The sequence below is a fragment of the Arachis stenosperma genome, chromosome 10, assembly GCF_014773155.1.
Source record: "Arachis stenosperma cultivar V10309 chromosome 10, arast.V10309.gnm1.PFL2, whole genome shotgun sequence".
NCBI lineage: Eukaryota > Viridiplantae > Streptophyta > Magnoliopsida > Fabales > Fabaceae > Arachis > Arachis stenosperma.
This window is the reverse complement of record NC_080386.1, coordinates 16,560,091-16,704,269: the sequence shown is the minus strand read 5'-3', so window position 1 is coordinate 16,704,269 and position 144,179 is coordinate 16,560,091. Positions and strand designations below refer to the sequence as shown.

General features: G+C 33.9%; 4 protein-coding genes and 2 long non-coding RNA genes across 6 annotated transcripts; 3 read left to right on the top strand and 3 right to left on the bottom strand.

The window, feature by feature from the left end:
* Nucleotides 1-30,943: 30,943 nt before the first annotated feature.
* LOC130954984 (uncharacterized) lies at nt 30,944-32,839 on the top strand. Its single transcript, XR_009076538.1, has 3 exons — nt 30,944-31,381; nt 31,798-31,932; nt 32,288-32,839. It is a non-coding gene; the product is annotated as an uncharacterized LOC130954984 (long non-coding RNA).
* A 10,937-nt stretch (nt 32,840-43,776) lies between these two features.
* LOC130956823 (uncharacterized) lies at nt 43,777-44,415 on the bottom strand. Its single transcript, XM_057883791.1, has one exon. It carries the CDS (start codon nt 44,413-44,415, stop codon nt 43,777-43,779), a length of 639 nt encoding a protein of 212 aa, XP_057739774.1.
* Nucleotides 44,416-89,779: 45,364 nt separating this feature from the next.
* On the bottom strand, nt 89,780-91,023 carry LOC130954869 (uncharacterized). Its single transcript, XM_057881652.1, has 3 exons — nt 91,006-91,023; nt 90,360-90,556; nt 89,780-90,252 (listed from the first exon to the last, which is right to left on the bottom strand). Exons 2-3 carry the CDS (start codon nt 90,553-90,555, stop codon nt 89,885-89,887), a joined length of 564 nt encoding a protein of 187 aa, XP_057737635.1. The 5' UTR covers nt 90,556; nt 91,006-91,023; the 3' UTR covers nt 89,780-89,884.
* A 2,041-nt stretch (nt 91,024-93,064) lies between these two features.
* Nucleotides 93,065-95,035, bottom strand: LOC130956226 (uncharacterized). Its single transcript, XR_009077040.1, has 3 exons — nt 94,721-95,035; nt 94,458-94,614; nt 93,065-93,561 (listed from the first exon to the last, which is right to left on the bottom strand). It is a non-coding gene; the product is annotated as an uncharacterized LOC130956226 (long non-coding RNA).
* Nucleotides 95,036-115,355: 20,320 nt separating this feature from the next.
* On the top strand, nt 115,356-118,226 carry LOC130954936 (O-fucosyltransferase 36-like). Its single transcript, XM_057881705.1, has 3 exons — nt 115,356-116,932; nt 117,140-117,389; nt 117,752-118,226. Exons 1-3 carry the CDS (start codon nt 115,713-115,715, stop codon nt 117,926-117,928), a joined length of 1,647 nt encoding a protein of 548 aa, XP_057737688.1. The 5' UTR covers nt 115,356-115,712; the 3' UTR covers nt 117,929-118,226.
* Nucleotides 118,227-119,834: 1,608 nt separating this feature from the next.
* LOC130956821 (protein FAR1-RELATED SEQUENCE 5-like) lies at nt 119,835-121,690 on the top strand. The gene is made up of 2 exons (XM_057883790.1): nt 119,835-119,927; nt 120,026-121,690. The coding sequence occupies exons 1-2, from the start codon at nt 119,835-119,837 to the stop codon at nt 121,688-121,690; spliced, it is 1,758 nt and encodes a 585-aa protein (XP_057739773.1).
* The last annotated feature ends 22,489 nt before the right edge of the window (nt 121,691-144,179 follow it).

Genomic DNA, 144,179 nt, shown 5'->3' with positions numbered 1-144,179 from the left:
AGAGAAAAATAGACGTTTATTTACAACCATAGATGAGTTGAAGTTATTATGGAAGGAAGGTGTGATTACATATGACATATCTTAAAAGAAGAATTTTTTATGAAAGCTACACTCATATGGACTATAAATAATTTTTTTACATATGACATGCTATCGAGTTGGAACACTACAGGTAAGTTGGTATGTCCATGTTGTATGAATCAATCAATTACTTTTATTTTGAAACATGGTGGTAAATGCTCTTGGTTCAATAGCTATTGTCAATTTTTGCCCTTGGATCATCCACATCAAAGAAATAAGGTTTTATTCTTGAAAAATTGAGTTGTGACAGCTCAAGTTCCAGTTAGATTGCCAGGCGAAGATGTTTTGCGAAGTGTTTGCAATCTTCCAAAAAATATGGAAGGTGAATCTTGTTCATGTGTTGGTTTTGGTGTTTCTCGTAATTGGACAAAATGAAGTATATTTTGGGAGTTACTGGTGCACGAAATTACAATCACACTTTTGCAATTTCGCACAACTAACCAGCAAGTGCACTGGGTCGTCCAAGTAATACCTTACGTGAGTAAGGGTCAATCCCACGGAGATTGTCGGCTTGACGCAATCTATGGTTATCTTGTAACTCTTAGTCAGGATATCAATAATTATCAGGTTTAATTGTGAAAAGTAAAAGAACATGAAATAAGTACTTGTTTTGCAGTAATGGAGAGCAGGTTGAGGTTTTGGAGATGCTCTATCTTCTGAATCTCTGCTTTCCTACTGTCTTCTTCTTCATGCACGCAAGACTCCTTCCATGGCAAGCTGTATGCAGGGTTTCACCGTTGTCAATGGCTACCTCCCATCCTCTCAGTGAAAATGTTCAACGCAATCTGTCACAGCACGGCTATTCATCTGTCGGTTCTCAATCAGGTTGGAATAGAATCCAGTGATTCTTTTGCGTCTGTCACTAACGCCCAGCCTTCAGGAGTTTGAATCTCGTCACAGTCACTCAATCCTTGAATCCTACTCAGAATACCACAGACAAGGTTTAGACCTTCCGGATTCTCTTGAATGCCGCCATCAATTCTAGCTTATCCCACGAAGATTCTGATTAAGGAATCCAAGAGATATCTACTCAATCTAAGGTAGAACAGAGGTGGTTATCAGGCACACATTCATAGGTGAGAATGATGATGAGTGTCACGGATCATCACATTCATCAGGTTTAGGAACAAGTGATATCTTAGAATAGAAGCAAGCGTGATTGAATGAAAAACAGTAGTAATTGCATTAATCCATCAAGACACAGCAGAGCTCCTCACCCCCAACCATGGGGTTTAGAGACTCATGCCGTAGAAGATACAATGAGAAACGTGTAATGTGTCATGAGGTGAAGATACAATCTCAAAAGATCCTATTAATAGTGAACTAGTAACCTAGGGTATACAGAAATGAGTAAATGACGTAAAAATCCACTTCCGGGGTCCACTTGGTGTGTGCTTGGGCTGAGCATTGAAGCTTTCATGTGTAGAGACTTTTTCTGGAGTTAAACGCCAGCTTTTATGCCAGTTTGGGCGTTTAACTCCAATTTTTATGCCAGTTCCGGCGTTAAACGCCGGGAATTCTGAAGCTGATTTGTAACGCCGGTTTGGGCCATCAAATCTAGGGAAAAGTATGAACTATTATATATTGCTGGAAAGCCCAGGATGTCTACTTTCCAACTAAATTGAGAGCGCACTAATTGGGCTTTTGTAGCTCCAGAAAATCCACTTCGAGTGCAGGAAGGTCAGAATCCAACAGCATCTGCAGTCCTTTTTCAGCCTCTGAATCAGATTTTTGCTCAGGTCCCTCAATTTCATGCAGAAATTACCTGAAATCACAGAAAAACACCCAAACTCATAGTAAAGCCCAGAAAAGTGAATTTTAACTAAAAACTAATGAAAATGTAATAAAAACTAACTAAAATATACTAAAAACATACTAAAAACAATGCCAAAAAGCGTATAAATTATCCGCTCATCACAAAATAGGATAAAAAGAAGAGAACATACTATAGACTCCAAAATATCAATGAAACTTAGCTCTAATTAGATGAGCGGGACTAGTAGCTTTTTGCCTCTGAACAGTTTTGGCATCTCACTTTATCCTTTGAGGTTTAGAATGATTGGCATCTATAGAAACTCAGAATTCAGATAGTGTTATTGATTCTCCTAGTTAAGTATGATGATTCTTGAACATAGCTACTTTATGAGTCTTGGCTGTGGCCCAAAGCACTCTGTCTTCCAGTATTACCACTGGATACATACATGCCACAGACACATAATTGGGTGAACCTTTTCAGATTGTGACTCAGCTTTGCTAGAGTCCCCAATTAGAGGTGTCCAGGGTTCTTAAGCACACTCTTTTTGCCTTGGATCACAACTTCATTATTATTTTTTTTCTTTCTCTTTTTTTTCGCATATACTCTTTTTTTCACTGCTTTTTCTTGCTTCAAGAATCAATTTGATGATTTTTCAGATCCTCAACAACATTTCTCCTTTTCCATCATTCATTCAAGAGCCAACAAGTTTAACATTCTTTAATCAACAAATTCAAAAGACATATGCACTGTTCAAGCATTCATTCAGAAAACAAAAAGTATTGTCACCACATCAAACTGATTCAGCTAGTTTCAGAGATAAATTCGAAATCCTGTACTTCTTGTTCTTTTGTAATAAAAACATTTTTCATTTAAGAAAGGTGATGGATTCATAGGACATTCACAGCTTTAAGGCATAGACACTAAGATACTAATGATCATGTAATAAGACACAAACATGGATAAACATAAGCATAAAAATTTGAAAAACAGAAAATAAAGAACAAGGAGATTAAAGAACGGGTCCACCTTAGTGATGGCGGCTTGTTCTTCCTCTTGAAGACCTTATGGAGTACTTGAGCTCCTCAATGCCTCTTCCTTGCCTTTGTTGCTCCTCTCTCATGGTTCTTTGATCTTCTTTAATTTTATGGAGGAGGATGGAATGTTCTTGGTGCTCCATCCTTTTCTTAGTGATGAGCTTTTGAGATGAATCTCTCCATCTCCCATGACTCGGAGGTGGAAGCTTTTGCCTTCCCTTTCCTCTTTCTAGAGGTTTCTCCGGCCTTAGATGCCATAAATAGTTATGGAAAAACAAAAAGCAATGCTTTTACCACACCAAACTTAGAAGGTTTGCTCGTCCTCGAGCAAAAGAAGAAAGAAAGGAGTAGAAGAAGAAGAAAATAGAGGAGATGGAGAAATAATGTGTATGATGTGTGAAAATGAGGGGGTGAAGATGGGTTTATATAGGATAGGTGTGGTTTTATGAAGGATGGATGTGAGTGGTGAAGAGAATGGTGGGATTTGATAGGTGAGGGGTTTTTGGGGAAGAGGTATTGAGGTGATTGGTGAATGGGTGAAGAAGAGAGAGAGTGGTGGGTTAGGTAGGGATCCTGTGGGGTCCACAGATCCTGAGGTGTCAAGGGAAATTCATCCCTACGCCAAGTGGCGAGCAAAAATGCTCTCTATGCCAATTCTGGCGTTAAACGCCGGGCTGGTGCCCATTTCTGGCGTTTAACGCCAGCTTCTTGCCCTTTCCTGGCGTTTAACGCCAGTCTGGTGCCCCTTTCTGGCGTTAAACGCCCAGAATGGTGCCAGACTGGGCGTTAAACGCCCATTTGCTGCCCTTACTGGCGTTTAAACGCCAGCAAGGTTTTCCTCCAGGGTGTGCTATTTTTCTTTCTATTTTTCATTCTGTTTTTGCTTTTTCAATTGATTTTGTGACTTTTCATGATCACCAACCTACAGAAAACATAAAATAACAAAGGAAAATAGATAAATATAACATTGGGTTGCCTCCCAACAAGCGCTTCTTTAATGTCAGTAGCTTGACAGTGGGCTCTCATGGAGCCTCACAGATACTCAGAGCAATGTTGGAACCCCCCAACACCAAATTTAGAGTTTGAATGTGGGCGTTCAACACCAAACTTAGAAGTTGGTTGTGGCCTCCCAACACCAAACTTAGAGTTTGACTGTGGGGGCTCTCTTTGACTCTGTTTTGAGAGAAGCTTTCATGCTTCCTCTCCATGGTTATAGAAGGAGAACCTTGAGTCTTATAGTTTGCACTGTCTGCAAGCCACGGAGCTTCCTGAATAGCAAACAATTGCTCATCCGAAAAGGTTTCAGAGATCTCAGTAAGAGGGAGGGATGCTCCTGCTACTGGTTCTATCCGGGACAGGTGATCAGCTACTTGATTCTCTGTCCCTTTTCTGTCTCTTATTTCTATATCAAACTCTTGCAGAAGCAACACCCATCTTATGAGCCTGGGTTTTGAATCCTGCTTTGTGAGTAGATATTTAAGAGCAGCATGGTCAGTGTACACAATCACTTTTGATCCTACTAAATAAGATCTGAACTTGTCAATGGCATAAACTACTGCAATAACTCCTTTTCTGTGGTTGTGTAGTTCTTCTATGCATCATTTAGAATACGGCTGCCATAATAAATGACATGCAGAAGCTTGTTATGCCTTTGTCCCAATACTGCACCAATGGCATGGTCACTGGCATCACACATTAGTTCGAATGGCAGTGTCCAGTCTGGTGCAGAGATAACTGGTGCTGTGACCAGCTTAGCCTTCAGAAGGTCAAACGCCTGCAGACACTTCTTATCAAAGATAAATGGCGTGTCTGCAGCTAGCAGATTACTCAGAGGTTTTGCAATTTTTGAAAAATCCTTTATAAACCTTCTGTAGAATCCTGCATGCCCCAGAAAGCTTCTGATTGCCTTAACATTGGTAGGTGGTGGTAATTTTTCAATTACTTCAACTTTAGCTTGATCCACCTCTATTCCCTTGTTTGAAATTTTATGCCCAAGGACAATCCCTTCAGTCACCATAAAGTGACATTTTTTCCAGTTTAAAACTAGGTTGGTCTCTTGGCATCTTTTCAGAACAAGTGCTAGATGGTTAAGGCAGGAGCTGAATGAGTCTCCAAATACTAAAAAGTCATCCATGAAGACTTCCAAAAATTTCTCTACCATATCTGAGAAGATAGAGAGCATGCACATCTGAAAGGTTGCAGGTGCATTGCACAGACTAAAAGGCATCCTTCTGTAGGCAAATACTCCAGAAGGACATGTAAATGCTGTTTTCTCTTGGTCCTGAGGATCTACTGCAATTTGGTTGTAACCTGAATAGCCATCCAAAAAGCAGTAATATTCATGACCTGCTAGTCTCTCTAGCATCTGGTCTATGAATGGTAAAGGAAAATGATCTTTTCTGGTGGCTGTATTGAGCCTTCTGTAGTCAATACACATACGCCACCCTGTAACTGTTCTTGTAGGAATGATGAATGGATTTTTGACGGTTTAGAATTCACAAATGAATTCTCGTTGCAAGTATAGTTTCTAAACCAATCACTAATCCTTTCATACAAAAGATTGTTTGTCACTAAAACAAACCCCTAAAATTTATAAACCGAAGTATTCAAACCTCGGGTCGTTCTCCCTAGGATTTACAATAAAGTGTCTTGTTATTGGTTTGAGTTGTTTTGGGGTTTTGGACAAGAGGCATGAAAGTAAATGGCAATGAAATAAACTAACAACTATAAAAGGCTCTTGGCAAGGTATGAAAATTAGAAGTCCTATCCTAGTTATCCTTCTCAATTGTGATGAGAATTGTTCATTGCTACCACTTAGTTAACCCTTACTAAATAAAGGAAAGTCAAGTGGATGAATTGACTTGAGCCACAAGTCCTAGCCAACTCCCAAGGAAAGACTAGCTTTAGTGCACTCCAAACCAATTAGCAATCTCTCCAATTACCAATCAACAAAGGAATTAGATAACTCAAGTATCACTAATTACTCTACCTAGGCCAAGAGAAACAAAATCTAACTAATAGCTATAAGAAACATTTCATCAAACACATAAAAGGCAATAAGAGTAAACAACATAAATTGCAAGAATTAAAGAGAGATCTAACTACAAAGGCAAGAGATCAACAATAGAAAAGCAAAGAAGAATAATTATTATGAATTACCTCTTATTGAATTGAAAGAAAATGGGAGAAACAAAAGTAGATCTACAACAAAACACAAGAACAACATAAAGGAAATTACAACAAAAGAATGGGAGAAGAATGAATGTAACAACAAGGAATTGAGAAGATAGAAGTAGAAGAAGATGAATTAAAATCTAGATCTAAGAACTAAACCTAATCCTAATCCTAATCCTAGAGAGAAGTGAGAGCTTCTCTCTCTAGAAACTAACTTCTAGAACTAAACTAAACTAATGGTAACTAACTTAGGGTAAAAGTATGTTGATTCCCCTTCAATCCTTGGCTTAAATAGCATCAGAAATGAGTTGGATTGGGCCCACAAGGCTTGAGAATTTGCTGGCCCACGGATTGCATTAAGTGAACTAGGTGGCACAACGACGCGTACGCGTCCCTATCTTCGGTGCAACTAGGGCGAATCTTATATCGTTGCGAAGCCCCGGATGTTAGATTTTCAACCCAACTAAAACCGCATCATTTGGACCTCTGTAGCTCAAGTTATGGTCGTTTAAGTGCGAAGAGGTCGGCTTGACAGCTTTCCGGTTCTTTCATTTCTTCATGAGTTCTCCAACTTTTCATGCTTCTTTCTTCATTCCCTTGATCCAATCTTTGCCTCCTAAACCTTAAATCACTTAACAAATATATCAAGGCATCTAATGGAATCAAGGAGAATTAGATTTAGCTATTTTAAGACCTAAAAAGCATGTTTTCACTCTTAAGCACAATTAAAGGAGAAGTTATAAAACCATGCTATTTCAATGGATAAATGTGGGTAAAAGGTTATAAAATCCCCTAAAATCAATACAAGATAAACCGTCAAAACGGGGTTTGTCAACCTCCCCACACTTAAACCAAGCATGTCCTCATGCTTAAGCCAAGAGAAAGCAAAGGGATCAACATTTATTTAATGAAAATTACTAAATGCAATCTATCTATATGCAACTATCTACATGAATGCAATTGCTTGGTCAAAATAAATTAATTTCCAAGAAGCATATATAAGCACAAGGGCAAAAGGTATTAACAACCATGCCAAACCACAATTGAATTGAGCTATTAAATATTTTTACAAACTTGCATGAAAGGAGATGATCGTTGGTGGAAACATGTAATTGAGCATCAAACCCTCACCGGTAGTGTTTGCACTCTATTCGCTCAAGTGTTTAGGGTTGATTCTCTCAATTCTCTCCTAATCATGCTTTCTAAGATTTGTTTTTCTTCTAACAATCAACAAATATTTCATGCATGCATACATATATCATGAGGTCTTTTCATAGGTCGTAATGGGGCTAGGGTCAAGGTAGGATGCATATTTGGTTAAGTGAGTTTGAAATTTGAATCTTTGATAAGCTTAAACTTTCCACCTAACCTCTGACATCCTATACAATTAAATTCCAACCTAACTACCCATTTTTCACTCTTTCACATACTCATGCATTTCCTTTTCATTTCACAACACTTATGCATTGATCTTTATTAAGCTTCACGTTGCTTTGGGGCATTTTGTCCCCTTTTTATTTCTTTCTTTTTCTTCTTTTTCTTTCTTTTTCTATTTTTTTTTCTTTTCTTTTTTTCTTTTGCTTTTCTCATTTTTTTTTCTATATACAAGAATCTCAATGCATAAGGTTTTACATTTGATCAATACATGAGCATGTACCCAATTTCCAATAATTTTAATAAAAATACAAAACTACCCTTTTATTCACCCAATGTCCCAAGGTTCCCACACTTGAATGATACTCACACACACTAGCCTAAGCTAATCAAAGATCCAAATTAAGGACATTTATTGTTTTTCGCTTTAAGGCTTGTAATGTGCTAAATTAAGAACAAAGTGGGTTAATCGTAGGCTCAAATTTGGCTAACAAAGGAAGATAAAATGTAAGGCCATTTGGGTAAGTGAGCTAAATGAAATAATGGCCTCAATCATATAAATGCATAAATACACAAAATAATGGACATAAAGAATCAAACAAATCAAAGATTACAATCATAGGAAGAGAATAATGCACACAAGAAGGAAAATAAGTGGTTATAAGATGTAACCACGCAATTAGGCTCAAATCTCACAAGCTTGTGTTCTTAGCTCAAAACATGATCCACAATATATATAATTCAAGCAAGTTCTATGAAAAGTTTTCACTCAAATCAATTGGTGTGCCCTATAGATAGAAATCTTGAAAATTCATTATTTTGACTAAGCTTATTATGTATACATATGCAAAAATTAAGAGAATGCAAGTAAAAATCCTAAAATCCTAGAATAAAATGCAAAAGTGTTGGAATTAGAAACTTGTCACCCAAAATCACCGATCGGTCGGACGACCTCCCCACACTTAAAAGTTTGCACCGTCCTCGGTGCATTGAAGGATGAGCAAGGTGGATGGGTTGCTACAATTGATGAGTTCCTCAAATGGTAGTGCGGATGACTTGTTTGTTGCCCCATTTAAAGCTATTCATATCTCCCTTCTTGGTGGCCAACCTAAAAGGGAAGGAAAGAAGAACGACAATTAGGCCTACAACAAAGGTATCAAAACAAGTAGAACATAGACGGGGGCTAATGCCAAATAAAGGGATGGTACTCTACAACATGGTAGCTACAACGTGTAGAGGAGGAAGCAATAAGAGAAAATGGCATATCAATGATACTTGATGCAAGAGTAAGGTCAAAGCATGAAGAGTGTATGGCACATCAAGTTCACATAAGAAGAAGTGGGTCATGGAAGACAATATGAGGTCATATCAATGCACAAAGACATAAGAGTCATACAAGATGAAGCATTGATTTAAAAGTTTCATCACCCAACAATATCAAACAAGTCAGGAAGCACCAATATAATGCAAGAATTTCTCAACAATTGAGTGTAAGAATCCAACACCATTATTGAAATGACACTTAGAAAAAAAATAAAAATATGCTATAAAAACAAAATAAAAATGGAAAGAGTAGTAGTATGCGAATGCAGTGAACAAAAGAAAATGGAAGATGAGAAAAAAACTCTTTTTTTTTACCGACGCGTGCGCGTCATGCACGTTTACGCGTCGATGGGTATATTGGTCGAAAGACGCGTACGCGCCCTCGAGTTAGGCCGGAGGCATAGTGTCGGCCCAAGTTTGGCATAACTCTCGGGTAAAAGTACCGGGGGTGCAGATTGTGCAATCGACGCGCGCGCGTGCATTGCTAATTTAAGATCATGTGCGCGTACGCGCCAGGTGCGCGCACGCGTGCATAGACTTGTGCCTTAGGCTCAATATTCGCACAGCGCAGGCCTAACTCTCGGGTTTTTGGCTGGGGTAGAATTTTTGTATCCACGCGTACGCGTATAGTGCGCGTCCGCGTGGATGGTCGAAAAATGCTCAGGTGCGCGTATGCGTTATGTGCGCACACGCATGGATGGTGTTCTGTTTTTCAAAAATATTTTTTTTCTAAGTTCTTGCACCAATCCAAGCCTTTCAATCCTCCAAACAGCTACCAAAACACCATAGAACCTTATTCAACATACTATACTACTAACTAAACTCAATAAAACAATAAAAACAAGAAATTAAACTAATTCTACCAATATTTACAAAAGATAAAAATGAAAATGAGAATCTACCTACAATGGCAACTCAATTCACTTATTAACAAACTAAAAGAGTATGGAAAGAGTTTACCATGGTGGGGTGTCTCCCACCTAGCACTTTTATTTATTGTCCTTAAGTTGGACTTATGGGGAGCTTCTTATCAAGGTGGCTTGTGCTTGTATTCATCTTGGAACTCCCACCAATGCTTGGTTCTCTATTGTGCCCCAAGATTCTTCATGGATTGAGCCAAGTCTTGATGGAGTTCTTCACAAGCTTGGGGCTCCCAAAGTTGATCCCCTTCTTGTGATCCGGGATCCCACACTTTATCTTCACACCCGTTTTGAAGTTGATCATCATTATTGGTCCACTCGGGTGGTGAGTAAGGTGAATTCTCTATGAAGTGCCCAACAATCCTTCTAGAACCATCTATTTGAGCACTACTCCATCCTTTATATCTCATGTTTGATGCATCGACCATTGATGAGCGGATATTTTGTACGCTTTTTGGGGGTAATTTCATGTAGATTTTAGCATGTTTTAATTAGTTTTTAGTTAATTATTATTGGTTTTTAGGCAAAAATCATATTTCTGGACTTTACTATGAGTGTGTGTATTTTTCTGTGATTTCAGGTATTTTCTGGCTGAAATTGAGGGAGCTGAGCAAAAATCTGACTTAGGCTGAAAAAGGACTGCTGATGCTGTTGGATCCTAACCTCCCTGCACTCGAAATGGATTTTCTGGAGCTACAGGAGTCCAATTGGCGCGCTCTCAACGGTGTTGGAAAGTAGACATCCAGGGCTTTCCAGCAATATATAATAGTTCATACTTTGCGCAAGGATAGACGACGTAACTTGGCATTGAACGCCAAGTACATGCTGCTGTCTGGAGTTAAACGCCAGAAAAACGTCATGATCCGGAGTTGAACGCCCAAAACACGTCAAAACCTGGAGTTTGACGCCAAGAAAGGCCTTTACACGTGGAAAGCTTTAGTCTCAGCCCCAGCACACACCAAGTGGGCCCCAGAAGTGGATTTCTGCACCAATTATCTTAGTTTATTCATTTTTCTGTAAACCTAGGTTACTAGTTTACTATTTAAACAACTTTTACAGACTTATCTTGTACCTCATGACATTTTCAGATCTGAATTACATACTTTGTGACGGCATGAGTCTCTAAACTCCATTGTTGGGGGTGAGGAGCTCTGCAGCGTCTCGATGATTTAATACAATTCCTTTGTTTTCCATTCAAACACGCTTGTTCCTATCTAAGATGTTTATTCGCGCTTAACTGTGAAGAAGGTGATGATCCGTGACACTCATCACCTTCCTCTACCCATGAACGTGTGCCTGACAACCACCTCCGTTCTACATCAGATTGAATGAATATCTCTTAGATTCCCCAACAGAATCTTCGTGGTATAAGCCGGATAGATGGCAGCATTCATGAGAATCCGGAAAGTCTAAACCTTGTCTGTGGTATTCCGAGTAGGATTCCGGGATTGAATGGCTGTGACGTGCTTCAAACTTTAACCTGCTGGGCGTTAGTGACAGACGCAAAAGAGGGATTCTATTCCAGTAGGAGCGGGAACCAACCGGTGATTGGCCGTACTGTGACAGAGTGCGTGAGCATTAGCTTTCACTGCGAGGATGGGAAGTAGCCATTGACAACGGTGACACCCTACATAGAGCTTGCCATGGAAGGACCCTGCGTGTGAGAAGAGGATTCCAAGGAAGAGTTGAAGTTCAGAGGACAAAGCATCTCCAAAACTCCAACATATTTCTCATTACTGCCTAACAAGTAACGCTGTCCTCCTCTTTTATTTTTATAATCAAATCTAATAATTTCACTTTTAATCATAAACAAGTAACTCTATTGTTCAAGTAATCCAAACAATTTTCTTTGACATCCTGACTAAGATTAATAGAATAAATATTGATTGCTTCAAACCAATAATCTCTGTGGATTCGACCCTTACTCACGTAAGGTATTACTTGGACGACCCAGTACACTTGCTGGTTAGTTGAACGGAGTTGTGAATTCAACCAATGCCATAATAAGGATTTTGAATGAACAAGAGACACAATAGTTTTTGTGTATATGCCAAAGAGCCAATATTGTTGATCACAATTTCGTCCACCAAGTTTTTGGCGCCGTTGCCGGGGATTATTGAGTTTGAACAATTGAAGGCTTATTTTATTTCTTAGATTAGGAATATAGTATTGATGTCACAGAGTCATTAAATCTGAGTCCTTTATTCCCTTTTCAAAAATATTTTTCAAAAATATTATTTTTTCTTTATTAATTGCTTATTCTTCGTGAGTCTAGTGTCTTGTTCTAAGTTTGGTGTCAATTGCATCTTTTATATTTTTCTTTGAAATTTTCGTGTGAGTGTCCTTTGTTTTTCCTTAATCTTCAAGTTGTTCTTGTCTATTTTTCTTGTTTGATCTTTAATTTTTCTTGTTCTGAGTCTTTTCTTGTTTTTCTTGTGCTTTTTCAAAACAATTGTTATATTTGCTGCCCATTTGGCTAGAATAGAAAGGTCATATTCTTGATAAGGGAGCACCAATACTTTTGAAAATCTTTTTCAAAATAATTTTTCTTGATTTAATCTTGCCAAACTCTAAGTTTGGTGTTTTATTGTTAATCTTTTTATAATTTCGAAAATTTATTTTGATTTTCTAAAAATTTTAAGTTTGGTGTTCTTCCTTTTGTTCTTGGTGTTCTTGTGAATCTTCAAGGTGTTCTTGAGTTTTTCTTGTGTCTTGATCTTAAAATTTTTAAGTTTGGTGTTCCTTGGTGTTTTCCCTCCAAAAAATTTTCGAAAAAAGGAGCATTAGATCTAAAAATTTTAAGTCTTGTGTCTTTTGTGTTTTTTCTTTTCATCATAAAATTCAAAATTCAAAAATTTTTATTTTTCTAACTAATTTTGAACTATTTTTTTTCGAAAATCTTTTATAAAAATTCAAATTTCAATTTCAAAATATTTCTAATTTCTTTTATTTATTTCGTTTATTTTATTTTAATTCAAAAAAAAAAATAAATAAAAAATAAATAATAAATTTCTTTCACAAAATATTTTCAAAATATTTTTTATATCTGTATCCCATTTTTGTTATTCCATTACTATAAAATAAATAATTATCAACATATAAATTCTCAACTTGTATTCAATTATGGAAGCAAGTGGGAATGAACAGTCCAAGAGGACTCTAGGGTCATATGCTAACCCCACTACTGCTTCATATGGGAGTAGTATCTGTATACCCTCCATTGGAGTTAGTAGCTTTGAGCTGAATCCTCAGCTCATTATCATGGTGCAGCAAAACTGCCAGTATTCTGGTCTTCCACATGAAGAACCTACAGAGTTTCTGGCACAATTTCTGCAAATTGCTGATACAGTACATGATAAGGAAGTAGATCAGGATGTCTACAGACTATTACTGTTTCCATTTGCTGTAAAAGATCAAGCTAAGAGGTGGTTAAATAACCAGCCTAAGAACAGCATAAAAACATGGAAACAGCTGTCAGAAAAATTCCTGAATCACTATTTCCCTCCAAAAAGGATGACACAGCTAAGGCTAAGCATCCAAGGCTTCAAACAAGGAGATAATGAATCTCTTTATGATGCCTGGGAGAGATACAGAGAGTGCTAAGAAATGCCCCTCTGAAATGTTTTCGGAATGGGTGCAATTAGACATCTTCTACTATGGGCTTACAGAAAAAGCTCAGATTTCTCTAGACCACTCAGCTGGTGGATCTATACATATGAGAAAAACAATTGAAGAGGCTCAAGAGCTTATTGATACAGTTGCCAGAAATCAACATCTGTACTTAAGCAATGAATCCTTCATGAAAGAAGAAGCTAAAACATAACTGCAGAACTCAGTCCAGTGGATCAGGCTAATGAATTCAATCAGCAATTGGACTTTCTAACTCAACAGCTAGCCGAATTCAAGGAAATATTACAGGAAACAAGAATGGCTAACAGGAACATGGAAGTACAATTAAAGCAGACAGAAAAACAACTGTCAAGACAAATAACAGAAGAATGTCAAGCAGTTCAATTAAGAAGTGGGAAAACATTAAATACCTCACTTCAAAGCAGCAGGAAACCAAGAAATGAACAAGTGGATACTCAAAATCCTCCTGAAGACAGTCCGAGCCCAGAAAGGGACAAAGCTGGCGTTCAAACGCCAGTAACAAACAAGGAAGGGGCGTCTAACGCCACTCCAGCTCCCACCACTGGCATTCAAATACCAGTGGGGAATCAGTCACATACAAGTGCTGATAACAACCCTTCTAAAAAGGCTTCCCAACCCACTTCTGTAGGTAATAAACCTGCAGCAACTAAGGTTGAGGAATACAAAGCCAAATGCCTTATCCTCAAAAACTCCGCCAAGCGGAACAGGATAAGCAATTTGCCCGCTTTGTAGACTACCTCAGGACTCTTGAAATAAAGATTCCGTTTGCAGAAGCACTTGAGCAAATACCCTCTTATGCTAAGTTCATGAAAGAGATCTTAAGTCATAAGAAGGATTGGAGGGAAACTGAAAAAGTTTACCTCACTGAAGAATGCAGTGCAGTCATTCTGAAAAGCTTACCTGAGAAGCTTAAAGATCCTGGGAGCTTTATGATACCATGCACATTAGAGGGCACTTGCACCAAGCAAGCTTTATGTGATCTTGGAGCAAGTATCAACCTAATGCCTGCATCTACTATCAGAAAGCTTGGTTTAACTGAAGAAGTCAAACCAACCAGGATATGTCTTCAACTTGCTGATGGCTCCATTAAATACCCATCAGGCGTGATTGAGGACATGATAGTCAAGGTTGGGCCATTTGCCTTTCCTACTGACTTTGTGGTGCTGGAAATAGAGGAGCACAAGAGTGCAACTCTCATTCTAGGAAGACCTTTCCTAGCAACTGGCCGAACCCTCATTGATGTCCAAAAAGGGGAAGTAACCTTGAGAGTCAATGAGGAAGAGTTCAAGCTGAATGTTGTTAAAGCCATGCAACATCTAGACACCCCAAATGACTGCATGAGTGTTGATATAATTGACTCTCTGGTAAGAGAGGTCAATATGGCTGAGAATCTCGAATCAAAACTAGAGGAATTTAGACTCAATGCTTTCGAAAATGCAAAGATTTACAAAGAGAAAGCGAAAAGATGGCATGATAAGAAATTGTCATCCAGAGTCTTTGAGCCGGGGCAGAAAGTTCTGCTATTCAATTCTAGGCTCAAATTATTCCCTGGGAAATTAAAATCCCGGTGGAGAGGTCCATATGTCATTACAAACGTATCACCATATGGATACATAGAGCTTCAGGATAATGACTCTAACAAAAAGTTCATTGTTAATGGACAAAGAGTCAAACATTATCTTGAAGGCAATTTTGAGCAAGAATGCTCAAAACTGAGACTTGATTAAAAATCAGTCCAGCTAATGACATTAAAGAAGCGCTTGCTGGGAGGCAACCCAGCCAATCACAAAATTTAATTTTATTCGTATTAATTAATTAATTATTTCTTTACAGGTTTGAGTCCAAGTATCTTCAAAAGGTGAAATAGCAATTGGTTGAAGTCACAGAGTTACAGGGAAATTTGGAAGCTCACTGGCATGAAAAAGCCAGTAAGAAATACTTTGGGCGTTAAACGCCCAAAAGAAGCTCCCACTGGGCGTTTAACGCCAGTAAGGGTAGCCATCTGGGCGTTAAACGCCAGAAAGGAGCATCTTCTGGGCGTTAAACGCCAGAAAGATGCACCTTCTGGGCGTTTAACGCCAGTTTGCTAGCATCCTGGGCGTTTAACGCCAGGATGGTGGGGAGGAGGTAAAATTCGTTTTTCTTTATAATTTTTCTAAATTTTTATGTTTCAATTCATGATTTCTTGCATAAACATGTTTCAAAATGTCATCCTTCAATTTTAAAATTTTTAATCCTAATTTCTAGAAACACTAATTTCTAAAATCCCTTTTTCAAAAATATCAAATATATCTTAATTCATAAGCCCAAATCTTTTTTCCAATCTAAATCTTTTTCAAATCTTTTTCAACTCATCTTATCTTTTTATGAAAATGCCTTTCCTTCTACTCCTCTCCTCTCCTTTCTTTTGCTTGAGGACAAGCAAACCTCTAAGTTTGGTGTGATTTGCCATGATCACTGAGCTAAAACTCATTAAGATCATGGCACCTAAGAGAACAGGAAGAGCAAGGATGTGAACTTAAGGGAGCTGAAGCGCCAAAGGATTAATCCATGAAAAAGCACCACATATTTTAGAAGAGCACCTACTCCCCAAAACAACAGGTTGTTAAGTTCTAATTCCATCTTTAACTCTGTGATAGTATTATTATAGGATTTTACCTTAGAAGTTATATAGTAGTAGTAGTAATTAGTATGTCTATTTTGATTTTATTTCCAATTAAGCTGTAATTTATTTTTCTCATCATCATCAGGCATAAATAAAGTAGTAGAATTTTTTAGAATAAAGAAGTAATCTATATTTATGAGTTCTTAGTAATAAAGACTATAATTAATTATATGTGGTGGCGATACTTTTTGTTCTCTGAATGAATGCTTGAACAGTGCATAAATTGTACCTTGAATTTGATGAATATTGGCTCCTGAAAGGATGAGGAACACGAAAAATATTATTGATGATCTGAAAAATCATGAAATTGATTCTTGAAGCAAGAAAAATCAGTTCAAAAAAAAAAAAATAATTACAATCAAAAGGAATAAAAGCCAAGCAGCCCTTAAAACCAAAAGGCAAAAAGGATCCAAGGCTTTGAGCATCAATGGAGAGGAGGGCCCAAGGAAATAAAATCCAGGCCTAAGCGGCTAAAACAAGCTGTCCCTAACCATGTGCTTGTGGCATGCAGGTCCAAGTTACAAGCTTGAGACTGAGTGGTTAAAGTCGTGATCCAAAGCAAAAGAGTGTGCTTAAGAGCTCTGGACACCACTGACTGGGGACTCTAGCAAAGCTGAGTCACAATCTGAAAAGGTTCACCCAGTTATGTGTCTGTGGCATTTATGTATCCGGTGGTAATACTGGAAGACAAAGTGCTTAGGGCCACGGCCAAGACTCATAAGTAGCTGTGTTCAAGAATCAACATACTATACTAGGAGAGTCAATAATACTATCTGAATTCTGAGTTCCTAAGGATGCTAATTATTCTGAAATTCTAAAGATACAGGGAGATGCCAAAACTGTTCAGAGACAAAAAGCTACAAGCCCCGCTCATCTAATAAGAATCTGAGCTTCATTTAAAACTCTAAAATATATATTACTTCTTAAATTCTGTTAGAACCTATTTTATTCATCTAGTTGCTTGAGGACAAGCAACAGTTTAAGTTTGGTGTTGTGATGAGCGGATATTTTGTACGCTTTTTGGGGGTAATTTCATGTAGATTTTAGCATGTTTTAATTAGTTTTTAGTTAATTATTATTGGTTTTTAGGCAAAAATCATATTTCTGGACTTTACTATGAGTGTGTGTATTTTTCTGTGATTTCAGGTATTTTCTGGCTGAAATTGAGGGAGCTGAGCAAAAATCTGACTTAGGCTGAAAAAGGACTGCTGATGCTGTTGGATCCTAACCTCCCTGCACTCGAAATGGATTTTCTGGAGCTACAGGAGTCCAATTGGCGCGCTCTCAACGGCGTTGGAAAGTAGACATCCAGGGCTTTCCAGCAATATATAATAGTCCATACTTTGCGCAAGGATAGACGACGTAACTTGGCGTTGAACGCCAAGTACATGCTGCTGTCTGGAGTTAAACGCCAGAAAAACGTCATGATCCGGAGTTGAACGCCCAAACCACGTCAAAACCTGGAGTTTGACGCCAAGAAAGGCCTTTACACGTGGAAAGCTTTAGTCTCAGCCCCAGCACACACCAAGTGGGCCCCAGAAGTGGATTTCTGCACCAATTATCTTAGTTTATTCATTTTTCTGTAAACCTAGGTTACTAGTTTACTATTTAAACAACTTTTACAGACTTATCTTGTACCTCATGACATTTTCAGATCTGAATTACATACTTTGTGACGGCATGAGTCTCTAAACTCCATTGTTGGGGGTGAGGAGCTCTGCAGCGTCTCGATGATTTAATACAATTCCTTTGTTTTCCATTCAAACACGCTTGTTCCTATCTAAGATGTTTATTCGCGCTTAACTGTGAAGAAGGTGATGATCCGTGACACTCATCACCTTCCTCTACCCATGAACGTGTGCCTGACAACCACCTCCGTTCTACATCAGATTGAATGAATATCTCTTAGATTCCCCAACAGAATCTTCGTGGTATAAGCCGGATAGATGGCAGCATTCATGAGAATCCGGAAAGTCTAAACCTTGTCTGTGGTATTCCGAGTAGGATTCCGGGATTGAATGGCTGTGACGTGCTTCAAACTTTAACCTGCTGGGCGTTAGTGACAGACGCAAAAGAGGGATTCTATTCCAGTAGGAGCGGGAACCAACCGGTGATTGGCCGTACTGTGACAGAGTGCGTGAGCATTAGCTTTCACTGCGAGGATGGGAAGTAGCCATTGACAACGGTGACACCCTACATAGAGCTTGCCATGGAAGGACCCTGCGTGTGAGAAGAGGATTCCAAGGAAGAGTTGAAGTTCAGAGGACAAAGCATCTCCAAAACTCCAACATATTTCTCATTACTGCCTAACAAGTAACGCTGTCCTCCTCTTTTATTTTTATAATCAAATCTAATAATTTCACTTTTAATCATAACAAGTAACTCTATTGTTCAAGTAATCCAAACAATTTTCTTTGACATCCTGACTAAGATTAATAGAATAAATATTGATTGCTTCAAACCAATAATCTCTGTGGATTCGACCCTTACTCACGTAAGGTATTACTTGGACGATCCAGTACACTTGCTGGTTAGTTGAACGGAGTTGTGAATTCAACCAATGCCATAATAAGGATTTTGAATGAACAAGAGACACAATAGTTTTTGTGTATATGCCAAAGAGCCAATATTGTTGATCACAATTTCGTCCACCAAGTTTTTGGCGCCGTTGCCGGGGATTATTGAGTTTGAATAATTGAAGGCTTATTTTATTTCTTAGATTAGGAATATAGTATTGATGTCACAGAGTCATTAAATCTGAGTCCTTTATTCCCTTTTCAAAAATATTTTTCAAAAATATTATTTTTTCTTTATTAATTGCTTATTCTTCGTGAGTCTAGTGTCTTGTTCTAAGTTTGGTGTCAATTGCATCTTTTATATTTTTCTTTGAAATTTTCGTGTGAGTGTCCTTTGTTTTTCCTTAATCTTCAAGTTGTTCTTGTCTATTTTTCTTGTTTGATCTTTAATTTTTCTTGTTCTGAGTCTTTTCTTGTTTTTCTTGTGCTTTTTCAAAACAATTGTTATATTTGCTGCCCATTTGGCTAGAATAGAAAGGTCATATTCTTGATAAGGGAGCACCAATACTTTTGAAAATCTTTTTCAAAAATAATTTTTCTTGATTTAATCTTGTGCCAAACTCTAAGTTTGGTGTTTTATTGTTAATCTTTTTATAAATTTCGAAAATTTATTTTGATTTTCTAAAAATTTTAAGTTTGGTGTTCTTCCTTTTGTTCTTGGTGTTCTTGTGAATCTTCAAGGTGTTCTTGAGTTTTTCTTGTGTCTTGATCTTAAAATTTTTAAGTTTGGTGTTCCTTGGTGTTTTCCCTCCAAAAAATTTTCGAAAATAAGGAGCATTAGATCTAAAAATTTTAAGTCTTGTGTCTTTTGTGTGTTTTTCTCTTTCATCATAAAATTCAAAATTCAAAAATTTTTATTTTTCTAACTAATTTTGAACTATTTTTTTTCGAAAATCTTTTATAAAAATTCAAATTTCAATTTCAAAATATTTCTAATTTCTTTTATTTATTTCGTTTATTTTATTTTTAATTCAAAAAAATAAATAAATAAATAAATAAATAAATAAATTTCTTTCACAAAATATTTTCAAAATATTTTTTATATCTGTATCCCATTTTTTGTTATTCCATTACTATAAAATAAATAATTATCAACATATAAATTCTCAACTTGTATTCAATTATGGAAGCAAGTGGGAATGAACAGTCCAAGAGGACTCTAGGGTCATATGCTAACCCCACTACTGCTTCATATGGGAGTAGTATCTGTATACCCTCCATTGGAGTTAGTAGCTTTGAGCTGAATCCTCAGCTCATTATCATGGTGCAGCAAAACTGCCAGTATTCTGGTCTTCCACATGAAGAACCTACAGAGTTTCTGGCACAATTTCTGCAAATTGCTGATACAGTACATGATAAGGAAGTAGATCAGGATGTCTACAGACTATTACTGTTTCCATTTGCTGTAAAAGATCAAGCTAAGAGGTGGTTAAATAACCAGCCTAAGAACAGCATAAAAACATGGAAACAGCTGTCAGAAAAATTCCTGAATCACTATTTCCCTCCAAAAAGGATGACACAGCTAAGGCTAAGCATCCAAGGCTTCAAACAAGGAGATAATGAATCTCTTTATGATGCCTGGGAGAGATACAGAGAGTTGCTAAGAAAATGCCCCTCTGAAATGTTTTCGGAATGGGTGCAATTAGACATCTTCTACTATGGGCTTACAGAAAAAGCTCAGATTTCTCTAGACCACTCAGCTGGTGGATCTATACATATGAGAAAAACAATTGAAGAGGCTCAAGAGCTTATTGATACAGTTGCCAGAAATCAACATCTGTACTTAAGCAATGAATCCTTCATGAAAGAAGAAGCTAAAACAGTAACTGCAGAACTCAGTCCAGTGGATCAGGCTAATGAATTCAATCAGCAATTGGACTTTCTAACTCAACAGCTAGCCGAATTCAAGGAAATATTACAGGAAACAAGAATGGCTAACAGGAACATGGAAGTACAATTAAAGCAGACAGAAAAACAACTGTCAAGACAAATAACAGAAGAATGTCAAGCAGTTCAATTAAGAAGTGGGAAAACATTAAATACCTCACTTCAAAGCAGCAGGAAACCAAGAAATGAACAAGTGGATACTCAAAATCCTCCTGAAGACAGTCCGAGCCCAGAAAGGGACAAAGCTGGCGTTCAAACGCCAGTAACAAACAAGGAAGGGGCGTCTAACGCCACTCCAGCTCCCACCACTGGCATTCAAATACCAGTGGGAATCAGTCACATACAAGTGCTGATAACAACCCTTCTAAAAAGGCTTCCCAACCCACTTCTGTAGGTAATAAACCTGCAGCAACTAAGGTTGAGGAATACAAAGCCAAAATGCCTTATCCTCAAAAACTCCGCCAAGCGGAACAGGATAAGCAATTTGCCCGCTTTGCAGACTACCTCAGGACTCTTGAAATAAAGATTCCGTTTGCAGAAGCACTTGAGCAAATACCCTCTTATGCTAAGTTCATGAAAGAGATCTTAAGTCATAAGAAGGATTGGAGGGAAACTGAAAAAGTTTACCTCACTGAAGAATGCAGTGCAGTCATTCTGAAAAGCTTACCTGAGAAGCTTAAAGATCCTGGGAGCTTTATGATACCATGCACATTAGAGGGCACTTGCACCAAGCAAGCTTTATGTGATCTTGGAGCAAGTATCAACCTAATGCCTGCATCTACTATCAGAAAGCTTGGTTTAACTGAAGAAGTCAAACCAACCAGGATATGTCTTCAACTTGCTGATGGCTCCATTAAATACCCATCAGGCGTGATTGAGGACATGATAGTCAAGGTTGGGCCATTTGCCTTTCCTACTGACTTTGTGGTGCTGGAAATAGAGGAGCACAAGAGTGCAACTCTCATTCTAGGATGTAGCCATGGGAGTTCCTTGAGTGTTCAAGCATTGGGAGGCTAATTGATTTGTTACCGCATCCAAGGCGGCCATAAAATTTTGCACATCCCTTTTCATCTCTTCTTGCCCTTGAACAAGAACACCGAGGGTTTCATCCATTAGAGATTGGGGTTGGTGGAAGGGTTCATCATTTTGGGGAAAGGGTTCATAGTAGGAAGATGGTTCTTCTTGGTAGAGTTGTGGTGGTTCAATGTTTTCCATTCTTTCCACTTGTTGCACAACACACTCCATGGTTGCTTGAAATTGATCCAATGCTTCCTTGAGGTGATCCCTTGACTCTTGTTCCTCTTGGATAATATGATTAGGATCATGTGGCTCTTGGATCAATGGATATGAGTATTCTTCCATGGGAGGTTATGGTGGAAAGTAGTATTCATCTTGTGGTTGAAAATTTTCGTATATTGGAGGTGGTTCATCTTGGTAATAACGTGGAGGAGGTGGCTCTTGAAAATATTGATGTTGGAATGGTGGTGGCTCTATATGTGGTTCATATGGTTCATATGGTTGTTGGTAGGATAGATATGGGTTAGGGTCATATGAAGGTGGTTGGTAAGAAGGGGCTTGTGAGTATGGTTAAGAGTTATGTTGAGGATATGGTTCATAGGCATATGGTGGTGGTTCTTGAAAGTCACAAGGTGATTCACCATAGCCATTTGATTGGTATGCATCATGGACTGGCTCTTCTTCATAGTTCATTGGTGGAGGTTGTTTCCAAGAAGATTGATCATATGCATATGGCTCCTCCCACCTTTGGTTATCCCATCCTTGATACACATTCTCATTATAGTTCTTATCACCTACAATATAATTGTAACTACACTCATAGCCAAAGTGAGAATTCATGGTAGCAAGAGAAAATAAGAAACAAAAAACTAATAAGAAATAATGAAATAAAATACTAAGACTAGCAAAAACTAACAAGCAATCCAAAAATCAAGCTATTCACAATATTCACATATATACAATAAACAATAACATAACACCATTGCAATTCCCCGGCAACGGCGCCATTTTGATGAATGGATTTTTGACGGTTTAGAATTCACAAATGAATTCTCATTGCAAGTATAGTTTCTAAACCAATCACTAATCCTTTCATACAAAAGATTGTTTGTCACTAAAACAAACCCCTAAAATTTATAAACCGAAGTATTCAAACCTCGGGTCGTTCTGCCTAGGATTTACAATAAAGGGTCTTATTATTGGTTTGAGTTGTTTTGGGGTTTTGGACAAGAGGCATGAAAGTAAATGGCAATGAAAATAAACTAACAACTATAAAAGGCTCTTGGCAAGGTATGAAAATTAGAAGTCCTATCCTAGTTATCCTTCTCAATTGTGATGAGAATTGTTCATTGCTACCACTTAGTTAACCCTTACTAAATAAAGGAAAGTCAAGTGGATGAATTGACTTGAGCCACAAGTCCTAGCCAACTCCCAAGGAAAGACTAGCTTTAGTGCACTCCAAACCAATTAGCAATCTCTCCAATTACCAATCAACAAAGGAATTAGATAACTCAAGTATCACTAATTACTCTACCTAGGCCAAGAGAAACAAAATCTAACTAATAACTATAAGAGACATTTCATCAAACACATAAAAGGCAATAAGAGTAAACAACATAAATTGCAAGAATTAAAGAGAGATCTAACTACAAAGGCAAGAGATCAACAATAGAAAAGCAAAGAAGAACAATTATTATGAATTACCTCTTATTGAATTGAAAGAAAATGGGAGAAACAAAAGTAGATCTACAACAAAACACAAGAACAACATAAAGGAAATTACAACAAAAGAATGGGAGAAGAATGAATGTAACAACAAGGAATTGAGAAGATAGAAGTAGAAGAAGATGAATTAAAATCTAGATCTAAGAACTAAACCTAATCCTAATCCTAATCCTAGAGAGAAGTGAGAGCTTCTCTCTCTAGAAACTAACTTCTAGAACTAAACTAAACTAATGGTAACTAACTTATGGTAAAAGTATGTTGATTCCCCTTCAATCCTTGGCTTAAATAGCATCAGAAATGAGTTGGATTTGACCCACAAGGCTTGAGAATTGGCCCACGGATTGCATTAAGTGAACTAGGTGGCACAACGATGCGTACGCGTATAGTGCGCGTACGCGGCTCTATCTTCGGTGCAACTAGGGCGAATCTTATATCGTTGCGAAGCCCCGGATGTTAGCTTTCCAACCCAACTGAAACCGCATCATTTGGACCTTTGTAGCTCAAGTTATGGTTGTTTAAGTGTGAAGAGGTCGGCTTGACAGCTTTCCGGTTCTTTCATTTCTTCATGAGTTCTCCAACTTTTCATGCTTCTTTCTTCATTCCCTTGATCCAATCTTTGCCTCCTAAACTTTAAATCACTTAACAAACATATCAAGGCATCTAATGGAATCAAGGAGAATTAGATTTAGCTATTTTAAGACCTAAAAAGCATGTTTTCACTCTTAAGCACAATTAAAGGAGAAGTTATAAAACCATGCTATTTCAATGGATAAATGTGGGTAAAAGGTTATAAAATCCCCTAAAATCAATACAAGATAAACCGTCAAAACGGGGTTTGTCAAGGAACCAGTTCATTCTTTTCATTATGAACCACTGTCATGCCTCCCTTCTTGGGGACGACGTGGACAGGGCTCACCCAGGGGCTATCAGAAATAGGATAAATAATCCCAGCCTCTAGTAACTTAGTGACCTCTTTTTGCACCACCTCCTTCATGGCTGGATTTAGCCGCCTCTGTGGTTGAACCACTAGCTTAGCATCATCCTCCAATAGGATCTTGTGCATGCATCTTGCTGGGCTAATGCCCTTAAGATCACTTATGGACCACCTAAGAGCTGTCTTGTGTGTCCTTAGCACTTGAATTAGTGCTTCCTCTTCCTGTGGATTTAAAGCAGAGCTTATGATCACTGGAAAAGTGTCACCTTCTCCCAGAAATGCATATTTCAGAGATGGTGGTAGTGGCTTGAGCTCGGGTTTAGGAGGCTTATCCTCTTCCTGAGGAATTTTCAGAATTTCTTTTATTTCCTTTAGTTCCTCCAGATCAGGCTGAACATCTTTAAAGATGTCCTCTAGCTCTGATTCAAGACTTTCAGTCATATTGACCTCTTCCACCAAAAAGTCAATAATATCAGCATTCATGCAGTCATTTGATGTGTCTGGATGCTGCATAGCTTTGACAACATTTAACTTGAACTCATCCTCATTGACTCTTAGGGTCACTTCCCCTTTTTGGACATCAATGAGAGTTCGTCCAGTTGCTAGGAAGGGTCTTCCTAGAATGAGGGTTGCACTCTTGTGCTCCTCCATTTCCAGCACTACAAAGTCAGTGGGAAAGGCGAATGGCCCAACCTTGACAATCATGTCCTCAATTATGCCTGATTGGTATTTAATGGAGCCATCAGCAAGTTGAAGACATATCCGGGTTGGTTTGACCTCTTCAGTCAAGCCGAGCTTTCTGATAGTGGATGCAGGGATTAGGTTGATACTTGCCCCAAGGTCACATAGAGCTGTCTTGGTACAAGCACCTTCTAATGTGCATGGTATCAGAAAGCTTCCTGGATCTTTAAGCTTCTCTGGTAAGCTTTTCAGAATGATTGCACTGCATTCTTCAGTGAGAAAAACTTTTTTAGTTTCTCTCCAATCCTTCTTATGACTTAAGATCTCTTTCATGAACTTAGCATAAGAGGGTATTTGCTCAAGTGCCTCTGCAAATGGGATTTTTATCTCAAGAGTCCTGAGATAATCTGCAAAGCGGGCAAATTGTTTATCCTGTTCTGCTTGGCAGAGTTTCTGAGGATAAGGCATCTTGGCTTTATATTCTTCAACCTTAGTTGCTACAGGTTTATTTCCTACAGAAGTGGTTGGAGAAGCCTGCTTAAGGGGGTTGTTATCAGCACTTGCAAGTGTTTGACCCCTTTGTGGCGTTTGAACGCCAGACTTGGCTACCCATTGGGCGTTTAACGCCACTTTCTTACCCTTTTCTGGCGTTTGAACGCCAAAATCATTCCTCTCTGGGCTCTTACTGTCCTCAGAGGGATTTTGGGTAGTGGTTTGGTTATCCTCTGTCAGTTGTTCCTTTCTTGGCTGTCTGCCACTTTGAGCTGAATTATTCAATGTCTTCCCACTCCTTAGTTGAACTGCTTGACATTCTTCTATTATCTGTTTAGATAGCTGCTGTTTTGTTTGATTCAACTGTGATTCTATATTCTTGTTAGCAATTTTGGTTTCTTGGAGCATCTCTTTAAATTCTGCTAACTATTTTGTCATCAGGAGTAATTGCTGGTTAAGCTCAACAATCTGTTCTTGAGGATTAGGATCAGTAGTTACTGCCATAGCTTCTTCTTTTGTAGAGGATTCACTGCTTGAGTATAGATGTTGATTTCTAGCAACAGTATCTATGAGCTCTTGAGCCTCTTCAATCGTCTTCCTCATATGTATAGATCCACCAGCCGAGTGGTCTAGAGACATCTGAGCTTTTTCTGTAAGCCCATAGTAGAAGATGTCTAACTGTACCCACTCTGAAAATATTTTAGAGGGGCATTTTCTGAGCATACCTCTGTACCTCTCCCAGGCATTATAAAGGGATTCATTATCCTCTTGTTTAAAGCCTTGGATGTCCAGCCTTAGCTGTGTCATCCTTTTTGGAGGGTAAAATTGATTCAGGAATTTGTCTGATAACTGTCTCCATGTTTTTATGCTTGCTGTGGGTTGGTTATTCAACCACCTCTTAGCTTGATCTTTTACAGCAAATAGAAACAGTAATAATCTGTAGACATCCTGATCTACCTCTTTATCACGTACTGTGTCAGCAATTTGCAAGAACTGTGCCAGAAACTCAGTAGGTTCTTCCTGTGGAAGACTGAAATACTGGTAATTTTGCTGCACCATGATAATGAGTTGAGGATTTAGCTCAAAGCTGCTTGCTTTAATGGGAGGTATACAGATGCTACTCCCATATGCATCTGTACTGGGGTTAGCATATGAACCCAGAGTCCTTCTGGACTACTCAATTCCACTTAGGTCCATGATGGAGAAAAGGAGATGATGCGGATTGCAAGTAAATTATATTTTTATTTTTTTATTTTTTATTTTTAATTAAAAGTGACCGAAAATAATAAAATAAAATAAATGGAAAATAAAATAAAATTTTGAAAACTAAAAGAAAATAAAATCAAAGCAAATTGAAAACTAAATTAATTAATTAATTAAAAAGATTTTGAAATTAGAAATTAAAAAGATATGATTGAGAATTATTTTGAAAAGGATATGATTGAGAAGATATGATTGCAATAAAAAAATGATTGAAAAGATATGATTGAAGAAATTAAAAAGATTTGATTTTTGAAAAAGATTTGAAAAGATCAATTTTTGAAATTAGAATTTTGACTTGACTAAAAAAGATATGATTTTGAAAATCTTTGACTAAATTAATGCAAAATTTCGAAAATTATGAGTAAAATAAGGAAAGGATTTTTTTTAAAATTTTAATGAGGAAAGAGAAAAACAACAAAATGGCACTAAACTTAGAAATTTTTAGAAAATCAGACACAAATTTTTGAAAACTTAAAGGAAAACACAAAGAAGACACCAAACTTAGAATTTTTAAGGATCAAGACAGGACTAAGGACATGCAAATTCGAAAAATAAAAGAAAACAAAAGCATGCAATTGACACCAAACTTAAAATATGAAACTAAACTCAAATAAAAGACTCTAAACCAACAAAAATAAAACAGTCCTAATCTAAGCAACAAGATAAACCGTCATTTGTCCAAACTCGAACAATCCCCGGCAACGGCGCCAAAAACTTGGTGCACGAAATTGCAATCACACTTTTGCATTTCCGCACAACTAACCAGCAAGTGCACTGGGTCGTCCAAGTAATACCTTACGTGAGTAAGGGTCGATCCCAGGAGATTGTCGGCTTGAAGCAATCTATGGTTATCTTGTAACTCTTAGTCAGGATATCAATAATTATCAGGTTTAATTGTGAAAAGTAAAAGAACATGAAATAAGTACTTGTTTTGCAGTAATGGAGAGCAGGTTGAGGTTTTGGAGATGCTCTATCTTCTGAATCTTTGCTTTCCTACTGTCTTCTTCTTCATGCACGCAAGACTCCTTCCATGGCAAGCTGTATGCAGGGTTTCACTATTGTCAATGGCTACCTCCCATCCTCTCAGTGAAAATGTTCAACGCGCTCTGTCACAGCACGGCTATTCATCTGTCGGTTCTCAATCATGTTGGAATAGAATCCAGTGATTCTTTTGCGCCTGTCACTAACGCCCAGCCTTCAGGAGTTTGAAGCTCGTCACAGTCACTCAATCCTTGAATCCTACTCAGAATACCACAGACAAGGTTTAGACCTTCCGGATTCTCTTGAATGCCGCCATCAATTCTAGCTTATACCACGAAGATTCTGATTAAGGAATCCAAGAGATATCTACTCAATCTAAGGTAGAACGGAGGTAGTTGTCAGGCACACGTTCGTAGGTGAGAATGATGATGAGGGTCACGGATCATCACATTCATCAGGTTTAGGAACAAGTGATATCTTAGAATAGAAGCAAGCGTGATTGAATAAAAAACCGTAGTAATTGCATTAATCCATCAAGACACAGCAGAGCTCCTCACCCCCAACCATGGGGTTTAGAGACTCATGCCGTAGAAGATACAATGAGAAATGTGTAATGTGTCATGAGGTGAAGATACAATCTCAAAAGATCCTATTAATAGTGAACTAGTAACCTAGGGTATACAGAAATGAGTAAATGACGTAAAAATCCACTTCTGGGGTCCACTTGGTGTGTGCTTGGGCTGAGCATTGAAGCTTTCATGTGTAGAGACTTTTTCTGGAGTTAAACGCCAGCTTTTATGCCAGTTTGGGCGTCTAACTCCAATTTTTATGCCAGTTCCGGCGTTAAACACTGGGAATTCTAAAGCTGATTTGTAACGCCGGTTTGGGCCATCAAATCTCGAGCAAAGTATGGACTATTATACATTTCTGGAAAGCCCAGGATGTGTACTTTCCAACGCAATTGAGAGCGCACAAATTGAGTCTCTGTAGCTCCAGAAAATCCACTTCGAGTGCAGGGAGGTCAGAATCCAACAGTATCTGCAGTCCTTTTTCAGCCTCTGAATCAGATTTTTGCTCAGGTCCCTCAATTTCAGCCAGAAATTACCTGAAATCACAGAAAAATACCCAAACTCATAGTAAAGCCCAGAAAAGTGAATTTTAACTAAAAACTAATGAAAATGTAATAAAAACTAACTAAAATATACTAAAAACATACTAAAAATAATGCCAAAAAGCGTGTAAATTATCCGCTCCTCAGTTACCATATTGGAAAGACAATTTGTTGAGAAATAATCTTGATGAGATTCACATTGAGAAAAATATCTTTGATACGGTAATGGACATTAAAAACAAAACTAAAGACAATATGAAGGCAAGAATGGATTTAAAGGAACTCTATCGATGAAAGGATTTAGAGTTGCAATTCTTATCGAATGAAAAATATGCGAAACCCAAAGCAAAATTCACTTTCTCTATGGAAGAAAAAAAATGGTAGTTTATAAATGGGTTAATGAGATTAACATGCCATATGGATATGCTTCTAATTGGCACAGATGCGTAAATATTCGAAAAGAAAAATTGTTTGGGATGAAAAGTCATTACTATCATGTCTTTATGAAACGTCTGCTACCAATTGCTTTTACCAACCTTCAACTTCAAATCTGGAAGCTTATAGCTGAATTAAAAAAAAATCAAGGATTTGTATTCCACAATTTTATACGCATATGACTTATTATTGATGGAACAAAATATTATCACCACCACATATAAGTTAGAGCAAATTTTTTCTCCAGAATTTTTTAATTTTATAGAGCATTTGGCCATTCATCTTCCGTATGAAGCAAGAGTGGGAGGCCCAATCCAATATCGATAAATGTATCCATTTAAGGGGTATAAGTTTAATTCAATACTCTTAGTCATTTAATCTCAAGCTTATGACTACCACTCTATGCTTACATGTTACATTGCTTTAGGTACTTGAATAGATTAAAACAAATGATTAAAAATAAATCACGTATTGAAGAATCTATTTGTGAAGCATATATGAGTCAAGAAACCTCTTATTTCTACACTTATTATTTTGAATCTCATGTACAACCAATGAAAATTAATGTGGGCCGGAATGATGATGGTGGAGCCATCAATATTCAATTTTTAACTTTATTAATATTCAACCATCATGGACACGCATCTAAGATAATTAAGAGGCGATACTTAGAAGATAAGAAATTGGATATGGGCATGTTGCATACTTATATGTTCTACTTAATTGTGAGAAAGTTGAACAATACATTGAGTAAGATCACCAAATATTTATTTTTTTTTTATAATTTACTAGTCTTATTTATGAGGTATTCATATATATTTCATATATATATATATATATATATATATATATATATATATATATATATATATATATATGTGAAAGATTTGAGAGGTAAAAATTCAAATGTCATTCAAGATGAAACCAACCGAAAAATAGCATTAGAATTTTTAATTTGGTTTGAGAACTATGTAAGTTTCATAATATTTCTTGTTAAAGGGCTTTATGATTGTAAGTAAGTTAGTTATTAATACTTTGGATCTTTTTTAGGTTCATAATAAAAGAAATTCAACGATGAATCGAAGTCTATACCACTTGACATGAGGTCCTAATAAAAAAGTGCACAGTTATTCTTGATATATAGTAAATGATTTTAAATTTCACACAAAAAATTGGAATGCTAGTAAAAAGACTTTTAACGCTCGAATTTGTTCAAAGGAGATGATGATGGCAATAAAAAGAGCTATTATTATGGATAATTAAAGAAAAGCATATACTACTATGTAGAAAGCAATTTATTTTTACACATGTAGATGAAACACGTGTTGCAACGTGAGAAATGTTAGTGATTTAGGGTTAGATAGTAAAGTCATTTTGCAGCAAACAATTGTTGAGAAGGTGGGATCCACATTAGAAGACAGGAACTGTTTCATGGGGCACCGTTGAGGCCATCGGGTGGAAGCCTTTCTCGTTTTATTGTTGGACATGTTTCATGGAATAAATTAGAGGTCATTGGGTGAAACCTTTTGTAGCTTTATGTTTATGACGACAATAACGATGGTGGAAGAGATGAACTCGATGTGGTAGGTAGTATCATTGCGAAACTAAAAAGTGCTTTAATATTCTTCTAATTTTTCTAGGTTTAATTACTCTGTTGGTCCCTATAGTTTTACGAAATTTTCAATTAGGTCCCTATTTTTTTCTTTTCAATTTGGTCCCTATATGTTAATTTTTTTTCAATTAAATTCCTACCGTGACAAAAACGTCTAAAATAACAGAATATTCTCTTAAAAAAATGAATATTCTCTTTTTTAGTATAGCAAGACACTCTTATATTTTGAAAATTCTAAAAAAACCCTTCTCACTTGACTCCCACACCCATATCCTTAGCCCTAACCTCTTCATCGGTGCCCTCTCACCGCGCCTCCTCCTCTCGACGTCCCTGTCATGCTTCGTTCTTTGTATTTTGCTCATCCCTTATATTTTGCCGCGCCTCTGTCCCTCTCTCCCTCGCCGCGTCTCGCCTACATGCCTCCGTGCTTCGATGCTTCCCTCGCCTCACCGCGCCGTGCCTCCGTCCCTCCCTCACCGCGCCGCCCCTCCATCCCTCGCGGCTGGTTTCGTTGCCTCGCGCCTACTCCCATGGCTTCCATTTCAGACAGAGCCAGAACTAGGTTGGATGCAGGGACTTGGGGGGTTGGCCTTGGTTATTGCATTTTGGCTGTAGTGGCTTGTCCGGATCGACTTGTTGTTGCAGTTAAAGGGGATTCTGGATCCTGATTTAATGTCATTGAAGTTGAGGTATATACTGCTGAACTCATGCTTATGTGGATTGATCCCTTACTTTTAGTTATATTTTCATCTTTATATAATGAAATGGTTCTTATTTTAATCTATACATTGTTATTAAGTAACAACCAGCATGAAAAGTGTATAAATTGAGAATATAATGACTGATTCTGTGGATCTTCCATGTTTATTGAGAATATAATGAATGATTCTGTGTATAAAATTGAGAATACAATGACTGATTCTCAAATACATGTTTATTGCCATTATCTTGAACTTGGATCTTCCATGAGTAATTCTTATGGGACAACCCAAAATCCCAAGTAATGGGAGATTTTTTTACTAGTTACTAGTGAGGACTGAGTACTGAGTACTGAGTAGTGATAAAGGTAAATTATAAATGAAACACACAAATATTTCATGCACAGACAACCATCATATGTTGCTCTACGGGTTTGAACTTTCTTGGTTGAAAGCATATTGCAAGAATGAAGATCCAGGATATGCCAAGCTCAGTGATTATAAAGTCATTTGTTATAAGCCTCCACTTATGCCGAACATTTGTAAGTGTGTATCTATGAATTTAACTCAATATTTACCTATTCATATGTGGGTTTCGTTATCGTAACCTTACGCCTTCTTAAGGTACCTGTACTTTAATTTAATCAACGGTTTACTACTTGTTTTCAATTTTTTATTTTTTATGTTTTTATTTTAAAAGCATTTAATTTTAGTTAATAAGGCGTCTACCAATTTCTCAATAACACATTATGTAAATACTGGTATTCTATAGTCTTATAAAATATCACAAGAATTTCCTTTTTCTTTAATCTTAAGAATTTATAGGAAACTTAAGAATTTAGGTGTCATTAGCTTGTATAATACTAATTTAATCTTTTTTCTGTTTGTTTCTTGCAGTTCTACTTTCACTGATTGTTGGGTATCTGTTGTATGGAGGCTATATTGCTCTGTCTTCTAAGAAAAACTTTGAAGCGGTAGTCTTGTAGCTGTTAAGATATTGAATAAGGCCAAATCCAATGGCCAGGAGTTCATCAATGAAGTTGCTACCATTGGAAGAATTCACCATGTTAATGTGGTGCAACTCATTAGTTTCTGTGTGGAGGGATCAAAGCGTTGTTTGGTGTATGAGTTAATGCAAAATGGCTCTTTAGAGAAATACATATTTTCACCTCAAGAGAGTGCTTCAAATTCCTTAAGTTGTGAAAAACTATACAACATTTCTCTTGGAGTGGCACCTGGTATTGAGCATCTGCATAATGGTTGCGACATGGTTTAATCCAAGAATGTGCAGAAAAATTTTTGGACTGTTGTCTTATATGTCTTGTCTTTTATTGATATTTGAAAAAATATGTATTTTTTGTTCTAACTTAAACATAAAAAAATTCATGCTTTTAATATACTTGCTTTTGAATTTTTGTAAGTTAAATTGGTTCTCTTGTTTAAGAAATTATATAAAAATTAATTTTTGTAAATAATTTTAGTTATTACTCTATCAATGGTTCTTATTACTATATGTCATATGTAAATTCTTTCATTATGTTAATCATAATCAATACTTGAGTGATGGAAACTGAATTATATATATATATATATATATATATATATATATATATATATATATATTACTATCATTTCTGTTTTATTTTATTTATTTTTTTATATATTCTTAAGATAAGGTATTTTGAAAGTCAAAAAATAAAGTAAAGGTATTTTGGTACAATTTGTATATAAATAAGAAAAAGAATGATAGTGACAAAATAAAAAGGAGTATAAGAGTATATTTCATGTCGTAGAATCATTAAATAGGAATTATAGGAATATCTTTCATTGAATATTTATAATTTCATCGAATTTTCAATTAGGTCCCTATACTTTTTTTTCTTTTCAATTAGGTTCCTAGGGATATACAAGTAATTTCACAATTCACTAACATTTTTTTTTTACGTTTAACGTTAACAAGGACTAAATTGAAAAAAAATGTATAGGGACCCAATTGAAAAAAAAAAAAGTATAAGGACCTAATTGAAAATTTTGTGAAACTATAGAGACCCGTAGAATAATTAAACTATTTTCTATGATGGCTACAATAGTTTAATACATATTTATAATCTCTTATTAGGTCAAAATAAGAAAAAATTCTAAATTTAATAATATAAAAGTCAATCTAACAACTAAATAAACAAAATTAAAATATATAAAATTAAATTAAACATTTTAATACTTAAAAATATAAACTACATTGAAACAGCATAAAAAAATATAATTAATTACCATCGAAATATAAACTATATTTTTTCAATTTGTTTTTATATTAAAGATTTTAAAGGAATGAAAACAGAAAAATAAAACAAAAAATATTCTGTGATTAAGCTTATGTACTCCTATTATAATTAATTACTAATAATATTACATTAATAAAAAAATATAATCTAGGTAACACTTACATTTATACATACTAACTAGTTTTGAATTTAATTTACCTACCTCAACTCATGCGATTTTGGACATTATTAAATGACATTATTTTCAATCATGACCTTTATAGAAAAATTACCTAATACTACTAGAAAATTTATGTAGAAAATTAAAAGTTTGAAGTAAGTTGTAGAAAAACATTTAATTCTTTGGTTGATTAAAAATTCGTTTTAAGTTTAAAAATTTTAGTACATGTCAACTTACAACTTCTCTTATTTGTATTAATTATTCAATATAAAGATCAGTTTGTTCCTTTAGATTTTTATTGGGTTCGATGTGCTACTTTACTAAAAAATTTGTTGAAAGAAGCCCATATAAACAATGTCAAACTACAATGGATAGAAAAAGCTGGTTAAGATGTTCTTTGTACTTATTGGAATAGTAATACTGAATTTTTACATAAGAATGCACAAGGCAAGTTAAATCGAGTGTATTACATTGGGTTTTGAACGGCTCTTTATACTGCTGGCAAGAGTTTAAAAATTAACATAGTACAGTAAATATATTATCTTTTAATTTTATGTTAATTTTAGTTTGTATAAATTGTATATAATTTAGTCTCACTCTAATTATTTATTAGAAATTTTTTAATCATAAAACTGAATATTATGTGTAAAGGTAATTTTTTTCTTATATTATTTAATTTTATGCTAGTCTTGATTTATATTATTTGTTTTAAATAGGTATTCTTTATTATTAGTATTGTATAAAATTTATTTTCACTCTAATTATTCTATTAAAATTTTGTTGTAATAATAAAAAATATTATTTATAAAGTTAATATTTTCTCTACCAATAATAAAACTTGTTGTTTTATAGTCCCAAAAAAAAACTCGTTGTTTTACCCATTGGAGTAATATGCGATTCTGTTGATTGGATTTGACGAAACCTACAAATCTAATGAATCACCGTGACATAGATTTTGGAGATAAACACTTTGAGAAAATTTTATATAGTATAATCATTTTGATTATCCATGTCTTCTTCTTTCATCAACATGGTCATCTTCTCTTTCTCTAAGAAATGAATTATTTTGATATTTATATTTTTATAATTATAAATTTAATATTAATAATTAAAAATAAATTATAAAAAATAAAATATTTTAAGCTATTCGGTGCATGTAAAACGTATAAAATAAATAATTTTAAATAAAAAAGTAAGATTTAAAAAACATAACAACTCGTTAATACGTAAAATAAAATAAAAAATTATTCAAAAAAATTTATTAACAATGGTAAAAATTTACTAACGTTTACATTGTTATTATGTATAATTGAGAAAATATTATGTATCTTATTTTAATAAAGAGAAGTAGAAAAAATATTACCTCTTATATAGTATTTTTTATCATTATAAAAAAAATTAATAGAATAAATAGAGTGAGAGTTAACTTTATACAATATTAATAGAGTACCTATTCAAATCAAATAATACAAATTAAGACTAATATAAAATTAAATAATACAAGAAAATAGAAAAAAGAAGAAAAAAATACTATTTTTACACATAGCATTTATTTTTATTATTATAAAAACCTATAATAAAATAAATTATAATGAGAATAAATGGTCAAATTAAAATTATATAAATTAAGACTAATATAAAATTAAAAGATAATACATTTAATGTACTATGCTTGCTTTTATACCGTACAATAATAATGTGTGTTATAATTGAAGAAAGAAAAAACAAAAAAATTAACTGTTACACTTTGTGAAAAGAACACAACATATAATAGTAAAATAAAGGTAAATAACTTAAAAAAAAAAGTTTGTAGTTATAGGTGTACAATTTTATAATGAACATCCATGTCAATATAAATAAAAAAAAGTGAAAATAAAGATGTAAAGAGAAAAAAAAGATATTACTATTGCTAATATATATATATATATATATATATATATATATATATATATATATAAAGACAGTAGAAATAGTAATAATTGAACACTAAATTCATATATTTCTTTTAATTTATCAAATATTAAATAAAATAAAACATTATTATTTATAATATAAATTAAATAAAAAATATTTAACATTCAATATTATAATTATTATTGTAGAAATTAAAGTTGTCAATTATATAACAAGACTATTTTAATTCAATTATGTCAAAAAAATAAAAGAACATTTGGGTCTAAATTTATTAAATATTAAATAAAATAAAATAAAATATTATTATAAATTAAATAAAAAGATGACCAACACTTTTAGAATAAAAAAAAGTAGATTCTTAAAACTAATAAATAAATATTTTATACATGAACGTGATTTACTTCAGTGAGTAACTGTATATAGTTTAGAATGTAATTTACTTTAAAGAGTAAAATGAAAAAAAAAAGAATTGGACACTAAATTTTTATATCCTCTTTATATATTATTATAATGTATTGTTATAGATAAATTAGTTTTGTAAGATTTTTATCTCATGAATTTTGTTTGTAACTAAAGGACCAAATCCTGAACCTTCCACTTGAAGGAATGCAACTTGGACATCCTTTAGTAAAATAGATTATGTTTCTAATCTATTTGCTTTAAGTATGATTAATAGTAACATATATCGTTATATCAGTTTGTTATTATTTGTCAAATATTTTTTTTATTTTTGAACAAACAAATTTAACAAAATAAAGTAGAACGATAAAAATAAAAGACTCAAACTACGAAGCAACAAAAACAATCTAAATATAATTTTTATTGATATCTTCGTTATTACCATCAACAACAAAAGGGATCCACATTACTCCACTCTCTATAATTGGCCAAAGATTTGTGAAACATCTCTTGTACATCGACTTCTTTGTTATTAAATATCCACTCGTTCCTCTCAAGTCATACATTCCATATAACTGCAAAAAAATCCTATGAGTCACTTGTTGCGCTCCTCTTTCTTGCTAATGACACATGTCTAATTCTCAAAGTGTTCTTTCAGTGACCCCGGAACAGATCACAGCCTCCCAAGTTCAGAAAGTCATTCACACCACACCTGACAGGTAAACTCACAACCAAGAAACAAGTGGTGAATATGTTCAACATCTTTTTTACATAAAACGCACAAGTTGTCACCATAGCTAATAATGCTCAATATATGCAATCTTTCTTTTGTATTTACCATTCCTATCAAAGCAAACAAGATAAATAACTCCACTCGTGGAGGAACCAAACATTTCTATATGGATCTGGTGAAACTGTAGCTGGTGATATCCTCCAGTAGCGTTTCTGACTGCACCACCTGCACAAAAGAGTTAGTTGAAAAAATGTCTTCCTTGTCAAACTTCCATACAACTCTATCTTTCGTATCACGTGCCATCTTTACCGGCTTTAAAGACTCGTGCAATTGATCCACTAACTCCAACTCCCATTGGTATAATTCTCGCCTCCATTAGAAGTTCTAAATCCACTCTAACCCATCCCAAAACCCACACTCCCCTATAACAGATCTTGTTTGGTTTTAGACAGAGAAGAGTCTCGAAAAACTCATCTTAAACGGACCACTTTATAGCCAAACGTCTTCCCAGAATCGAGTTTTCCTTTCATCACCCACCTCCATGGACAACCCAGCAATCATCTTATCTCTCACAATATGGTCCTTAAACTGCAGCTGACAGATATCCCTTCCATAGACCTCCTCTACTAGGCAATGTCTGAGCTGACAGCATCACATTGGGGTTCAAGTTGTGACAAGATCATACAACCTTCTTCCATAAAGGACACTCCTCTTTTGAGAAACGCCACCACCACTTGAAAAGGAGAGCTGTGTTCCTCACCACGGCATCACCCACCCCTAACCTACCAACTTTTTAGGAGCCTGAACCACTGCCCACTTGACAAGTGCCATACCATGTCTGCCTTCCTTCTTACTGATGAGGGAAAATGTCGTTAAAGATTTCACAAAAATAATCGCATTGCAAGTATAGTTCTAAACCGACAATTAAACCTCAATCAAGTTTAAATTGTTTGTCACAAGTATAAACCCACTAAAATTAACCGAAGTATTCAAACCTCGGGTCGTCTCTCAAGGAATCGCAGGAAAGTGTATTTATTATTGGTTATGGGAAAGTATATTTTTGGGTTTTGAATTAGGGAACAAGAAAGTAAAATGGCAAGAAAATAAACTAATAATTAAGTAAGCTCTTAGCAAGGAAAGAGAATTAGAAGTCCTATCCTAATTATCATCGTCAATTGTGATGGTAAATGTAAATTACCTTCACTTAGTTAACCTCTAACCAATGGAGGAAGGTCAAGTGCATACGATCAACTTGAGCTCACAGGTCCTAGTCAACTCAAAGTGAGAGACTAGCTTTGGTGAAGTTCAAGCTAACCGGCAATCTTCAATTACCAATCAACAAAAGACTTTTGATAACTCAAGAGTCTCTAAATAATCAATCCAAGGCAAGAGCATGAAAATCTAAATTAAAATTCTCCCAAGAATTTTATCAAACACATGGAAGTTACAAAATAAAAACATAGAAAATTAACAAGGGATATTAAATCTAAACAACCAATTACAAGCATCAATGACTAGTAATTAAAGAGAGCAACAATAAGCATAGAAAACATAAATTGCATTAACATGAATTGAAGGAAACAAGAAGAATTCATAAACTAAATTTGTATCATAAAGGAATCAACAAGAGAAATAAATAAACCAAAGTACTAGAACAACTAAAAGTAGAAGAAAACTAAATTAAAGCAATATAGAATTCTGAATTTGAGAAGAAATAAACCTAAAAATCTAAAACCTAGAAAGAGAAGAGGAGAGAGCCTCTCTCTCTCTCTCTAGAAAACTACATCTAAAATCTAAAGTGTGTGAATGATTGATTCCCCCATTCTGCTCCACTCTGCAGCCTCTAATCTTCAGTTTCGGGCTTGAAACTGGGCCAAAAACAGCCCAGAAATCACCCCCAGCGAATTCTGATATCTGCAGCACGTGACGCTTTGTCACGCGTACGCGTCGCTGGACTTTTTCACTAGCCACGCGTAGGCGTCAGGCACGCGTGCGCATTACTTGGACATTGGCTCAGTTACGCGTACGCGTCGTCCACGCGTACACGTCGCTTCCAGATTCTGAAAACTTCAACTTAGTGTATTCCTTCCACTTTTGCATGCTTCCTTTCCATCCTCTAAGTCATTCCAGCTCTATAAAACCTAACAACACTTAATACACATATCACGACATCGAATGATAATAAGAGAAGATTAAAATGAGCAAATTTAACACCAAAGAAATATGTTTTCAATCATAGCACAAAATTAGGAAGGAAAATATAAAACATGCAATTTCTGTAACACCCTAATATTCAAATCCTTATGCTCGAGTCATAAGTCAATGATATTATGGTGGTACGACTCTCAGGTGGATTTTTAATATATAAGTATAGGTAATTTTCGAAAAGAGTATTAATCGAGAAGCCTGAAAAGAGTAGAAATAAAATCGCGAAGACGTATCACTCACGTTTCGACAACGAAAAGATAAAACGTGAAGCCGAAAGCGATATACGGACAAGGCATAAAGGAGATTAAGAGACAGATAACAGATAGATATATATAACATAAGTATATAGCCACTAGTCGCGACCCGCGAAGTTTAGGCCGGCTAGGGTACAATATGAAAGTAGTTGACAACAATATATCCTAATCTCTCCCAAAGGAAACATAAGAGCCTCTATAGGCAAGTTCCAAAAGAGTTTAATACATAATATAATCTTTTCAAAACAAAGGAGGAGAGTTTCTAAGCAAAACACAAAGTAGAGAAAATAAATATCTTCTCCGTCTCTCAGACGAACCACAGCTCACTTCTGAGCACCTGGACCTGTATCTGAAAAACAAGAGATATATACGGAATGAGAACCCCGGGCCCATAGGTTCCCAGTACGGTAAAAGTGCCAAATAAATACAATGCACTGCAATAAAAACTCACTAAGCATCCTAAACTCCTTTTCACCAAGTATCCAGCCTAGATTCTCACTAATCCATAAATAGGCATCTGTCGTAAGGGGATACTAAATCTATTTCATGTTACACATGTTTCCCAACTCGCTGATTCTTCCACGAATCAGACTCAGAATCATAAGCAAAACCATCACCAGTTGTTCTGCCTCAGCAACTCTATATCAATACATCATACCCTCGCCTGGACTTAGTGAAATCACACCACTGCGTCTACCCAGGGGGCTCAAATTATCTCATTCAAAAAATCATCATCATCATGCAATCGTATCATCAATTCATCTCATCAAGAACAACCTTCAACATCCACCGACACCAACATGAGGGATCTCTCAGTTGTACAAACACAAGCAATACAGACAAGTAATACACAAATAAGGTACAAGTAGATCAAGTAGCACATAATCAGGTAACATAGCATATATGATGTAGAAATCCAAAACAAATAGGCAAACCCAAACAATTCAAACATATGCAAATGATGTATGCCTGCCCTATGGCTGATGATATCATCTGTCGGTTATATAGCCAACCCGACACGTCCTGGTAGCTAACCATGGACAGAAACACCCCTTGCGGAGCAAGTAGGTTTGAGCTACAACCCCCTTGCTACTACCCGCTCAGCCCAGAGCCAGTGAAACAACCACTACTGCGGCTACTACCCAGGCGGGTGTTTAACAGCTCAACCTGGAGCGAGTGAATTCACCACTACTGCCGCTACTACCCAGGTGTCACAATCTCTGACCTGGAGCAAGTGGGATGAACCACAACCCTTGCTACTGCCCAGGTATCTTAAGCATTAACCCGGAGCAAGCGGGACGAACCACAACCCTTGCTACTGCCCAGGTATCTTAACCATATATTCATTCAATCTCAATTCATATTATCAATCCTCATTGTTATCAAATCTCAAACACTAACCTGGAGCAAGTGGGACGAACCCCAACCCTTACTACTACCCAGATATCAGAGTTACATTCATTCAAAACTCCATAATTAACTCATTTATCATAAACATCCTTTTCCGTCTCATACCCGGAGCAAGTGGACAACGCCACTGCCTACTACCCGGGGTTACACATCACATTTCAACATTTTCCATTATTATCCATTCAACACATTCATTCATTAATCATATATGCATTTATACTCAGCCATAATCAATAATGGCTTTGCCGTGACCCGGCAATAACTCAGCCATCCGACTCATGGTTCAATCAAGAACCAGCCATTTATCAATAGATATAGCCCTTCGGCTCATGGCATACACGGTACTCCTACCGTCATCCTCCATATCTCATATAATCATCGTTGATCACCATTGATCATAACTTTTCCCCTTGCTTCACTCGCAAGTTACCACATCCCCTAGTTCCTTTCTCATTACTAAGCATATCATAATGATTTAATACATAAGGGGTGAGATTGGAGGGCTTAGAAGTATGAGATTTGTCTTTTAGAACTCAAAAATCAACTTTGGGATGAAAACAGGGCCACGCGTACGCGCACTCCACGCGCACGCGTGGATGGCCTCGAAAACTCAACGATGCGTAAGCGTCATGCACGCTAACGCGTGGATTGAAAAATAGCCAAGCGACGCGCACGCGTCAACCACGCGTACGCGTGGGTGCTCTCGTGCCCCAGGCACAAAGCTGGCACAGTTCTAGCACAACTCTCTGGAAAATAGATGGGCATTGGGTGCAGCACAAGAGGCGCGCCCGCGCACATCACGCGCACGCGTGGATGGCGCTTTTTGGAAGAACTGCGCGTACGCGCCAAGTGCGCCCACGCGCAAAGGGTCATTCTGCTAAAAGTTTTCTAAGTTAAAAGCTGCAGAATTCACAAATTTAAACCCCAATCTTCCAACGGACATAACTTTCTCATTTTAAATCGTTTTTCACCCGTTCTTCGAACGGCATGGACATCCCGGATCCAATTTTATTTCTAAACAGATTTGACACAAAACAGAGGTCCGTAGTCCAAGTTATGTCCCGTCAAAGTATCCCCAAAAACCATATTTTTCATACAAAACCACAAAGTGCCATTTTCAAAAGAAGCCATCTCCAACTCTTTCCAAAATCAATCAAAACATTCCAATTTCATCCCTTTTCTTTGAAATCAATCAAAATATATCAAATTCAACATCAAGCCTCCTCAACTCACACATTGACACTTTATCACAATTCACAAAACCGCCATATAACCATTTTTACCCATTTCAAACAAATGGCTAAATTACAAACACATTAACATGTCATACATCTTTTCTCATCCCAATTTCCAACGATAATATTTCCAATCAATCATCATTACACATAATCAATATTGTTCTCACTGTCACATGGTTTCACCCACAAATCAACCTTAATCATTTCTCAAGTATATGTCACAACATACATATCTCTTATGCACCATCATGCCATCAAGGCATCAATAATCATGATCACATATATGACCACATAACATACCTCAACCAAAACCAAACATACCTCATCTATACAATTTCACCCAAAATTACCAATTTCCACACTTCTACTCCTCAAACCTCATCATTCAATAACCAACCCAATCATTCATATATTCATTATCTAAAATCCATCCAATCACTTGTGTCATCATACAATGCACACATCAACTTACCTTCCTTACCTCTTACCGGCCTCTGACCCAAAATTTACGGCCTCTGGCCCAATTTCACAATTTAAATGCATAAACCACAAATCAATACTCATTACCCAATACATCAAATTTTCAATATACCAAACATACAAGGCCACACAATTCTCAATCCAATCATTAATTTCACATTACATACCAACTATGCATATTAGCACAAACCATTTACACAATCCAAACTTAATCCTAGGGGCATCTAGCCTAGGAATTCTCATCACACCACACGATATTTAAATGAAACTTAAACCGTACCTCTTTTAGCCAAATCAATTGAGCCTCTTCTATAGAAGTCTCTACCAACCCTTAGTTCCAAGCCTCACCAAAGCTCCACAAGCAATACCAACCTCCCAATTGTGCATCAAAATCACCAAATACACTAACATAACCAATATCACATACATACATCAACCTAGGGCTCATAAAGATGATAAATCACAAGGGTTTGAGCACTTCTTACCTCAGCCCATATGATGTAGGGATAGAACCCACTTAGAATCCATGTTGGAGTATCCCTAAATACCCAAAATCACAAGATTTCAACACTAACTTCACAAAAACGTATAACAGTGGGGAATTTCGAAAACTGGGCAGAGATGAATGGAATACTCACCACAAAACTTAGATAGAATTGTAGAGAATAAGAAGAGTGACGCGTGGCCGCAAACGGCTCGTCAATCGGAGCTCTGTAGCTCAAGTTATGGTGGTTTGAAGATCAAAGAGAGTTAGGTTTTCTCTCTTCTCTTCTCTCTTCCCAATTTCAGCGTCCAACACCCCTCCTTTAGGGCAAAATGAGCTGAAATACTCATAACTAATGTTTATATATGTTGGGTCTTGGGCCCACTTAGGCCCAGTTCACTTATTTTTGTCCGTTGGCCCAATTTTGGACCAAAACCTTTAAGATTAGCGCTCTAAATCGCACTTCAAATATTTCTACCTCCCCTAATTATAATTCCTCATTTCTTAATCCTATTTACTCATAATCAATTTTCTCAGCTGCAGTACCAGACAGGTCTCAGCCGGTACTGCCGGTCAAAATTCCACTGCGCGCTTTTACGCAGAAAACTATGTCTTCCGACTCGGAAAAACTCACTGAATCCAAATATCATATTTAAATCATCAAATTCCAATTGCCAAATCTTCCAAGCATATTCTCTCCTATTTAACTTATTATTTAATTAATTTTGGTTAGACCGGGTATTACAATTTCTATGAATAAGTGTGAGAATAGTGGATAAAATTAACTCAATTTAGTACAAAATAAACCGTAAAATAGCAGTTTATCACTTACTCCATAGGAATTTTCTCTGCAACGAAATCAACATTTCTACCACTGCCTTCAGCATCTTATACAGACTCAAATAGTACACCGGCAAGCTATTCAACATAAACTTAATCAGGACTAACTTGCCCGCTTTGTTAAGGACTTTTGCCTTCCACAGACTAAGCTTCTCCTCTACCTTATCAATTATCGGTTTCCAAGTGCTGACCTGCCTTGGGTTCGCTCTTAAAGAAATGCCCAGGTATCTCATTGGAAGGTTCGCCACCTTACATCCCAATAAGTTACACATATTGTGAGTCCATGGCTGTTCACAGTTGATTGGGATAAGACTAGATTTATTGAAGTTTATGCTTAATCCCGACATCATCTCAAAGAACCTCAGCAATCTGGCATAGTTTCTGATGGTCTCCTCCTCTGGTGGGCAGAACAATATAGTGTCATCTTGAAGATGTGATAACTCTATATTATCCTTGCCAACCAGCAAATGCGAAATATGTTTGTTTCTGACTACCTCCCCTACCATCCTATGCAGAATATCAACAACCAGAACAAACAATAATGAAAACAGTGGATCACCTTGTCTCAAACCCCTCTCAATCTTAAATGGTTTAGTTGGTAAACCACTTATCAAAATTGACATCGAAGCGGTACCAACACACTCCTTCACTCATTCTCTCCACCTCCAACCGAAGCCCATCTTTTGTAGTACAATATCCACAAAGCTCTATTTTACCCGATCATATGCCTTCTGAAAGTCTAATTTAATGATCGCCACTTCCTTCTTCCTCATCTTTAACCATTGTACATTTTCACATGCAATAAGTGCTCCATCATGAATTTTTCGACCCTTCACAAATGCACTCTGGGTCTCCCCTACTAGACCTAGCATCACTGACCTCAACCTTCGGACCATCACTTTAGAGATTACTTTATATACGCATCCAACTATGCTGATCGGCCGGAGGTCTTTAATCTCCTTGGCTCCAATGAACTTGGGTGCTAGTGCCACCCACGTAATATTCGAATCAGAAGGCAGCCTTGACGATCGAAAAAAGTCCAGCACAACTGACGTGAACTCTACACCAATATCATCCCAGCACTTTTTAATAAAATTCGTGTTATACCCATCACTTTCTGGAGCCTTCGATGATTCACAATCCCAAACCTCCTCTCTAATCTCCTCCATTGTTGGCATTCTCTCCAAAGCTACTGACTCTTCTACATCAATCCAATTAACTAAACCATCCCTAAACCCCACGACCGGCGATCTCTCCTAGTGATAGAATTCCTTGTAAAACTCTCTGATAGAAATCTTGATCCGAGCTTGATTTCTTATCAGCCTTCCATTGATTACCAAAGCATCAATTCTATTATTCCTCCTTTTTTCCGATGCCAAGTTATGAAAGTACCTAGTGTTCTTATCCATATCTTTCGCATGCCTGGATCGAGACATTTGCTTCCAGTGTATGTCTTTTCTCACATATCACCGCTTGCAACAACTTACCAGAGCCTTCCTTCTAGCCTCTACTATACCAACATTAACTCCATTGCCAGTCATATCATCTATCATCTTGATCTCCTCTTCAAAACGCTGAATTTTCTTGTCCATGTCTCCAAAATTGTCCTTATGCCATCTCCCCAAAGGCATCGTTAAGGCCTTCAGCTTCTCTATGAACTGCAGCTCACAAAGATTTCTCCATTCCTCCCCGACCATACTTAGAAAACCCTCATGTGTAAACCAAGAATCTAAACTTCGAAAGGTCGTGATCCGCCTCTGATTTTGGAGTCCTCAACTATAATTGGGCAGTGATCTGACAAACCTCTCGGTCCACCTTTTAATTGAATCTCTAGGAATTTCTCAATCCATTCCACACTCAATAGAGCTTTATTGATTCGACTGCAAGAACGGCCTCTAAACCATGTAAATTTTCGGTCATTCAACGGTAAGTCCACTAACTGCATATGTTGGATACAAGCCTTAAAATCTTCTGCCGACATTGTTAAGTTGTGCTGTCATTTCCTCTCTTTAATCTGTATAACTTCATTTAAGTCTCCCATGTAACATATCGGAACCTGACATAACCCAGCTACAAAGCTCAATTCCTCCCACACAGTTAGTTTATCCACTCTAGTATGAGCACCATATACTAAATAAAAGGTACAATTGAATTCATTTTTTGATAGGACTCCTTCAACACATAACCATCTCTCCCCTTTGTAATAGTTATTCATTTTAAACAGCATCTTATCCGACATTAACAACAGACCCCAGACGTGCCTTCTGAATCTACAAACTCCCACCCCACAGCATCACTCTCCCAAATACGTACTACATCAAATTTAGTCACAACTTGCATCTTAGTCTCAATCAAACCTAACATATTCAGTTTTTGCTTCTTTTTTAGTTCTTTTACCATGCTCGACTTTCCAACACCCCTTAACCCCCTAACATATCAATTGCTAAAAATTATTTTAAAACATTATTACACACCTTTTTTAGTTTTTTAGGTCTGCATCTTCATGCCTTTTCTTTCTGTTTCGCCAATCTCCTCTTTTGAGCTAGTGCTTCATTCTGCTCTTGAAGAATGGTCGTGATGTCATCTTCTTCGTTGTACTGCACCACTCCTGATTCAATAGCCAATTCCCACATCCTTCTATTTTCAAGCATCTGCTTTTTCCGTTCTGCATCTGTTACATCCCTGTTTTCCTATTTTTCGGTGCCAATCTCCACGGCAGCCCCGTTTCCGGTACTGCCTCCATCAAGGCCCGTACCATTCAATACTATACAGTTAGTAGGGGCGCCTCTTCCATCCTTAACTAAACTGTCTTAACAGCCCGCAATAATTTTTCGGATCGCTACAGATAGGAGTGGCAAGCGGGAAAGCCTACCCCGCCCCGCCCCGCTAGATGCCCGCCCTTTGGCGGGCTGGCCCACCCTACCCCGCCTAGTGAGGCGGTCCTAGAATCCGACTCCGCCCCGCTTAACTACGGGTTGGCGGGCTGGCGGGCTAAGCCCGTCAAAGCTCCTTTTTTTAACTATTAACTACTAAATAATATATATAATTTCACAACCATATTAATAAATTTATAATTTCTAAAGGCATAAAAAAATTATATTTTTTATATTCACAAACATTAAAGTCTTTGTAATTATAAATATCTAATAAACATAATTATAAACCAAGTTTTCATCCAAAAGATAATTATAAATATTATCTCCAAAGCAAAATAAACATAATTCAAAACATAATTATAAATATTGTCTCCAAAAAATTGGGTTAGGGGAAGTTGCATTTTGTCCAAAAAATAGCAAAAATACCCCCTTGCAAAAAAAAATTAAGCCTGGCAGGAAAGCCCGCCCCGCCAAAGCCCGCGGTTTAAGCGACGCTTATTAGGCGGGCTTTCGCTCTTTGGCAGTCCCAAATTTTCAGCCTGGCCTGCTTTTTGGCGGGTTACGCAGACCGGCCCGGCGGGTTTAGGCCTGTTTGCCACCCCTAGCTACAAACCTCTCCTCTGCTTCCTCCTCTGGCCCCCCATCCCTGGACGAATGAAGTCCCACCATCGCCGGCACTAACCAGTTCTCATCAGACATCGCGGGCTCCGTGAGAGGATTCCCATCGAACGAAACTCGAGTGTAGCCTTCACCATCACAGGCCCGTGAAGACCCTCAAATCCACGAACCTGTCGCTGCCCAACAGTTTGGTGCGCTGTCTCACCAAGTGAATCAGGCACGCTGTCACAGTCAAGATGCTCTCCTTCAATCTGTTGTTGAGTAGCGGCGCCTAACCCAGGATTGGGAGAGTTCTCAACCCGGCAGAGACACAACCGATCCGGATCCACCATCAGTCCGCCACTTGTGACCTCTTCAGTATGCATTGGGCTTCTGTTAAGAGGGATTGGGCTTAAGCTACCTCCATCAGCATAATTGGCATGAGACACCTTATTGGGCCAACCAAGAAGCCTTGTTTGCTTTTTTTTTCCACCGCAAGTCACCTTTATTCAGCCCATTATTATTGTACTCCCAACTAATAGTATTTTCAGATTTTGCATCCTTAATTAACAAAACATTATATCCCTTCAAATCAGCACTTCCCTCTAAATTAGAATAATCTATTTTCCTTGATTTTAGAATTTGAAATGAATTGCAATAACTCTATTCATTCAAAATATTCTTTGGAATTACTAATCTACCCTTATCTGCTTCTTCCTCCTTTAGCACTACCATCATCAACTCAACCACCGAATCTCTGCTTGCCACTGGCACTCTGGCGCTCAAGCTGCTTGCAGCCAAATTCTCGCACGCTTTTGTGGGACTAGAATCCCCTGTCTCTCCAAGCATGCACTCCCATCCGTAACTCTCATGACCAACCTCTTTAACTAGGACGTCGAATCCGCTAGTTCCAATTATGATGTGAACCCACTCTTTAATTATGTCCATACTATAAGTATCAATTTGTATCCATCCCACACTGAATGAAAGGCATGATTCAGTGGCTTTGTCACACCCAATAACTTCTCCCCAGTGGCTTCTTATTATCTTGAACGTCTCTACTGACCACGTATGCAAAGGAACCCCAAAGCATTCTAACCATACCCTTCGAGTTTCACTACGCTTCTCCTAATCCCATCTCCAAACGCTATGAAAAAGTTGTAGCAAGTTGTTAATTTTGAACGTGTAGACATCTTCTACACTCAAAACACTGTCAAAGGTCATGAGTGCTTTGTAGACTCCTAGTTCTCGTACTTGTACAACCTGTGAAAAATTCTTTCCAATCATAAACTTCAAGGATCTATAGTCAATAGCCTTTATGTTCCGCCTATTAGGCTCCTCTGTAACTACTCAAGATTCTCTTTAGCCATAGGAACTTCCATCTTCTTCGTCCACCCATTGCCATGTGGATATTCTTTTTTATTGTTTCTTCCTATTTCTTCTGCTCTTCAACGTTCTTCCCTGAAAACCTTAGGCTCTCCTCATGTTGCGGTTGATACTTAACAATACTCCAAGCGTTTCTGTCCTCTTTATGTCTCTTTACATTCTCCACTTCATTTGTACGTTAATACCTAGCTTCTCCTACTGAAACAATCTTCCCTCGTAACCTCTTTCTATTCATTTCCGCAATAGTCTTCGTAGCTCCACCCTTCATCGTATATCGAATAAACCCAAAAATGTATATATTACCATTTTTTTGTTTTTGTGAGAAATAGATATCATTTATACGTCCACTCCAGTCGAACAAGTGGTACAACTCCCTCTTTGATATATCTTTAGGAAGATGATCTATAAAAATAGAGAACGATTCTATTTTCAATCTATAGTACTCTTCTCGATTTCAAACCCTCGAATCTCTACTAAATTGCCTAATTCTACCCCTCTTAGTGTTTCCCACCCCTCTCGCTCTCTCTCTCTCATCTCACTCTCTCACTAAATTCAACTCAAATATTTTAACATTAATTATTTTAATATGTATTAGTGAGAATCTTATGTCTATGTATATGGACTAACTTGTTTTCATAACTTATTGCATTGCATGTTGCAAAACTAAATTCTTTTTCCATTTTAAAATTTAAATTTTTATGTTATTCGATCCTTTTTTGTATCACTTTAATTTTGATCGTCAAATTGAATGATTATAATCAATGCTTTTAAAATTGTAATTCGAATATAAATTGTTAAATGCATTTAAATTGAGTATCACCATAAAGTACAGTAAAAAGCTAGTTGAATTTAATTTTTCTAAAGTTTTAATGACATACCGACTTTTAATTTATTAATGGAGATAATATTTAATTTAGTATTTAAATTTGTAAGTAAATTTTAATTTAATTTTTAAAATTTTAATTATCTCTATTTAGTTTACAAATTTTACGAATGTGACTCATATTTTAAAAATAATTTTTAACTTACGGACGATAATAAAATGCTGATATAGACATTCGGATATCTCATTTGACTCTGTAAAACGATTTCAGTTTGGTTTTGGTAATTAATTAGCCAAAAAATATCATAAGTAGTGTTTATTAAAATTTTTTCTCCCAATGTAAGTGATACAATGTCGCTTTTTAGACTATTTAAGTTTCAAAACCAAAACTGCACCACTTTATAAATTTTAACGTAGTATTTGATTGTGTATGTCAGTACTTTATTAATTTTTGAGTATTGAAAATTATCTTAAAAATTAATATAAATCATATTTATAAAATTTAAGAACTAAATATAAGCAATTGAAATTTTAAATACTAAATTAAGACTTTAGTATAAATTTAGGAACTAAATTAAATACTAACTCTTTATGTATTAATGATTTATTATTCACTAATAGTTCATTTTTAGTCCCGTTTAATTTTAATGGGTAATTTGAGTTTCAATAATATAATTTGATTCTTCAATTAAAGTCAGGTAAAAGTCAGGTAAAGTTAGTAGACTTTTATATAGTTTTATGAATTTTATGATTTTTAAAAAAAGTTAAATTACACGGTTAGTTTTTAGACTTTTAGTGAAATTACAAATTAATTCTTATACTTTAAAAGTTTATAATTAGAACTCTAAAGAGAAATAAAATTTGCAATTTAGTTTCTGCCGTTCAAAAAGTGTTTGATTTAATAAAATATTCTCAACATATTCTCTATTTTAAATATGTGAGCTGCACATATTTGATAATAGGGACCAATTTGTAATTTTAATAAAAGTATGGACACCAACTGTGTAATCTAACCATTTGAAAATGACAAAAAATTCTCTAAGCTATCAGAACCTACCCCACCCCTCTCCAACTCTTTTACTCTCACTTTCTCACTTTCTAAAATGACACCCAACTCCAACACTCTCTTTCTCTCACCTCGGTTCACCGTTGCCGCACCGGATCCACCTCATTTGTGCTCGCGAGTCGGGTCTCGCCTCTCTCATCCGGCGACTTTTTTTTTTCTTCCAATCCCAATACTAAACATCGATAAATGGAAGAGAACAATTTCAATCCCAAACATGCTCAAAGCGAACAATTCAATGTTTAGGAAGAAAATAGCAACAAATCAATATAAAAATAGCAACTCAATTTATCAGTGGATCCGACGCAGCGATGGAGGCGAAAAGTACGACGATGATGAGCCGAGGTGAGAGACAGAGAGTGTTGTGTTGGGGTGCCATTTTGAAAAGTAAGAAAGTGAGAGTGAGAGAGCTTGGGAGGGCGGGGTGAGTTCAGATAGCCTAGAGAATTTTTAATCATTTTCAAATGGTTAAATTACACGGTTGGTCCATATACTTTCACTAAAATTTTAAATTGGTCTCTATTGTCAAATATGTGTAATTCACATGTTTAAAATAGATAATATACTGAAAATATTCTGTTAAATCAAACACTTTTTGAATGGCAGATACTAAATTGCAAATTTTAATTCTTTTTAGAGACTCGATTATAAATTTTTAAAGTGTAAAAACCGATTTGTAATTTTACTAAAAGTATAGATATCAACGGTGTAATTTAACTTAAAAGAACTAACATTTCGTTTTGTTCCTATCTAGTGGGTGTAGTCGATGTATAGTCCTAATTACTAACAGAAAAAAGATTTTGGTTACGTCTTGATGAGGAGGTATACGTCGACTTTTTTAAAAATATTGGAGGATGTGAATATCTACAAAGATATTATGACGATCAGTATAATAGTAGAAAAGTGAGTGAGAGCTAAGAATCTGTATTTTTCTTAGACCTCTTTTGTTTACCTAATTACCTTTTATATAACCATATGTTTCGGTTGACAAGACTAGCTTTTCCATTATCTGAAATTTACAGTATGAAATTGTTACGAGAATCTCTCATTTAGGGCATGAGTGGTTCCGTTACGTTTGACTAGATTATTGTTCGTAATAGTTATTTTTGTTGTTTATTTCGATTCCGAGTTATAAACAACGAGTCTGAATTTATCGACACAGAACACGTTTAATAGCGAAATTTTATTTTAAAAAATTTAACAGCTAAACAGTCAACCGATTTTGAATATAAAATTGAAATAATCAATGACGAGTTTCTTTCTCTTTTTTGAATTTAAAAAATTTTAGAATTCAAGAGCACCGCTCTATTCAAATCAAAAGCTTATAAAATAATTTGTTTTATTCTCTATTTGCTATTTCTCCACTTGTGCGTCTTCCTGTTATATTTTGTTCACTCTGTTTGTGTGTTGAGTGATAATAATAAGTAAAATTAAAAAAAAATGGTGATATTACTTTAAGAGTGTACTATATGATAATCAGATTTTATCACAAAATTTTAAAAACTAAATTAGTCATCAAATCATTTTTATTACTAATTTATTAATTTCATGATTCAACCATAATTCAACTAAAATAATCAAATTATAATAAAATAATATATAAAATTATAAATAAATACGTACAAATAATTATATAAATATAAAATTATAAATAAATACACAAAATATACAAGTATAAATAATTAAATTATATTTTTATTAAATAAACATATCAATATAAGTGATTTTTCATAAATATAAATATTTCATTATTATTTTTAGTCTATCTAATTATTGATTTTATAACTAAAAGATCATCTTAAAAATATTGTAAAACTTATTAGTTCTATTGAGCTTAAATTAAACCCATTAAAAATCCTATAACCCATAGGTTGTTAGGAATATATATATATATATATATATATATATATATAATTTTAATGTGTCTACAAAATAATTTATTTATTTATAATTAATATATAATTTTATTTTTTGTTTATATATATATATATATATAATCATAAAAATAAAAGGTATATATGAACACAATTCTTTTTACAAATTCACAAACCAAAAATCGAAAAAAATTTATCTTAATAATGAATCACTTTTTAACCTAATATAAGCCACATTACTAGCAGAGTCAAAATCTTGTAATTATTCTTTCTTTAATCATATAAACTTTACAAGCTTTTTATTTTATCTTTCATCTTTTTTTAAAACATCAATAAAATTCTACAAGCAAACAAAATAGTTAATCAAATCCAATAAAATTCTTATAACAATAAACATACACTTTTTTTCTTATTACTTACATCTCTGTTGGTGCTATTTCTTCTTTTTTTTTTTCTTCTTCTTCTTCTCCTTTTTTCTCATCTTTTTTTTTTGTTATTGTCGTCGTTATCACCACACTGCCTCCTCCTCTTCCGATCCTCCTTTTTGCATTTAAATTTTTTCTCCTTCTTTCTTTTCTTCTCTTCTTCCTTTTCTATTCATTTTCTTTTAAATTTTTTCATTTATTCTAATTAATTTTGCTGTGTTATCTACAGATTTTTTTACTTATTTTTTTTTCTATCAAAATTTGTAAATTCGCAACTCAAGTCTTCATGAAATAAATTCTTAGTTCCATCATATCATTTGAAAATTTTTTGGTGTTAGAGTTAAAATATTTTGGTGTTATTTTTTAAAAATTTATGTGTTATTTTATATATTAGATATGTCATCTTCTTCTTATATGTAAATATCACTATTCATTCTCTTTCGAAGTTTTGCACTTCTTATACTTAATTTCAATGCATTATCAACATTTTTTCATTTATTCTCTTTTTTATTAAAATTTGTGAATCTATAACAAGTCTTCATGAAATAAATTCTTATTTCTATCACATCATTTAGTAAAAAAATTTTATGATAAAGTGAAGACATTTCAATATTATTTTTTAGAAATTTATGTGTTATTTTTATGAGGTAAGCATTCAAATAATTGAATGTGTAATTTTTTTTAAAAAATTTAATATTTTTTGTGTTGTATTACTAAGGTTCTACTCTCAATTTTAAGTAATTTTGGTACTATTTTATTTTATTTTATAAAATTAATGTGATATTTTATAGAGTCAATTTACTTTCTACATTCTATATCATTGTATTTAATTTTGGTGTCACTTTAAACAAATTTTGGTACTATTTTATTTTTGCAAGAATTTAATGCAATAAGTGTGAATATATATATTTATTCAATTAAATAATATTATAATTCAGTACAGACATATTTATTTAAGTCTAATATGAGAAATAATATAATACTCCTAAAAGAAGAAGTAAGAGCAATAGAAAAAAATAAAAAGCAAAAATATGTAGCATTACAAAAGATATTTATGTGTTTTTATAACATTTCTGTATCAAAATTAAGAAATTTATATATTATTGTTAAAAAATTTTGGTACTATTTTTTTTATTCTTCCTCTTCCTCTTTCTCATCATCTTCTTCTTTTTTTCTTTTTTATCTTTTTTTTCATTTTTTTTCAATTTTATTTTTTCATAATATCTTCTTATTTCACCATCTAAGAAAAATAAAAAAAATCAAATAAAGAATAAAAAATAACTACAATAATACATGAGAAAGAGAAGGTGAAGACGAAATAAAAATAAAACATAGCAAGAACAGCACCAATAAAAAAGGAGGAGGCAGAAATAATGCGCAAAAAAAAAGAAAAAACACAGAAAAGGAAGTATGTGATTTCACACGCACATTATGTGAGTGATTTTTGTTGAGTTTAAGTAAATTTAATTGAATTTGAATACCAACAAAATAAAATTATGGAATGAAACTATCAAAACATTACCCTTACTCATCTTGTTTAAATTCTGAAATCACTCTAAAATATAAATGGAATTTTAAAAACCAATCTAACTATTAACTTTAAAAAAATTATATTATCTTCTAGCGAATACAAATTTCTCACTCTCCTTTTATGGCATATAAAAAAACAGGCATGCTATACATACAAGCCTTTTTGTCTTATAAATCCTACAAGTTGGCTCAAACCCAATAAAAACGACGCGCACCACACTCTCCACACTTGAACGTAAAAATCACGCGCCTTAATAAACCATTTTATTTTTCCAAAGCACGCTCATAATGAAAGACTCTTCCTTTTCTTCCTCAATCAATACCCAAATCCTCGAGATTCAAGCCACATTCGAAACAAAACAGAGCTTTGAAGAAACCGTCCAACTCCTCGTGAAAAGTAGAAGAAATCAAGAAGGAAACATTCAAATCTCCATAATAAAAAACCAAAAAGAACGAACAAACATTATTCAAGGTACTATTTTCATTTTTCTTCTAGGTTTTTCACATTTCTCTTACTTATTTGGAAATTGAAGCACTATATCGTCATATTTCTCTCTCTGTTTCACTGTTCTTGGTCTAGATCTCATATTATTGTTCTAATAAAACTCTTCAAGTCGTTTACGCTATTTTACGTAGTTCTATTGAAATGATATTTGGGTGTATACATATAAACTCTGAATGGAGCATTTCTGGGTGTTATATGTCAGTATAGAATGTGACTGGTGTTTCTAGTGGCATTTTGAACTTAAACATCATTCTGAACTCGTTTAATTTATTATTTTACTTGTTTGGTTGAGTTGAATATGATTTTGAACTCATTTAATTTCGTTTAATTGAAAAAATAAAATGTGTATAGGACTGGATTTGGGTGTTTGTGGCTGGAATTTTGGTGCATGTGACTGATTTTTGGGCGTATATCTTTGGTATTTGAGTGCATTTTTTATCTATTGATAGTATTTCTTTTTTCTTGCAATAAAAATGACAATCAAAAATCAAGGTGAAAAAAATACAACGTAAGCGAATATATATATATATATATATATATAAGTCAATTTTTTCTAATACAAATATAGGTTGTTTAAATGACTCTAATTTTTTTTTGTTTACAGCAAACCAAAGACTTGAAGTGTGTCACCAGACTACTGAGCAAAAAATTTGAAAAGATGAGCGAGCCGAAGAAAGCGATCGTTTGTGAGTTAGATTTTGGTGGACTCATGCACATCCCGCCAATAAACATACCTCACAAACTATTAAAGGAGTTAGCTAACTCCTTTAAATTGTGTAAAAACACACTGGAAACAAGCTATGGTTCCTTTAAGGTTAAACCCAAAACAATAGGAGATGCCCTTGGCCTCAATGTATCAGGTAACTGATTAAAAAAAAGCTCTATAGTTCCATTCTCTGTAATATATTCTTTGTAATATCTTATTCTGATCTCATGTAATCAAGTAATAAATTTAGGTACATATGAGTGATATTTAGGTGCATATGAGTGATATTTGGGCGCATATGAGTGATATTTGGATGCACATAAGTGATATTTGGGTGCATTTCAAGTAATAAATTGTTTTCTTTTTTGTAGGAGATATATTTCCTGATAAAGTGAGTTATAAGAATCTTTTTGAAGAGAACCAACTCATATTTAGAAGGTTCCAGGACAACACTCTGAAGAAGCTGACAGATGAGATGATGAGTATCGGTGTTGAAAATGAACAAAAATGGCTGATGTTTAAGAGGATTTTCATCCTCTATATTCATATGGTGTTCTTGTTGCTAAGTACAATAACCAAAGTATCTCCCGTGCACATAGCTCCAATTTTTGAGATGGAGAAAATAACGGAGGGCAACTGGGGAGCCCATGTGCTGAATTTCATCATTAAAGGCATAACAAATTACCGTCTGAAAAAGAAAAAATCAATCGACAGGTGTCTCTATGCGTTGATGATAATCTATTTCCATCTCGCAAAAAACAAGGAGACAAAAGGAGACGAAAAAGTTGCAGTGCCCTGGGTTAGCAACTGGAACAGAGAGCAGCTGGTTGCAAGAATTAGAGCAGAGATAAATGGCTATATGGTAAGCAAACAGAATACCTTCTCTAATTTGTATGTATTTTATTTATGTAGATGCTGTAAACTAATATTTCTACTATTTTAGGGCATCATCAAGATGGCAGAAACAAAAAAGAAATTGAAAGAAATGAAAGAAATAGAAAAGAAAGAAGAAAAGAAAAAAAAACAAAAAAAAAAACAAGTTCTTCGTTTGAGAGTGATTCATCAAAAACTGATGTTGATGTTTCTTTTGAGTCTGAGTCGGAAGAAGACTCAGAGGAACCTAAGAGAAAACAACCCAAAAGGGCGGCCGAAAAGTAAGTAATATTTTTGGATGCATTTTGTGAGTTTTATAGAGTTCTTCCCTAATAATTGTTTGCTTTCCAGAATAGACTCCAGAAAGAGGAAGCAGATTTTAGAGGATTCTAGTTCAGAAAGCAAAAGTGAATCCACTGATGAGTAAGATTCTGAAGTTATCATCACTTTTTTTCCTGCATCTATCAAAATTTAATGTATTAACAGAGGATTTCTCATTTAATTTCAGGAGTGAAACATCCTTGCCAGTTAAAAAACAAAAATCAAACAAAAAAATTCACACTACCGCCAAAAAGTATGCAATGCCTTCGACAGTATCTCATCATCAATATTGTTGTATTTGTCTGATTCATAATTTTTTTATTTTCAGGACGCAATCCAAAAAAAGAAAGCACATAATTGAGGATTCGTCTTCAGAAGAAGAAATTCATTCCTACGAAGGGTAAGATACTTTCTAAACCTATCTTAAATTCTATAATCAAAACTATATTTTGTTAACATGTGCTTTTCAAATGTACCGTCAGAACTGAAATTGAAACTGAAACAATAGAAAGATTTTTAAGACAACATCAGCAAGGGTATGTTGAATTTGGGTGCATATTACCTTTTTTAAGGTGTTTTGGTTGCTGATTATTTTTCTTCCTTTAATTGATAGAATTTTGATATCCTGATTTAACTAAATAGTATTATTTACTGAATGATATTTATTCTATACTTAGAATACCGGAGGTGAGCTTAGCAACCGAGACTGATCCTTTGTTTCAAGGACAAACGGAGAAAAGCAATGTAAACAAACCTTCGAATTTCATGTAATTTCTTTTTCTTATACTATTTTCTAAATTCTTTTTTTACTAAATTCTTCTAATTATGTATATATTTATTTTAGAACAAAGAACACTTTAATGTTTTATTCAAAAAAAAAAGACAGGAAAAAAACAAAAATCTGCAACTACGTAAGTTCTAAAAAAAAGCCTTTCCGGGTATATTTGGTTATTATTTGGGTGCATTATTATCTTATTTGGGTATATTTCAGGTTCAACAACAGATCATCGTTTTTCGACTATCCTCTCAACCGCTTAATATGTAAATTTTATAACTAAATTTCAACCTTTTAATCATCTATTTTAAAAGAGCTTAACATTTTATTTTTTTTCTTCTTTAAAGTTCCAATTCAACTATGCCTTCCTTCATCCCAGACAACATTAGCAACCCTTGTGCCACCATTAGAACCGTCCCCTCCCCCCCCCCCAACAGAGAGGTGAGTAAAAATATTCGGGTGCTTTTCATTATTGTTTGGGTATATTGTTATCTTATTTGGGTATATATCATGAAAATTGAGCTGTAATTGATTTTTTATAATTTAATTCATTTTCTCTAATCCTGCAGCACTCCAAAACCCCAAATGGTTTATGAAAGCACACTAACAATGCCACCAGCTCTATCTAAAATGTAAGTTCATGACAATAGAAATTGATTTTCGATGTCATTCGTTTATTCTTATTCTTATAGTATGATATATGTCAACACGCAGTGATCCAACCCCTGAAGCCACTGCTACTGCATGATTGATGATGGCCCGGACAACGTCTTATGTACCTAAAGAATTATCGTTGCCATCATTCAGCCTTGGCTTGATTGATTCAAGCCAAGAAGAAACACAGACCCAAGAAGGGTTGGGACAACCAGAAGCTCAAGTGGAAAAAAGTTTGGAAACCACAATACTAATGGAAGAATTAGATGTGCTGGTGAAAAAGATTGCAAAGAGTAGAGAAAAAAACATCAGATTTTCTAAAAGGTCGAAATCCGCCAACTGAAAAGCAGACCGTGGGCCAGATTTTTGACAAATTTGAAACTTCTGCGAGAAGAAATTTAATGTCGGCCAAAATGAAAGAAAAATGCTACCTCTGGGCCACACGTATCAGGACATACGCGGATGACACTACTGATGAGTATGATGAACTTTGCACACTGAACGCCCAATAACCATTGGTGTTGTCAAGAGTTCACTTTGCATCTTTAAAAGCTACTTCACATATTGGGGAGTTCTTACAGCCGAAATCTAAAAAGCCATTTAATGTCGAAGACTACCCATCATTTATACCCTTTTTTGGACCAGAAAAAATTAGCATCACATCCATATGTAAGTTTTCATTCCTAAAACTTCTTATCACAATTCTTTGGTTACCTATGAATTAAACTAAAACACTGTTTAATGTGGAGATGTTTTAGATTTTTTCACCTGTTTGCTATTCAGATCATTGGTGGATGTGGGTGGCTGATGTAAGAAGGAAAAAATTTTATATACTTGACCCCTATCACAAGACGTGTCCCTCTAAAGCCAAAATGAAGCTAAATAAATTTATTGTAAGTTTTATATTTTTTGCATTTTGAAATTCGGGTGCATTTCAATTCAAAGTAAGGTGTATATTGTGATCTTTTGGGTGTATTAATTTATTAGACTTATTCGTTCTTATATTCGGCTTTGTTTTTTATTTTTAGAGGCATGTGATTTCAAGAATTAGGGTATATACCGGGGGCACCTCTCAAGAGAAAAGATCGTGAAATTGAGCCTCCTTACATTGACATTTCAGGTCAAAAAACACCGTACAGATCTTTCACTCTAAAAAATTGTGTTTTCAATTGTTGTCCTATTTTAATTTGCTAAATTATTTTTGGTTTTCAGCTATGATTGTACTATTTATGTCATGAAATGGCTTGAAATAATTGAGCCTCAAAACGTTAAAAAGAAAAAGTATGAGTAGGACAATTGGACTCAGGTATTTGTATTTAAAATATATAACTCTCTATTACTTTTCTAAATTAACAGAGTTAATTCAAATAATATTCTTTCAAACTATAGGCGGAGGTCGACCACTTCAGAGTTGAATATGCTTTTCGAATTCTTTTTTATGACATGAATCGTGACAGAGATGCAGTGATCAAGGGAAGTGAAACAATGATATTGTCGAAGCCATCTGCAGCTTTGTTGAGTCCATATTGTCAAGTAGATTCTTATGATATTGACAGTGATAGTAATTGACTTCAGTTTTATGTAGTTTTGAAATAGTTTGAACACTTGTAAATTTTGTGAATATTTAGTGCAATTGTATTATAAAATTTGTTTTCATAAATAAACTGTTTGTGCTGTATTCAAAAGCTGTAAATTACAGGTACATAGAAAATAAAAAAAAAAACAACACCAAAACTAACTAATACGCCCAACTACTTGAATTATGCACCCAAATATAACCCGAATACACCCAAATATATACCCTAAAACCTAAACTTGTAAACCCTAAAATCCTAAAATCCTAAACTCCTAAACTCTAAACCCCATAAACCCTAAACCCTAAACCTTAATTATGCACCAAAATATAACCCATATACACCAAAATATATATATCCTAAACCCCTAAACCTTAAACCCTAAACCCCTAAACCCTAAACTTTAAAACCCCTAAACCCTAAAACCCTAAACCCCTATACCCTAAACCCTAAACCCCTATACCCTAAACACATATACCCTAAACCCTAAAACCCTAAAACCTAAACCCTTAAACCCTAAAACCTAAACCCTTAAACCCTAAACCCTAAACCCTAAACCCTAAAATCCCTAAACCTTAAACCCTAAACCCTAAAACCCTAAAATTCTAAACCCTAAAAACTAAAAAGAACACTAATTTTTAATATAAACAGCAGCATCTGAAAAATATAAAATTAAAATGTCAAATACAATAATGTTCAGAAATGCACCCAAAAAGCTGAGCTTTACACCAATATCCTTTAACTATACACCCAAAAACCTATCTGCTGCAGCTGGATCACTGAACTGATAATTCATAACATGTCTGTGATATTGGCTGGAATTTGGTTGCACCACTGATGCAGCATCAAAAAGGTTTAACTGAAAATAATAAACTCCCATATTAGCAAAACTATTAACAAATAATTAAACTCAATTACCACCTATTTAAAGAACATCACTTTACCTCGATGAGAGCTTCCATTTTCTTCTTCTTTGAGCCATTTGCAATCTATTTGTCCAACTTTGAACCTAGCCTATTTTTGGGACGTCCTCTTGTTCGAACCCTCGGAGGGCTTTGAAGCTCGTTAACAGATTCCAAGTTGGCATCTTCGTGAGATAATGAATATGTCCCCTTCCTTTTGGCTTTCAGTTGTTCCATCTCAACCATGACGTTATGGTACACACAGTACAGAATGACAGTCAGCTCCTCAGATTCTGATGCAAATTCGCATATATTTTGTGAACGAAACACCAATTCGTCAAACATCTTGCTTCTTGGCTCCAACAGTGGCTCGTCATGGCTGCTCTTGATGTGAGTGTGTCTCCTCCTTACCTTCTTACTCCATCGTTCTAATATATATCTCGGTGACACTTGGGTTACTCGTTCAAAGCTTAACACGCTTAGGGCATGACGGTGCAATATCCCTCTTGATTCGAATAATAAGTATTGGCATTTCACTTGGGCTGCTACTGAGTCATAAGTAACCGCAACGTGTTGAATATTGAGCTGGAAACTTGTTCTCCAACTTCGTATACTGAATAGCCTAGAGTAGAATTCATTAATCTTGTGATGCAATTTGCCTTCCTTCTGAATTGTGCTTGGACTTCCCTAAACTTTTGGTGAGTGTACACATGTTAAAACTAAGCTTCAATAGAGGATTTTGTTGCACACGATATGACCATCTAAAAATTTGCAGCATCCGATTCTCTCTCTGTTTGCTCCCTGCTTCCAAGGCAATTATCGTATTGTTTGACAAATTGGATAAGTGAGCTGTTCCGGGTAATGAACTTGTTGAAAAATGAATGCATGCTCTCGCTCCTTTGTGTACTTCTCTTCCCAGCCCAGAAGTAGTGATCAAGATAAATTGGAACCCATATATGACGGTCTTCATAAAGATCTGCAAAATACACCCAAATCAGACTATAATGCACCCAAAAACATGCAATTTGCTCCTCTGCTGCAGATTTTAAATGTCATTACCTGAAAGCCACTTGTTGTCCACAAGACCATACTTTAGCAGAAAATCATTCCTATTCCTACCAAATGATTCTTTGGTATGAGAGTTCCAAACAACTTGGCTCATTTCTTGTTCGATTTCGATGTGTCCCTTACAGCCGTTTAATTTGCTTGGAATCTTCTTCGTGATGTGTCAAATACACCAACGGTGAATTGTTGTGGGCATACAAGCCTCGATAGCCCTTTGCATCGATGCACATTGATCGGTGAGAATCCCTTTCGGAGCATTTTCCCCCATGCAACGAAGCCAACATTGAAATAACCATTTGAATGAGTCAATATCTTCGTTTTTCATCAAACCGCATCCAAGAAGTGTTGACTGACCGTGGTGATTCACCCCGATAAAAGAACCACAAACCAGATTATATCTGAAACAGATTACCACAAAATAGAAATAAAATCAACTAAATGCACCCAAATAATGATCCTGTGCGCCCAAAAATTGTCAATATACACCTCTGCAGCAGATTCATAAAACAACAAAAATTCAGCATCATAAACTAGAATAGCATGTTACCTGTTTGTATTGTAGGTAGTGTCAAATAAAATAACATCTTCGAAATACTCACAGGCAGCTCTGCTCCTTGCATCTGCCCAAAAAGCAAGCTTAATAGACTGATCGTCCTCGAGTTCAAGCTCGAAAAAAAAATTCTGATTCTTCTCTTTCATTCTTAATAAGTATTTCCCAAATTCTTTTGCATCCTCTTGTTTAGAAACATTCTGCACTTCTCTAGTGATGTAATTCCTCACGTCTTTTTTGATAAAATTTAACTCACGGTGACACCCGACTGCTGCAACAAATGATTGGAAAGTTTTGTTAGGTCTGATACCGGCTTCCTCGTTATTCTCTATTGTACGACGCACGGACATGCTTAGTTTCATGTGCTGTTTGAGCATCTGTGCTTGATCTGGACAGCAAGAATGTGAATGATCCAACACAACCTTTGAAATGATCCAAATGCCAACATCTTTCAATACGTGTATATAAATTCTTGCAGGACAATTTAAACCAGCTGAGAGATTTGTCTTCTCGGTCAGAGATATTTTCGATTTCCATTTTCTCTCTCTGCTACATGTAATCAATTGATTCTTAATTTCGTTTTCCTTCTTATTTGTGCACCAAACTCTTGTAGAAAAACTTGTAACCTTTGAATAATCCTTGTAGAATTTTGCAGCATCTTCAAAGGTGTTAAAAGTCATCCCAACCTTGGGGACAAACTGGTCATCAACAGCATAGAAGGTCTGCAAAAATAAACTCAAAATACACTATATTAAAATAGAAAAGTAAAACAATTCACTCTCTGTCAGATGAAAAGTAATAAACTGTAAATGCACCCAAACTTTCTTTAAATGCACCCAATTATTACTGATCTACACCTGAATGTCTGATATAAAATGGACAAAATTATTGTGAATCTAATGAGAACTAGTGCGTTAGATTCAATTCAAATAAGGAAGAACAAACAGCAAATATCACAGCCAAGGTTCACAGATTATTCAGCTACACAATCAAAAAACTACTAATCGAATTCAAATTCAGATTCAATTACAAACTAAAACTAAATCACACCTCAGGAACTTCATTGGATTCAGTTTCAAAATTTACTTTGCTCTGGTTCAGCTGAGAATCGGAAGTTAAATAATCCATTATCTTCAAAAACGATTTTACAGCTTGATGTCAAAAAATAATAGATAAACACAAAATGAAACGAAAAATCTGAAGCACATAAGACAGGGAGAAACGCACCTAAAACACGAAAGAGAAGGTACAGAGAAACGCTCGAAAGAGATTGAAGAGAGGAGGAAAGAAAACGCAGAAGAATTTCGAAAAAGGAAACGAAATCCTTTTAAGAAAGGAAATTATATATTTGCGTGTTGATTGATTGAAAAATCTATTAAGCAGGCGCATGAAGCATACGTGCCAAGAGAAGCGCGTTTTAGGGATAAGGGATATTGAGAACTTGTAAGACTTGTATAGAAAAAAGACTTGTATGTGGAGATTTTTTCATAAAAGAATTTGTCAAAAAGAAAACTTTAAACACTAAAACTAAAAGCAAGAGAAAACACATGAAAAACAAATTGAATAATATCTTACAAGAATTGGTTAAAAAAATCTTTAAACACTAAATTTAAGGCAAGAGAAAACACAGGAAAAACAAATTGAATAATATCTTACAAGATTTCATCATGACATCACGATTAGAAGTTGTTATCTTTTTTTTTTGGTGACTCTTAGAAGTTCTTATCTACTATAAAAGTAAGAGAAACATAAATTTGGACAGAATATAAATTTTGACGGACATACAGTCACTAATGTTCTCACATGTTAAATTTAAATTTATAATAAAAAAAATAAAAGATACTCACAATGATTTTAAGATTATTATTGAATTTAAATTTAAGGAAAAAATGAAACACTAACCATTTTAGAGAGATTGAATTGAATTAGGATCTTGATTAGTTGCAAAACCAAGAATATTGAAAGAATTTTGGTTTTTTATGGTGATATCAGAATTTAACAGAGCTTTTGACATTTCAATAAAACTATCAAAGCATGAAGGTTTTTCATAGTTATAAGTGTGAATTTTGTCACTCTTTCTTTTTTATTCTGGTTTCATTCTACAATGTGAATTCACGTAAAAACATGAGAATTTTGAAGAATTCTTATATCTGTATATTTTTAAGAAGATATAAATTTAGTTTATAAATTTAATTTTGATGTACTACAACAATATTTAGGTATTTAATTACATAATGTTAGTTTAACAAAAATAATTAAACAGTCAGCATTAAAATGTGGATATATTGATCACTCTATGTCTAGAATCCTAATCTCAATTTGAAGGACAAAAATACTGAATTCACGACCAAATTAAAACTATTAATAATAAAATAAAAAAAACCAATCATGCAAAGAACGTGGGTATATGCAATTAGAGAAAGTGATGTGGTAACTGCTATGCGTCAATATACCAAGATTGCGAGAATCAGATCGGTCAATAAATTGGTGAGGTGATTGGTTTATTGGTCTAATGGTTCGACCGAGATTTAACTAGGATTCAACCAATTTAATTAAATATTAAATAAAATTATTAAAAATTTAATATATAATTTTAAATATTTAAATTTCAATAAAATTTAATCTAATAAAATTTTAAATTTTAAATTTTAATTTATAACCTAATAATAAAAAATAACAAACTTATCAGTAATACCCACTAACCAATGAATTTGCAAACATAATCATAATTTAAATTTGGAACAAACATAATCATAATTTGGAATAAACAAACAGAATTACAAAAATATATGAAATCAAACAAACAGACTATGAAATCAAATTGCAGTAACAAATTAAAAACAGAACAAAAACATAATTTAAAACTTACAAAAACAGAATCACAAAAATCCGATTATTCATTTAATTAACAAAATAAAAAAGCTAAAAAGTAGAAGACAACAGCACTCAACAAAAATTAAATGCAGAAGACAGCAATGAAAGAATAACAATTAACCCAGACAAACAAGCAACAATCAACATAATCAAATCCAAAAAATAGTAATTAACTCCCAAAAATGAAAACTAAAGTAGGATAGGAATCTGCTTACAAACTCAGAAATTCATAAACTCAAGCTAAGCAGAAATTAGCAAACTCAAAGTCAGAAATCAGAAACCAAAAAAAAAGTACAAAAACAAGCAAAAGTAAATTGAAGATCGGCGAAGGAGGAATCCAAGTGATGGCAATGGAAGAGCGGAAGTGAGCTCGGGCACAGAGGGGATTGAAGACAGGCTTGACGCGCGAGAGAGAGGGATCGACAATGAGGACGGACCGACGAAGACACGATTCAAGGTGGCCAACGACGATGAAGACAGAGGCGGTGACATCAACAGCGAGCATACCTGGCGACGCGAGGTGAAGCGATCCAGAAGAAGAAAATTGCGACGACGGGGCTCGCTGGCTGAGGAGAAGAGTTCGTCGGTGACGGCGGCGCTGGTCGTTGGCTGCTGCTGCTGGAGGTCTCGGAGAAAGAGAGCGGCTAGGGTTTCGTGCGGAAATCAGACAGAGAGAGAGGGGCTGGGTGGTGACTGGATTAGTGGGTTATAGGTGTGTGCGAGAGAGAAGGGAGGGGGTTTTATACTTATATATATATATATATATATATATATATATATATATATATATATATATATATATATATATATTTTTTAAATTTAAAACCGGTAAAAGACTGTCCGGCTCAAACGGTTCACCGGTTAACCATCATTTTGATCGATTTTTTTACCGATTTTTTACCAAACAGTTTTTCACTTTAACCGAACTGGTTAGAAGATCGGTTCCCAGTTAACCGGTTGAACTGATCGGTCCGGTTCAATTTTCAGAACACTGCAATATACACACCGCCTCAAAAACTATAACACTCTACTACTATGTTATGTGTGCTTTTTGGGTTTCTATTTTGTTCTTTTCTTTCTCTTGTTGAGCCTGTAGCCCACTCATGTAGCTGAAATAAATCTCTCAATCAATATTATTTTACGAGTTAAATGAGCTCATTGTTGACCTGTTAAATTTCTTTTAATAAATCTCAGTCATTGATTCAAACTAGGGATGGTAAACGAGCTTAAACCCATTGGGTCGGCCCGCATAACCTGCAAGAAAAAGGTGGGTCGGGCTGAAAAATTAGGACCGCCAAATAGTAAAAGTCCGCTTAACTCGCACCGCTTAAACTACGGGCTTTGACAGACTTTAGCGGAATGGGGCGGGCTTTTTCGCCGGGTTTAGTGTTTTTTTTTTACAAGGAGATATTTTTACAATTTTTTTTTTGTCAAAATCTAACTTCCCCCAACCTAACTTACAAGATAATGAAGATTAAAATTGAGTGTTTTGGATTATGTTCATTTTGTTTTGGAGATAATATTTATAATTATGTTTATTTTTTTTTTTTGAGACAATATTTATAAGTATGTTTTGGATGAAAACTTGGTTTATAATTATGTTTATTAGATATTTATAATTACAAAGACTTTAATGTTTATGAATGTAAAAATTATAATTTTTTATACTTTTAGAAATTATAAATTTATTAAAATAATTGTAAAATTATATATATTATTTAATAATTAATAATAAAAAAATGAAAATTTGACAGGTTTAACCCACCAACCCGTGTAAGACCCAGAACCTTTGAAAAGTATTATTATGATCAAGTCCCAAGTCATATAGTTATTTATAGCCTTAGTTTCAGAAATTATTTTATTAAAGATAATTAAGGCGAATTTTGATTTATTGAATTCGAGACAAGTTATGATTATTATCCAATTTTATAATTATTGGATTATTTTCTATATTCAAATTATAAAGTTGGCAGTTGTGAAATAATACAGATTTTCATATGGTTTGGATTATATAAGTAATATTTTAAATATTAATACTGCTGTTTTGGGAAAATAGAGAAGTTAATTATATTATTCCACATTGTTGGATTTGGGCATTTTATTGAAAATAATTTATGAAATTGATAAACAAATAGTATTTTCTATATACATCTAGTGTTGGATTTAATTTGGGTTTCAATTACCATATTATCCCTATTTTTAAGAGAAATTACAAAATTGCCCCTAAACCTAATTTTGCCTAAACCCTAGTCCTTCCCACTCTTCTCAGCGCCGTTCACCCTCTGCAAACCACACACACACACTGTTCCTTTCATCCCTTTTGACACAGCTTCAGAAACAGAAAATTAGAGGAAAGAGGCCGAGAAGAGGAGAGGAAATCGGAGGGGAAGGGGGCTGTGCTCCATGCCGTTCGTTCGCGCCGCCACCGCACCACTGTTGCGCGCAGCTCGCTGCCTTCCTCCACGGTGTGATGCCACTGTTCGCGCATAGGAGGGTTTGAGGAAACAGCTGCCGCACGCGAGCTAGAGGAGCTCGTCCTCGCCGATCTGTCGCCGTTGGGGTCGCACACAGGGAACGCACGAGAGGGTGGTGCGCTGTTGGAGCCATATCGCCGTGTCCTTCACTGTCGCCATCGCTAGAGCCGCCGCGATGGAGAGCGAGAGGCAGAGAGCTCACGGTGGGGGAAGGGTTAAGCGCCGCCATGCTGCGCGAAGCTATCCCTGCCGTTCCTGCCGCCGTCAACACCGCCGAGACTTCGGCTGTTATCGTCGTTGAGGGAGACGCGCCGTGAGGGAGAGCCATCACGTTTCTGTCATCGCCGGTTCACACGCCACCGCTGTGCTCCTTGCCGCAGCGCCGCCGCTGGAAGAGGAGGGCTCGCCAGTTTCGTCCCCGTCGGAACTGATGCCATGGTCGCCGGAGCTTCTGGTCGAGCCTCAGCCGCCGGGGACGCCGTTGCCGCCACCGAGCTCCACTGCCGGTAAGGCTTTTAAGTTGAGTTTTCTGGAACTTCACCGTCGCTGCGTGTGGTTCAGATCGCTGCAGCTGCTTGGGGCTGACAGCCGGGTTGCCGCCGGACCGGTTCGGAGACTGGTGATGTGTCGGTTCAGCCGTTCCTCCTTCGGTTCGGTAAGCATTTCGATTTGAAAGTCCTTTCGCTAGTATTCTGTTCTCTCACGCTGAGGTTTGTGGCGTTAATGGCTATAAGATTGAGTTTCGGTTGTTGTATGTTGCGTTTAGAGTTGATGTGGTTACTGCAAGAGTGAGAAAAGCTGAGGTTTTGGTTGCCGGTGATTTCGAGTTGAGACGGAAAGGACTCTGTGAGACGTTTGGGTTATGGATTTGCGTTTTGAGGTAGGGGCGCTTTCCAAAAATTATGTTTTATGTATTGGAATTATTACATATGGATACTGATGTGGGATATTGTGTATTTAGTGATTGTATCTGCCTTATGTATTATTTGATTGACTCGAATGATTATGGATGTTGATTTGGCTGAATTGTTGTGCGGCTTGTGAAATGTAATGTTTGAAGTTGATTCTTTAAAGATTTGAAATCTGAGTTTAATCCGTTGAGGATTGATTTGATTTGAGTAAATTATTTTGATGATTTGAAAAGTCGAATGTACCTTTGAATTTAGCGTGGTTCATTTTAATTGATTTGGTTTTAGACAAGTGATTTGTTATTGAACCGTTTCTTTAAAGCTTTGGAAATGAGTTATATCGATTGATATTGAATTGATTTTGAAATGGTATCTTTGAGATACGCCACTGAGGCGATTGTTGGATTTAGCTTGCTTTAAATTGATTTCTGGTTTTGAGCTGTTGAAAAGGAATGAGAAATGGTTTAGTTGGGACCCGAACCGGGTGGCAAAAGTCCAAGTTTTAGGGGAGATGCTGCCAAAATTTTTATAAAATCCGAGTCTTTATTGATATATTGTCTGAAATAATGATTGAGTTAAAGACTTCTACTATTCTATTTGAATTATCAAGAAAATGACGATTTATGCCTTTGAAATGAGTTATTAAAAAGGAAACTATGATTTAGTCTTGTTTTCCAAGAAAGGTATTACATTTACTTTGTGAACAAGTTATTTAAATGAAACTTATGCTTTAAGGCCGTTGGAATGTGAACAAGGTTTATGCCTTCGAATTTGACTTGGGGGTTTTCAATTAAAGAAGTTTTCAATGGTTTTGAAAAGACCCGAGTGCCTATTGACAAGTCTCATTTTAAAGTGTTTTCGGAAAGGTTTTAAGTACTCCTCGAGTTTTGAATTTCTGCAAGACTAAAACAGTTTCTGAGCAGTTGAAACGCTTTAGAATCCCTCATGGGGTTGAAGCTGGTTTCTGTTTAAGTAAAGGGAAAGCCTTTGAAAGAAGTGAACGATCACGTGACTCGGTTTGGCTTCGATTCTATTGTATTACTCAAATCAGGAAGCCAAGGTTTTTAATGAATTTAAATGGACTTGGCAAAATGAGTTATGTTATTCTCCCCTAAAGACTTGGGACTCTGCCGCAAAACTTTTGTTATAAAATCCCATTGTTGGATGGGTGATTTTGAATACTTTAAAATAAATCCTTAACTTGCCATGGTTTTGGAAGTTTTGGAAAGAGAATGCCGAGAGTGGCTTTGTTTTAAAAAGGGAACTCACTTTGAGTAAATTTGGCTTATGAGCCTGAGATGATTTGAGAAATGAGATCTTTAAAGCCAAGGCTGAAAAGAGTTGAAATTTGATTTCAAAGTGAAATGGCTTGAGAAAAGTGAGTTATGGCTTAAATGCCGGTTTTATGAATTTGATGATGTTGGATGGTGGAAGTGCTATTTTGATATGAGCCGGAATGGCTGTGTATGCTATTGAACTATGGCTGATTGCCGAATGAGTTATGAGCCGTATGGCTGATTATGAATTATGAATTTAAGCCAAAGGGCTGTATTTATTGATAAGTTGATTGGTTTTGGATTGAACCGTGAGCCGGATGGCTGAGATGGATGGTGATCCATGGTTGAATATATGTGCATGTATGCAATTGAATGATTTGTGAATTTAAGCCGAATGGCTGAGATGAAAGTTGTAAGCGAGTATGCTTGTGTTTTCTCTCTGGTTGTAAGGGTGACAGGGCACCGATACCCTCTAATGGCGACAGGGCGCATATACCCTCTAATGGCGACAGGGCGCAGATACCCTCTAATGGCGACAGGGCGCATATACCCTCTAATGGCGACAGGGCGCAGATACCCTCTAATGATAATAATGCGCAACAGAGAGACTGTGTCCGGGTTAGCTACCGGACACGTCGGGTTGGCTTGGTAACCGACAGATGATATCATCAGCCATTAGGACAGGCATGCATCATATGCATCTATGTGACATTGTTTGGGTATGCATATTGTACTTGGTTTGCCTATGTGATTAACTGCTAATTGTTCTACTTACAGTAACTGTTTGTTTGTGTTTGCATCTGCCTACTTGTGTTTGCATCTGGAATTCTGTTGGATTGTGGTGGATTGGTTGTGGTTGGATTGTTTGGGCCTAGGGCCGTGGTTGAATGAGAAGGACCGATGGTTGATTTCGGTTTGTGGTTCTGGTTTGGAATAAGATATGAAAGGTTATTTTGGTTCAGTATAGATAAACCTTTTTGAAATGCTTTGATGTTTTGAGAATTGAACGGTTCCTCTTTCAGAAAAGATTTCTGACTTTACTTTTATTGTAAACTGTTGTTTTTGAAAAGAGGCATAAGATGGTTATTTATCACTGGTACGGTTTATCTTCATGTATCCTATTACAGTAATTCCTAAAAAACCCTCTACTGAGAACCCTTTCGAGGATGATGTTCTCACCCCTTACATTTTTCCCCCTTTCAGGATATGGGCGCAGAAGTTACGAAGAAATTATTTAGTTATTGTTGTGATGCTCTGTATGACCTTAGTTATTATTTATTTTACCCTCGCCTTCACCTTATTATATTCTGTAAGAGGGATAGGAATTGTGTTGGTTAATGTTTGTAATATTACTTATATATATGTATGTATATATATGGATGTATCTTCTAAGAGTTGTTGTAAGTTGTATGGTATCTATGGATGTTCTTTGTCGAACGAAAGCATTTTTGGGAACGGTATTTGCGGTTTAAAGTTTCAAACAGGCTCATATTTTAGTATTAAATAATATAAGTGTCGTCGTAATGTCCGAGCTATCAGAGTTGCGCAGCCGGAAGCGTGAGCTTTGGTAGTTAGGGTGTTACATTATGGTATCAGAGCAGTTCTTCCTGTAGAGCCTGAGGAATGGACTGACTATGCTTCAATTGCATACTCTGAGTGTTTGTCATGTAATAGGTCTTGTCGAATGACGAGAAATAGAGCGTTATGCACATGACGGTCTATTGATTAACGCCATTAGTCTTGCGTTGCATAACGCCTAATATTAAGTTTGGCCGGCTTAATACTAGTGACTTGTGTACATGAAAGCACTAATGGGTTATCATAGATGAAATCCGAGTATTGAGTTAAGCGAATCGCGGGTTCTGGGAACGTTGAAAACTTTTCTCGAGGCTGCTCAATTATGTGTCTTGGATTTTGTTCGAGTCGACCTGTTCTTTCATATCCTAATTTGAAGTTCTTGTTTGCTACTCCTTTCGAAAAGTAATTTGATGTTTCCACTCTATCTCTCTATTCATATGCATTCTTGTTTGATCTCAATTGCATATGCTTGTTTGGAATCTTTGTTGCATCTGCCTTTCTCTGTTTGAGTCCTTCCTGATTCCAATATTCCTTGATATAGCTTTGAACTTGTCTTGACGTGCTGTGACTTTTAACTCTGGGTTCCGAATTCATTCTTAAAGAACTTGTTGATTCAGTTTTCCTCTTATTTGACAGTGAATACAGCTAATTTTGAGATTTTCACAAAAGTTGCTGTTGATTTGATATATACTTATCTACCCATGTGGAACATGAAGATTTCTCATACAGTTTAATGATTATTTATTTCTAATACATCGCCTGTGCTTTTACTGGCTTACGGAACTACATTTACTTTAAAGTACAATTTGACTTTCTAGTAATTTTACTATGGTTCCAACGCACATCTTCATTTGATTAGGTATTTGGATATTTTTCAAAATTTTGGAAAGAAGAGCTTTTTCACTGTATCCCGGTTGAGTTCCGTTTGATAAGCTTTATTTAACTTATTTTGAATTGAGTTTGATTTAGCATGCTATATGGTTTATGCCATTGTTGTTCTTTTGAAAGTGCTGGATTCATAGCTTTCTTCTTATGAACGGACTCGTTTCTTCTTAAGCTTTTCACCTCTATGAATGTCATACGTGATTCTGTTTTTAACTAATCTTTTACATCTTGTGAAATTATCATTAATCTTGGTTTGTCATCTCTTGTGAATCTCATCCTTATGTGAATCAGTTTGGTTCGTTTTAAATTAGTGCATTGTTTATTCTCTCATTTTCTCTACAGAGTTTTTAGTCAAAGATTTATCCTTGGAAATTTACTAATGATTGGGTTGTCTTTTTCTATGACTTTTGTATTCTTTTGAATCAATTTGAAAGCTTGTTTGATGACTCATGCCTAGTGAATCTTGTTTGAACTATTTTGGTTTAAGATCCTTTCTTGCAAAGCTTGACTCCTTTTTAGTACATCTTAAACTTCTTAAATGTTCTTCGGAGATGGTGATTTCAAGAACTCTTTTGGAGTCTTGTTTTGAACCTTTTAAAGAAGATTTGAATTCTTTAGTAAAAAGTTTCAAACGGAATTTGTTTTCTGTTGCTTGATTGAAATTAAAGCCATTGTTCAATTTTGATAAAGATGATTTAAAGTTGACATGTGCTATTTTAAATGAAGTTTTGAGAAGCTTCATTGTTTAATGGAAACATGTTCGTTTATAACGCACCACTTGGTTCCTTACCAATTGTAAGCAAATTTTTACCTCGGGATTTCTTTTCTAAAGAGAATTTAACTTCCTCTTTCGACCTTGCTAAGATTTTTATACACGCTTGTTTGAATATGGACTTTGGAGATTTTTGAACAAGCATTTGATTCCTCTCCCGAGTTTTGTGATTGCTTTTGGTTAAGTTGTGCACCTAATTATCTTTCTTAAATAATTGAGGAGATATTTTAGCTTTTAGCCAAACTTGTGTGCACCTTGTTTTTTTAAATTCTGCATGACCTGTTTCAACATAAAATTGTATTACCGCAAAGCCGTGTTATTGCTTTTGTTATTCTCTTGGAGAATGTTTGTTACTTAACTTTTCCTCTAAATTGCGAAGTGATTTTTTCGTAAGTTTTCAATTCTTTTGTGAACAATGTATTCGAAAGTATTTGTAATCGTGCTCTTAAGTTCTGTGAGCTTTGTCTTGGATTTGAAATATTCCCTTCTGTAGACCTCATACTTCATCGACTCAGTTTGAGTTTGTCTCAAACTGATGCGCTGGTTTTCTTGTTGATCCTATTGAACTTCTTTGACCCAAGGGTTATCTTTGAAGTTGTCAATTGATTTATTTCTAGCAAATTTCATTGCTTGAGCATCCTTGTTGGTCTGGAATTGGATATATATTCTTTCTAATCTATGAGTACTACCCTTGACATTTGACTCTCCTTTTTAAATCTTGTATCCTTCTGAGTAGACTCGAGAATTGTTTTGATATCACGTGCGACTTGTAGGCGTAGTAACGCGATACGTTAGTTCTTTAAGACGTGATGTGTATACGGAAGTTGAAGCGGCAGGTGTGCAACGTATGAGTTGTAGGCGTTTTGTTCCTTGCGAACGGATTTGTGGTTGTCAGGCTAATGATCGAAATTGGGGTTTGTAAAGTGCTTGATGGAGTTGGAAAGTTGAAACTTTGAGGATGATATGAGATTAGTGTGCGGAGGTTAAGCACGTCGTTTTAACTCCATCCTGTTTGATAGCCTTGATGCCTTGCCCTTCTATCACATGATTGACCCATGTTATCTTTTGCATTGAGCCTACCTTGAAACGTTTGCTTTGCAATCACACTCCTACCTTTACATCCTTATGCTTATGACAATCGAAGTATTTGAAAATCGTATATATGATTATATTTTGAGAATATTTTTGCTCCTTCCTTAAATGTGTTCAAGGGTGAACTGTTATGGAATTTCTTTCATTTTGTATCAATTTTCGAGGACGAAAATTTTTATAAGGTGGGTAGAATGTAAGACCCAGAACCTTTGAAAAGTATTATTATGATCAAGTCCCAAGTCATATAGTTATTTATAGCCTTAGTTTCAGAAATTATTTTATTAAAGATAATTAAGGCGAATTTTGATTTATTGAATTCGAGACAAGTTATGATTATTATCCAATTTTATAATTATTGGATTATTTTCTATATTCAAATTACAAAGTTGGCAGTTGTGAAATAATACAGATTTTCATATGGTTTGGATTATATAAGTAATATTTTAAATATTAATACTGCTGTTTTGGGAAAATAGAGAAGTTAATTATATTATTCCACATTGTTGGATTTGGGCATTTTATTGAAAATAATTTATGAAATTGATAAACAAATAGTATTTTCTATATACATCTAGTGTTGGATTTAATTTGGGTTTCAATTACCATATTATCCCTATTTTTAAGTGAAATTACAAAATTGCCCCTAAACCTAGTTTTGCCTAAACCCTAGTCCTTCCCACTCTTCTCAGCGCCGTTCACCCTCTGCAAACCACACACACACACACTGTTCCTTTCATCCCTTTTGACACAGCTTCAGAAACAGAAAATTAGAGGAAAGAGGCCGAGAAGAGGAGAGGAAATCGGAGGGGAAGGGGGCTGTGCTCCATGCCGTTCGTTCGCGCTGCCACCGCACCACTGTTGCGCGCAGCTCGCTGCCTTCCTCCACGGTGTGATGCCACTGTTCGCGCATAGGAGGGTTTGAGGAAACAGCTGCCGCACGCGAGCTAGAGGAGCTCGTCCTCGCCGATCTGCCGCCGTTGGGGTCGCACACAGGGAACGCACGAGAGGGTGGTGCGCTGTTGGAGCCATATCGCCGTGTCCTTCACTGTCGCCATCGCTAGAGCCGCCGCGATGGAGAGCGAGAGGCAGAGAGCTCACGGTGGGGGAAGGGTTAAGCGCCGCCATGCTGCGCGAAGCTATCCCTGCCGTTCCTGCCGCCGTCAACGCCGCCGAGACTTCGGCTGTTATCGTCGTTGAGGGAGACGCGCCGTGAGGGAGAGCCATCACGTTTCTGTCATCGCCGGTTCACACGCCACCGCTGTGCTCCTTGCCGCAGCGCCGCCGCTGGAAGAGGAGGGCTCGCCAGTTTTGTCCCCGTCGGAACTGATGCCATGGTCGCCGGAGCTTCTGGTCGAGCCTCAGCCGCCGGGGACGCCGTTGCCGCCACCGAGCTCCACTGCCGGTAAGGCTTTTAAGTTGAGTTTTCCTTCTGTTGAGTTTTCCAGAACTTCACCGTCGCTGCGTGTGGTTCAGATCGCTGCAGCTGCTTGGGGCTGACAGCCGGGTTGCCGCCGGACCGGTTCGGAGACTGGTGATGTGTCGGTTCAGCCGTTCCTCCTTCGGTTCGGTAAGCATTTCGATTTGAAAGTCCTTTCGCTAGTATTCTGTTATCTCACGCTGAGGTTTGTGGCGTTAATGGCTATAAGATTGAGTTTCGGTTGTTGTATGTTGCGTTTAGAGTTGATGTGGTTACTGCAAGAGTGAGAAAAGCTGAGGTTTTGGTTGCCGGTGATTTCGAGTTGAGACGGAAAGGACTCTGTGAGACGTTTGGGTTATGGATTTGCGTTTTGAGGTAGGGGCGCTTTCCAAAAATTATGTTTTATGTATTGGAATTATTACATATGGATACTGATGTGGGATATTGTGTATTTAGTGATTGTATCTGCCTTATGTATTATTTGATTGACTCGAATGATTATGGATGTTGATTTGGCTGAATTGTTGTGCGGCTTGTGAAATGTAATGTTTGAAGTTGATTCTTTAAAGATTTGAAATCTGAGTTTAATCCGTTGAGGATTGATTTGATTTGAGTAAATTATTTTGATGATTTGAAAAGTCGAATGTACCTTTGAATTTAGCCTGGTTCATTTTAATTGATTTGGTTTTAGACAAGTGATTTGTTATTGAACCGTTTCTTTAAAGCTTTGGAAATGAGTTATATCGATTGATATTGAATTGATTTTGAAATGGTATCTTTGAGATACGCCACTGAGGCGATTGTTGGATTTAGCTTGCTTTAAATTGATTTCTGGTTTTGAGCTGTTGAAAAGGAATGAGAAATGGTTTAGTTGGGACCCGAACCGGGTGGCAAAAGTCCAAGTTTTAGGGGAGATGCTGCCAAAATTTTTATAAAATCCGAGTCTTTATTGATATATTGTCTGAAATAATGATTGAGTTAAAGACTTCTACTATTCTATTTGAATTATCAAGAAAATGACGATCTATGCCTTTGAAATGAGTTATTAAAAAGGAAACTATGATTTAGTCTTGTTTTCCAAGAAAGGTATTACATTTACTTTGTGAACAAGTTATTTAAATGAAACTTATGCTTTAAGGCCGTTGGAATGTGAACAAGGTTTATGCCTTCGAATTTGACTTGGGGGTTTTCAATTAAAGAAGTTTTCAATGGTTTTGAAAAGACCCGAGTGCCTATTGACAAGTCTCATTTTAAAGTGTTTTCGGAAAGGTTTTAAGTACTCCTCGAGTTTTGAATTTCTGCAAGACTAAAACAGTTTCTGAGCAGTTGAAACGCTTTAGAATCCCTCATGGGGTTGAAGCTGGTTTCTGTTTAAGTAAAGGGAAAAGCCTTTGAAAGAAGTGAACGATCACGTGACTCGGTTTGGCTTCGATTCTATTGTATTACTCAAATCAGGAAGCCAAGGTTTTTAATGAATTTAAATGGACTTGGCAAAATGAGTTATGTTATTCTCCCCTAAAGACTTGGGACTCTGCCGCAAAACTTTTGTTATAAAATCCCATTGTTGGATGGGTGATTTTGAATACTTTAAAATAAATCCTTAACTTGCCATGGTTTTGGAAGTTTTGGAAAGAGAATGCCGAGAGTGGCTTTGTTTTAAAAAGGGAACTCACTTTGAGTAAATTTGGCTTATGAGCCTGAGATGATTTGAGAAATGAGATCTTTAAAGCCAAGGCTGAAAAGAGTTGAAATTTGATTTCAAAGTGAAATGGCTTGAGAAAAGTGAGTTATGGCTTAAATGCCGGTTTTATGAATTTGATGATGTTGGATGGTGGAAGTGCTATTTTGATATGAGCCGGAATGGCTGTGTATGCTATTGAACTATGGCTGATTGCCGAATGAGTTATGAGCCGTATGGCTGATTATGAATTATGAATTTAAGCCAAAGGGCTGTATTTATTGATAAGTTGATTGGTTTTGGATTGAACCGTGAGCCGGATGGCTGAGATGGATGGTGATCCATGGTTGAATATATGTGCATGTATGCAATTGAATGATTTGTGAATTTAAGCCGAATGGCTGAGATGAAAGTTGTAAGCGAGTATGCTTGTGTTTTCTCTCTGGTTGTAAGGGTGACAGGGCACCGATACCCTCTAATGGCGACAGGGCGCAGATACCCTCTAATGATAATAATGCGCAACAGAGAGACTGTGTCCGGGTTAGCTACCGGACACGTCGGGTTGGCTTGGTAACCGACAGATGATATCATCAGCCATTAGGACAGGCATGCATCATATGCATCTATGTGACATTGTTTGGGTATGCATATTGTACTTGGTTTGCCTATGTGATTAACTGCTAATTGTTCTACTTACAGTAACTGTTTGTTTGTGTTTGCATCTGCCTACTTGTGTTTGCATCTAGAATTCTGTTGAATTGTGGTGGATTGGTTGTGGTTGGATTGTTTGGGCCTAGGGCCGTGGTTGAATGAGAAGGACCGATGGTTGATTTCGGTTTGTGGTTCTGGTTTGGAATAAGATATGAAAGGTTATTTTGGTTCAGTATAGATAAACCTTTTTGAAATGCTTTGATGTTTTGAGAATTGAACGGTTCCTCTTTCAGAAAAGATTTCTGACTTTACTTTTATTGTAAACTGTTGTTTTTGAAAAGAGGCATAAGATGGTTATTTATCACTGGTACGGTTTATCTTCATGTATCCTATTACAGTAATTCCTAAAAAATCCTCTACTGAGAACCCTTTCGAGGATGATGTTCTCACCCCTTACATTTTTCCCCCTTTCAGGATATGGGCGCAGAAGTTACGAAGAAATTATTTAGTTATTGTTGTGATGCTCTGTATGACCTTAGTTATTATTTATTTTACCCTCGCCTTCACCTTATTATATTCTGTAAGAGGGATAGGAATTGTGTTGGTTAATGTTTGTAATATTACTTATATATATGTATGTATATATATGGATGTATCTTCTAAGAGTTGTTGTAAGTTGTATGGTATCTATGGATGTTCTTTGTCGAACGAAAGCATTTTTGGGAACGGTATTTGCGGTTTAAAGTTTCAAACAGGCTCATATTTTAGTATTAAATAATATAAGTGTCGTCGTAATGTCCGAGCTATCAGAGTTGCGCAGCCGGAAGCGTGAGCTTTGGTAGTTAGGGTGTTACAACCCGCAATTAGGTGAGGCAGGGCAGCCCGCCCGCCAAAAAGCAGATTTTCGGCGGGACGGAGGGACTTCTCCACTTGCTACTCCTAATTTAAATAATTAAATATTACAATTAATAAGAAATAGATTAAATTAGACCTTATTTTTAACGGATGAGATGTGTGTTGCAACAACTATTTTATAATTATTAAAGTTTATGTTGTTAAGTTTGACATAGACACATAGTTTGAATTTTGAAATATGATAGCAGTTAAAATTTTAAAATAAAATATAACAAATTTTGAAAAAAAAGCTTAAATTTACAATAGAATTCTGCAATAATAAATAACTAAAAGTATTAGAGGAAGAAAAGCAGCTTATATAACAACTTTTGACACTTTTTTATTTTACATATTGGGGAGATGATGGTGTATAACACAGTTATGAGTATTTATGGTGCTTCACGCAGATGTGACGGCTGCAATGAAGAAATCGAACGGTCCGATTTGACGCGAGTAATCTGACAGTCCGATTAGAGGCTGGAAAGGTATAGAAATCGAACCATCCGATTTGTGCCCCCAGCCATGTGTCGCGCATGCAAGTGTCCCCCCACCAAGATGTATACATGCTTTACTGATTGAATGCCTCCCCATTCCCTTTCACTTTGAAGCAGCAACGAAAATCTCTTCTCCTCCAACCCCACCCCCAGCTTCCATGGCCCTCCATTGATGAAGCTTTGAGTTAAAAAAAATTGGACTACTCCTTTTTAGCAATGCCTAGAAGAAGAAAAATAAAAGATATCAATCGTTCGGAGTTTCACATTGCTAATTATCTTGATCATCCTAACTATGTAAGTTTTTATTTTAGAAAATTTTATTTTAATTAAAATAATAATTATAATGTTAGAGATTAATAGTTTATTATGATGATAATGTTAGAAATTAGTGTAGAAATAATTTTTAAATATTTTAATCTAATTAAAATAATTTTAAGAATTAATAATATTAGATTATAATGCAGAGATTAGGATTTAGTGTAATAATATTATTTAGAAGAAAAGATTATGGTACATTATGATAATAAATTAATTATTGTTATTAATAATAATAATAATAATAATAATAATAATAATAATAATAATAATAATAATAATAATAATAATGTTATTAAAAATGGAAATATGATAAATAAAATAATTAAAATTAATTATTATTAATGAATTGATTTGAATAATAATAATAATAATAATAATAATAATAATAATAATAATAATAATAATAATAATAATAATTGTTATGTACTACTGATGGTTTAATTATTATTAGAATACAGCACTAATATTAAGATTGGTACCATAGGTGTGATAATAAATAATTTAATTAGCATTAATTGTCAGTAATTAATAATTTTTTTGTAGTTATAATATTTATTTTTAAGCTTTCGTAGGATAGTAAAATAAATATTATGAATTAAAAATGATTAAATTAATTATTTTTGTTATAAGTATAACATAAATATTTAATAAAGGATTAATGATTGATTTATTGTTATATGTATCTTGTTAGAATAGGATTGAATAGTTACTTAAGTATTAGTATATAATATAATAGTTAGTTATTTAGCAGTATTATTATTATTATTATTTTTATTGATTGTGGATATGTTTTACTGGTTATTTGATAATGAAAATTTGATTCTGTTAAATTTAATTTGTTAATTAATTAATATTATGTTTGTGTTTAGAGTTCTAGAATGTTACAATGTGACCACTATATTCCGCCGGATCGGTACAATTCAATAGGGGAGGGGTATTTATGGGACACTGGCTTTTATCATGTTTCACATATTGGAGTTGTCCAATGTCAGTCAGCATTGGTTAATGCTCTAATCGAGAGATGGCGCCCTGAGACTCACACTTTTTATTTTTCGGTTGGTGAGTGTGTTGTGACACTGGAGGATGTGGCATTAATTCTTGGTCCCGTCCAACTGGCTGGTCTGGTCGAACCGGCCGGTCCAATCGAATCGGCAGGTCCGATCAAACTGGCCGGTCCGGTCCAAATGGCCGGTCCGGTCGAACCGGTCATTCCAGTCCGATTTTATCAACAATGATGGAAAATACTACATTTCTTAGCCTACATGTTCACTTCATAATTAAACATTAAACAATTACTAATTACATGCTATATTATGCCTATTTATCGTTGTCTTAACTATTTGTCCTAAACTCAAAACCCATGCACAAATCATACTTTAACAAATCTTAATTTAAATTGATGGCGCACCTGCATTTACATATTGAGGAAACTCTGGTGCATGCATGACCTCCAAATCCAACGACCGCATGAAACTCAGCTCCACAAACGGCTGCTGATTTGCTAGTGCATTCGCCACATCCGCCACATCTGCCACCATAGCCTCATCAGCTTGATCTTTGTCTGCACCCGAATCAACGATCTTGTAGTTACTTTCGAACTCTTATTCACTATCACTGTTGTAATTTTTCAATTCAATATCTCGATCCGCTGCAAATTGCTCGAACTCGATATACAGTTCGATGAACGATATTCGCGACCGACTTTCAAGATACACTGAAAACATTTCTTGCATGCTCGCTTCGTCGGTCACGTATTTCGTTAGAAATTGCACGAATCCACCAAAGACAGATATAGGATATCTGTACAGAATAAACGACACTCTCCTAGATATTTCAGAATCCATCTTCTCACAAATGACACATTTTAATTCTTCAAATGACAGTGTGAATGGAATAATAATATCCAACGGATTTTCACACACAAATTTTACTCCTTCCGATGTTTGTAATAAAATTTGGCCATGATAATACACTTTTAATTTTACTCTATCATCCATGATAATAGAGAAGAACATATCTACAAAGAAGAAGAAGAGCTCTACAGAGAAGAGATTTAGAGACTTGTAGCACCGGAGAAGAAGAAAATGAAATGGGCTGATCAGCTTGGGTAGGTATATATATATATATATATATATCACACTCAAATCGTACCATCCGACCGCATGCATGGCCATTCGAATTTTTTTGAACTAAAAAATCGGACAGTTCGCCCAAAAAAATTTGAAACCCAGAAATCACTAGGTCCGATTTGGGTGCTCTGCGAATTTTTTTTAATGGAGCCCTCAAATCGGTCTGTCCGATTTGGTGTGGCCAAAAAGAAAATCCTCCCCATGCAACAAATCGCATGGTTCGACTTCTTTGCACACAGCATCCACCACGCACAAATCGGACGGTCCGATTTGTGCCTCCTCATACCTGCAAGAAATCGGACCGTCCGATTTTTCTTCATCATCTAACCGTCGTCACACCTGTGTTATACACCTATAAGCTTCATAACCGGACATTACACCAAACCTTTCATTATATACAAAAAAATTAGCCACGACTTATGATTTATTACTCATTTTTTAGTTTAAACTTTAAAGAGCAAAACTCTTCACCCTAAATCTAGAGTCCATGGCAATTTAGTAATTATGACTCAAATTCTTAAATGAATGTGATTTATAATAATGGAACATCTTCTAATTACGGTTAAAGAAATAAAAAAAATCAAATTTTTGAATTTGTTTTTTTGTTTAAATTAATTCTACTGAAATTATTTTTATATTTTCTGTTATATATGCAAATCAAATATTATCTTTCTGTAAATAAAATCAACTCGTAATTATTCAAGTGATACAAATAATTAATAGAAATAGCATAAGCTATAACAATTCTAGTAATAATTAATCGAACACAAAACTGAATTGAGAATCCGTAAGAAGAGCAAAAAAAACTAATTTTTCCTCGCTCAAACTACTCTCCCAGTGCCTCATTCTCTTTGGACTCTTGAGAACCATCATTCCATCTTCATGGCTCGAATCTCTTGCATCAATGAAGTATGTATAGTACCTAAAGTTAGATTTACTAGATTGAAAAGAAAGATCCTAGAAATACGAGAAGCCTGTGTATATTTAGTTTGAGAGGGAAAAAAAGATAGTTGGTGAAGTTTAAAAACTGATTTTATATAACACTGAAGGAGTAAATTAAATACGTAAAATATAAAATTATATTAATTTTAAATTATAAAATTGTTACGTAAAATATGAAATTATATTAAAATTTAAATTATAAAATTATTAAACTTAGTAAAATTTTGTAAAATATCATTTAAAATTACAATAAAAAATTTTAAGAATTAAATTAAAATTATAACTCCTATATTTCTATTTTTTTAAATCATTTGCGTTACCAAAACAAGAGGTTAAGGTTGATTTATAAGTATTTATAGAAACCCATACTTAACTTTAAAGAGATACTCTGATCAATGTATTTTGCCACATTTCTCATGAGTTTTTCAGTTTTTCGGCACAAGGCTCCCAAAAATTTCAGCCTCTATAAGACTTATTACAATCTGTATTGTGATTTTTTTTATTAGGTGATCATTTATAATTGGGAATACTAATTTATTTTTATAATATTTAAATATATAAAAAATTAATTGTATATGTTTTTTAAAATATAAAACAGATAAAAAAATTTAAAATTTTTATTTATAATTTAAAAAAATAATTAAGAGAATAAATTGGAATTTCTAATATTTTTTAATTCATTTCTTTTTTTAGCTATTCTATAAACAAGAGATATATTAATTTGGAGAGTAAAATGATAAATAAATCTTTGAAGATTTATATTTTGGATAAATTAATTATTTAAAAAATTATCCATAATTTTTTTTTAAAATAGTTGATATAAATTATAAACACAATACCTTTTAATTAGTCTCTATGATTAGAGTAAAAGATCTTAATTTAAAGTAATTGTTAGAAAATTTTATTAATATTTTCTTTTTAAAGACTAATCTATTCAAAATGTAAATTCCTAAAAGTTTATTTTCACTTTACTCTAATTTGGATGAACACCCTAATTTTTGAAGACACTAATATTTAAATTAGGAAAAAAATATCTATTGTTCTAAGACAATACATAATATTATAATCTTATAAGTCGAATTTAGGGCAAGTTACCTAAATAAATTGAAATGTAACCAAAATTATTCGATTACAACTTTCTGCAACTCGTTACTTAAATAAACTTTTTCACAATTTTATGTAATTATTATATTGTATCAAGGAGAGAACAATAAAATTGTATTTTAAACTTAATTATCTCATTTAAATGATGATTTAGGATTCGTTTTACATACACTGGTAATGTAAAAAAATTAATATAAAGTAAAAATATTTTGTTGTGTATGATATAATAATAGGTGAAAAAATTATTGTATAGATAGTGCTTAGTGTTTTATTGTGTATGATATGATAGGTAAAAATAGAATATAAATATAAAATATGTGTCATGTATGTTTTGTTGGGATCTAGAACTTGTACTATAAAAAATAGTAAACTATATAAAACCAAAACCATCTGTAAAAAAAATAAAATTAAAATTGAGATTTTATACTACACACAATGTAAGTATAAATTTAATAATAAAAATAGAATGATAAAATATAAAAAAAATTCCTATTATAAATAGTTTTATTTTGATAAAAAAATCGTATAAACTTTTTAAATGGTTTTATTTTGATATAGCAATCAAATTAATATTTTTTATTTTTTATTTTTTTATATTAAGATATAAGAAAATGTAATACTTTGACAGAATAAAATATAAATTTTTTAATTAGAGCTTATTCACCTTTTATTTTTAAAAAAATGGTACTCAATTACTTCATATTTGTCCTTCACTACTATATATAAGGAGATTAGTTATGTATAATCCGTGGCTTCATCCTTTTTTAGTCAATCAACTTCTCTTTTTATTCCGCGCTAGGCTACCGCAATTTCAATAAAATTGTGAAAAAGTTTATTCAGATTACTAGTTGCAGAAAATTGTAATTGATAATTTTAGTTGTATTTCAATTAATTTAGATAATTTTTCCTCAAATTTATATACATTTAGTTCTTTTTAAGAAGAATTCTTATTACTTTTAATATAAATTCGTGTTCTAAGACGAAAACTTTCATCTCTTGCAATATCCAAAAATTCTTCTAAACCAAATTCATTATCTAAAATTTGCTCTTTTTTGTTCTATTTATTATTCTTACAATTTTTTTAAGAAGCTTGTTTGATTTCACAGACATGAACTTTATTAAAATTTTTTCCTTCTCATTTTTTTGGCAAATGCTAGCGTATAGATGTTAAATTATTTTTACACATAGATAACAGGTGTCAAACTTATAATACAGTTTGCTACTATGAACGAAAATCAAAGACAATATTTTCCGCAGCATTGGGAGCCACACAAATTCAAGAATTTGTTTTGTAGAAAATAATTACAGTAGCGAGTCAGGACATTTAGATGTTTATAGTATTAGTTAGTTATTTAATAACAAAAATTTTTGAGTAATTTAACATACTTTAATTAGATGATTATGAAAAGATGTCATGTGTCTTTTTTTAATGTTTTTTTGCTATTATTATTAGTTTTTTTGCTATAATAATAATAATAATAATAATAGCTAATTACTCAAAGTAGATATTTTGCTGAGTTACCGTATCCGCCTGTCGAATACATTTTGGATACGACACTTATCAATATTCGTCAGATACGCGTGTGTCCAACCATGTTTTAATAAAAAGCAAAAAAAAAATTTTTGGACATATTTGGACACACCTAAATACCACCACATATCAGCGTATCTAATTTTATTCTTAACATATATTTTTAAAATAAATTTAGATATATTATATATTATTATTTATTAAAAATTAATTGAGATAATATATAAAATATTAAATAGTTTTTTTAAATTAGTTAAAATAATATACTTATATATCGTTTATTTATTTTCATCTTTTTATGTAATATTATTATACATATTAAAATAGTATAAAGTGATTTAGTAGATAATTTTTAGACATAATTTTAATTATTTTTTTCAGTATAAATACATGTACATTAAAATGTTTAATTAGTTATTTTGTTAGAAATTATATAAGAGTGATTTCATTATTGTAAAAAAATATTTGTGCCTCTACCAAGTGAATTTTTTAGAGGAATGCTTTTATTAATTAATTACTAAAGAAATAAAAAATAACGACAATAAAAAAACATAAATACAATTTAGGAATATTTATTTTTTTACTAATCTTAATGATTAATTTGTTAGCTGATAATTAACAATAAGCAAAGTTAAATATGGTGCCAAGAAAAAACAAATTTTTAAGAATGTGAGTTTTATTACTATAAAGAAATATGAACGTGTGAGTGTGACTTTTCAGAGTACATTAGATACTGTAGCAATTCACATGCCACAACACTTTAAAATTTTGACATCTCTTTATCTATACATGTAAAAAAAATTTAATATCTACACAGTAGCATTCGCTCTTTTTTTTTCTTTTGAATTCTCCTAATCCGGATCAAAAGGGTCATGTTCTTTTTTTCTATGCAATTCAATATCTTCAATAAGCTACTAAAATTATAGCAATTTATTATAGTCATAGCTATCAGAACCAAATCGATAATCAAACTGATTAGATTATTGTATTACTGGATCATTAGTTTAATCCATAAGTCACTAGTTGAATCGATTGATCTGGTCCTTTGTAAATAAAAAATAAAATATAGTCAAAAATTTAAAATACATATTTTCATTAATATTTTAAAAATATTTAACTATTCTAAAATAATATGGAATAGAAACAATAAGTATTTTATTAATTTTACTTTATCATAAATATTTTTATTTTGTTTCTATATTACAATAACTATTATTTTTGAATTTCAATAATTTATTAATTAGTTTATAACTATTATATTATTATATACTATAAGTATTTATTAAAAAATAATATTAAAAATATTATATAATTATAAAAAAATAAATAAATTTATAATTATTGTTAAATAAAAATATAATTAATTTAAAAATAAGTGAGTTTATAACTAAAATTAAAATAAATTAAATAGAAGTAAATTATTTACTGAAGAAGTGAAGATATGTATATGTATTTTAATTTGAACATTTATTAATAACCAGCAGGACAGTTTGATGATTGTGACTACCATTTCTCTCCTTTAGGAGGGGGTTTGAACCCATCTCTTTCATTTTGAAAAAATTTTGAAATTTAAACGGTTCGATCGGATTGGTCTTTATCGAATTCGATCGATTTTCACTCGTATGCATCTAATCATCGGATTAAATCGGTATAAAGTCTGATTTTTTGACTCGGTCCGATTTTAATAACTATAATTATTAAAAAAAAGTCACAATAAAACTTTTGACATTTCACCAAAAATTAAGACTTGTCATCCCTGTTTCTTTTCGACTCTGGCTTCATGGTGTAGTGTGAATTCACTTGGAAGAGCACAATAGTAATATAAGAGTTCTTGAAGAATCTTATATAAAAAAGATTTGAATGGAATCGGAATTGACTTCAAAATTTGAATACCGAAAATAATTGATATCTTAAAACCGATTTTTATTTTATCTTTTTGGGGTTAAAACAGTTTTTTAATGGTTGTTATCTTATCTGATGAATGTAGATTAATTGGATTTAGTTTATTTCTTTAAAAGGAGACTTTTTTTCTTTTTTCCGAAAAAGAAAAGTTGTTACTGCTTAATTTCGTAGAGAACTACTTCTAGATTTTAAAAGTTAAAAATTATTATTTTAACAGAAGAAATTACTTATAAAAATACATTAATTATGCTAACTATATAAAAAAAATTAACTACTTATATAAAATATATGTTAAAAATATATAAAATAATATATATAAATATATAATAATTGATTCTTAATCTAAATATATATACTACTATATTATAAAATAAATTGATAAATGGTTGTTAATTTATGATTAATAACGATATTTTGTTTTCAAAGTATATCTTTTAATTTTTAATAATAATATTCAATGTTAATTTGAATTTAGCTAAAGAATTTTTTAATTAAAGTCATTATTAAAAGATTTAAAATAAAGAATTTTCCTAAAAGATAGTTTTAGGATACTTATTGAAGTATTAAACATAGAAAGATAATATAAAAATTGAAAATATCTAAAGTTTCTAATATATAATGTGTTCTATTTATTAAAAAAAAATTAATAATCTTAAATAATCTTAGCAGATACTTAATAAAATCTTTAAATAAAAATATTTATATTTTTATATAGTAATTTCATTTGAATCCATCTATTTTATATTTTTCTATCATTTTTTTTACTAAAAAATTTGAGAAAAAATACAAAAATTATGGATTTTGAGGTATGTAAAAAACGTGAAATTCTGGATCACATAATGTCAGAACTCAGAATGTGATTGGGGTAGTAATTTTTGTAATTGTTAGTTATTAACTAGTCATCAATAATGATTTGATGGTGTAAGATTTGTGTGAAATTTCATCCAATAACTCATCTTTCTCTCCTGGTTACATGCTGATCAAAATTCAATAAAATTATTAGAGGAATTGTAGTGCAACATACCTTAACTAAGAAGAAGCAATAACAATCTTTACCTCAGAACTATTGTGCCATGGATATGAGGAACAAGAAATACTATTGGTGTTGGGTGCTTCTCGATTTTTATTTTGCAAATATTAGAGTCATTATTTTTAATAAAAAAATTTAAAATTTAATTAGTGTTAATTTAAATATAAAAATATTTATTTTTAAATATCTTTTGTTATTTTATTATTTTCTTTCTTTTGTTCGGCCTGTACTTCTCCCATATAAATTCCAACGCAAAAGAAAATTTTTTTTAGAGAAATACATGGATCAAGTTCCGCTGATACAAAATATGACTTAAATCCAGACAAAATCCATTGGGTAAGGCCGCAGTACATTTGAATTAGGGATTTGAGTTCTATTTAAAATTTGTTGGATAATGAATTGTTGTATATATAAGACATGGATTAAACTTTTAATATATGTTTTAACGATGAATGAACTAACCACTTGACCAATAAAAAAAATATAAATTTACATTTGAATATAAATAAACTTTTGTCTCATTTTTTTAAGAAAAAAATTATCTAAAAAAATAACTTTTTTAAAAAATTCATTCAAACAATTTAGGTTAGAAAAAGAAGTGTGTGATTTTACACGCACGTTGTGTGAGTAATTTTTGTTGAATTTAAACCAACTTAATTAAATTTGGGTATCAACAAAATAAAAATATATAACAAAACTGTCAAAATATTACCCTTATTCATCTTGTCTAAATTCTGGTATCACTCTAAAATATAAATGATATTTTAAAAAATAATCTAAGTATTAACTCTAAAAAAATTAGGGCTATCAAACGGGCTAGTCCAGCCCATTTAGGTCCGGTCCGTTAAATTTGCGGGTTAAATGGGCTGGCTCGTTTTAAGTCCGCTTTATTCACGGGCCAAAATTTTTTAATTCGGGCCGTTTATGGTCAGCTCGATAGGTTAAACGGGCCAGTCCATTTATTATTTGATTTTATTTTTTAAAAAATATTTTAACAAAAAATACCACTTTTAGGTCAAAAACCTTTGAAAATAATTTTGTTTTAGTTGATGGGTCGAATATTCATGTCAGATCAGAAAAAATATCGCTTTTTTTTTAAAAAAACATAAAAAAATAAATGAGCGACCCGTTTAGCTCGCGGGCTAGCCCATTTAACCCGTTATTTTTTTCGGGTTAATCAGGTTCAGCCCGTTTAGCCCGAAATTTAGACGATTCAATTTTAGAGATAAAATTCCCCATTTAAATGAATAAACTGGCTGACCCGATGGATTTAGCCCATTTTGACGGGTTTGAAAAAAATTATATCATCTTTTACCGAATACAAATTTCTCACTCCCGTTTTATGGCATATAAAAGAATTTGTCAAAAAAAAACTTTAAACACAAACTAAAAGCAAGAGAAAACACATGAAAAACAAATTGACTAATATCTTACAAGAATGGTTAAAAAAATCTTTAAACACTAAATTTAAAGCAAGAGAAAACACAGGAAAAACAAATTGAAGAATATCTAACAAGATTTCATCATGATATCACGGATAGAAGTTCTTATCTACACTAAAAGTAAGAGAAATATAAATCTTGACGGACATACAGTCACTGTTTAAATTAGAAGAAAAATCTCTTCTTCTAAGATGATAGAAACTAACCAAATTTATTTGTGTTTTGTTCCTTCTGTTGGGTATTCTTATTCTTAAGATGAATCCTTGTTCTAAGATGAAAGCCTCCATGATTTACAGCATCAATAAACTCTTCCAAGCCAAATTGATTATCTGAGTTTTTCTCTGAATTTTGCTCCTTTCTGTTTCCACCTTTTACTCTTACAATGCTTTCAAACGGCTTCTTTGGGTTCATTGTCAAGAATTTTATTATTTGAAATTTCTCCTTCTCCTTCTTCCTCTTCATTTTCTTTTCTTTTTTCTTATCAACCCTCTTAACGACGATTATGCGTTTTGCATTCTTCTTCTCTATGTAATTCAATGTCTTCCATAAATTATTAAAGTCGTAGCAATCTGTTACACATGTTAAGTTTAAATTTATAATAAAAAAGTAAAAAGATACTCACAATGATTTCAAGATTATAATTGAATTTAAATTTAAGAAAAAATGAAACACTAACCTTTTGAGAGAGATTGAATTGAATTAGGATCTTGATTAGTTGCAGAACCAAGAATATTGGGAGAACTTTGGTTTCTTATGGTGATATCAGAATTTAACAGAGCGTTTGACATTTCAGCAAAACTATCAAAGCATGAAGGTTTTTCATGGCTATAAGTGTGGGCTTCGTCACTCTTTCTTTTCGATTCTGGTTTCATTCTGCAATGTGAATTCACGTAAAGACATGAGAATTTTGAAGGATTCTTATATTTGTATATTTTCAAGGAGATATAAATTAAACTTATGAATTTAATTTTGATGCACTAAAACAGTTTTTAGGTATCTAATTACATAGTGTCAGGGCAGCAAAAAATTGACCAGACTGCATAAATTACCTTACATTAACAGTATATCAAAATTAAACTTTTGAATGTTACTTGTATATTTTAGTAGCTTTAAAATGTGGATATATTGACCACTCAATGTCTAGAATCCTAATCTCAATTTGAAGCACAAAAATGCTGAATTCACGACCAAATTAAAACTATTAACAGTAAAATAAGGAAAACCAATGATGCAAGGAACGTGGGAATCTGCAATTAGAGAAAGTGATTGGAATGTCTCAGGCACAGCCATCATTGAAGAAGAATAAGGAAATGGAAACATACCTTAAACAAGAGAAGAGCGATGTGGTAACTGCTATACGTCAATATACACACGTAACACACCGCCTCACAAAATATAACACTACTCTGCTACTGTTATGTGTGCTTTTTGGGTTTCTGTTTTGTTCTTTTCTTTCTCTTATTGGGCTTGTAGCCCATTCATGTAGCTGAAATAAATCTCTCAATCGATATTATTTTGCGAATTAAATGAGCTAATTGTTGCCCTGCTAAATTTCTTTTAATAAATTAGACCTTATTTTTAAGGGACCAGTTTGTGCTGCAATAACTATTTTATTGTTATTAGGGTTTATATGTTGTTAAATCTGACATAGTTTGAATTTTGAAATATGATAGAAGTTAAAATTTTAAAATAAAATATAACAAATTTTGAAAAAACAAACTTAAATTTACAAATTACAATAGAATTCTGCAATAATAAATAACTAAAAGTACTAGGGAAAGAAAAGCAGCTTACGAAGTAACTTATGATTCATTACTCATTTTTGGGTTTAAAGAGTTTTATTTAATTTATTGTGATGACAAATATTTAGTTTGGTTAATTAAGTTTGGTTAAATTAATTTTATTTGTGTATTAAGTATTTTGGCATATAATAAAGGCTGAAGATGATGATTTGGTTATATTGAAAGAGCTTTATCTCATCAAGAGCAAGAATTAATAGAAATCTAGAAGAGATTGCAGTTAATATTAGAAATAAAAATTGTGTCAATAACGATTATTGATTGGGACAACAACGACTAATAAGATCAGGAGCTGCTGTTTTGTTATAAAAAGATGATCAAAAATCAAGAAAAAAAAAAAGAAGAAAATAAAGAATACAAAACCAGCAGGTTTGAGAGTTGTGATTCTTTATTTAATTTCAAATTGATATATTTGAGTTTTAGATTATAGAGTATTTCTATTTGAAAAGAAAAATACATGTTTTAGTATAAAAAATTGAGTAAAAACCAATGAAAGAAAAAACATTACATAAGAAAAAAAAAAGTCAAATAATTTCTGTTTACATTCGAGGCTTTATTATTGATTTGATTTTGTTTGGTTTTGACTATTCTGATTTGTCTTGGTTTGTGAAACTCATAATTATAGTTTGAATTGGTGTTTGTAATCTTGTTGATCGTTATAATGAAATTGCACTATAATTATAGTAAAAGCTAGACATAGATCTCACTACACTTCGAAATTGAACTAAGATATATGTTGGTTTCTCTTTCTTTCATTCTTTATTTTTAAACTTCTGTAGTCGCAAAAGACAAATAAAACTTTTTTCTGTTTGATAAACTTTCTAAAAATAAAAGAGTGTCTTAATTCAAAAATTACCTTCCATTAGACGTAGTAGAGCAAAAATCCTTACCCTAAACCTAGAGTGCATGCCAATTTAGTAATTATGACTTGAATTCTTAAATGAATGTGATTTATAACAATCAAGGTTCTGAGAATCAAATTAGTCATCAAACCGTTTTAATTATTAGTTTATTGGTTTATTAGTTTAACCAGTTTAACCGTAATTCAACTAAAAAAAAATCATTTTGTAATTATATCTTTGAAGTTTCAAATAACAGAAGCAACAATCCTTCAAGAAATGAACACTTTTCTCTTCAAACTCTCTACAATTTCAGTAAAATAAAGTAATGAACTACTTTTCATGTATTTGAATTGGTGTTTGTAATCTTGTTGATCGTTATAATAAAATTGCACCATAATTGTAGTAAAAACTAGACATAGATCTCACTACACTTTAAAATTGAACTAAGATATATATTGGTGTCACTTTCTTTCATTCTTTATTTTTAAACTTCTGTAGTAGCAAAAGACAAATAAAACTTTTTTCTGTTTGATAAAAAACTTTCTAAAACTAAAAGAGTGTCTTAATTCAAAAATAACCTTCCTTTAGACGTAGTAGAGCAAAAATATTTACCCTAAACCTAGAGTCCATGCCAATTTAGTAATTATGACTCGAATTCTTAAATGAAGGTGATTTATAACAATCAAGGTTCTGAGAACCGAATTGGTCACCAAACCGTTTTAATTATTGGTTCATTAACTTACTAGTTTAACCGGTTCAACCGTAATTCAACCGAAAAAATCATTTTGTAATTATATCTCTGAAGTTTCAAATAACAGAAGCAGCAATCCTTCAAGAAATGAACACTTCTCTCTTCAAACTCTCTACAATTTCAGTAAAATAAAGTAATAAACTACTTTTCATGTATTTGCGTACAGGTTTAGTCCAAAGCTTTAAAAAATATGTTTTTAACTAGCTTCTTAGTACAATCAGTTTTTAACATGTAAAATTAGAAATACATGCCGGGCCATGTTTCCGGATATCTTTTGCAACTGCGCCAAAAAATCGGTCTGGGGTCAATTCTTTTTTTGTGCTGTCCAATTCCTCTCGATTTGAAGAAAAAAAGTCTTTGCAAGCCTCCTCGGGGTTCAGTTCTATTCCCTCCCCTTCTTTCTTCTCTATGGGGGCTTTAGCTTTCTCGCCCGTCGCCCTGAAATATAGTGAAATCACCTTTCCTATCCTTTCCCAAAGAAGACTGCTGCCATTCCATTCAGGTAATGCAATTGTGAATGTCCGATCAATAGTTGTAAAATCCTTAACCTTATATTAATTAAGACTAAGATTAAGTAGCCCAGCTAGGCAGCTAGTATACAAAATATACTGAGTTTCAAGTCCAAATCTAATTGACTAACAACTATTGCATTATACATGTTTGCAAAGTACTCCAAAAGTGTATGAAATATTGAAATGCACCATTCAATGCAACAAAAACCTATGCAGGATGCAATGTACAACAAAAGTATACTTCAGGACTTGTATATGGGAAAATAAGATAGTAAATCAAAAATAAAATTTTTTCACCATATCACTATATTTAAAAACTCATACATCCACCTTAAACTAAGACAAATAAATTAATTTCAGAATTAAGCCAGTCATAATGCAGCATAATTTGTGAAGCTTAATGACACACAAAAGTCAGTCTTAAGACCTAAATAAAAGGGTGCTTATAGAACATAATTCATATTTTCTAGCACTAGTATAGCTTGATTCCTAATAATTCAAAGTCTAGATTTATTAATGCTATTGTGCTAGAATAAAAGCTCTAATTTCCGCAACCCAGGCAGACGCAGTATATTTCCAGCATTCAAGGACAGCAAGGTTGGGAACGTTTTGAACAAATTGTTGGAGTTCAATTAATTATTAAGACAGTCACAATCTATGCCCAATTAAATCACAAAACAGTAAAACACAAACCAGCACATCATCAGCATCACATCACTACCCAAAAAGATTACAAAACACAAAACAACAGCAGAACAGAGGAGCTAATCAATAATCATTAATCATTCAATAAAAACATAAACATTCAATAATCGTTCAATGATTTCTGAAAAGAGCATAAAAAAGAAACAAGAACAAGTGAGCACTGACTGCGGCGGACGAAGACTCAAAGAGACAACCCTGACTGCGGCGGACGGTGGCAAACACGGCTGCTCCTTGCGACGGTAGTGGAGGCTAGGGTTTTTCTCTTGGTTGAACTTCTGATCTCTGAACTCGAAGGAAGGAGATTGGAATGGAGAAGGGTTTTCTTCAATAAAATCACAAAACATTCAATAATCAATTAATCATCCTGTGATTTGATTTCTGAACAAAGCATTAAAAAAACGAAGAACAAGTGAGCAGTGAGCACTGACCTTCGGTCTGAGACGGCGAGAACCGCGGCGCGTAGAGTCAGCAGAAGAAGACGACGGCAAGAAGACGAAGACAACGGACGCTCGAGGAAGAAGCTGCGCGACTGCGACTGGTGAATCTGAGAGCGGACAGCGGTTGGAGACTTGGAGAACGCCGAAGAACGAAGAGAGAAGCCTCGGATAAAGACGGACGACGGCAGTGGCTCACTCCGTTCAGCGGCAGTGGAGGCTACCTAGGGTTTTCACTTTTTCTTTCTTTGAGTTCAGTTTTCTGATTACTTGATTAGTGAAGAACATAGGAAGGAACGAAAGAGGGGTAGTGGGAGGCACAGCACTTTAGCCCGCGTTCTTTTTTTTCTATTTAACTGAAACGGCGTCGTTCCATCCAAACCGGCCGATTTCCAATCCAATCCAACCGGCTGATTTAGTGATTTGTATCCAGTTTTAAAATGAACGGTTTTGACTTTCGAGAATTATTTGTATTTTCACGGTCGGACCGGTCCAACCGGCCTGTTCAGTTAAATTTTCAAAACCATGATAACAATTGAACATCTTCTAATTACGCTTAAAGAAATCAAAATTTCATGAAACATTAGAAGAGTAAATTAAATAAGATAAAATTATATTAAGATTTAAATCATAAAATTGTTAAATTTAGTAAAAATTTTGTAAAATTAATCTATTCATTTAAAATCACTATTAAAAAATTTTAAGAATTAAATTAAAATTATAACTATTATATCTCTATTTTTTTTTATCATTGGCGTTTATTTCACAACCAAAGCAAGAGGTTAAGATTGATTTATAAGTACTTATATAAATCCATATTTAACTTTGAGAAGATACCCTAATCAGTATATTTTGCCACATTTCTCATTAAGATTTTCAGCTTTTTGGCACAAGAACTTATCAACTCCCAAAAATTTCAGCCTATGAGACTTATTATCATCTATATTGTAATTTTTTTTATTAGGTGATCTTTGTAATTAGAAATACTAATTTATTTTTATAATATTTAAATAAATAAAAAATTAATTATATATGTTTTTTTAAACATAAAAACAGATAAAAAAATTTAAATTTTTATTTCTAATTTAAAAAAATAATTAAAAGAATAAATTAGAATTTTTAATATTTTTTAATTTATTTCTTTTTTTAACTATTTTAAAAGCAAGAGATATATTAATTTGGAGAATAAAATGACAAATAAATCTTTTGAGAATTTATTTTTTAGATAAATTAGTTTTTAAAAAAATACTAATAAATTTTTTTTTAAATAGTAGATATAAACACTATTTTTTATGGTGATTTTGAGTTGGCCCTTATGAAAGGCTCTTTGATAATGTATCAATTAGTGGGAAAGAAATAATAATGTCGGCTTTAAAGTTACAAAAAGAGATTCAACAAATTTTCACTTTCTAATTGATGAGCACTTTACTTTTTTTATCTCTCTTATTGGAGTATTATATAATGTTATCTTTATAGTAGAGCATTAGGAGTCTCTCATTTCTTTTATTTGTTCCATACATAGACACCTATATATTTCTTTCTTTTCATGAATGAAATTATTTGACTTTAGAAAAAAACACACTACCTTCTAATTAGTTTATATAATTAGAGTAAAAGATCTTAATTTAAACTAACTTGTTAGAGAATTTTATTAGTATTTTTTGTTTAAAAACTAATTTATTCGAGATGTAAATTTCTAAGGACTTTACTCTAATTTGAATGAACATTATGATTTCAAGACACTAATATTTGAATTAGGAAAAAAAATCTGTTGTTATAAGACAATACATAATATTATAAAGCCTTGTTCTAAGACGAAAGCTTCCGTCTCTTGAAGTATCTAAAAACTCTTCCAAGCCAAATTCATTATCTGAAATTTGCTCTTTTTTCGTTCTATTTATTACTTTTACATTTTTTTCAAAAGGCTTAGCTTCACAAACATGAATTTTATTGAAATTTTCTTCTTCTTTTCCTTTTTTTTTTATTTTCTGAATTCTCCCAACTCGGATCAAACGTTTCACGTTCTTTTTCTCTGTGCGATTCAATGTCTTCAATAAGCTACTAAAATCATAGCAATCTGTTACAGGAAAAAAATAAAATAAAATAAAATAAATCTTAATTTTCAAAGAAAAATTAACTAGTTTAAAATTAAGTGATTTCATTTCTGAACGCATTCATGTGAAGCTAAAATTTATTATTTATGCGTTCATGTCCATAGTGGTTAGTTAGTGTTGGAAAATTATATGAGAAATATAGTTATCCGTTCCAAATCTTTTTCATCAAAATCTTTCGATATTCTCTTTCATATCTTAATTTTTATATTTTTTTCATGTAATATATGTGGTTGGTTTTATAAAATTTTTATTTTTTCTTATTTGAATGAGTTTTTTTTATTCCTTGATGTCCTCTATTTTTGTTTTATATAAAAAAATTATTTTTTATTTGACTTTATAAAATTTGTAATTGTAATTATTATATAATAAAAAAAGTATTATACAAAAATGATAAAAAATAATAAAAAAATATTAGACATAAAGAACAGTAGATGATAAAAAAAATTAATATGAACAAAGAAAAAATAAAAATTGTAAAAAATAATAATATACATGAAAAATTAGAAGTGAAATAATATAAAAATTATTTATGATATAAATAAAATAAATACAATAAAAGATAAAAATATGAAAGAGAGTACTATAAATCTTATAATGTTAAACAAACAAAAATATTCTATAATTTTTTTAGTAATATCAGTATTCTGTAATTTAATATTATTTTAAACTATAAATTTTTATTATTTGTAATTCTATTATTATTTATAATTAGTTTTTTATTTATTTTATACTTCTTGATAGGCTCATAATTCATATTATGTAAAATTTTGATAACAAACGTCTTATATAATAATAATTACAATTACAAATTTTACAAACTCAAATAAAAAATAATTTTTTTATATAAAATAAAAATAGAGTACATCAAAGAATAGAAAAAAATTCACATAGATAAAAAAGAATAAAAATTTCATAAAACTAACCACATATATCATATGAAAAAAATATAAAAATTAAAATATGAAATAGAGTACTAAAAATAATAAAAAAAACCAAATGATTGAAACAAATTTAGAAGATTTTAATAAAAAAAATTTTGAACAAAAAAAATTTTTCATCTAATTTCCCAATAATAACCGGCCACCATAGATATAAACGCAGAAGCAACAAATTTTAGTTTGTGCGTTCAGAGGTGGAATCACTTCTCTTTTTTTCAAGACATTTGCGAAACGCACATATAGGCATTTTCTAAGCAGCCAGATTGTAAAGAAACCGCCATAAGATATCGCAGTTTCTTCATCCATATCATTCCTTCCACTAGCGAATTATGTGTTTACGCTTTTCAACGTAAAACATGCTCGAGTGTAAAAGTTTACGTATAATTATAGAAGTTGCATTTAAGTTTAAATTTTTAAAAAGTTGTAATCTGATAATATTTTTTCTAAAAAGTTTTAAACACGTAAATTGTCCTAAAATTATTTTTTGATACATTTTACGACACAATAAAATTAAATTCTAAAACACTGAAATACTAACCTTTTGAGAGAGATTGAATTGCCTAAATTGCCTTAGGATCTTAAAGAGTTGCGGAACTAAGAATATTGGAAGAACTCTCATTCTTTACGATGACATCAAAATTTAACAGAGCCTTTGACATTTCATCAAAATTATCAAAGCATGAAAATTTGTCATCTCTGTTTCTTTTCGATTCTGGCTTTATGGTATAGTGTGAATTCACTTGGAAGAGAGCAACAGTAATACGAGAGTTCTTGAAGAATCTTATATATAGTTTGAGAAGAGATTTGAATGGAATCGAAATTGACTTTAAATTTAAATATCGAAAATAATTGATATCTTAATTAAAACAGATTTTTATTTTATCTTTTGGGGTTAAAACAACTTTTTAATTATCTTATGTGATAAATCATAAATGTATATTATTTGAATTTAGTTTACTTTGTTAAAAGGAAACATTGTTTTTCCGAAAAAGAAAAGTTGTTGTTACTGATTTTTTTTGGTGACTTTGTTGTTACTGATTTAATTCATAGAGAATTAGATTTTAAAAAGTTAAAAGTTATTATTTTAACAGAAGAAATTACTTATAAAATACATTAATATATAATAATTTAATAAGAGATTATTCAAAATTTAAGGAGTTTAATAAAGATGAAGCATTAAAGTCTCAATAAAAGAGTTGGAGAAGAGATATAAAAAAAATGACAAAAAAAACAAAAGATAATTGGTATAAAGAGACACAATTCTAAGGGCACAACGGAAACATAATAACATAGATAAGAATTTTCTTACTACACCTCAAGATACTGTTCTTAGTACTAAATTTTTAAAGAACTTATCTTCGAAAACGGAAAAAAATTACTATACAGATTCACCTTAGCTTGGATCCTTCAATCTTCTTTGTATAACAAACTTTATCAACAATCTCACAATAGAAACGTGCATAAAGTTACTGAAAATTTTATTCATTAAAATTGGTGTAAATTGTTTCACCAAAAATGTTTAAATAGACTCTTAACAAATGAACTAAAAGATAAAATAAGATAACTTAATTTAAATTTTCTAAAGATAAGATAACTAATTTAAATTAGAATTGATCTTATTGGATTAAATCATATTTGATTTAAATTTAAAATTTCTAAAAATACTACTAATCAAATTATTTAACAAATCTTAACAACAAAACAAACTAAAATAAAGACCTAAAAATTCAAAAATTAATAATAAATTATGTCTTTTATTAAATTTGAAAAGTATTACTGAACCTTATCCTTTTTTCCTTGGTTAGAACTTGATGTAACTCCTTATGTATAACTGTTGTCAAGTTTTTAAAACTCTCATTGAGTTTCTTTGCAGATGCTCTAGTAATAGAGCTCTTTGAAAATGTGAAATTTTCATTTTCCCCTCTTGTCTTAAAATATTTTCATTATCTTTACGAATATGTATCATGATTGATTCTTAATTTGAATATACTACTATATTATAAAGTAAATAGGTAAATAATTGTTAATTTATGATTGATAACGATATTTTGTTTTCAAAGTATATCTTTTAATTTTTAATAATAATATTCAATGTGAATTTGAATTTAGCTAAAGAATTTTTTAATTAAAGTCCTTATTAAAAGATTTAAAATAAAAAATTTTGCTAAAAAATAGTTTTAGAATAATTATTGAAGTATTAAACACAGAAAGAGAATATAAAAATTGAAAATATCCAAACTTTTTAATATATTATGTGTTTTATTTATTAAAAAAATTTAAAATCTTAAGTAATCTTAGTATATACTTAATAAAATCTTGAAATAAAAATATTTATATTTTTTCATATAGTAATTCTATTTAAATCCACTTTTTTCATATTTTTTTTATAAATTTTTTTATCAAAAAGATTGAAAGAAAAAGAAAAAAATACAAAAATTATAACTTTTTGAGATATGCAAAAAATATGAAATTCTAAATCACAGAATATCAGAATTTAAAATGTAGCTGAAATCTCTAACAGTTACATGCATCAAAATGATTAAAAGAAAAGAAAATCATGATCAAAAGAATAATGTGCCAATTAAAAGAAGGAATTGTAGTGCAACATACCTTAATAAAAGAAGCAATCGTAAATTTTACCTCAGAACTATTGTGTCATGGATATGAGGAACAAGAAACACTATTGGTGTTAGGTGCTTCTCGATTTTTATTTTGACAAATATTAGGGTCACTATTTTTAATAAAAAAAATAATTAGTGTTAATTTAAATATAAAAAAATTCAAATATTTTTTGTTATTTTATTATTTTCTTTCTTTTGTTCGACTTATAGCCCTCCTATATAAATCCTAACGCAAAAGAAAATTTTTTCTAGAGCAATACATGGATCAAGTTCGGCCAACCCAAAAATATGCCTTGAATCCAGACAAAATCTATTGGGTAAGACCGCAGTATATTTGAATTAGGAATTTGAGTTATATTTAAAAGTTTATCATTGGTTAATAAATTATTGTATGTATAAAATATAATTATTTAAACTTTCAGTGTGTGCTTAAGCAAACGAATAAGTTAATTATTTGACCAATAAAAAAAGTTTACATTTAAGTATAAATAAAATTTTATCTCTTAATTATTTTAAGGAAAAAATCATATAGAAAAATATTTTTTTTTAAAAAAAACTCATTCAAACAAACTCTACATAACATTGATATTTTTACAAAAATACTATATGCATATAAAAAATCAATCATAATATATTTGTGCATAAAAATATATTATTTAACTTATTTTAATGTTTGTTTTATATTTTAATATATATTTTATATAGATGGTTGATTTAGTAAATAATTTTTTGTGCACACATAATATAAGAATATTTTTAATAAATAATTGAGAAAATTCCACTCCCCTTCCCTGCGATATGCTAAAATGACGCTTCCTTCCCCTCTATTTATAAAATGTACATTTCCCTCTCTTATCACTTTTAAAAAACTCCTCTTTAATCTATTTTAAATTCTTTTGTTAACTAATGTTAACTTTATCTATTTTTCAAAAAAAAATATTTTTTACAAAAATACCCTTTAACAAATATTTTATTTTTTTATTATTAAATTTTGCTTATCAAAATACCATTTAATAAATTATTTTTTATTTATTAAATTGTATTTTTACCAAAATATTTTTAAAAAATTTAATAATTAAATTATTTTTTTCTAAGATACCCTTCAATAATTTTTTAATTATTAAATTATAATTTTATCAAAATTTTGTTTAATAATTTTTTATATTTTACTGTTAATTATTTATATCAATGTATATTATTTTAAAATTAAATAAAAAAATCTTACCACTGTTAATATGTATAACAATTAGTATATATTGATATTGAAAAATAATCTTACTAAGATTTTTTTAATATTAAAATAATATATATTAATATTAAAAAATTAATAGTAAAATATAAAAAATTATTAACAAAAATTTTGGTAAAATCATAATTTAATAATTAAAAAATTATTAAAGGGCATCTTAGAAAAAATAATTTAATTATTAATTTTTTTTAAAAATATTTTGGTAAAAATACAATTTAATCAATAAAAAAATAATTTATTAAATGGTATTTTGGTAAGCAAAATTAATGACAAAAAAATAAAATTTTTACTAAAGGGCATTTTTATAAAAAAATAATTTATTTTTTCTTGAAAAATGGATAAAGTTAAAATTAGTTAACACAAAAAAATTAAAATGGATTAAAGAAGAGGTTTTTTAAAAGTTATAAGGGAGGGGAATGTACTTTTTATAAATAGAGGGGAGGGGAGTGTCATTTTAACATCTCGCAAGGGATGAGAGTAAAATTTTCTCTAAATAATTTAATTTACGCTTTTGTGTCCTTTTACATATCTCGTTTATAGTGTAAATAAGTTGATTATGAACGTATCTTGTTTACACTGTAAACGTAATAAGACACGTATTTTAAAAAATAAAATAGGTGCACCTGTGGCACGTGAGAGACAAAGAACTCCGCGTATCTCGTCTACAATATAAATGAGATACATGCATACTCAATTTGTCTTCTCTGTAAACGAGATATAGAGAATATTAATTTGTCTACACTGTAAATAAGATTTGATACCATAAATTTAAAGTAGCTATAAAAAGATATGCAAGTATTAGTTTTTTTCTCACAAATATATCTCTCTTTCTTCTCCTTTCTTTTAATAAGTATAGTAAAAATGTCTAGTGATAAATATATTTTTGTGAGTGTATATCTTAATTGTCACATGAGAAACAATGATAATGAGATTGTATTTGAGTGTGATACTTCTATCCTTTTACGCACTCGTTGTTTAAATTTTCTATTTGAGTTAAAAAGCCTAATATTACGAGCATGGGTGCTAATGGGACAAAGGAGGTTGGAAGAGTTGGATATAGGTTGTTAACACTAATGGAAAATACAATATTTCAGTTTCGTATTTTTGTCTCGATGGCGATAACCATGTGAACCTGGTGTTGATGTCTACGGAAAAATCATGACCCAACAAGTAATGGAGCTTTCTACAGAGGTTGGTGACATAGGTGGTAGTGGTTCTGAACATTCAAATTTTGTCCAAGATAACCTACCTCTTACACCACTGCCTCTGCACTGTATTAGTCTATTAGAACACATGGACGTGGACAATGGGAAGTCGGATGAAGAATATATCACCGACAACAATGAAAATGATTCTACTGAGCATGAGGAGGAGTTTGTACCTAAGACACCGATAAGCGTAGTGGAACAGTTTGGTATCTTCTGCCTACCCTACAACTAGTTTCTGAATTGTCAGTTGTAGCTAGGCACTATCACACGTTGAATCTTGATGCGATGCATGAGGATACTCCAATTTTCAATATAGGGAAGATGATTACAACACATACGGCGGTGTGAAATTTCACATTGGTCATAGATTCCAGAGCAGGAAATCTGTCATGCTAAGTTTGAAGAATTAAAACATTTGGAGAAGTGCTAAGTATAAGATTGTGGAGTTTGGTCGAGCAAAGTACTATGTGCATTGTAGAAATTATGCAGAAAAATGTCTTTAAAATATCTATGTTGTACTCCGATAGAATCTCAGATATTAATAAGCCACTATTTGATGTCCAAAGTAAGCATATTCGTGTTTATCATGATTATTTTTGGGAAGAACATATAATAATCTCATTTTAAATCAATAAGGAGGTGCATAAATTTGGAGCCTTGGAGGGCCACGTGGTGTCTAATCCCACCACGTCTCAGAACCATCGACAGTTGGACTACAACCTCATTTGTAATGTCATCATATCTCTTATACAATCCAACTCATCTGATACTATGCTTGTCTTACAAGGTGTATTTAAGGAGAGATGTCACTTCAAACTCTCATACAGAAAAGTCTGAATAGCGAAGCAAAAGGCAATTGTCTAGATCTATGGTGATTAGAAGGAGTCATATAATAAGGTTCCAAGGTTGTTACAAGTATTCCAAAGTTGTTGTCCAGGCATGATAAGTGATTTCAGTGCGGTCCCGTACTATATATAATGGACACTTGGTGGTCTGTGATTGTAGCCAACTTGACAAGGTTTTTTGTAATGTTTTGAAAATCGATTCGAACCAGTCGAACCGTAAATCGTTAACAAATATAGTTTGAACAGAAGACAAAACTGACAGATTTAGAAATCGGAGTTGGACCACCGAACCGGTCGATCGAATCGAACTGTAATCCGGCCAGTTTTTGAAATTGGCTAGCAAAACGCTGCGTTTTGCATGCTAAAGAAAGGGGCAAAAGGGAACGAACCCTAATCTCAGTGTCTCACCCACAGATCCACTCACCCCTCTCCTCTCGAGCCTCCACAGTCCACTCTCACCTCTCGCTCTCAGTTCTCACGTCTCCGGTATTCACCTCGAGCTTCCAACGCAACTTTCATCCAGCCCCGCCGTCGCAACGTCTGTGGAGCCACCACCACTGTTTGCGCAGCCACGCTCCATCGCCAAGTCAGCTCTCGAAAATCGCAGCCACCGACAGCACCACTTTCCATCGTGCAATTAGGGACCGCCGGTGCCAGCTCTATTCAACATTGTCACCCCTTCAGCCACCTCTTGCCAGCCACTATCCCTGTTCTTGTCCCTGCCAGCTCTGCATTTTTTCAGACTTCCAGCTTTTAACCCTAGGTATGAATTTTGTTTTTTGTAATAATAATTGGTGAAGGATGACTAATTGAATAATTTTTTATAATTATTGTTAGTTAAGTTTTGTTTAAGCCCGTTCGAAGGTTACTTTGAAGTTTTGTGAAGTGTGACATGTGAACTGCGATTTTTTTATTTTTCTCCCCTAAATTCGGTTTTTTTATACTCTGTTCAGAAAGTATTGAATGATTATGGAATGTTTTATATTTTGTTGAATGATTATTTGATTTTTTATTAGCATTGGATGCCTTGCTGTATTTATGTACTATTTTTATACTGTGTTTGTGATTTTTTTTGGGTAATTCAACAGGTTAAAAATAAATTTGTTGTTTAATAATTTTTTCTTCCATTGTAGATATCGGTAATTCAATAGGAAGCAGATATAAAAAGCAGAGCTTTCAAGTCTATGCGAGTTGTTATCCATGTCCTGGTAAATTGATTGCAAGTTAATGTATTTTCTTTAGTTTTAATGTTGGATTTTGGAACTAACCCTAATTTCTTGCTTCTCAGGATTCAAAAATAAAAAATCAAAGAAATAGAAAAAAAGCAGGTATTATCAATTAAATTCAATTCTAAGTATTATTGGTTGGACAATTATGAGAACATTATTACTGTTTGTGAGCTAAAAACTTTAGATTTAATTGATTTTTATCTGGTAATTATGGGTTGGACAATTATGGTGTTTAGGGTTTTTAAGTTGTTCTATTTGGAATATGAAGGATGAGCTTAAGAGAAGCTTACAATTGCTAGAATCTATGATGTTAAGGACCCCGACACTGCGTTCGTGTTCAAGTTTTACACCCATTTCGAAGGGGGCGAATCCACTGATTTTGGTTTGATTTATGATACTGTTGAAAATGCTAAGTATGAGCCTAACTAGACTTATTAGGGTAAGATAACTCCATTTTTTGTTCTTCTGATGTGGTTGTTGTTCATGAGCGTATTTGTTATAGAATGAGAAACACTTTCATTCAATTAGAATTTATGTCTTTCGGTCTTTGTAAATTATAAGACTGGTAAGTTAGTGCTTACTAATATTAATCGTTAATGATAATATGTATATTTTATTAGGTGATATTGATCTTGATTTATATCAAAGTGGTGGTAATAGTAGTCTTTATGCTGTATCTTTTGATTTTTTACACAAGTAAAAAATTGATTTATGATGATTGATGATTTTATGTTGGCATTTCATATTTGGAGTTTATATTTTTTTTAAGATCTTAATGTTTTAGTTGATGACATTTCATGCATTCTTTAAATTTAGCAGATATTTTAAAGTTTATATTACTATAATTATGTTTTAAAGTGTTTGTTTATAATTTATTTATTTTTTTATTATAAAATAATTTTTTCAGTTAGACAATAGTTGAACCGGTTGGACCAGTAAATCAGTAACTAGAGTGATTCGATGACCAGTTCAATTTTCAGAACCTTGATTTTTTAGGTTTTTCCTCTCTTGTTGAGACTTTCAAGCACTGTAAGCCTTTTGTATCACTGGATGACATACACCTGCATGGCAAGTATGGTGGTGTGTTGTTAATTGTCATAACACAAGACGGTAACAGTAATGTACTCCCTATTGCTTTTATTATTGTAGAGTCTGAGATGACTGAGTCGTGATAGTTCTTTCTTACCAATCTATTAAAAAATAATTTAAATTTAATTTGAATTCTATGATTACTTGGAAGAGTAGATCATAGTAATTGAGTTTGAAAACTCTCACAATTCTTATGATTTTAGATCTAAATTTGATAAGGTTAATTTTATGGTGCCTGTGAAATTTTGTCTAAACTTTACCTAACTTATTTTTTATAGTAAGTTTTGATTTTTTTAAATTATTTATTCTTATATCTTTTAAATTAAATAATAACTTTTAACCTTTTTTAATAAATAGACACCAATCTTTAGGCACCATAGTATTTACCATTTGATAAATAACATTAAATCAACCATCTCTAAATCTTAAAAATGATGTGATTTTAAATCAGAGAACGTGTTTCACATCTTTTTATGAACAATTAATAAAAAAATTTACAATTAATTAAGTCAAAAAAAATTAAATTAACAAAAAATTAAAATTTAATTACTTCTGATTTACCAAAAATCTATCTTATATGAATGAGGTGAAAAGTGAGAATCATTGATTCTCTAACCTTTAACATTTTAATCAAATTACTTTTGCCTCCATGTAATTGTTTTTCATTTAATTATTTTTATCTAATTGCTTTTAATTTTGTTTAAATTCAGTCATTTTTTTGTGACTAAATTCAGTCATTTATTAACTTTCATTTAATTGCTTCCATTTAATTATTGTCAATTAATTGCTTTTATTTATTTTTTTAAAGATAAATATTATTTTATTAATATAAAATAAAAGTATTTCTATAAGAACGTACAAAAGAATTGGGTAATTCCATTTATCACCAACTATGACTGAAAGATTAAAAGTTTAAAAAAGATTTAAGTAAGAGTAAAGAAAATTAGCAGCATTCATCAAGTATGACTTACGAGTTCATACACTAAACTGTTGGCTTCTTTTACTATGTCTGATGTCGAGTTTATTACTTTCTAAAAAATACACTAATTTCTTACTTTTCAAGTGCTCCAGAGTCGCATTTCCAACACTGATTACTGTCATTTAATTGCTTTCATTCATTACTTCAATTTAATACTTTTATTTTATTGCTTTTATTTACTTATGTTCATTTATTTTTTTTGCATTTAATTTCTTGCTTTTAATTTACGTTCTCAATTAATTGTGATTGCTTTTCAATTAAGCCATTATCGTTTCAAGTAGTTTATTGCTTTTACTCAATTCACTGTCATTGCTTTTAATTCCATTTTGCAATTGAACAATTATAAACCAAATTTTAAATTGTCTAATTAGATTAATCAATTAATTATTATTGTTTAATTTATTAATTTTTATAAAAACGATCATCTATTGACTGTGATATTATTTAATATGATTTAGTGCATTTACTGAGTTGTGCATTTGCTTAATGCTGCATCACTATCATTTGAAATGGTGGTGACAAAAAAATATTTGTTGATCACGCTTTAACCTTTTTCTTCAATTCATGAATTTAAAATATTGACTTGAAAAAATTCTGGTGGTCAACAACACTTTAATGTTAGGATTATACTATGGTGTTGAAAAGTATTCTTTTCAGGAATAATACTAGATAGATAAAAAAAAAACAGACAAAATTTATCTTATTTAATATTAATTAATTATTGTAATAATTAATAAATATTAAATAAGACAAATTATAATTATTTTTGATTGATTTTCTTTAATTATTAAAATATATTAATAACATAAAAAGAAAGACTTGTTAAAATATGCACAAACAAAAACTAGATAGAAGCAGGAAGTTTTCACACTAAAATGAGAGATAATTGCATAGTAAAATTGGTGAATTGTGAATGATTAATGTTAATTTTGATAATAATTTGGCTGATCTTTTTTTATTGTATTTGGACTTCTTTTTAACAATTTATACCAAATTGATAATATGATCAATTCTTTTATTTTTCAGATAATAATAATAATAATAATATAGCTTAAATAAAGAAAAAGAGAGTTATGGTACGAAAGAAGTATAGTTATTAGAACCGAATCGATAATCAACCCAGTCATATGACTGGGTTACTGATTTAATTGGTGGGTCATTGATTCACCCGATTAATTTGGTCATAATTAAAAAAAAATATAAAATTATATAAATAAAATTAAAATAATGTCTTAAAACTTAAAATGCAAGTCTTTACAAACATTAATAATCTAATATCAATTTTTAAACATAACTAATAATCTAAAAAAAAGGATAATAAACTAGTCTCTAGTACAAAATACGTTCTCAATTTGAATCAACAAGAGCAAGTGAAAGATAAATCAAGTCCAATGGGTGAGCTCAAAGTCAGCATCAACATCTTCATAGGACAAATTTGGAGCTTGATCAACATTTTCTGCATTTTGATTTGCATCCATATCTTCCATAGCATTGTTACTCGGTCCATCATTATCTTGGTCATCTTCTAAATTTAATTTGTCTACATTTGTGTATTTTTCACAAATCAATATCAAGAATAATTCGTAATAGCAATTGACAATTAAAATATTTAAGCAATTGGCAAATTTACTAAGATCATCTAAAGTTAGTTGAATGGACATATTTGCCAAATCGTTTGGTAGAGCATCAACTTCTTCAGGAATTAAAAACGATGATGAATCTTCCAATATCCAATTCAAATGGTCATTAAATGCATCAAGACAAATTGGATCATAACTTTTCTTTCTCATTTGATTCCTAGGTTATCAAGTTATGTAATTACTAAACTAAAGATTAAATTTTAATGAACAATACTTTTTAAAATTAGATAAATAATTATAGAAGATACTTTTGTTGTAGCCTTAAGTTATAATGAACGAAAATAAGATCATTAAGCTCTTGATGTTCTAACCGATTTCTCTTCTTTATGTAAATGTGTTAAAAAATACTTTAATTTCGCTCACAATCTAAAAAATTACAAATTTTTGGTCGAAACCGGCGAATCGAGCCAGATTTGATAACAATGAAAGGAAAAAAAAAATTTTTAATGATCATGGCAAACTCTTATCCTTACCACCTGTAGCATATTAAGTAAAAATTCAATAATTAAATAATTTTGATTACCAATAAATTTATCTAAACTATTAAATTAAAAAAAAATTCAATACTACTCACACTAACATTGGACTCTACAATACTTAAAATTTTTTTTATCGTTTTTAATAATATAAATAAAACATTTTATTCTCTAAATAACATAAAAAAATTTAATACAACTAAAATAAATTCTTCGTAATTATCTATTATTAAGACAAAAAATATAATTTTAAACCTGAAAAATATAATACTTAATTTATTATTAACATAAAAAATATAATGATAAAAATAAAAAATATCATATTTTATTTATTATTTATACTTTATCACAATAATTTTATTATTATTTATTATCAAAATAATTTAATAGTAAACATAAAAAATTAAATATTTTATTTATTATTTATACAATAACGTAACGGATTTATTATTTATTATTAATATAAAAAATATATAATATAGTATTTATCACAGTATCATTTTTTTAAGAGATTTTGGTGTTTTAATAATTAAAATCTACCACTCCACCAAAAAGTCTATGTCCAACAAAACACATTCAATCTAAATTCATAATCATCATTAAGGCTTAACACTATTTAATTATCACAAAAATTAGTTAACTATTCTCTACAATCTCTGCAAATTATCACTTTATCTGATCATTTCCTGTTTTCATCCAGTTTTTGTCTGTGCATATGCCAGCAATACAAACACGTCTCTCTATATATCAACGACATATTTCAGCACTAGCGAAAAAAAAAAATCTTTGCCTTAATCTTAACCATTTGATTAAATTTTCTTATTTAATTTTTTTTTAAAATATTAATTTTTTGTATGTTTTTTTTTTGTCTTTATTAATATTACTTTTGAACTATCAACTTCATAATTGCTATACTTTTTTCTATACACAAATACAGAGGTTACTGATCTCTTCACAAAAGATTAGTACATTTCATATTTAAAAGATTATTATATTTATTTAAAATAAGAGTAAAACATTATAAATGATCAGATTTATTTTTAAAATATTATATATTTTTTAATTAAATTTTAATTTTTTTAATAAAATTCATCTTTTAAAAATCTTAAGTTAGTCATTTTAATTTTGTTGTTAATTTTTTTATTTGCTGTGTCAAAATTTATTGACATTAAATAACGTCACAATGATTACATCACATTCTTAACAATATTATTAATCTTAAACTAAATCAAATTAATATTAAATTAAAAGAAATCTTAAGACATTGTTAATTTCTTAAATTAGATAATTATTTGTCAAAAAAACTTTAAATATTTATAAAATATAAAATATATATTAAACATCGGATAATAGGCAACTATATAATTTAAAAATTATATATAGACATTTAGTTTTATTTCTTAAAAAAATTATATACACAAACTCTAGCTCACTCATATTGCTAGATTTTTATATTTTTTTTTTTGGTGACTTAAAAGAAAATAAACAAAACCTAAGAATGAGAAAAAAAAAACAAGAAATTGCTTAAGAAAGGCAGTCCTGCTGAATACTACTCTTAAATTCTTTCCAAGGCAACGAAAGCTCCACTTGGGGAGAAAGGGTCCTCATTGCTGTCTTTGCCATGATGTCTGCTACTGTATTTGCATCTCTCAAGATCAACCGAAGATCAGCACGCCATTTTTCAAGACATGATATCTCGAATTTTTAACACCAAAGGATCAATAAACCTAGAGCAATCTTGTAAATTATTGACAATAGTAAAAGCCTCCACACAATCTGTCTCACATATAATGTCTCTTTGTCCCGAGTCCCATGCTAAAAGAAAGCCTCTCCAAATAGCAAACAACTCTTCTTGCAAAATGCTACGACTCTCAATTGTTCCCAGACAGCCTCGTTGCCACCTTCCCTTCCAATCTCTACTAACACAAGCAAAACCAACTCAAGCACCACTGCCAGGATAGCTAGCATCACAATCAATCTTAAAGGTACCCACTGAGGGGGGAATCCAAGAGCCACTAATGGTTGAGGGGATAGACAGTCGTTGCAACTCAAAAATATTTCGGAGCTCCTTTTCCAAGGACAAAGCCATACCAATCACCTTGTCTGTGGTCCAATGGTCGTGAGGATGAAAGATCTCGTTATTCCTCGAACGCCAAATCCACCAGAGACCAGAAAAGAATCTAAAGGGGCGCTGTTTGCTATTATGTAAGAACCAACTCATCAAATCCACTAGTTGATCGGAGATCCCTAAAGCTTGTCAAACAAGTTGGGCTTTTGGACAATCCCGAATACAATGTAATACTGATTCCTGACCTGAGAAACATCGTGGACAGTTATCCGTGTGCGAAATGCCCCTCCTAAAATGAAATGCAGCAGTAGGAAGAGCCTCCCGAAGACATAGCCAGGCCAAAAATTTGTGCTTTTTCGGAATATGTTGACGCCAAAGCCAAAGCCAATTACCCCTATCCTCCCAACTAAACATCTTCTTACTGAGCCACAAATAACCACTATGAGCATTATAAACCTTTGAAACCGCACCAGTCCAACACCAACCGACCTCTGAACCAGCTTGAACATCTGGGTTGTAAGAGTTAATGTTGCTCTGCAGAGACTGATTCAGAGGAGAATAGATATTCTCAAGGTTCCACTATCCAGATGACCAAAGGTCCAAGATCCTGAGATCCGAATCAGAAATGTGAACATAATCCATCTCCTGACACAGTCGCTCCTCTCTTCTCCATTTAGAAAACCAAAAGTTCTGTTCCAAATCCCCAATGCACCAAATAAAACCTTCCTTCAGGATATCCCAAACTCGACATATACTCTTTTAAACATAAGATCCCCTTTCTCGAGACCGACTAAGACAATCATCCTTAGAAGAATGGTATTTCGCCGTCAACAGTTGAACCCATAGCTTATCGGGATGGTGAAAAAGTTGCCAAACTAGTTTTCCAAGAAAAGCAATATTGGCACAAAAAGGATCTCTAATTCCCAGACCTCCAAACTTCTTAGGGGTGACCAACACTTTTCAGTTAACTAGATTCAGGCCTCTACCATCAGCTTGACCCTTCCATAGAAAGTTTCGCATCATGGATTCTATCTTATTAGTTACCCCTTTAGGGAAGAGAGATACTTGCATACGATAAGTAGGAATCGCAGTCACTACCGAGTTGAGCAAACAGAGTCTACCTGCCTTATTAAGCAATCTCCCTTTCCAGCTGGCTAGCCTTCCCCGAATCTTGTCCAGAACATCATTGAAAGTTGCGTGTGTCACCCGAGAGTGATTAAGGTTCACCCCTAAATACTTGCCCAAGTTTTGGACAAATCTGATGGAGGAGACTCCAGTGAAAATCTCTTTTCTTGTTGCTGAAACATTCCTAGAGCATAGCGCTTTAGATTTCTCCACATTAACCTTCATCCCAGAGGCTCTGCAGAAATTTTTCAAAGCTACCATTACAGTTTGAACTTGCTGTTTTTCAGCTTTACAGAAAAGAAGCAAATCATCGACAAACATCAAATGAGAAATTCTTGGACCCCCTCTAGAAACCGCAACCGGCTTCCACAAGCCCTTATCAACTTGCTGATTAATAGAACAAGACAATCTCTCTATACACAACACAAACAGATACGGTGATATAGGATCTCCTTGCCTAAAACCCCTGCTCGGAGTGAAGCTATTTAATCTATCCCCATTCCAGAGGATAGACAGTGAGGAAGCAGTGACACAACGCATAATCAGATTGACTGTCGGAGGAGGAAAGGCAAAACTCACCAGGGTTTGTTTCAGGAATCCCCAATCCACTCTATCGTACGCTTTCTCCAGATCAATCTTAAAGGTCAAGGTGCCTTTCTTTGACTTTGTCTTCTTCATGAAATGGAGAACCTCTTGTGCTACAATGATGTTGTCTGGGGTTCCTCTCCCCGGGATAAACCCTCCTTGAAGGGGCCCAATAATCTCTTTGAGATGGGGACGAAGTCTATTGACCAGGACCTTCGTTATAACTTTGTAAACCACATTACAGAGACTAATTGGTCGGAAATCCTTCATGGAAACCGGGTTTTCTACCTTCAGAATAAGAACCACAAGAGTTTCCATCATCCATGGATCCATATCCAAACCAGAGAACGCATGACGAACCATAGTCCAAACACCAAAACCAACAATCTCCCAGTATTCTTTAAAGAATAAAGCTTGAAACCCATCAGGGCCCGGCGCCTTAAAAGAATGCATACTGAAAACGGCCGACTTAACTTCTTCCAGAGTAACTGGCGCTGTGAGGCTACAACAGGCTTCATCATTCAGGGAAGGTAGCGGCACATCACCAAGACAACCTAAGTCTACATCCTCCGACTGGCAGAATATGTGTTTATAAAAGGATTCAACTTCCCTTCTAAGGACATCCGGGTCCGTTTCCCATACCCCATCTTGAAGAAAGAGACCATGAATCTTATTATGTTTTCTCCGCACAAGAGTCTGGACATGAAAGAATTTGATATTTCTATCCTCAAATTTTACCCACTGCTCTCTAGATTTTTGAAACCATAGAAGTTCCTCCTGCACAAGCGTGTTATTAAATTCCTCAATCAGTTGTTTTTCTTTTTGCCTTATAGACAAATCTTCCATTACTTCAAGTCGCTTCTGAAGGAAATTAATCTGTCTCTCCAATTTACATTTCCTAACGAAAATGTTGCCAAACACTTTAGAATTAAACTCCAAAGAGTTCTTCTGCACTTCTGAAAGCTTGCCATGCATCTCTCTATAGCCAGCCTGCCATGACTGGTTCACAATATTTCTGTACTCCGGATGAGTTGCCCAAGCCGCAATAAACCGAAAAGGTCTATTCCTTTTCGGTTGGGGATGACCTGCACAGCGCACTAGGATAGGACAATGATCAGACTGAAGTCTATTTAAATTTTCTGCATAAGCCTCTGGAAAGAGAGATAGCCAGCCACTATTGATACAGACCCGATCAAGTTTTTTTGCCACATCAACACCATTTTTAACCCTTCTGTACCAAGAAAACCGTCTTCCAATAGTCTTCAAGTCAAACAGATTACCATCCCCTAGAGATGTAGCAAGCCGATCTGCATGACGACTCGAGAAGAGGCAACCCTTAGATTCATGAGAGAATAGTACTTCATTAAAATCACCAAGAACAATCCATGGCCCGCAGAAAGACGAAGACTGAGTAACAAGATAATCCCATAGCAGAACTCTGGTATTAAATTGAGGACTACCATAGATACCACTGCACCTCCAAATCACATTATTTACCTAAACCTCAACTGTAACACACTGATCGAAAGTATCAACCTATTTGCAGTGAACACCCTGCATTGCAGAAAGGAACCAGATACCCCCCTTATGTCCTAACGCCTCCACTATACCAATAGGGTGATAACCAAGTTTTTTCCAGAACAGTTTCAAGTGTTGAAAAGGACAATGAGTTTCAACCACAATAAAAATTACAGGTTTAAATTTCCTAACCAGCTCTTTCCATTATATAAAACAACTAAAAATGATTAATTATTTAATTCATTTAACTAAATTACCTTTCGAGTAAAGATACATTCACCTGACCAATTACAAAAGATAAAAGCTTATACGATGATGAGATGTATTGAAGTGTTGCAATAGACCAATAGTGTTGGCAGAGCGTGAAGTACAAGGTGCGAAAAGACATCAACTAACCCCCCAAAACGGAAACCCAAAAATCCATTTTAAAAGTTGCAATGGTTTTTCGCTGTGATTTCGCTTTGGATTTGATTCTTACTTAGCTTCTAATGATCTGCTGTGTGAGATCTCCTTCGCCAAAATTTATGGTTAGGGTTGTTTTGGTGAGTTTTTAAGAAAAGATTTTTTTAAAAAGATTTTATATAAAAATAAAAGTAATTTTATGTTTAATCTCATGTAAAAGAATTTTTTTATTTATCAATTATGTTTGAATATAATAATATAAAAATATTTTTTTTATTTATTATATAAAAAACATCTTTTCTTAAAAAAAATATTTTAAAAAAAATATAACTCACAATTTTTTAAAAAATATATTTTTTTTATTTTTTTATTTTTATTACTAGAAATTTATAAAACACATGTTTTAAAAAAAAATTATTATTAAACAAAATAAGAAAGCTCAAACAAGCACTTAGTCTTAGTGATATCTCCTTACATGTCTCTTTCTGTGTCATTGAAAATTTGTGTTTGTTGTTGCTACTTCCTACGATTTTTGCTGTAAATTATCCCGGATCAAATGTGACTGTGTGTACATACATATATAGAACGGTTTTTCATGTTCAATAACGGATCAGATTTTAGAATTTCGACATTACACTCTTTATAGTTTGTGGATAGAGAATATTGAATACGTACGTATATGTGGATTTAGCATGTTGGAATGTTGATATATAATTGTTGGTGTTGGATGGCTGTAGAATTGTGAAAGAAATGCAAATGGAGTTATCAAGTGTGAGAAAAGGGTGGTTGATATACTGGAATGGGGTTTCGGTTTGGGTTGGGTTTGGCTCACTCACTCACTGACTCCTTCGCTCGCTTCTTCATCACACTCCGGCCGCCGTGGCTAACAAACTAAACCACATGGATTCGTCTTCCGACGACGAAGACGACCGCCACAACCTCGTCGACCAAAATGTTGGAAAGCCTCTCACTCTTCCCTCCACCTCCACCACTGCCGGCGCCGCCGCTTTCCACGTCGAAGATATCAGCTCGAGCTCCCGGCGATCCCAGCTCCGGAAGAGGTACATTTTCTTGATCCTCGCCGTCATCGCCGTCGTTCTCTTCTTCGCTGTTACTGAAATTCGCCATGGCCTTATCGCGAGCTTCTCCTCCGATCATCTCTCCGGTCAAATGAAGGAATCCGAATTGCGCGCCATTAACCTCTTGCGGGAGCAGCAACTAGGGCTCTTAACCGCTTGGAATCGAACTTTTCAGCACAATGCGTCACATTCCGATCCGAATCAATTGGAGGATCTGAAATCGGCGCTGTTCAAACAGATCTCTCTTAACAGAGAGATTCAGCAGGTTCTGCTGAATCCGCATCGAACAGGTAACACAAATGAGCCTGATTTCGATTTTAGAAATCCTAATTTGTTCGGTGGAGTTAGTTACAATAGGTGTAGAACAATGGATCAGAACCTCTCACAGAGAAAAACCATTGATTGGAACCCTAAAGATGGTAAATTTTTGCTTGCTGTATGCGTTTCTGGCCAAATGTCAAACCACTTGATTTGTTTGGAAAAACATATGTTCTTTGCTGCAATTCTTAGTAGGACTCTGGTGATTCCAAGTTCCAAAATTGATTATCAGTATGACAGGGTAATTGACATTGATCACATTAACAAGTGTTTGGGGAAAAAAGTTGTGATTTCCTTTGAGGAATTTGCAAGTGCTAAGAAGGATCATTTGCACATTAATAGTTTCCTGTGTTATTTCTCTCTGCCACAGCTTTGTTATCTTGACGATGATCATTTGAAGAAGTTGGGGTCTTTGGGTTTGTCAATGAGCAAGCCTGAGCCTGTTTGGCAGGAAGATACTCGGAAGCCGACACCAAAGACGATTAAGGATGTTCTGGATAAGTTCGGTCAAGATGATGATGTTATGGCTATTGGGGATGTTTTCTTTGCTGATTTGGAGAATCAGTGGGTAATGCAGCCAGGTGGCCCTATTGCTCACAAGTGCAAGACTCTGATTGAACCTAGCCGCCTCATTGTGCTCACTGCTCAGCGATTTGTTCAGACCTTCCTGGGAAAGAAGTTCATCGCCTTGCATTTTCGAAGACATGGCTTCTTAAAATTCTGGTGAGCCATTATGATATCAATGGAATAAAGCTTGAGTCATTATTGTTCTCATCATTGGTGTTTTGTGATATCGGTCTATATGAAGTTTGAGTATGATAGTGGTAAACTCTCCCTGCATCTGCATGCTCTTTTCGATTGCTGAATTTTTTTTTTCCTTAAAAAAAAAAAACGGTACTACTAATGATTGATTACTTTGCATGTTTACAGTAATCTTAAGAAACCAAGTTGCTTTTACCCGATTCCTCAAGCTGCAGATTGCATCTTGAGGGTGGTTGAAACGGCCGATGCACCTGTCATTTATCTTTCTACGGATGCTGCAGAAAGCGAGACTGGTCTGCTTCAGTCAATGGTTGTGCTGGATGGCAAGCCTGTTCTGCTTGTAAAGCGCCCTGCTCGTAACTCAGCAGAGAAATGGGATGCTTTGTTATATAGGAGTGGCATTGAGGCGGACTCACAGGTGAAATAACTATATATTCCTTTTCTTTGGTTTTGAAAATTAGGAAATGAAAGATCGAGAACTTTTAGGTGCTCCTGCAAGTTTTTACTTTTAAACTTAGAATTGAGTTGGATTGAGAATAAAAGTTTAAGGGTACCCGATGGAGCCATAAGTTTATGTATCGCAATCACAAAAAAAGAGAGACATCTGCGATGGCACTTGGCAGTGTATTGCTATATACTCGTTTCTCACTTCAAACATTTTTTTTTGGTTGGATTATTATGCAATTGAAAATACATCAGTGAGAAGCTTTTATATGCGGTGATAACTCTTCCTTTAAAACTGTTTTGTTGATATGAGTTTTGAATGTTTCCACACTGAAGGTTGAAGCTATGTTAGACAAAACGATATGTGCGATGTCTACAGTGTTCATTGGAGCCCCTGGTTCCACTTTCACTGAAGATATCCTGCGGCTGAGAAAGGATTGGGGATCAGCATCGTTGTGCGATGAGTACCTTTGCCAAGGTGAAGAACCAAACTTCATAGCAGAAAATGAATGAGGATAAAGACCATTTTTGTGCCTTGAATCAAGACCAGTTACGTTTGTTGCTCTATTATAGGGTTGATTGGGAATTTTGTCAATTGTCAATGTGAGAGTAGTCATGTATGATAATAGAATTAGCCAATTTTATTCATTAAGTTTTGCTTGTTATGCATATTCTTTCATTAATGGAACCTCGTATTGGTACCTAATAAGGATTGCATCTTGAGAGCTTTGCTAAAGGGGATTATAGTAGTAGAAGGTTCGATTATGATGTGCTCATTTCATACTTTAACTATTATGGAATAGATTAGGATAACATGGAAACATTTGCAATTTATTTGTTAATTAAATGATTATCTTAAAGTGCGAAACCTCCATGTGACATTACCTTTGCAGTATTTTAAGCAAGTAGTAGCCTAGTAGGTGGCAATTTAATAATATATTAATACATTTGGAAAAATGTCAAATGTACCGGAAATACGGATATTCTAATTATTTTAACCATTGATTTTAATTAATATGTATTATATATATTTTTTATAATTCAAATCAACCGTTAAAACAATTGAAACACCAGTATTTTTGGTACACTTAAAACTCTTCGTTTACGTGTCTTGACCACTAAGAAAACAATTGTATTTGTTGTGTCGTTAACTCATTCGTTTCATTTCTCACCATCAATTTACACTACTCTGATAGTGAATTCGGATTTGCAGCATTATCCTATTTAATTTGGGAATGAAAGGTGACCAATCAAGTTTGAATGCCATTATTGCATTACATCCAAAAAGTCAATGATAAATCAGTTTTAATCAAGTTACCAAACCATCATAATTATCATAAAGCAATAATATAGTTAATATAATATAGGAAAGTTATCCCATGTTCCAGTTCAAAAGTGGGGAACATAAAATTTAGGGTACGATCAAGTAGTCTTTTTGAATTTTGTTTGTTAGTGAAAAGCAAAAAGTCGAATATAACCTTGAAAATGAATATGGAATGACATTAATGACCAGCTGTAAATGTAGAAAAGGTGTGTGGCTTCTTAAAGGGTACTCGTAGAGCAGCTTTGGGGGGCTTGGGCCCTAACCCTTTTTATGCCCAGTAACAAAAAGTTGTTTGAATACTTGTGTAGCACTAAAGTTAAAGATGGTGAAATAGAGTGAGGGGGGGGGGGGGGTCATGCTGGACCAGAGGTGGGTTGTTGATGCGTGAGGGACTCCATACGGTGCGTGTTAGCGGGCAGCGGTGTGCAGGCTAAAGGTTGAGAAATTGGAACAACGAGGAAGATGTGTTGAAGAAGGAATGGCAGATCTGAGGGAAGGCGACATTAGGTTGCTGGTTAAAGTGGAGGTAATTAATCTGTTGCCTAGAGTCTGCTCACCAAGTTTGAGAATTTATGTTGTATATGTCGGGACTTGCTGGGCAAATGTATGGGGGGATGGGCGCACGAGTGTGAGTAGTGTGAATGGTCTGGGTTTGGTGTTTTGGTTGGTGGGTTTATCTTTGGAAGCATGAAGTCATTGTTTAAGAATAAAGATGAGGTTGATTGTTTGACAATGTAATTTTGTCATAATGATAATGGCAGCATGTGATGTTTCTTAGTAACTGTGTTGCGTAGCCTTAGGTGGCGGTAGTTGGGGATAGTTTTGTTTATGGATTATTGGGTTGGGATAGATGTTGCTTATGTAAGGTTCTTTGTAGTGTGAGTGTGGAAGAGAGTGTTTGTTAGTTTATGTTTCGCACGTTTAAGTTGGGAGTCTTGGCAGTGGTGTTAGTTAGGTGGTATGTGGTTGTTCTTCTTTGCGGTTGGATACTAACAATATGCTTTCTTGGTTTGCTGTAGTTTTGGTGAAGGGTTTTACAAGTAATAGATTTCTTGGGGAAGTTGTATTAGCAGAGGCAGAGCGTTTTATGCTGCAATGTCTTCTTGTAGCAGAACGATCCCTGGACTGGATGCTTCTGGGGAAGAGAATTTTGATGGATTCGGCGATACCGGAGATATCGATGCAACGGTAAGAATGGGATTGGTTTATATTTTGCTGGATTTTTCTTGAGTTGTAATTTAACACTGTGAGCGGTAACCGTAACCGATGAGCCTTTATCTGTGCAGGAATCACTACTGGACATTGGGATGGAAACAGAGGAAGAAGAGTTGGGGGAAGAATCACCCAATGAAGAGGACGGTGAACAGAACGGCAGTGCTGAGCATGTTGTGTTTGGTCGTGCACAGATATTGGAGATGGAGTTCGCAAACCCGGATGAGGCATGTCGTTTTTATGAGCAATATAGTCGAGCAAAGGGTTTTGCGATGCGTCAAGGAAAGAAACTAAAGAATAGGAAGGGTGAAATCGTGCGATACACGTATTTGTGCAACAGAGAAGGATTCAGAGATAGAAAATGGCTTGAGATGCAGGATCGAAAGAGGGAGCACAAGGTTGTTACTCGATGTGGATGTCAGGCAGAGATGAGGATAAAGCAAAAAGCCGAGAGCAACAATTGGTATGTGTCTCGTTTTGTTGATGAGCATAACCACGACCTTCTCCCGGCAAAGTTTGTGTCATACCTGCCAGCATATAGGAAAATATCCGATGTTGATAGAGCCCACATGGAGAGTTTGAGGCAGGTTGGAATTTCAATTCCCAAAATTTACGAGTCTATTGCCGCCCAGGCTGGGGGTTTTAACCTAGTTCCGTTCACAAAGAGAGATATGTATAATGTCGTTAGGCGGCAACGAGCAATGCAAAGCGGCGATGTGAATGCCGCGTTACGGTATTTCAATGTTTGTGCAAGGAGAGATGATAATATGTATTGGCGGTATGAGGTTGGGGCTGAGCAAAATATGTGTGATCTTTTTTGGAGCGACGGGCGTAGTCAGGATGATTATAAGTTATTTGGTGATGTTTTGGCATTTGATGCGACTTACGGGCGAAACAAGTACAATTTGCCAGTGATAGTGTTCTCCGGGGTGAACCACCATAACCAGACATGTGTCTTTGGCGCAGCCATGGTGTCTTCCGAAACACAAGCATCGTATGTGTGGGTGTTGAGCAAGTTTTTAGAGTGCATGGGGGGGAAAGCACCGAAGGCAGTCATCACTGATGGGGACAAGTCAATGCGGTTTGCCATTCAGGAAGTATTTTCAGAAGCTCATCACAGGCTCTGTGCGTGGCACCTACTAAAAAATGCAACTGTGAATGTGTGCAAGCCTCGATTCACAACTCTGCTTAGAAATTGCATGCTTGCCGACGTGGAGGTGGAGGAGTTTGAAAGGCAATGGGAGGCAATGATGGATGAGTGTCTTGTTAGGGAAGTAGAGTGGGTAAAGGATTTATACACGAAGAAGATGGCATGGGCTACCGCTTACATACGCGGTTGCTTTTATGCTGGCTTGAGGACGACATCACGATGTGAGTCACTGCATGCAAAGATGGGGAGGTTTGTGGAGAGGCGATATGGAATATTGGATTTCGTGACGAACTTCCAACGGTGTGTTGAATTCTTGAGAGATAATGAGGAAGAGCTTGACTTTAGGTCGTTGTACGGGAGGCCGGTTCTTCAAACTCAGTTTCCGGAGCTAGAGAAGTCTGGTGCAGTGAACTACACGAGGGAAATATTCTTGCGTTTTAGAGAGGCCCTAAAAAGTAGTGTTCGGGTTACTATCGTGGAGTGCAAGAAATTGGAGGATCGGACAGTTTATGTGACACAAAAGTATCGCAGGCCGCAATTCAGGTGGACTGTTGCCCACCACTTTGGGACGGATTCCTTTTTTTTGTAGTTGTATGAGGATGGAGTCGTTCGGACTACCTTGCGTTCACATACTTGCAGTGTTGGTCCAGTTAGACATAGGTTATCTTCCAAAAAGCCTGGTGTTGCAACGCTGGTCGAAGACGGCCAAAGTTGAGATCGAGGGCCCTTCTATCATGAATGAACTGGGTGAAGCGAATGAGGTATATAGGAGCCGCATGGGTGCTTTCCTGCAGCATTGTAAGCGGTTGGCAAGAGTTGCGTGTATGCGAGAGAGTGATTTCAAGAGCTGCTTGGATAGGATAGTTGAGGAAACTTATGTGTTGGAGATGAAGAATGGTGTTGGGACCGCTGCCCAAGGGACTGCCACCGGTGGCCAAGATGGAGTGCGTGATCCTGTTGCAGTTCGGACTAAGGGAACAGGGCGTGCGCAAGAGCCTTTTGGTTGTAGGGGCATAAAGAGGCGTAAGTGCAGCAACTGTGGAGTAGTGGGCCATCGTCGAACCCGTTGCCCGAGTGGTCCATGTAGCCAGCCGGTGTGTACCCAGGACCTCGCTGAAGGTGCTTTAGGGCAGGATAATTCACAGAGCCATGGCACGGTACGTACGTGTAAATGAATATTTTTTTTTTTGCAAAATTTTGTGTGTTAAGTTGTGCTGTATGCAAGTGAAAGGGGTTTTGGCTCTATGAAGCGGGTTAGTCATGTGTAGGGGTGTAACAGGAAATTTACATGGGTGCCATTGTGGTATAGCCTCTGATTTAATAATTAGTTGCAGAAGACTTAGTTGAGTTATTTGTGTGATTAAATTACGAAATCAGTTGAAAAGGTTTGTGTTCACCTGGCAAATCTGACTTTCTTGATGAATTAGGCAGTGGGTTTATCAAATAACTAAATAAGACTGACTCGTTTGACATGGTTATACTAATGTTGAGATTTATTAATGAAGTTTGCAAAATGTTTGCAAAATCCACATAGGAGGTGATATGAGATAGCACGTAGAATAAACCTGCTCTTTAATACAGGCTTGTATGTAGGCAGCAACAGGTTAGGGTCTCCTACCCTAAACCTGTATGTTCCACATAGTGTGCAATGTATGCATTAAGTTAAACTGATTTGAAAAGTTTCAGTTATGCTTCCTCGTGGCGTTGCATTCGTTAGATTAATTAAGAATTGGGTGAAATAGAGGTAATTAGCTATTTTGTGTACTTTCTCATCTTTGAAATTGTCCTTTAATGAAATTCCTTTGTACCTATTCTGTTACATTATGAAAATAAAGCCAAGGGAATGAGTTGGTGGAATAGATCAATTTTGAGTGTATCATTCTATCAAAGGTGAGAGTTAGTTTGGTTTTGAACTACTGCAGGTTTTGCTTTTCAACAATTAAGACCATAAACAAAAGTCAGCAATTTACTCCAATGAATGGTTGTCACAAAAATCTGTGCATGTCAAAATCAGAAAATGTTGTTTAATAGGTGAAATGCCTTTTTTTAGTAAGAGAAGAAGTTATTCTAAATTTGAGTTGTACCAGATGAAGTTGTGTGGGAATGAAAAATTTGGTTGGCAGCGTAAGTTTTTTCATGTTAGTGATGATGGTAACACTGTGATTTTTATTAATTTAGTCAAATATATCACTTCGCATAATGCATTTTAGATACTATCTTCACATGAAACCATATTTACACGTATGACATGCATGTACTAATGTTGAGATTTATTGATGGAGTGTTGGTGCACGAAATTGCAATCACTACAACTTCGCACAACTAACCAGCAAGTGCACTGGGTCGTCCAAGTAATACCTTACGTGAGTAAGGGTCGATCCCACGGAGATTGTTGGTATGAAGCAAGCTATGGTCACCTTGTAAATCTCAGTCAGGCAGACTCAATTGGGTATAGTGATAAACGAAAATAGCATAAAGATAAAGATAGTGATACTTATGTATATCATTGGTGTAAGAGCTTCAGACAAGCGTATGGAGATGCCTTCCCTTCCGTCTCTCTGCTTTCCTACTGCCTTCATCCAATCCTTCTTACTCCTTTCCATGGCAAGCTCGTGTAGGGTTTCACTGTTGTCAGCAGCTACCTCCCATCCGCGCAGTGAAAGCTAATGCACGCACTCTGTCACAGTGCTGCCAATCACCGGTTTGGTTCCCTCCCCTACCGGAATAGAATCACTCTTTTGCGTCTGTCACTAACGCCCAGTAGGTTACAGGTTTGAAGCACGTCACAGTCATTCAATCATTGAATCCTACTCAGAATACCACAGACAAGGTTAGGCCTTCCGGATTCTCTTGAATGCTGCCATCAAGTCCTGCCTTTACCACGAAGACTCTGATCTCACGGAATGGTTGGCTCGTTTGTCAGGCGAGCACTCGGTTGTCAGGCGATCAACCATGCATCGTGCAATCAGGAATCCAAGAGACATTCACTAAGCCTCAGATGCTTGTAGAACAAGAATGGTTGTCAGTCACCTTGTTCATGGGTGAGAATGGTGATGGGCGTCAATCATCACCTTCATCATGTTGAAGAACAAGTGATATCTTGGACAAAGAACAAGCGGAATTGAATGGAAGAACAATAGTAATTGCATTAATACTCGAGGTACAGCAGAGCTCCACACCTTAATCTATGGTGTGTAGAAACTCCACCGTTGAAAATACATAAGAACAAAAGTGATCATTGGTTTCGGCCCCAGAGAGGGAACCAGAAGAACCAAGATGAAAATACAATAGTCAAAGGTACTATATATATAGAACTAGTAGTCTAAGGTGTACAGAGATAAGTAAATGACATAAAAATCCACTTCCGGGCCCACTTGGTGTGTGCTTGGGCTGAGCAATGAAGGAATTTCGTGTAGAGACCTTTTCTGGAGTTAAACGCCAGCTTTCATGCCAGTTTGGGCGTTTAACTCCAAATTTTATGCCAGTTCCGGCGTTTAACGCTGGAATTTCTGTAGGTGACTTTGAGCGCCGGTTTGGGCCATCAAATCTTGGGCAAAGTATGGACTATCATATATTGCTGGAAAGCCCAGGATGTCTACTTTCCAACGCCGTTGAGAGCGCGCCAATTGGGCTTCTGTAGCTCCAGAAAATCCACTTCGAGTGCAGGGAGGTCAGAATCCAACAGCATCTGCAGTCCTCTTGAGTCTCTGGATCAGATTTTTGCTCAGATCCCTCAATTTCAGCCAGAAAATACCTGAAATCACAGAAAAACACACAAACTCATAGTAAAGTCCAGAAAAGTGAATTTTAACTAAAAACTAATAAAAATATAATAAAAACTCAACTAAAACTACCAAAAACATACTAAAAACAATGCCAAAAAGCGTACAAATTATCCGCTCATCAAGTGTCTTTCATTTGCATGTCTTTCATAGGTGTCCGGCAACGATAAGCAAAGTAAGAGTCGAAGGAGGACCGTGCATGTAACTTCAACCCCTTTGCACGATGCATGATGTGTTTCATGACAAGTGCGTGTGGTTGCAAGTTAGGCCACTATAGTCTGTGTGGCCAGCAACTAGTTGAGTCGGGAACAGTATTTGTCATTTTGTTTGTAGTTGTTGTTAGGTGCATGATGAGTAAAGTGAGGGATTGTGGAGATGGACTGATATTCTGTACTATTCGTAGCAACTAAACTAGTAGAAATCCATCATGGTTAATGTCGTATGGATGAAACTTGTTCTACATTTCTATTTCTTTAAGAGACAGCCTCTATGGCTTAAACGAATTTGACCCACCAATTGGAGGGGTTGTAGATAAAACACAGGAATCAAACTTGTTCTACATTTCTATTTCTTTAAGAGACAGCCTATATGGCTTAAACGAATTTGACCCACCAATTGGAGGGGTTGTAGATAAAACACAGGAATCAATCTCCTAGCATCTTTACTGTATACGCAAGTGTAGTTTCAAGACCTTCAAAAGCATGTATTGTTTTGAATCTGGGGTAAGTGTTCAACATTTAATTTACTCGATAGGTGAATCACGTTGCATCTATGAAAGAGACATTCAGGGATTAGACGTGTAACGATTTAGATGAGGGTATGGGGTTTGATCCCATCTACCTGCATTTCAAATTACTATTATAAAAATGAATTCATGGGAAAGTAGTAGATAGGAAGATTGGATAGACAGATCAGTAAAACATGAAGAAATCTTCAGTGTTGTATCTCCAAAACGTGTAAATAGATGTAGCATTATACATATCAAACAGAAACATTCAGCAAAGGGGAGGGGATGTCTGTGCTCCCTAGCTAAGGCAACTAAAATTAGGCCACTCACTGGACACATGGGTGGCCATGGTTTAGTTGCTCCAAAAAGGCATATTCAAGTTGTCATGACTAGCTAAAATGCACCAGAATAAGTTGTCATTGCGTGCATGCTAACTTACTACTACATATGTTACCCAAAAAAATTATAAGCACTACTGCCAATAACCTAGACAACGACAAACCACTGACTGACAAAAGCAGCGCAGGGCATTTGGTTCAAAAGGATTTTAGGGGACATGAATCCATCACATGCCTTCATTGTTGAAGGTCTCCTTCTGATGGGAAGTTGTGATTCCTTGCCAAACAACTTCTGCCTTGCTCTGAACGAAAGCACGATGCCGGTTGATGTCAGACTGCACCACGTGTAACGCAGCTCTCATTCGCACTTCATCAGAGTTTCCCTGTAACAGTTTCATAAAACACGTTGGTTACAAATACAATACCAGGGAACAAGTATTGGCAAGAATGTGCTGGCAAAGGTAATATGAAGGCAGTCATGTAAGAACATGGATTAAGCAAATAAGTAAGTCCAAGAGGATCATGGGTAACATACGATGTGGCGGAATATTTTTGTGGAGAAGCCCCCTTTGTGTTGCAGCCATGATAAGCACCATAGGCCGGACTCAGCACTACATAAATTGGGGTTAGCATGATGGATTTGAGGAAACTATGTAAATTCCAGCTGGAAAAAATATTCAGTATTTAAAAATAACTACAAAGGACGAACCTCTGCAGGTCTTTCGGTAGACCGTCCGGGTAGATGAAGTTTCCCCAATTTGAGGGGTCAGGTGATGTGTGGCGAAAGTTAACGATATTCCGACTCTGGATGAACATCTTCCCCAAAGCAAGCAGCTTGAAAGAAAAAATGTTAAGTCATGAAGGCTGTTGGATGAAACGAAATATGTGACAACTAAAACATGAGTAGGTTTAACATTTCTCACAATTTTGTTCATGTTTGATTCCCTTCGCACAATGGATTCCGGAGACCTGCTGACGTCCAAAGCATATATTTTTGAGGCCTTAACATCCAACAGCATCAAGTACCAGGCGTCTGCGGGTTCCCAAATTGGGACAAATACCTGTAACAAACATGTGTGAAAGGCAGCGAAACAACAGGCAGCATCGGTTAGCCAGTAATACAGACATTTCTTCTTTCTAGTGGTGATGACATGACTAACATAATAAACGAGACGCTTACATGTTCCAAGTCTCTCGTCTTGGCCATCCAGCGCCCTTCGTACTTCTGCTGTATTTCTTCTATTGGAGCATCGCATAGGACAGCAGTGGCAAAGTCATATGGAAAGTACCAACTCCTAGGGGCTTTGTTTCCCACAGCTCTCAGTGATGCAATCATGGAGGAGGTATTGATGAGCTATACAAAATGAAGAGATATCAGAATTAATAACGTTGTTAGTTTTCTGAGAATAAAACTGCATGTTCTTTGGCTGCGTCAGACGTGTGTGTGCGCGAAGATGTGTGCAACTACTAGTAGGACTCACATCTGGGTGGGGTGTGTATGGGGGGGCCAAGGAGATGAATACCCCCCTCACAATCTCAAAGCCTCCTAGCTCAAACAACACCTCCCTGCAATAGAACTAACTAATGTTAGAAATGAATATTTCAGTATCAGAAATTCCATAGCAATTTAACAGACCACATCAAAGTGGATAAATTAATTTTAACGGAACCTACTGCTATTTAAAAAGAATGCTGAAATTGAAAAGCAACTCAATAAACGACATCAACCATTCCCATGTTTATATCTAAGTACCTCCTCCGCTTATGAACTTTCGGAATCAACAAACAGCACATGAAATTATGGCCAGTCATGAAAATTTGAAGCTCAGTAGAAGTGTGACATTTTTTATTCAAGGCAAACAGAAAACGAATTCAAAACATGCAGCCAGTTAACACCGAGTTAACATTTCAGCTAACGAATCAGGTCCTTACGTGGTCGTAAACCAATACGCAACAAAATTGAGTAATTGACCCCAGAAACACCACATAATTCGAGAAATGAAGGGTGGGCAATGATAAATATTTCCTAACGGGAGGCAAGGTGTTGGGGAGAAGGAGCGGTGGAGCACACCCCCAAGGCTGGGAAATGAAAGCTATGTCCTAAGAGAGTGGGGGTGAATGACATAAGGATGGGTAGACTCTGTGATGATCTCTGACCTCTAAAGGGACGGGGGAATGGGGGACACACGGTGAAATAGACACTCAAGTTTTTTCTAAAAACTCTTCTAACATATGTTTAATGTTTCCCAAGAGTTTTCTCGTCATCATATTCAGCCTTACACTCGTCAGTCAGTTAAACAAATCATGACCCTAATTTTCTATGACTTATTTTGAAATATAAAATTCCATTCAAGAAGGAAACCATAGCTGTAAGTATTTGAGAATATTTGTCAAACTCAGCAGCAAGACATAGAACCATTATACATATAGAGCAATACCAAACAATCCAATTCTCAATTCCAAGAACCATAAACAAAAAGGTGTCTAAAATATGGACGGAATCAATAAAATTCAGCAGTAAAAAATATCAAAAAACAGATTTTGCAGTTAAGCAGAATAAATTATAGTTGGGAGTTGTACTCAAATTCCCCTTAATCTTTAAACCATGTCTCGGCACATACATTGTGAGCAGCAACAGAATCATCTTACCAAGCCCAACCCAATTCAATTGGAACACTAAAGTCAGAACTATCACACTCCAAACTTGTGTGAGAAATTCTACAATCCCCCTCCAATTCATCTATATTAATAATATTAACATAGCCTACTAATAAGTGGATATTGAAGCTTTAAACTTTATTTAACAAGAAGCTGTAACATGGCTCAAATAACAGATTTACCAATTTAATTACTACACAACTCCAAACACAGCAACTAATCTGCCTCATACAAATATCAAAAGCAGTCCCAAATGATTTACAATAACAGTGAACTATGCTACATAAACTACTCAAATTATGAAAATCAGGGACATGAAACACTATTTAGAAACCAGAGAAGCATACCGATTTCAATCAATGCATACTTGGCACAATTTATCAAAGCATGGCAAATCAAAAATTCTCAAAGGAAAACTTTAATTGAAGACAAAAACAGAGCACAACGGTCAACAAAGCACAGCACCCAGTAAGACACAAAAGAGGCATACCACACATGCAACACTTAGTTTCAAAGGATTCAATCCTGAAGTCCCCGTCACCTTCTACGGATGCATTATCATAATCATTTACACAGGAGGCATTCACACAGCAAAGCAGAGTAGATCCTAAGCAAGAGGGGGACAAGGAGCTTTCAAAGCACCATGAAACAGAGCAGCACGACCTTGCATTCAAAGCTGAAACATGTGCTGCAGGATGGTGGGATAGAGCTGCACGATAACGATGTGTCTTCCATGCTCGTTCCCTCTACGGCCGCCGGAGTTGGACGGACCTGAGGGCGTGAGATCGGTGACGGTGAGAGGAAGGAGGAGCTTGAGGGTAATGGGAGGGATGGTTCGCGGTTAGCAGTTGTGTGGATGTAGGGCTGCTACGTTGGGTAATTGGATAGGGTGTCCAGGATCCAAAAGGATGGCGTTTTTGCAGAACTTAAAAAATGGGCCGGTTCGAACCAGTTTTTCCAACTTTACTATTCCTAATGATCACAATAACAATAATAGTGATAATCACCACAACGTCTAAATATTTTATTAGATTGCATAGCAATCAACAGAACAATGAGGTCTAATAACGCTAATAAGAATAACAAGAACAATAACAATAAGAATAACAATAATATTAAAGTTGAGAACAATTACATGGAGGCCAATAATAATTACACTTACTAATAATTTAACCAACAACAACAATAATAATATTAATAATAATAACAATAAAATAATAATAATAATAATTTGAATAATTAATTTGCATATGTACTCACACGGTAACTTTTATCATTTGTCTTAGTAATTTACAAAATAAATGTAAAAACTCAGTATCCACTTACTTTACAAATATACCAAATGCGGTGTTCTTAATTTAAGCTTTATATATTTAAAAATTGAATTTAAATGGATTTTTACTTAATAAAATAACGTACTCATATGGTATATTATATGTCACCAATAAAAAATACGGCATATTTTATATTATTTTCTAAATCTTAGAAATTCAATAAGGTAAAATTTATTTACTTGTATTTTAATAATAATAACAATATTGATAATAATAATAAAATTCACAATAACATTAATAATAATTTGAGCAATAGTAATAATAAGAGTGAAATTTTGTTGGCTTTGCGGGGGACATTCTCATGGTTTGCCCAAAGGGTGCGGCTCAACTAAGAGAAAAACGGAGTCTTTGAAAGTTGGGAAGTGGCTTATATACAAACAGAACCATTGTCTCATTGGCACGAGCATGCCCTTACGCCTATGGCTTAACTAATGTGCATGTGTGTGTCATTGTTCACATTAATGACGCAGGTAGTGTCAACGGTGCTTACTCAAGGTTCCGAACGGGATCTGCGTCCTTGAGTTGGAAAATATAGGCTGCCACCTTGAGGTCGTCTGTGGATAATGCCATCCCAAGTGACGGTCGAAAGTACATGTTAAAGCTCTGCAAATAAATGTCCATAGATGTGAAGATGGTGAGATGTGTTTCATTTCACGTAAATCACTTTTTATGCGTTGGGTAAAGCATTAGCATGCTTCTTACCAGAGGAACAGCTGGGAGGCTTGGATCAACATTGATGGATGACCGCCGATTCTTGCTGCTTGCAACTCTGCGGATCATTGGGCGCCGTTGGACCCCAGTTGTGGGGGTTGTGGGGGGAAGGCGGCTAAGGTTCAAAAGAGGCCTGCTAGGCATTGGCGTAATTTCCACATGCTCAAGCCTGGGGAGCTTCTGCGCCTTCGGAGTCGATGGTGCGGAATCATATAGACCAGCTACCTGTGTGGTTGTTTCAAACTGGCTCCATAAAGGTAGACTTAAATCATCCTGCAAAAAGATCATTGGTCAATGTTAGGCACAGTAGCAGGATTTACCAATTTAGGAGCATGGCCTACACTTTTACCTTTTCCTGCAAACCACCAGGTACATGTCTTTTGAGTACAGTGTTGTTGGAGGATGTCTTCGGGGTGCCAACAGACCAATGCGGGGAGGATGACTTCGCTGCAGATGCAATAATGGAGATTCCACCACTGCACTTCCCCTGGTTAGAAGGTAACTTTTCGATCACAACGACATCATCCTCAGCGGGGGAATTGGGAACAAAAATATCCAATACGTAGTTGTCATGCGATGAATCTTTCTGAACGGTCTTTCCTTTCTCTGTTATGGATTTCACAGTAGCAGAGATGCCCTGTTGTAGAAGCTTCCCAGCATGGCCAGACAAGTTTGTGTTTTGGTCTGGCTCATTTGCATACCCACAATATCGTTCGACATCCAGATCTTTTCCCCTAACAATTTTCCCGCTTGGGCTGGGAACCATTGCAATCTTATGGTGGTCTTCATAGTGTCTCTGAATCATTTCAAGGATCCTTAGGAGCATGCCCTCCGACATCTCCGACTTTATCTCCAACTTTGCAATGCGATCATCCACCTGAGCAACCCTATGCTCGATGCCCTGCAGAATAAGTCACATAACCATTACCTATGGACGACCTCGTAAAGTAGCCACTTATGTGGTATTATTCAATCGAAAAGGTAATAGCAACTTTTGACCATCACAAAGTACGCCCATGTCAACCCGAATGATTTCATCGTAAGGTAATAGAAAACTTGTGTCAGGTTTGTGCCTAGGGTTTTTTTTTGAAGAAAAAAGGTGGCTAGACATGGTTCTCAAAAGGGGGTCCACCAACAAACAAAAGTTAGGTCAACGGCACTGAACACTTCATGGGCTTAGCATGGCAGCGGTACTTGGTGTTCATTCCATATCTCTACACTTGATACATAAATCCACACGACCAACAAAGAAGAGTCTCCATGCATACCTCAGCCAAATTCAGTAGTCGGGTAAGCAAGGCTTTCTCGTCATTGTCCTCAGCGTCCCGACCGCCATGACCATGATGTGACAACTGCTCTGGTGGTGGCTGTCCACGGCATACGATTTTCATTAGGACATAAAACCTTTGTAGTCATGTATATTCACAAAAAAATTATTGCTACTGCTATGACATTTCGATTGTCATCTACATTCAAGCCAGGAAAAATATAAACGGATTGAAAAATATCAGAGCTGTAACACATACCATTTCAATATTGAGCTCTAAGTTCATGGCATTCTCCATAGTGCTTTCAAGTGGAGGATTGGTAAGGCTGTCGAGGCCCCCTTCGAACCTACAGCCCATCCCAAAAAAACAACACACAACATGAAACTCATTTTCTATGAATGGGGTAACAACAACAACACAGAAAGACCATAACGTCCATTTATGTTGCTTACCGGTGATCGTTCGATGGATCCTGAGAATCGATAAGGAAGGAATCCAAATTTTCCATAACCCCACTGCTGTTTTGGCGGTGCTGAATGAGGTTTCTGTCTTCGGTGAGCTAAGATGCAGAGAGTCTTGATTGTATGAAACTCACTGCGAATAAAAAGAAAATGGTGTGATTTACACAAGTCAATATCATCAAATGGGTAAAAAAAAAGTAACCACTCCACCTTTTGCTTCTTGCGGTGCGTTTTCATCCATCAGAACACCCATGGGCATTACTAGTTTCTGCTACTATTCAGATGCCCGTGCACACAATCATCATCACGGAAACTGATCCTACGGCGTGCAGTAGATCTATCTATCCCCATCACAAAATGTGATTCCATGATCATAGAGTAAAAGGATCAAACAGGGCTACTCTCCTACCAGCCTTTTCGATACATGTTTCGCGCCCATTTTTCGCATCTCTCACTGGGCTTCAGGTATGTAGAGAATAAAAGGAGACCAAACACAAATTGCATAGTTTCCCTATCATAGAATTAAGCAGTCACAACAATAAAAATCATTCTCAAGGCCCACCATCGGCATAGTGGCCCATAACTTCAGGCCCATTTGCAGTGAACGAAAAGAAAATAGTTGAATGCCGACTGGGATCAGCTTCAGTTTTCACAATGATCAGCTTTTGGTTTGCTTCCAACCACCTTCGCATCATTCTTCCTTCAGGGTAATGAGCATGGAAACGTATTCCAATGTTCTTCTGCGTCGCCTACCTTAGGCAAATGATTATCATTTGTCATAGGGATTAGACCATCAATTCCACTGTATATCTTCAGTAAGCACGTGCATCCTCTGCATCGCTGGTTTATGGGTCCCTTTCCAAAAGTCATTTTTTTTTTCAGAAACCACATCCTTAGGAAGCATGCTAAAATGAGTTCCATGGGTTAATAAGAAGGATCAATACAACTAATCCCCTACTTTAAACTACAGGTATAACTCAAAGGTAAGTTCAAAGTCCCCATTATGATTAGGAGATAACTACGGGTATTTCTTTAACATAAATAAAATTTAGTTTCAAATGAAATAATTTAATGAAGATAAAATTGTGCAGTAACCGTCTGTAACGTACTAAGGGGTGAGATATATATTCTAATTTAATAATTTTTTAATACAGAAAACTATTTTTATTTTTCGATTTCTCACAACTTTTCAAAATTCGAGCAATTTCTACCCTCCAAATCTTTATAGATCTAAAAGGTTATTTTCTTTATTCTACTATAAAGTTAAAAAAACCATTAAGGCCAAAAATTTTAGAGGCATTTAACTAACACAGATGAAAATCTAATTACACATTCACTTCTAGAATCTTCTAAACCTAATTTTATTCCGATAAAATTAATTGTTTCACTTGAAAGAAACATTTCTTCCACAGTTAACTTTTTTTAAATTGAATAAACAAAATTAATCATAAGAGTGCCATAGTACGAGTGGCCTTATTATAATCAAAGTAAATTAAATTTAAAATTAAAATATATCAATTTAATTTTCAAGTTAAAAAACACAAACATACCTTTTGTTAATTTCAACATTTGATTCTGTTATAAAGACCAAATTAAATAAAAATAGTACTAACAAGGTATGCTACACAAATTCAAAGGAAAAACAATAAAGGAATTTAACCTATACAAATGGAATTCTAAAAAGAGCTTCACCTTTATAATTTTTTAATTTAATTTTAGTAAGAGAAAATTAATTGTTTCACTTGGAAAAAATATTTTGAACACCTTAGCTTTTTCGAAATTGAATTAACATAATCAATCCTATGAGTACCATATTACGAGTACGCTTACTATTATGAAACTTAATTAAATTTCAATTTAAATTATATCAATTTAATTTTCAAGTTAAAAAACACATATATACCGTTTCTTAATCTCAATATTTGATTCCGTTCGAAAGACCAACTAAAATAAAAACAATACTAACAAACTATATAAGAGTGTTAAACTCAAATACACAAATTTTGATAAGCATTTTCTTATTTTTTAGTTATCCACTCTCATATAATTTTGATAAGCATTTTATATTTATGCATGTCTTTCAGAGAATGCCTTTTTGTTACTTTTTTTTAATACGACTTTGTATAATTCTCAATTATTTTTTTATATTCCTAATTATTAGTTTCTTTAACGCAATCAAATTAGATAAAGAAAAAGCATATCAATTAATATTTTATCAATTTGTTTTCCAAATTCCATAATGGACTTATATAATCTTTATTTATATCTATTTTCAAATTCGATTACTATAATTTCTTTTTACAGTAATATTTTACAAACAATTACATATATATGAGAAATTATTTTCATTTTTTCCTTAACACAAAAAAAATATACTCAAATGGTAAACAAAAATCTTTAAACCATTCAATTATTATCCGCCTATCATAACATACACAATGAATTGAAAAAAAATAAATACATTTCCTTTAATATATGAAAAACCTCGATCCTATCATATCTTTAAAAAGTTACAAGTAACCCTAACCAATCCCTTATCCCACTCCTGGGTGCAAATTCCCAAATGTATACCCTTTCTTCTTTTTTCTAATACCTTACCCTATCAGTCAAACTATGCTTGCTTTTCCAACAAGTGAAGATTAGATTCTTATTCTCTGTCAATACCATATACATCAAAACCCTTTCAAATTCTAAATTTACTCGTTACCCACCCAATACTGACCAGCAGCAGCCTTCACATTCATGTAACTCTTACGTTTATAATGCACCCGCTTCCCATAGTGGACAAACACAACACCAAAAGAAAATATTATTCCTATGGAGACTATACAGGCAACCCCAGATTATTATTGTGTCTTCGCCGGATGGGTCCCCGGAATCTACAACTCCTTCGACGATGTTCAAGAGCAGATCCGTGACTTCCATGGTCCATCTTGGGCCAAGTTTGCAACTCTAGAAAATGCCGACAAAGCCTGGGTCCTTTTCTTCGGCGAAGGGGACTACGATCGTGGTATCAACCTGATAAACAACGGCTACGCGCCGGAACCAGTTTCCCAGGATCATCACCGTGACAAACAACGTGTTGCTTTGCGAGCGCTGCATGAAAGGTTCCGCCACGAGGAGCAAGTACCCCTTCCACGCTACCTGCGTAGTAAGTTCCTCTTTCACGTAACTCGGTCTACATGCTTACTATAAAGACGTCTTATTTCCTTCCAGGTAATAATCACTGCTACATTGTTTTTCTAGGTGAAGACCTTGCCTCCCAAAAACCCGCAAACGCTCTCCTCCTCAGCCTCAGCATGCGAAATTTACTCACGGAAGTTTGTGACAAGCTTGACACTCCAGAGCTGCTGTACCGAGCTATCACAAAGACCTCCCGCGACGGTCGGACATGTTACCGCCACCTCGCCTCCCTTGTCCCTCCCACGTCTCCAGATGCTTTGGTTGAGTCCGGGCGAATTGCATTCGACGAGGAAACGAGCGTTGAAGACGCAGCGAGAATGACCCTTCGTGCACTCTGTGCCACCCTAGATGTCGTCGTGTATGACTACAACTACGACATTGTCCAAACTTTGACAAACAAGTATGCCAACCTCGCCAACGACTACCGCAACATCCTGCGAAAGGAAAAGACGACCTTAACGGTCTCAGACTCCGCCTACGACGCACCAGAACAGGTTTTTGATCTCGACGCAATCACCTATCGCAGCCTTGGTGCATCCACCTCGATCGTCACACCCGACACGGACTGATCTTTTTTAACACTGCCTACTGCAACTGCATCTCCGCTCCATGCTCAAAATACCATCCCAAACCTTCAAACCTCTCTCCTGTTACTCACCCTTGCCTACTTACTGTTTCTCAGATGTGGTTCTTCTTTGTTGGTTGTCTTTTTTCCTATCATTATCTTCACTAGTTCTTTCCTGTTTCTTTCTACAGTAAAACTAGTACAAAGTATGCTTCAATTTCAATGTCCCGGTCTACACTTTATTGCTATTCTAAGAGTGGGGTAATCTTAGAAATTACAGCCCACAGACGTTAAACTTTTCCTTATCTGTCTGCACCTCCAACACGTCTAACATGTACCAACGTGTAAATTAAACGTAGTAAGTAGTAACATTGGTGTTTTCTTTCATGGGGATACAAAAAGATAAATTCATGAACCACCATCCAACTTAAACGTCAACACAACTTGCAATCAGAACATAGGTCTCGAATTTATTTTGTCCATACAATACTTGAAACATCATTTTGGTCAGAAAAAATTATCCCTCATGATTTTAATCAAACTTTTTAATATGCATATAGGCATATTAGATACATACATAAAATACATAAGTCACTCACAAATACTAATATAATACAATTTCATTACAAAAAATTGGTTTCAACATAAATTTACAAACTATTTTTTTTATGGGCTCACGTTATTCAATATACTTCATACTTATCCCATTTCTTTCAAAATTTGATGGTAACTCAACCGAATAACTTCTCACTGTGTACTAATCATTCTCTAATCTAAATATTTCTAATTATTTAGGCACTAATAATTGTTTAAGCACTAATTACAAGACAGTAAACAATAACAGCACAAAAACACCTATTACCTAAACCATTTTTATGTACTCTTCTCCTGAATAGCATCAACAACAAAACCATGTTCACATTATAATTTTTGGAAGGCACCAACATAGAACCATGCAACACAATATTTCCCTTTTACAAAATTAAACTGACCCAAACCACAACATGGTCCAATCGCGGCGAAAAAAGATCAAAAAAAATTTAAGGGCCCAAGCCAACTACACTAGGCTCGGCTTCAGCATAGCACGCCACTACAACTTTCATGCGGCATCTCACTTTTGGGCATATATGCCAATTCATTACTTACTGAATGGATACCTTTTCAGTCCATTGAGACCCTACCATGAGTACTGCACACTCTTTTCCACCAAATTCCACTTGCCCCAATCTTAACCATTCAACTACTTTATACTATATCTAAACGATTCAAGAATGGGGAACATCACGTACCGCACAAACACAGTGCCATACGTGAACACTTTCCTATAATATAACTACTTAGATAAAGATGTCTTTATATAACAATAAAAGTATAAAAGTTAAAACACAACATTTGTATAAAAAAAATGTTGATGATGCCAAGCGTATTAAAAGCTTTAATATGTTACAGAAGCAATTTTAAGATGAATGATGTTGGTTTGTTTTTATCAGCTAATGGTTGGCATCCTTTTATAGTGAAGCTGCTCATCTTTTTGATCTTGTTTCTATTTAAAAATTATATTATGAGAGATATATACCAAATGAAATAAAATAAAATAGGAGAATGTTAGGGTGCTCAGGCAGTATTATTTCAGCAGATGCTGAAACGAGATGGATGAAAAAGCTGACGCGTGTCGTTGGTTGTGTTGCACGCGCAGACAAAAATTTGTGACGGGTGACAGTAAGATTGTTAAGTTCTGATGCGGTAATTAGTGTGACGTTTGTTGTTGGTAATGATGATTAAGTATTTGGACTGGATTTTTTATTTTTTTGAAAAACAGCCGTGTTGTTTGGAAGCCCATGTTGAAATTCTTTGACTTGGTTTGGTAAAATTTTTTAAAAAAGTGTTTGTATTTTTAAAAAGTTTAAGTTTTTCATTTCGTATTTGGTAAATCAAAAAGATTATGTGTTTGTGCTCGTAACTTTTAAAAGATTAGGGTACTTTTGAAAGCACTTAAGATAGAACTTTTTAAAATTGGCTTTTGCTTTTTAAAATTTAAAAGTCTAATATAATCTCATATGTTAACTAATTTTTAAATTTAATGTTTAAATTTATGTTTATTATAGTATTTTTAAATTTTAAAAACTATTTTACCAAACACAATTGATGTTGCTTGTGTTTATCAAAAATTATTTTTGATTTGATTTACCAAACATAAATATTACAATTTTTAAAAAGTCATCTTTTAAAAGTAAACTTTTATAAACTATTTTTAAAAAATAAAAATTTTACCAGACTAAACATAAATTTCGAGTTGAGTTCTCACCGTAAAATATATGTTACAAACCCTATATACCATCTAAATAATTATTTAGTGCATTGAGCCAAATTTAATTAAATGCTTTATCAATTTCATAATATGTATTTTTCAAATTCAAAAAAAATATGACTAAAAGAAAAACAACATGATATAAATTAACTTCGTATAAAATGATAAATTTAATTAGAAAAAGTATAGGTAACTAACATTTTTTAACAATATTTGAACAATGTGAATTAATAGAATTAAAAAAGTAAATTGATCTTAAATTTAATTAGTAGCATTAAATTATAGTATAATATGATTGATAATTATTTATATTGTTTAAAATAATCATTGTTTACCTAACATTTTCCATTTAATTAATACGATGATTAATTATCTTCTCTAACAACAACTAATATGTCGATTTTTTTCTAAAAGAAAATAAAAGAGAAATGTACTTCCTAATAAATGCTTCCGCTGCCATTTTGGTAATAAAGAACCATGTTTTGCAATTTAACTGTGTAAAAAACTAAAAATATAAGCTAATGTTATAATTAAAATCTATATAATCTTTACAAAGTAAAACTTTCTTGTAGGGTTTTTTTTTTCTTTTCAAATAAATAATATTACTTTTGTTGATTCAAATTATTTTAAATTTTTTACGGTATCCTTTTTAATATAAGAGTCCAATATTTTTTATTTAATCAAGGTTTAAGAGTCACTTTCAAATTGGTTTTATCTATTGAATAATGAATTATTTTTACACATGATATTAAAATAATAAATTATAACTTTGTAATAGTCCATAAATAAAATAGTTTTTAGGATTTTTTATTTAAATAAATAAAATAAATCTAATAATTATCAAAATAAAAAATTTTAAAAAATATTTATCGATTTAAATACCTTAGTCTTATCTCGTTTACACTATAAACGAGATAACATTGCATGTAAAGGAGATAAGACACATTGGCTGCATCGCGGCTATCTCGTTTAAACTCTAAACCCTAAACCCTAAACCCTAAACTCTAAAACTTGTAAAGGTTGGACTTGTATGGGTTGAGCTTGTACTTGTAAAGAAGGATCTTGTAAAGGTTTAGAATCCATTTGTAAAGATCTAAAGGCTTGTATTCTTGATTGTATATCATAAAGTCGTATCATATTTTGCACATAAAGATAATTCATTCTTCTAACATGATGAATGCGTTTATTCTTAATGCTTTCCTTAACGGTTTTTACTGATTTTATGGTTTTAATCTGTTGTAGCAACTTTTTGGTCTTGATTATTTTCTTATTTATCTTCTTTATTTCTATTGTTAAGTCTGAAGATTCAGTTATTAATTCTCCTATTTTTCTTCTTATTGCCATTACTCTTATTTTCATGTTTCTTCTAACTAACTTTAAAGATTTAAGCCTTTTATGAAACTTTTTCATGTTATAAGAATAGAAATAACAATAAAGAAAAGAAAGATAGTAGACTTACAAAGATGAACTTGTACTCTTATTGCTTATAAAGTTGATACAATTCTTGAAGATGATTACAAATATTTGGAGAATATATGAAGTAAGAAGATATAAAAGTAGAGAGATTTCTTGAGCTTTCAAATTTTTGATGATCTTGAATGAATGAGGCCTTTGGTATTTATAGACCTCAAATGATTACTGTTTGAGTACTATTTGTCGACAGTACTGTTTGATTTTACTATTTGCCGATATTTACTGTTGCTTTTACTGTTTGCTGTTTTTTTTTACTAAGATCATTTTTCTTTACTATTGGACTTTTACGTTGATACAGTTCTTACTACATTTCGAATGGATCTTGAGAGTCTTGATAGTAATGAGTCGGGCTGGACTGGACCTCTTCATCTTCTCCAAGAGGTACTGTTTGTATTGCTTGTAGAGAGCTTTTTGGATATCTTCCTCTAAAGTTGCTGCTGCTAAGGCTGCCATAATTTGTCGCTTCTGTGCTAAAAATTGGGTCTCTTTTTTATAAGCTATTTGTTCATTGGTGGTGCATGAGGCTGTTATTGCTGGACGCTTTTGTGATGTTGTTAACCATTGATCAATAGCTACTCTTCTTAGTAGATTTATATCATATTTATTCCACTATTTTATTTTTATTACTCTTACCAAATATTGTATTCTTGGACATTCTTCGTATGCTGTTGAGTCATATTCCCATATCATAATCCAGCTTATTCCCATGGCGGCTATGAATGAAATAAATTTGTATTTTTGTAAAAATGATGACTTGCTTTTAAAATATTCATATGCCATGTTGGCTTCTTTTGGGAAGAAGGCTTCTATTGGTCCAAAATTCTGGAACCATGATTGGAACCATTTGAGAAACTGTAATGATATCTCCTTTCTGAACTAAATACCAAGAATGGGGACTTGGAGATAGAAATAAAATATGATTCCAGGTTTTCTAGTAATCATAGTAGGTATAACTCTGAGGTTCAAACTTTAACGAGAAACTCTTAGGCTGATATGGGGTACTTCCCACTCTTGTAAAGATAATATTTTTATAATTTTTATTTTTGAATAAATAGGTTGCTTGGTATTGGAAATCCTATAATGTGTCAATTCAACAGATCCTGTGTCTACTAATATGAATTCATAGAATTTTTGGGTTTTTTGTGGGTTAATAGAAATATAATGGAAAGTATTTGGGAAAATAGTCTTATATTGGATTTTTCTGTCTTTCTTGAACCATTCTTTTTTTATGGTTAATATTTTTATAGGATTGGATTTTTTATAGTAAGAAAATTGTTCTTTCAAGGGTTGAGTGTTATATAGATCAGATGGTTGTAATAAATTTATTATTAGTAGTAATTAAAGAGCTCTTAGAAGGTGATGATGATGATGATGCTTTTACAACCTGTGACATCGTCATAGGTCTTAATGATAATTGTTTTGCTGGTACATCAGTAATGGGTAATTTTCTTTCTTTTATTTGGTCAAAAGGTTGGCCATAATCTTCACTGGAGGCTCGTTTTTGCTCCATTCTTTCCCTGCAAAAATTTTCTAGTAAGAAATTCAGGGAGTAAATTTAATTCTCCTTTTATATGTTCAATAGTAAAGTCAAAACATGATAAAATAGCTTGCCATCTTGTAAATATTTGTTTTAAAACAAGATTTTTGACATCATTTTTCAAAAAACTTGGGGCTGCTTTCCAATCAGTTCTTATTATAAATGTTTTGTTAAATAAATCTTCTTGAAATTTTGAAACACATATATACAATACTATGATAAGTATTTCTTTTTTAACTGTTGCATAATTTTTTTGTGCCTAGTTCCAAATTCCTGAATGATATTTTACTATTTGTTCTTTTGAGCTATTAGGAGGTATTTGTTTAATAATTTTTCCATATCCTAATTCTAATGAATCTGTTTCAACAATTAATTTAGCTGATGGATCTAGTATACTTATACAGGGTATTTCTTTTATTGCATTTTTTATTTTTATTATTATAGAAGTCATTTCAGCTGTCTATGGAGGTGGATTTTTTCTTAGTCTCTTATAAAGAGGTTCGCATGTAACCTTTATTTCAGGTAAGAATTCTGCCACATAATTTAAACATCCCAAAAATTTTTGTAATTATTTTTTGTCAGTTATTTCATTTGGAAATTTATCTGCAAATTCAATGGCTCTTTTAATAGGTACTATAGTTCCTTAATAGATTTCATATCCTAAAAAACTTACTTATACAAATTTTCATTTTCTTTTTTGATAAAACTAATCCTTGTTCTTTTATAATATTCACAAATTTTTCTAAATGATATATATGCTGATTTATTTCTTTTAAATATATTAAGACATCATCAAGATATATTATAGTAAATTCTATATGCGGATAAAATATATTATTTATTATTTCTTGGAACTCGCTTGGAGCATTTTTTAATCCTTGGGACATTACATTCCATTCATAATGTCCAAAAGGTACTATAAAAACTGTTTTATATCTATCTTCTTCTTTTATCGCAATCTGATAATATGCTGATTTCAAATCAAATTTTGAAAAGATATTTGCTTTATTTAATCTTTTAATTAAATCGTTTTTATTTGGTAATGGATACCTAATCCATTTTAATACATTGTTAAGAGGCTTATAATTGATAACTAATCTTAAAGCACCTCTTTCTATTTCAGATGCTTTCATCACATAGAAGCCTGTACAGCTCTAGGGTGATTTTGAAAGCCTTATTAATCCCTTATCCAAATACTCTTGTATTTCTTTTTTACAATATTCTAAATATTCTTTAGTCATATGTATAGATTTTGCTTTTGTTGGTATATCTTTTTCATTAAACACATCTTCATATGGTAAAGATATTTCGTATAATTTTCTATGATGAAAAACTTTAGGGTTTAGGCTACATAGTTCTTTTTTAATTTTTTCTTCAATTCCTTTTATTTTATTTTGTATTTAGGAGTTTGTAATTGTTCTTCTATTATTTTATATATAACTTCTTGATTTAAATAATTAATTTGTCTTGTTTTTCTTTCTATAACGTTAATTTGGATAAGTAGATGTTGTAAAATTTTCTTTAGTTTAAATAGTTAATTGACTTTGTTTCTTTTTCTATAACATTAATTTGTGTAGATAGGTGTTGTAACATATTGAGCTCATGTTACTTTGGTTTAATGAGAAATTTAAAATGAACAGGATAATTGGGAATTCGTGTACAAGCTATTCCGTCGATGTCAACATTAAAGGGATATAATAGTAAAGTAAAATGATTTCCTAATATAACTTGATGAGATATATTTCTTGCCAAAAAGAATGTAGTGGCAAAGCATACTCTATTTTTACAAATTTTTGCTTTAGACAATTTATAATCTATAGTCATTTTAGAATATTTTTTGTAGTTTTTTCATAGTATTTTGTAGGTATTAACCCTTCTTGTATACAATTGACATCGGCTCCTGAATCAAACATAGCTATGAAATCAAATTTTTCTTCTCCTATAATTTAAGTTATTGTAGTGAACCACTTTTGGCTTACTAATAAAGTTAGTATATTTATGTAATTTTCTGGTCCCATGTTGATATAATTCTTGGGAATTATTATGTTACTTATTTCTTCTGTTTTATTATTATTACTATTTTGTAAAGGTCGTTCTTGGTATTTTATTATATTTTCTTCTTCTATTTTTAGTAATCTATAGTCCATATTGATATTTTGTTGCTTTAATTCTGAAACTTCTCTTTTTAACTTTTTTTATCTCCTCTTTGAGAGAATTAAGGGAAACTTCTTCTTGTTGGTTTTTAAAACGATTATAAATTTCTTTTATTTCTATTGGTCTTATTTCTTGCTTATTTTCTTTTTTTTTTTAACTAACTCAACTAATTGTCTTATGAACTCATCTCTTAATGGAGTATTTTCTAACTTGTCTATTATTTTGACTAGTGTAAAAGTTTGTTCTCTAGTTAAAATATTTACAATTTTTTCACAATTTCTACAGTTACATAATCCTATTCCTAAACAATATTCTGTTCCTCTTTTCCACTATTTCCTTCTGAGCTTTCTTCTTCTGACATAATGTCTAATTGTCGTATAAAATAATCTTCAGTTTCAGAAGAATCTTCATAAATTAATTCTTCTTCTGATTCTGAATTGATTAATATGGCTGTCAAAGCGTGTTTAATCTCTTTATTTTCTATTTTATTTATCTTTTCTTCTATTGTACATTTATTAGCGTAATGTCCTTATTTTTTACATTTCCAACATGTTACTTGTTTTTTCTTATTAGAAGATT

What these genes read in the sequence shown, in the direction of transcription:
- LOC130956823 (XM_057883791.1), bottom strand. Translation starts at nt 44,415, where the DNA reads ATGTCAATTTTGATAAGTGGTTTACCAACTAAACCATTTAAGATTGAG.
- LOC130954869 (XM_057881652.1), bottom strand. Translation starts at nt 90,555, where the DNA reads ATGAAACCAGAATCGAAAAGAAAGAGTGACGAAGCCCACACTTATAGC. An exon ending in AATTCAATCTCTCTCAAAAG is followed by an intron (nt 90,253 to 90,359) that starts GTTAGTGTTTCA and finishes CATGTGTAACAG; the next exon opens with ATTGCTACGACTTTAATAAT.
- LOC130954936 (XM_057881705.1), top strand. Translation starts at nt 115,713, where the DNA reads ATGGATTCGTCTTCCGACGACGAAGACGACCGCCACAACCTCGTCGAC. An exon ending in CATGGCTTCTTAAAATTCTG is followed by an intron (nt 116,933 to 117,139) that starts GTGAGCCATTAT and finishes GCATGTTTACAG; the next exon opens with TAATCTTAAGAAACCAAGTT. An exon ending in GCATTGAGGCGGACTCACAG is followed by an intron (nt 117,390 to 117,751) that starts GTGAAATAACTA and finishes TCCACACTGAAG; the next exon opens with GTTGAAGCTATGTTAGACAA.
- LOC130956821 (XM_057883790.1), top strand. Translation starts at nt 119,835, where the DNA reads ATGTCTTCTTGTAGCAGAACGATCCCTGGACTGGATGCTTCTGGGGAA. An exon ending in CCGGAGATATCGATGCAACG is followed by an intron (nt 119,928 to 120,025) that starts GTAAGAATGGGA and finishes TTATCTGTGCAG; the next exon opens with GAATCACTACTGGACATTGG.